At 37.4% G+C, this 125,700-nt stretch overlaps 4 protein-coding genes across 9 annotated transcripts in view; 3 read left to right on the top strand and 1 right to left on the bottom strand.

The window, feature by feature from the left end:
- Positions 1–4,478: 4,478 nt before the first annotated feature.
- On the top strand, positions 4,479–73,933 carry tpm1 (tropomyosin 1 (alpha)). 5 transcript variants are annotated; one of them, XM_072913900.1, is made up of 10 exons: positions 4,479–4,790; positions 4,880–5,005; positions 5,149–5,274; positions 41,405–41,538; positions 41,618–41,735; positions 46,512–46,582; positions 50,451–50,526; positions 50,724–50,786; positions 50,855–50,924; positions 73,238–73,933. In XM_072913900.1, the coding sequence occupies exons 1-10, from the start codon at positions 4,677–4,679 to the stop codon at positions 73,318–73,320; spliced, it is 981 nt and encodes a 326-aa protein (XP_072770001.1). In that variant the 5' UTR covers positions 4,479–4,676; the 3' UTR covers positions 73,321–73,933. The 5 variants fall into 5 exon arrangements, with proteins under 5 accessions (XP_072770001.1, XP_061826367.1, XP_061826366.1 ...); XM_061970383.2 differs by lacking the exons at positions 5,149–5,274; positions 50,451–50,526 and adding an exon at positions 46,697–46,772 and having other exon boundaries at positions 4,481–4,790; XM_061970382.2 differs by lacking the exon at positions 5,149–5,274 and having other exon boundaries at positions 4,506–4,790.
- Positions 73,934–79,915: 5,982 nt separating this feature from the next.
- On the top strand, positions 79,916–90,816 carry lactb (lactamase, beta). 2 transcript variants are annotated; one of them, XM_061969340.2, is made up of 6 exons: positions 79,916–80,402; positions 80,630–80,696; positions 86,301–86,491; positions 86,589–86,886; positions 88,532–88,697; positions 89,637–90,816. In XM_061969340.2, exons 1-6 carry the CDS (start codon positions 80,055–80,057, stop codon positions 90,139–90,141), a joined length of 1,575 nt encoding a protein of 524 aa, XP_061825324.2. In that variant the 5' UTR covers positions 79,916–80,054; the 3' UTR covers positions 90,142–90,816. The 2 variants fall into 2 exon arrangements, with proteins under 2 accessions (XP_061825324.2, XP_061825322.2); XM_061969338.2 differs by having other exon boundaries at positions 89,619–90,813.
- A 5,510-nt stretch (positions 90,817–96,326) lies between these two features.
- LOC133612175 (pro-neuregulin-4, membrane-bound isoform) lies at positions 96,327–98,288 on the bottom strand. The gene is made up of 5 exons (XM_061969341.2): positions 98,210–98,288; positions 96,943–96,990; positions 96,772–96,865; positions 96,540–96,692; positions 96,327–96,454 (listed from the first exon to the last, which is right to left on the bottom strand). The coding sequence occupies exons 2-5, from the start codon at positions 96,950–96,952 to the stop codon at positions 96,385–96,387; spliced, it is 327 nt and encodes a 108-aa protein (XP_061825325.1). The 5' UTR covers positions 96,953–96,990; positions 98,210–98,288; the 3' UTR covers positions 96,327–96,384.
- A 15,794-nt stretch (positions 98,289–114,082) lies between these two features.
- tmem266 (transmembrane protein 266) overlaps positions 114,083–125,700 on the top strand; it is a 56,317-nt gene continuing 44,699 nt past the window's right edge. Inside the window, exons 1-3 of the mRNA XM_061970388.2 lie at positions 114,083–114,703; positions 114,842–115,182; positions 123,682–123,781. Coding sequence (XP_061826372.1) covers positions 123,768–123,781 — 14 coding nt within the window. The 5' untranslated portion in view covers positions 114,083–114,703; positions 114,842–115,182; positions 123,682–123,767. The remainder of the gene's footprint in view (positions 114,704–114,841; positions 115,183–123,681; positions 123,782–125,700) is intronic.

The following is a 125,700-nucleotide window of genomic DNA, read 5'->3' as shown; positions in this document are numbered from 1 at the left end:
ACAAAATACAATAAAAATGATAAATGAAACATTCTATTTAACAGTTATTTTTTTAATTTAAAAAAATTAAATGAAGGGTTTTTTTTTGTTTGTTTTGTTTTAACTTAGGCTTTCCTTTAGTTTACTTTACTTTACTTTGAGTCTACGAATGTAAAAAAAAAAAAAACTCATATTACTTTATTAAAATAATATTAGTTTAAATAATATCATTTTAAATAATAATTTATTAAAATGGTATTTTAATCAAATAATGTTAATGTATTAAAATAGTATTTCATAAAATATTATTCGTTAATTGAAATATTTTGATAAAATAATAAAAAGTTATCTCAATATTAAAAAATACTGTTAAAATCAAAGAAAAACATTCATACACATATAAATACATATATAGTAAAAAGAAAGCCGACAAAAATAAACTAATATTATTTTCACAGAATAACACTATTTTACTAAAATAATAACATTTGAATAAAATAATAGTATTTTATCAAAATAATTATATTTTGATAACTGATTTAAATTTTAATAAATTCTGATTGATTTTATGATTGTATTTTCTGATTTTAATATGAAATATTTAGATTTTTGCCTTCTTTTAATTTTCTGTAAAGCACTTTGAACTGCCCTGTGCATGAATTGTGCTCTATAAATAAACTTGCCTTGCCAATATTATTTTGTGACAATCATATTGTTAAAATCAAAGAAAAAAAATCATTCGCACACACATTTACAGAATATAGATTAAAAAGTAAAAAATAAATCAATCTTATTTGATAAAAATTGTTTATTATTGTAGGTGTACATTTCACAGTAAACAGGCACAGCACACACATATTGAAAGGTGTTTATGATAAGTTTATTACTTTTTTAAGCTGGATTTCCTTTTTTTTCACACCACAAATGAGAAAACTTACAAAAAAAATGTTTGATAAAAAGCCAAACACACACAACATCAATAAAACAAGAAAAACTGACGAGAATACACAAGATATTACACCTCCAGCCTCAATAACACACATATGTTTGCTAGTGATGTGAGATTGTGGCTGCCTGCGGCCAAAGACATCAACAGTTTACAAGGAGGATTTCCTGTCGATTATCAGGTAAACTCATCGTTTTTTGGGCCTCTCGGCTTGAACAAATATCCCAAGAAGCCACTAAATGGAGCTCCCCTTCCCTCCCGCCCGAACACACTGTGTATGTTTTTAAAAGTCTGCTGCAGCTGCTTGTGGTTCTGCACTTTTGGAGGGACTGTGAATGAGAAAAAAAATCATGAAGAGATGCTCATCATCTCCATGAAGTACAAAACCCGAAAGCAGTGAAGTTGTCACGTTGTGTAAATGGTAAATGAAAAGAGAATACAATGATTTGCAAATCCTTTTCAACTTATATTCAATTGAATAGACTGCAAAGACAAGATATTTCATGTTCACACTGAGAAACTTCATTTTTTTTTGCAAATAATCATTAACTTAGAATTTAATGGCAGCAAGACATTGCAAAAAAGTTGTCACAGGGGCATTTTTACCACTGTGTTACATGGCCTTTCCTTTTAACAACACTCAGTAAAGGTTTGGGAACTGAGGAGACACATTTTTGAAGTGGAATTCTTTCCCATTCTTGCTTCAACAGTCCGGGGTCTCCATTGTGGTATTTTAGGCTTCATAATACGCCACACATTTTCAATGGGAGACAGGTCTGGACTACAGGCAGGCAAGTCTAGTACCCGCACTCTTTTACTACGAAGCCACGCTGTTGTAACACGTGGCTTTGCATTGTCTTGCTGAAATAAGCAGGGGCGTCCATGATAACGTCGCTTGGATGGCAACATATGTTGCTCCAAAACCTGTATGTACCTTTCAGCATTAATGGTGCCTTCACAGATGTGTAAGTTACCCATGTCTTGGGCACTAATACACCCCCATACCATCACACATGCTGGCTTTTACACTTTGCGCCTATAACAGTCGGATGGTTCTTTTCCTCTTTGGTCCGGAGGACACGACGTCCACAGTTCCTAAAAAATGTTTTGAAATGTGGACTCGTCAGACCACAGAACACTTTTCCACTTTGCATCAGTCCATCTTAGATAAACTCGGGCCCAGCGGAGCCGGCGGCGTTTCTGGGTGTTGTTGATCAATGGCTTTGGCTTTGCATAGTAGAGTTTTAACTTGCACTTACAGATGTAGCGACCAACTGTAGTTACTGACAGTGGTTTTCTGAAGTGTTCCTGAGCCCATGTGGTGATATCCTTTACACACTGATGTGGCTTTTTGATGCAGTACTGCCTGAGGGATCCAAGGACCGTAATATCATGGCTTACGTGCAGTGATTTCTCCAGATTCTCTGAACCTTTTGATGATATTACGAACCGTAGATGGTGAAATCCCTAAATTCCTTGCAATAGCCTGTTGAGAAATGTTGTTCTTAAACTGTTGGACAATTTGCTCACGCATTTGTTGACAAAGTGGTGATCCTCGCCCCGTCCTTGTTTGTGAATGACTGAGCATTTCATGGAAGCTGCTTTTGTACCCAATCATCAATCAATCAATCAATCAATCAATGTTTATTTATATAGCCCTAGATCAGAAGTGTCTCAAAGGGCTGCACAAGCCACAACGACATCCGCGGTACAGAGCCCACATAAGGGCAAGGAAAAACTCACAACCCCAATTGGACCTCGATGTGAATGACTATGAGAAACCTTGGAGAGGACCGCATATGTGGGTCCGGATGCAATGGACGTTGAGTGGGTCTGACATAATATTGTGAGAGTCCAGTCCATAGTGGATCTAACATAATAGTGTGAGAGTACAGTCCATAGTGGATCTAACATAATAGTGTGAGAGTCCAGTCCATAGTGGATCTAACATAATATTGTGAGAGTTCAGTCCATAGTGGATCTAACATAATAGTGTGAGAGTCCAGTCCATAGTGGATCTAACATAAAAGTGTGAGAGTCCAGTCCATAGTGGATCTAACATAATAGTGAGAGTCCAGTCCATAGTGGATCTAACATAATAGTGTGAGAGTCCAGTCCATAGTGGATCTAACATAATAGTGAGAGTCCAGTCCATAGTGGATCCAACATAATAGTGTGAGAGTCCAGTCCATAGTGGATCTAACATAATAGTGAGAGTCCAGTCCATAGTGGATCTAAAATAATAGTGAGAGTCCAGTCCATAGTGGATCTAACATAATATTGTGAGAGTCCAGTCCATAGTGGATCTAACATAATAGTGAGAGTACAGTCCATAGTGGATCTAACATAATAATGAGAGTCAAGTCCATAGTGGATCTAACATAATAGTGAGAGTCCAGTCCATAGTGGATCTAACATAATAGTGAGAGTCCAGTCCATAGTGGATCCAACATAATAGTGTGAGAGTCCAGTCCATAGTGGATCTAACATAATAGTGAGAGTCCAGTCCATAGTGGATCTAAAATAATAGTGAGAGTCCAGTCCATAGTGGATCTAACATAATAGTGTGAGAGTCCAGTCCATAGTGGATCTAACATAATAGTGTGAGAGTCCAGTCCATAGTGGATCTAACATAATAGTGAGAGTCCAGTCCATAGTGGATCTAACATAATAGTGTGAGAGTCCAGTCCATAGTGGATCTAACATAATAGTGTGAGAGTCCAGTCCATAGTGGATCTAACATAATAGTGAGAGTCCAGTCCATAGTGGATCCAACATAATAGTGAGAGAACAGTCCATAGTGGATCTAACATAATAGTGTGAGAGTCCAGTCCATAGTGGATCTAACATAATAGTGAGAGTCAAGTCCATAGTGGATCTAACATAATAGTGAGAGTCCAGTCCATAGTGGATCTAACATAATAGTGAGAGTCCAGTCCATAGTGGATCCAACATAATAGTGTGAGAGTCCAGTCCATAGTGGATCTAACATAATAGTGAGAGTCCAGTCCATAGTGGGTCCAGCAGGAGACCATCTCGAGCGGAGACGGGTCAGCAATCGATGCACAGGTGAGCGGTCCACCCCCGGGTTCCGACTCTGGACAGCCAGCACTTCATCCATGGCACCCACCTGTTCCCAATTAGCCTGTTCACCTGTGGGATGTTCCAAATAAGTCTTTGATGGGCATTCCTCAACTTTCTCACTCTTTTTTGCCACTTGTGCCAGCTTTCTTTGAAACACGCTGCAGGCATCAAATTCCAAATGAGCTAATATTTGCAAAAAGGTTTACCAGTTAAAACGTTAAATATCTTGTCTTTGCAGTTTATTCAATTGAATATAAGTTGAAAAGGATTTGCAAATGATTATATTCTGTTTTTATTGACCATTTACACAACGTGACAACTTCACTGGGTTTGGGGTTTTGCAGCTTCTGCTATGAGCAGCAAAGCCTGCATGCACATCCCATATAAAGGCCTCCTAAAGGCCAAGTGTGTTCCAGTAAGATTGGACGAATCACCACAAAGACCCTGAACAAGACGTTCTCCTCCCTCCCCAAAAAAAGTATTGGATGTCTGGCAGGAATCTGCGGGGCCCTCCCTCCCTCTTCTAAGAACATATTTGTGAGGCCGCGCGGAGGCAGAGCCTGCACTCCGGCTTCACGTCCTCTCAGGAACACACGCCGCTCTCCAACGCTCTCTTTGTCCATTTGTCTTTTTTGGGGAGGGTAAACGCTCAGATCCGTAAGCAGCCATGGACGCCATCAAGAAGAAGATGCAGATGCTGAAGCTGGACAAGGAGAACGCCTTGGACCGAGCGGAGCAGGCCGAGTCGGACAAGAAGGCGGCGGAGGACCGAAGCAAACAGGTCAGACTTTGCCCGAAGAGCACTTTTGGTTTCATGCAGTTCATAACCTGCTTGTCTTTATGCACGCGTGTGTGTGTGTGTGTGTGTAGTTAGAGGACGAAATAAGAGAGTTGGAAAAGAAAATGCGTATTACTGAGGACGAAAGAGATAAAGTGTTTGAGGAGTTCCAAACTGCTGAGGAGAAGCTGCTGACCGCTGAAGAAGTGGCCGCCAAGGTATCCGCCCTCACCTGTGTCGCCGCCGTTAACTTTCTCTTCTCTCCTCTCCTGTCCTGTCCTGTCCTGTCCTCTGTGTGTGTCCATATACGTGTCTTCTACCTCTGCACACACACACACACACACACACACACACACCTCAGCTTGAGGACGACCTGCTGGCGCTGCAGAAGAAGCTGAAGGGGACGGAGGATGAGCTGGACAAGTACTCCGAGGCGCTTAAAGACGCCCAGGAGAAACTTGAACTGGCTGAGAAGAAAGCCATGGATGTGAGTAAAAAAAAAAGACATACGCACGGACACTTTTTCCCTTTTTTCCTCTCATCACTGCATGGTTCACCCTTGTTTCCCAGCCTCAAAAGTGGACATTTTTCCTCAATACTTACTCACTTTTGGAGCAAAAATATGCCTTAGAGCAGGCCGGGGCAATTATTTTGACTCGGGGGCCACATTTAGAGAAGAAAATGTGTCTGGGGGGCCGGTCAGGGGCGTCACTAGCTTTTAAGGACAGGGGAGATGCACAGGACGCGAGCGAACGTAGCGCACGAGCACAAAACTTCACAAACGGCTAACAAAGACTTAGAAATTATTCATTGTTATTATTATTTTAAAAATGCACGGGACGAAATGAAATGCTCCCCGGGACGATGGCTTTAAACCATTTTTTTTCTTTTAATGTATTTATTAATTTGACATTTTATATTAAATGTCTTGGTTTTTCCTCCCTCTGAAAATCCTATGAAATGTTTACCAAGCCATCCTATAACAATACAACAGCTATTAATGTAACAATACAATAAAACAAATATATTTAATGTTTTTTTTCATTGTTTTAACATTAGACTAATGTATATTACTTTATATAGATTCTACAAGAGTGATGTGGGCATTTTCTGTATGAGCAAGTCCAAGGACCGCAAGCAAGGTCGCAGAGAAAATGCGGACTGGATTTTGAGTGATGTGGGCATTTTCTATATGAACAAGTGGAATGGATTGGATACCGACACAGTAAAGGGGGCTCTCTATCATAAAGTACCAATTGTCACACACACACACACACTAGGTGTGGTGAAATGTGTCCTCTGCATTTGACCCATCCCCTTGTTCACCCCCTGGGAGGTGAGGGGAGCAGTGGGCAGCAGCGGTGCCGCGCCCGGGAATAATTTTTGGTGATTTACGCTATGAAGTGAGGGGAAACTGAGTGAATAATGACAGTTTATATGATTATTTATTTAAACTCATATTCGGGCCACTTTATAATGAATATGTCGGCATGTATTTGTAAAAAAAAAAAAATATATATATATATATATATATATATATATATATATATATATATATATATATATATATATATATATATATATATATATATATATATATAAATAACACCAAATTATTTAGGGGGGCTTTAGAATATTTTAGGGGGGCTTGAGCCCCCCTAAAATAGGCCTAACAACGCCAATGGGGCCGGTATATCTATTTTTAGGAACACGAATACAAAACCTCACAATAATGTCTGATTGAATGCTAAAAAACGATATAACAGACCGCCTTAAAAAAACGCAATGGAATTTTACATTTTTATATGAACGATAAAACACTGAATATTGACAAAATATGAATGTTCGATCGAGATATTTTACAATCAAGTGAAACGCAACAAAAATGCAACAAACAGTGAAATATGAACGCGAAGTGTACAAAATAAACCCACCTACAATCTGATATATCTGATACATCACTAAGCTTTAGAACTTTGTTGTGAAAATCTCCTTCCGCGTCTGTGGAAACGCTTCCCGGCCACACTGCTTGGTGCCTCGTCTGAGCTGCTGTGACGTAGATGACCATAGTAACTAATTAGATGACCATAGAAACTAATTAGATGACCATAGAAACTAATTAGATGACCATAGTAACTAATTAGATGACCATAGAAACTAATCAGATGACCATAGTAACTAATTAGATGACCATAGTAACTAATTAATGACCATAGAAACTAATTGGATTACCATGGTAACTAATTAGATTACCATAGTAACTAATTAAATGACCATAGAAACTAATTAGATGACCATTGTAACTAATTAGATGACCATTGTAACTAATTAGATGACCATAGAAACTAATTAGATGACCATAGTAACTAATTAGATGAACATAGAAACTAATTAGATGACCATAGAAACTAATTGGACTACCATAGTAACTAATTAGATGACCATAGTAACTAATTAGATGACCATAGAAACTAATTGGATTACCATGGTAACTAATTAGATTACCATAGTAACTAATTAAATGACCATAAAAACTAATTAGATGACCATTGTAACTAATTAGATGACCATTGTAACTAATTAGATGACCATAGAAACTAATTAGATGACCATAGTAACTAATTAGATTACCATCGTAACTAATTAGATTACCATAGTAACTAGTGTATCAAGCAGATTCCAAGCATTGAAATACTTAGTATAGTTGAAGACTTACGGTCATTAGAAAAGATGAGTGCACATCATAATGGCAGCTACACTTTACATCTTAAACATCTAAAAAAAATGATTTGGAAATGTCCGGCGGGCCAGATTGAAAAGCTTAATGGGCCGCATGTGGCCCCCGGGGCCTTAATTTGCCCAGGTCTGCCTTAGAGCCTAATAAATCCATCCCGTTTCCTCACAAAAAAATCGTCTTTGAAGGTCGCTATAATGTTATTTATCATTACGTCGATCGCAAGCTACCAGAGCGGGGGTTTTCAACCACTAGTGTGCTCTGAGATACAGTCTGGTGTGCCGTGGGAGATTATGTAATTTCACCTATTTGGGTTAAAAAAATATTTTTTGCTAACCAGTAATTATAGTCTGCAAATGATGTGTTGTTGTTGAGTGTTGGTGCTGTCTAGAGCTCGGCAGAGTAACCGTGTAATACTCTTCCATACCAGTAGGTGGCAGCAGGTAGCTAATTGCTTTGTAGATGTCGGAAACAGCGGAAGGCAGTGTGAAGGTAAAAAGGTGTCTTATGCTTAAACCAAAAATAAACAAAAGGTGAGTGCCCTTAAGAAAAGGCATTGAAGCTTAAGGAAGGCTATGCAGAATGAAACTAAAACTGAACTGGCTACAAAGTAAACAAAAACAGAATGCTGGACGACAGCAAAGACTTACTGTGGAGCAAAGACAATGTACATCTGAACATGACATGACAATCTACAATGTCCCCACAAAGAAGGATAAAACAACTGAAATATTCTTGATTGCTAAAACAAAGTAGATGCGGGAAATATCGCTCAAAGGAAGACATGAAACTGCTACAGGAAAATACCAAAAAAAAAGAAAAAAAGCCATCAAAATAGGAGCGCAAGACAAGAACTTAAACACTACAAAAAGGAAAACAGCAAAAAACTCCAAATAAGTCAGGGCGTGATGTAATTTAGTTATGTAATTTCCCCTATTTGGGTTAAAAATATTGCAAACCAGTAATTATAGTCTGAAAATGATGTGTTGTTGTTGAGTGTCGGTGCTGTTTAGAGCTGGGCAGAGTAACCGTGTAATACTCTTCCATATCAGTAGGTGGCAGCAGGTAGCTAATTGCTTTGTAGATGTCGGAAACAGCGGAAGGCAGTGTGCAGGTAAAAAGGTATCGAATGCTTAAACCAAAAAAAAACATAAGGTGAGTGCCCCAAAGAAAAGGCATTGAAGCTTAGGGAAGGCTATGCAGAACGAAACTAAAACTGAACCGGCTACAAAGTAAACAAAAACAGAATGCTGGACGACAGCAAAGACTTACTGTGGAGCAAAGACAATCAACAATGTCCCCACAAAGAAGGATAAAAACAACTGAAATATCCTTGATTGCTAAAACAAAGTAGATGCGGGGAATATCGCTCAAAGGAAGACATGAAACTGCTACAGGAAAATACCAAAACAAGAGAAAAAGCAACCAAAATAGGAGTGCAAGACAAGAACTAAAACACTACACACAGGAAAACAGCAAAAAACTCCAAATAAGTCAGGGTGTGATGTGACAGGTGGTGACTGTACACCTACTTTGAGACAAGAGCTATAGTGATGCATGTTTGGTTATGCTTTAAAGTCATATCCAACAATTGCGACAACGACTTTTTACTGTCAACCGAGTTTCGTTTTTTAATGATTTCTCCGGATTTTTTCAACACAAAAAACGTGCCTTGGCTCAAAAAAGGTTGAAAAACACCATACCGCCAGCCAGACATTAAAAAAATAGACCTAATTTATCTTTTTTTTTTTTTATAAACCTTCATTTATAATGTTCAACATTTACAAACAAACATATAAATGGTAAATAGGTTATACTTGTATAGCGCTTTTCTACCTTCAAGGTACTCAAAGCGCTTTGACACTATTTCCACATTCACCCATTCACACACACATTCACACACTGATGGCGGGAGCTGCCATGCAAGGCGCTTACCACCACCCATCAGGAGTAAGGGTGAAGTGTCTTGCTCAAGGACACAATGGACGTGACTAGGTTGGTAGAAGGTGGGGATCGAACCAGGAACCCTCAGGTTGCTGGCACGGCCACTCTCCCAATCGCGCCACCCCATTTTATGAACAATAATAGAATGCAAAATATATGTAGCAATGTGTCAAGTTCCGTAAATAGTCCAGATTTGGAGCACAAAATCATAGTTTTCACCGCTTTTTGGAAATAGACTTAAAAATTTGCCATCATCAATCTTCACTATGACCTCACTTTCGTCACTTGATTGACATTCACGCCACCCGAGGGTCTTGTGGCTGCTGCCAGATCATTATTAAGAAAAAATGACCGACAGGAAGGCGAGAAACAGTTTCTATTTCAACCGCCAAAAGCCTAAAGACTGACCGCACAGTTCCTGTCTTCACAATAAAAGCGCTGCTCCATCCGGCCTGCGCTAACAAAATAAGAGTCTCCGAAAGCTGGCTTTTGATTGATTGATTGAAACTTTTATTAGTAGATTGCACAGTACAGTACATATATCATAAAACATGAATACAATACAATGTTATTTATCATAAAACATGAACACATTACAATGTTATTTATCATAAAACATGAACACAATATAATGTTATTTATCATAAAACATGAACACATTACAATGTTATTTATCATAAAACATGAACACAATACAATGTTATTTATCATAAAACATGAATATTTACAATTATATTTATCATAAAACATGAATACATTACAATGTTATTTATCATAAAACATGAATATTTACAATTATATTTATCATAAAACATGAATACACTTCAATGTTATTTATCATAAAACTTGTATATTTTACAATTATATTTATCATAAAACATGAATACATTATAATGTTTTTCATCCTAAAACATGAACACATTACAGTGTTATTTATCATAAAACATGAATATTTACAATTATATTTATCATAAAACATGAACACATTACAGTGTTATTTATCATAAAACATGAATATTTACAATTATATTTATCATAAAACATGAATACATTGCAATGTTATTTATCATAAAACATGTATATTGTACAATTATATTTATCATAAAACATGAATACATTATAATGTTATTCATCATAAAACATGAACACATTACAGTGTTATTTATCATAAAACATGAATACATTACAATGTTATTTATCATAAAACATGAACACATTACAGTGTTATTTATCATAAAACATGAATACATTACAATGTTATTTATCATAAAACATGAATATTTACAATTATATTTATCATAAAACATGAATACATTACAATGTTATTTATCATAAAACATGTATATTTTACAATTATATTTATCATAAAACATGAATATATTATAATGTTATTCATCATAATACATGAACACATTACAGTGTTATTTATCATAAAACATGAATACATTACAATGTTATTTATCATAAAACATGAACACATTACAGTGTTATTTATCATAAAACATGAATACATTACAATGTTATTTATCATAAAACATGAATATTTACAATTATATTTATCATAAAACATGAATACATTGCAATGTTAGTTATCATAAAACATGAACACATTATAATGTTATTTATCATAAAACATGAACACATTACAGTGTTATTTATCATAAAACATGAATACATTACAATGTTATTTATCATAAAACATGAATATTTACAATTATATTTATCATAAAACATGAATACATTACAATGTTATTTATCATAAAACATGTATATTTTACAATTATATTTATCATAAAACATGAATATATTATAATGTTATTCATCATAATACATGAACACATTACAGTGTTATTTATCATAAAACATGAATACATTACAATGTTATTTATCATAAAACATGAATATTTACAATTATATTTATCATAAAACATGAACACATTACAATGTTATTTATCATAAAACATGAATATTTACAATTATATTTATCATAAAACATGAATACATTACAATGTTATTTATCATAAAACATGAATATTTACAATTATATTTATCATAAAACATGAATACATTACAATGTTATTTATCATAAAACATGTATATTTTACAATTATATTTATCATAAAACATGAATATATTATAATGTTATTCATCATAATACATGAACACAATACAGTGTTATTTATCATAAAACATGAATACATTACAATGTTATTTATCATAAAACATGAATATTTACAATTATATTTATCATAAAACATGAATACATTGCAATGTTATTTATCATAAAACATGAATATTTACAATTATATTTATCATAAAACATGAATACATTACAATATTATTTATCATAAAACATTAATATTTACAATTATTTATCATAAAACATGGATACATTACAATGTTATTTATCATAAAACATGAATATTTACAATTATATTTATCATAAAACATGAATACATTACAATGTTATTTATCATAAAACATGAATATCTACAATTATATTTATCATAAAACATGAATACATTACAATGTTATTTATCATAAAACATGTATATTTTACAATTATATTTATCATAAAACATGAATACATTATAATGTTTTTCATCCTAAAACATGAACACATTACAGTGTTATTTATCATAAAACATGAATATTTACAATTATATTTATCATAAAACATGAATACATTGCAATGTTATTTATCATAAAACATGTATATTGTACAATTATATTTATCATAAAACATGAATACATTATAATGTTATTCATCATAAAACATGAACACATTACAGTGTTATTTATCATAAAACATGAATACATTACAATGTTATTTATCATAAAACATGAATATTTACAATTATATTTATCATAAAACATGAATACATTGCAATGTTAGTTATCATAAAACGTGAATACATTACAATGTTATTTATCATAAAACATGAACACATTACAATGTTATTTATCATAAAACATGAACATATTACAATGTTATTTATCATAAAACATGAACATATTACAATGTTATTTATCATAAAACATGAACACATTACAATGTTATTTATCATAAAACATGAATACAATACAATGTTATTTATCATAAAACATGAATATTTACAATTATATTTATCATAAAACATGCATACATTACAATGTTATTGATCATAAAACATGAATATTTACAATTATATTTATCATAAAACATGCATACATTACAATGTTATTTATCATAAAACATGAATACATTACAATCTTATTTATCATCAAACATGTATATTTTACAATTATATTTATCATAAAACATGAATACATTACAATGTTATTTATCATAAAACATGAATATTTACAATTATATTTATCATAAAACATGAATACACTTCAATGTTATTTATCATAAAACTTGTATATTTTACAATTATATTTATCATAAAACATGAATACATTATAATGTTTTTCATCCTAAAACATGAACACATTACAGTGTTATTTATCATAAAACATGAATATTTACAATTATATTTATCATAAAACATGAACACATTACAGTGTTATTTATCATAAAACATGAATATTTACAATTATATTTATCATAAAACATGAATACATTGCAATGTTATTTATCATAAAACATGTATATTGTACAATTATATTTATCATAAAACATGAATACATTATAATGTTATTCATCATAAAACATGAACACATTACAGTGTTATTTATCATAAAACATGAATACATTACAATGTTATTTATCATAAAACATGAACACATTACAGTGTTATTTATCATAAAACATGAATACATTACAATGTTATTTATCATAAAACATGAATATTTACAATTATATTTATCATAAAACATGAATACATTACAATGTTATTTATCATAAAACATGTATATTTTACAATTATATTTATCATAAAACATGAATATATTATAATGTTATTCATCATAATACATGAACACATTACAGTGTTATTTATCATAAAACATGAATACATTACAATGTTATTTATCATAAAACATGAACACATTACAGTGTTATTTATCATAAAACATGAATACATTACAATGTTATTTATCATAAAACATGAATATTTACAATTATATTTATCATAAAACATGAATACATTGCAATGTTAGTTATCATAAAACATGAACACATTATAATGTTATTTATCATAAAACATGAACACATTACAATGTTATTTATCATAAAACATGAATATTTACAATTATATTTATCATAAAACATGAATACATTACAATGTTATTTATCATAAAACATGAATATTTACAATTATATTTATCATAAAACATGAATACATTACAATGTTATTTATCATAAAACATGTATATTTTACAATTATATTTATCATAAAACATGAATATATTATAATGTTATTCATCATAATACATGAACACATTACAGTGTTATTTATCATAAAACATGAATACATTACAATGTTATTTATCATAAAACATGAATATTTACAATTATATTTATCATAAAACATGAACACATTACAATGTTATTTATCATAAAACATGAATATTTACAATTATATTTATCATAAAACATGAATACATTACAATGTTATTTATCATAAAACATGAATATTTACAATTATATTTATCATAAAACATGAATACATTACAATGTTATTTATCATAAAACATGTATATTTTACAATTATATTTATCATAAAACATGAATATATTATAATGTTATTCATCATAATACATGAACACAATACAGTGTTATTTATCATAAAACATGAATACATTACAATGTTATTTATCATAAAACATGAATATTTACAATTATATTTATCATAAAACATGAATACATTGCAATGTTATTTATCATAAAACATGAATATTTACAATTATATTTATCATAAAACATGAATACATTACAATATTATTTATCATAAAACATTAATATTTACAATTATTTATCATAAAACATGGATACATTACAATGTTATTTATCATAAAACATGAATATTTACAATTATATTTATCATAAAACATGAATACATTACAATGTTATTTATCATAAAACATGAATATCTACAATTATATTTATCATAAAACATGAATACATTACAATGTTATTTATCATAAAACATGTATATTTTACAATTATATTTATCATAAAACATGAATACATTATAATGTTTTTCATCCTAAAACATGAACACATTACAGTGTTATTTATCATAAAACATGAATATTTACAATTATATTTATCATAAAACATGAATACATTGCAATGTTATTTATCATAAAACATGTATATTGTACAATTATATTTATCATAAAACATGAATACATTATAATGTTATTCATCATAAAACATGAACACATTACAGTGTTATTTATCATAAAACATGAATACATTACAATGTTATTTATCATAAAACATGAATATTTACAATTATATTTATCATAAAACATGAATACATTGCAATGTTAGTTATCATAAAACGTGAATACATTACAATGTTATTTATCATAAAACATGAACACATTACAATGTTATTTATCATAAAACATGAACATATTACAATGTTATTTATCATAAAACATGAACATATTACAATGTTATTTATCATAAAACATGAACACATTACAATGTTATTTATCATAAAACATGAATACAATACAATGTTATTTATCATAAAACATGAATATTTACAATTATATTTATCATAAAACATGCATACATTACAATGTTATTGATCATAAAACATGAATATTTACAATTATATTTATCATAAAACATGAATACATTGCAATGTTATTTATCATAAAACATGTATATTGTACAATTATATTTATCATAAAACATGAATACATTATAATGTTATTCATCATAAAACATGAACACATTACAGTGTTATTTATCATAAAACATGAATACATTACAATGTTATTTATCATAAAACATGAATATTTACAATTATATTTATCATAAAACATGAATACATTGCAATGTTAGTTATCATAAAACGTGAATACATTACAATGTTATTTATCATAAAACATGAACACATTACAATGTTATTTATCATAAAACATGAACATATTACAATGTTATTTATCATAAAACATGAACATATTACAATGTTATTTATCATAAAACATGAACACATTACAATGTTATTTATCATAAAACATGAATACAATACAATGTTATTTATCATAAAACATGAATATTTACAATTATATTTATCATAAAACATGCATACATTACAATGTTATTGATCATAAAACATGAATATTTACAATTATATTTATCATAAAACATGCATACATTACAATGTTATTTATCATAAAACATGAATACATTACAATCTTATTTATCATCAAACATGTATATTTTACAATTATATTTATCATAAAACATGAATACATTACAATGTTATTTATCATAAAACATGAATATTTACAATTATATTTATCATAAAACATGAATACACTTCAATGTTATTTATCATAAAACTTGTATATTTTACAATTATATTTATCATAAAACATGAATACATTATAATGTTTTTCATCCTAAAACATGAACACATTACAGTGTTATTTATCATAAAACATGAATATTTACAATTATATTTATCATAAAACATGAACACATTACAGTGTTATTTATCATAAAACATGAATATTTACAATTATATTTATCATAAAACATGAATACATTGCAATGTTATTTATCATAAAACATGTATATTGTACAATTATATTTATCATAAAACATGAATACATTATAATGTTATTCATCATAAAACATGAACACATTACAGTGTTATTTATCATAAAACATGAATACATTACAATGTTATTTATCATAAAACATGAACACATTACAGTGTTATTTATCATAAAACATGAATACATTACAATGTTATTTATCATAAAACATGAATATTTACAATTATATTTATCATAAAACATGAATACATTACAATGTTATTTATCATAAAACATGTATATTTTACAATTATATTTATCATAAAACATGAATATATTATAATGTTATTCATCATAATACATGAACACATTACAGTGTTATTTATCATAAAACATGAATACATTACAATGTTATTTATCATAAAACATGAACACATTACAGTGTTATTTATCATAAAACATGAATACATTACAATGTTATTTATCATAAAACATGAATATTTACAATTATATTTATCATAAAACATGAATACATTGCAATGTTAGTTATCATAAAACATGAACACATTATAATGTTATTTATCATAAAACATGAACACATTACAATGTTATTTATCATAAAACATGAATATTTACAATTATATTTATCATAAAACATGAATACATTACAATGTTATTTATCATAAAACATGAATATTTACAATTATATTTATCATAAAACATGAATACATTACAATGTTATTTATCATAAAACATGTATATTTTACAATTATATTTATCATAAAACATGAATATATTATAATGTTATTCATCATAATACATGAACACATTACAGTGTTATTTATCATAAAACATGAATACATTACAATGTTATTTATCATAAAACATGAATATTTACAATTATATTTATCATAAAACATGAACACATTACAATGTTATTTATCATAAAACATGAATATTTACAATTATATTTATCATAAAACATGAATACATTACAATGTTATTTATCATAAAACATGAATATTTACAATTATATTTATCATAAAACATGAATACATTACAATGTTATTTATCATAAAACATGTATATTTTACAATTATATTTATCATAAAACATGAATATATTATAATGTTATTCATCATAATACATGAACACAATACAGTGTTATTTATCATAAAACATGAATACATTACAATGTTATTTATCATAAAACATGAATATTTACAATTATATTTATCATAAAACATGAATACATTGCAATGTTATTTATCATAAAACATGAATATTTACAATTATATTTATCATAAAACATGAATACATTACAATATTATTTATCATAAAACATTAATATTTACAATTATTTATCATAAAACATGGATACATTACAATGTTATTTATCATAAAACATGAATATTTACAATTATATTTATCATAAAACATGAATACATTACAATGTTATTTATCATAAAACATGAATATCTACAATTATATTTATCATAAAACATGAATACATTACAATGTTATTTATCATAAAACATGTATATTTTACAATTATATTTATCATAAAACATGAATACATTATAATGTTTTTCATCCTAAAACATGAACACATTACAGTGTTATTTATCATAAAACATGAATATTTACAATTATATTTATCATAAAACATGAATACATTGCAATGTTATTTATCATAAAACATGTATATTGTACAATTATATTTATCATAAAACATGAATACATTATAATGTTATTCATCATAAAACATGAACACATTACAGTGTTATTTATCATAAAACATGAATACATTACAATGTTATTTATCATAAAACATGAATATTTACAATTATATTTATCATAAAACATGAATACATTGCAATGTTAGTTATCATAAAACGTGAATACATTACAATGTTATTTATCATAAAACATGAACACATTACAATGTTATTTATCATAAAACATGAACATATTACAATGTTATTTATCATAAAACATGAACATATTACAATGTTATTTATCATAAAACATGAACACATTACAATGTTATTTATCATAAAACATGAATACAATACAATGTTATTTATCATAAAACATGAATATTTACAATTATATTTATCATAAAACATGCATACATTACAATGTTATTGATCATAAAACATGAATATTTACAATTATATTTATCATAAAACATGCATACATTACAATGTTATTTATCATAAAACATGAATACATTACAATGTTATTTATCATCAAACATGTATATTTTACAATTATATTTATCATAAAACATGAATACATTATAATGTTTTTCATCATAAAACATGAACACATTACAGTGTTATTTATCATAAAACATGAATACAATACAATGTTATTTATCATAAAACATGAATATTTACAATTATATTTATCATAAAACATGAATACATTACAATGTTATTTATCATGAAACATGAATATTTACAATTATATTTATCATAAAACATGAATACATTACAATGTTGTTTATCATGAAACATGAATATTTACAATTATATTTATCATAAAACATGAATACATTACAATGTTATTTATCATAAAACATGAGTATTTACAATTATATTTATCATAAAATATGAATACATTACAATGTTATTTATCATGAAACATGAATATTTACAATTATATTTATCATAAAACATGAATACATTACAATGTTGTTTATCATAAAACATGAACACATTACAGTGTTATTTATCATAAAACATGAATACATTACAATGTTATTTATCATAAAACATGAACACATTACAATGTTATTGATCATAAAACATGAATACATTACAATGTTATTTATCATAAAACATGAACACATTACAATGTTATTTATCATAAAACATGAATATTTACAATTATATTTATCATAAAACATGAATACATTACAATGTTATTTATCATAAAACATGAATATTTACAATTATATTTATCATAAAACATGAATACATTACAATGTTATTTATCATAAAACATGAATACAATACAATGTTATTTATCATAAAACATTAATATTTACAATTATTTATCATAAAACATGAATACATTACAATGTTATTTATCATAAAACATGAATATTTACAATTATATTTATCATAAAACATGAATACATTACAATGTTATTTATCATAAAACATGAATATTTACAATTATATTTATCATAAAACATGAATACATTACAATGTTATTTATCATAAAACATGTATATTTTACAATTATATTTATCATAAAACATGAATACATTATAATGTTTTTCATCATAAAACGTGAACACATTACAGTGTTATTTATCATAAAACATGAATACATTACAATGTTATTTATCATAAAACATGAATATTTACAATTATATTTATCCTAAAACATGAATACATTGCAATGTTATTTATCATAAAACATGAACACATTACAATGTTATTTATCATAAAACATGAATACAATACAATGTTATTTATCATAAAACATGAATATTTACAATTATATTTATCATAAAACATGAATACATTACAATGTTATTTATCATAAAACATGAATATTTACAATTATATTTATCATAAAACATGAATACATTACAATGTTATTTATCATAAAACATGAATATTTACAATTATTTATCATAAAACATGGATACATTACAATGTTATTTATCATAAAACATGAATATTTACAATTATATTTATCATAAAACATGAATACATTACAATGTTATTTATCATAAAACATGTATATTTTACAATTATATTTATCATAAAACATGAACACCTTACAATGTTATTTATCATAAAACATGAATACATTACAATGTTATTTATCATAAAACATGAATATTTACAATTATATTTATCATAAAACATGAATACATTGCAATGTTAGTTATCATAAAACATGAATACATTACAATGTTATTTATCATAAAACATGAATACATTACAATGTTATTTATCATAAAACATGAACATATTACAATGTTATTTATCATAACTTTATGTGCACCATTCAATCCTTCACTCTATAGGTCGTGTCAGCGCAAAAAGAGTCATCTATTTCCAATATGGACACACGATAGCGAGCGGTAATATAATATTTTGCACACGAGTCCTCTCAGTTTTTACACGTCCCTGACTGCTGAAGGAATTTTTGTTCCCTCCGAGTCGGACCGTGCAGGATATATATAGTCTGCTTCTTTATATGGTCAACTTTCAGCTGCTTGCTTAGCAAAAGAGGGAAGAAAAAAACACACGCTGTTCCTCCTCGTGTCCTCACACCAAATATAGCTAGAAGTGGAAAATATGTCATATGTGGAAAGAAATGCTATCCGTGCAGATGTACCCGCTGGACAAATACCTCGCTGCGGTCATTTAGTTTATGGCAGGTCAAAGGTCACGCCTCGCTTGAGACTAAATCTGTATGATGTTTTTTTTGTCATGTTAAACATGTAAAATAATAATAATAGTAAAAATACAATATGATTGTACATAACTTTTCTACTCCCAGATGTTATAGATAATTTGGGGCTTTTTAAAAATGGATCTTTTATATCATTAGTGTCAAACTCAAGGCCTGGGGGCCAGATTTGGCCCGTTACGTCATCTTACAAGTCTGGAAAAATGTGTGTCCATTTTTTTTTTGTACTAAATGCATTTGTTATTTCAATTTTGACAGAACTTTATTATTATCTGATCATGACAAATATTGTATTATTATCTATATAACATAATTAGCAAAAAAAAAAAAAAAAAAAAAAATTTCAATAACTACTTAAATATCTGTTTGTCACTTTTACTGATGATTTTAGTTTATTATTTTAGTTTATTATTCTTTCTTTTGTCAGTGGTCAACAAAATAAACAAACAGTTTTACATAAACAAACAGTTGTACATTCATAAATTGAAAATGTTGCAGACCGAAAGGGTTTAGGCTGAAGTCGAACACTAAAATACTCAAACACACTTGTTTGTTTATGTAAAACTGTTTGTTTATTTTGTTGACCACTGACAAAAGAAATAATAATAAACTAATTTTAAAGCAAGTTGTCCACCAACATGTGCATAAAAAAAACAATAATCAGATGCATAGGCAATCGTGCAATAATTAGAGGTGATTATGCATAAGTGCTGTCAAGTGATATATATGTTTTTTTTTAACGATGCATCACACTTGAATTTTGATTAATTTTGATTAAAAACGGATTATTAACTGCATGCCTAATTTAAATACATTTTATTTGTTAAAAACAAATACTTTTACATTAAATTATACTGTAAAATAATGTATATAGTATTGTTCTGCAAGGGTTAGTTGTTGTAATTTTTTTTATTCAAAATGTTTCCACATTTATTTTTGTAAATTAATGACAGTTAATTCATTAATTTTCACTAATTTGTCACCAACATTTTTTTTTCCCCGGATGGAATGAACGAGGAACCCATATTATGCTTGAAGTGTTAATACTATATTTTTATTTTGTTTTTTCAAAAACAATTTTAGATTTATGTAAACTGGTTTCACATTTTTTCAGTGTGTTTTTATATATATATATTTGCTCAGTCCCCTATTGCCACATGTGTACTGCTCACATCTGGCCAGCAGAGGGAGCTGTGGGCTAGTTAATCCCTAATGTAAACATTTGAAAGTTATGGTGTTAATTAACTCTCAGTAAAATACACGGAGAAGGGGTAGGATTAAATATAAACTTTGATCAAATATGTTGGAATAAAAATATATAAATGTATGTCTACAAATGTGGCTAGCACATATTTAAGACATTTGTCATTGGATTCTGTTTTAATTTGTTAAAAACTAATATTTTTACATTAAATTATACTGTAAAATAATGTATATAATATTGTTCTGCAAGGGTTAGTTGTTGTAATTTTTTTTTTTAATTCAAAATGTTTTCACATTTATTCTACCTAAATTAATGACCGTTTTGAGTTTTTCACTAACTTGTCAACAAAAATATTTTTTTTTTGCTGCGGATGGATATATTTATCGATAACATTTTTAGTCAACATCAAATAGTAACCCATATTATGCTTATAATATTAATACTGTATTTTAATTTTGTTTTTTCAAAAGCAATTTTAGATTTATGTGAACTCGTTTCACATTTTTTCAGTGTTTATTTTTTTTAAATATTTGCTAAATCCCCTATTGCCACATGGTACTGCTCACATCTGGCCAGCAGAGGGAGCTGTGGGCTAGTTAATCCCTAATGTAAACATTTAAAAATGATGGTGTGAATTAACTCTCAGTAAAATACACGCAGAAGGGGTAGGATTAAATATAAACGTTGCCTCTTTCTACTCCTATTCAGATATGTTGGAATACAAATATATAAATGTATGTCTACAAATGTGGCTAGCACATTTTTAACAAATTTGTCATTGAATTCTGTTTTAATTTGTTAAAAACTTTGATTTTTACATTCAATTAAACTGTAAAATAATGTATATAATATTGTTATGCAAGGGTTAGTTGTTGTAATTTTTTTTTTTTATTCAAAAATGTTTTCACATTTATTTTACCTAAATTAATGACCGTTTTGAGTTTTTCACTAACTTGTCACCAAAACAAAAATATTTGGCTGCGGATGGATATATTTATCGATAACATTTTTAGTCAACATCAAATAGGAATCCATATTATGCTTGAAATATCAATACTATATTTTAATTGTGTTTTTTCAAAAACAATTTTAGATTTATGTGAACTCGTTTCACATTTTTTCAGTGTTTATTTTTTTTAAATATTTGCTAAATCCCCTATTGACACATGTGTAGTGCTCACATCTGTCCAGCAGAGGGAGCTGTGGGCTAGTTAATCCCTAATGCAAACATTTAAAAATTATGGTGTGAATTAACTCTCAGTAAAATACACGCAGAAGGGGTAGGATTAAATATAAACTTTGCCTCTTTCTACTCCTATTCAGATATGTTGGAATGAAAATATATAAATGTATGTCTACAAATGTGGCTAGCACATTTTTAAAAAATTTGTCATTGAATTCGGTTTTAATTTGTTAAAAACTAAGATTTTACATTAAATTATACTGTAAAATAATGTATATAATATTGTTGTTGTAATTTTTTTTTTTTATTCAAAATGTTTATTTTACCTAAATTAATGACCCTTTTGAGTTTTTCACTAACTTGTCACCAAAAAATTTTTTTGCTGCGGATGGACATATTTATCGATAACATTTTTAGTCAACATCAAATAGGAATCCATATTATGCTTGAAATATCAATACTATATTTTAATTGTGTTTTTTCAAAAACAATTTTAGATTTATGTGAACTCGTTTCACATTTTTTCAGTGTTTATTTTTTTTAAATATTTGCTAAATCCCCTATTGACACATGTGTAGTGCTCGCATTTGGCCAGCAGAGGGAACTGTGGGCTAGTTAATCCCTAATGCAAACATTTAAAAATTATGGTGTGAATTATCTCTCAGTAAAATACACGCAGAAGGGGTAGGATTAAATATAAACTTTGCCTCTTTCTACTCCTATTCAGATATGTTGGAATAAAAATATATAAATGTATGTCTACCAATGTGGCTAGCACATTTTTAACAAATTTGTCATTGAATTCTGTTTTAATTTGTTAAAAACTAAGATTTTTACATTAAATTAAACTGTAAAATAATGTATATAATATTGTTCTGCAAGGGTTAGTTGTTGTAATTTTTTTATTCAAAATGTTTCCACATTTATTTTTGTAAATTAATGACAGTTAATTGATTAATTTTCACTAATTTGTCACCAACATTTATTTATTTTTTTGCTCCGGATGGACATATTTATCGATTACATTTCTAGTCAACATAAACTAGGAACCCATATTATGCTTAAAATATTAATACTATATTTTTATTTTGTTTTTTCAAAAACAATTTTAGATTTATGTAAACTGGTCTCACATTTTTTCAGTGTTTTTTTTAATTATATATATTTGCTAAATCCCCTATTGACACATGTGTAGTGCTCACATCTGGCCAGCAGAGGGAGCTGTGGGCTAGTTAATCCCTAATGTAAACATTTAAAAATGATGGTGTGAATTAACTCTCAGTAAAATACACGCAGAAGGGGTAGGATTAAATATAAACTTTGCCTCTTTCTACTCCTATTCAGATATGTTGGAATAAAAATATATAAATGTATGTCTACAAATGTGGCTAGCACATTTTTAACAAATTTGTCATTGAATTCTGTTTTAATTTGTTAAAAACTAAGATTTTTACATTAAATTATACTGTAAAATAATGTATATAATATTGTTCTGCAAGGGTTAGTTGTTGTAATTTTTTTTTTTTATTCAAAATGTTTTCACATTTATTTTACCTAAATTAATGACCGTTTTGAGTTTTTCACTAACTTGTCACCAAAAAAAAAATATTTGGCTGCGGATGAATATATTTATCGATAACATTTTTAGTCAACATCAAATAGGAATCCATATTATGCTTGAAATATCAATACTATATTTTAATTGTGTTTTTTCAAAAACAATTTTAGATTTATGTGAACTCGTTTCACATTTTTTCAGTGTTTATTTTTTTTTTAATATTTGCTAAATCCCCTATTGACACATGTGTAGTGCTCACATCTGTCCAGCAGAGGGAGCTGTGGGCTAGTTAATCCCTAATGTAAACATTTAAAAATGATGGTGTGAATTAACTCTCAGTAAAATACACGCAGAAGGGGTAGGATTAAATATAAACTTTGCCTCTTTCTACTCCTATTCAGATATGTTGGAATGAAAATATATAAATGTATGTCTACAAATGTGGCTAGCACATTTTTAAAAAATTTGTCATTGAATTCGGTTTTAATTTGTTAAAAACTAAGATTTTACATTAAATTATACTGTAAAATGATGTATATAATATTGTTGTTGTAATTTTTTTTTTTTATTCAAAATGTTTATTTTACCTAAATTAATGACCCTTTTGAGTTTTTCACTAACTTGTCACCAAAAAAATTTTTTGCTGCGGATGGACATATTTATCGATAACATTTTTAGTCAACATCAAATAGGAACCCATATTGTTCTTAAAATATCACTACTATATTTTAATTGTGTTTTTTCAAAAAAAATTTTAGATTTGTGTGAACTGGTTTCACATTTTTTCAGTGTTTATTTTTTTTAAATATTTGCTAAATCCCCTATTGACACATGTGTAGTGCTCACATCTGGCCAGCAGAGGGAGCTGTGGGCTAGTTAATCCCTAATGTAAACATTTAAAAAATTATGGTGTGAATTAACTCTCAGTAAAATACACGCAGAAGGGGTAGGATTAAATATAAACTTTGCCTCTTTCTACTCCTATTCAGATATGTTGGAATAAAAATATATAAATGTATGTCTACAAATGTGGCTAGCACATTTTTAACAAATTTGTCATTGAATTCTGTTTTAATTTGTTAAAAACTAGGATTTTTACATTAAACTATACTGTAAAATAATGTATGTAATATTGTTATGCAAGGGTTAGTTGTTGTAATTTTTTTTTTTATTCAAAATGTTTTCACATTTATTTTACCTAAATTAATGACCGTTTTGAGTTTTTCACTAACTTGTCACCAAAAAAAATTTTTTGCCTGCGGATGGATATATTTATCGATAACATTTTTAGTCAACATCAAATAGGAACCCATATTGTGCTTAGAATATCAATACTATATTTTGATTGTGTTTTTTCAAAAACAATTTTAGATTTATGTGAACTCGTTTCACATTTTTTCAGTGTTTATTTTTTTTATATATTTGCTAAATCCCCTATTGCCACATGGTACTGCTCACATCTGGCCAGCAGAGAGAGCTGTGGGCTAGTTAATCCCTAATGTAAACATTTAAAAATTATGGTGTGAATTAACTCTCAGTAAAATACACGCAGAAGGGGTAGGATTAAATATAAACTTTGCCTCTTTCTACTCCTATTCAGATATGTTGGAATAAAAATATATAAATGTATGTCTACAAATGTGGCTAGCACATTTTTAACAAATTTGTCATTGAATTCTGTTTTAATTTGTTAAAAACTAAGATTTTTACATTAAATTAAACTGTAAAATAATGTATATAATATTGTTATGCAAGGGTTAGTTGTTGTAATTTTTTTTTTTTTAATTCAAAATGTTTTCACATTTATTTTACCTAAATTAATGACCGTTTTGAGTTTTTCACTAATTTGTCACCAAAAATATGCTTGAACCCATATTATGCTTAAAATATTAATACCATATTTTTATTTAGTTTTTTCAAAAACAATTTTAGATTTATGTAAACTGGTTTCACAATTTTTCATTGTTTTTTTAAAATATTTGCTAAATCCCCTATTGCCACATGGTACTGCTCACATCTGGCCAGCAGAGGGAGCTGTGGGCTAGTTAATCCCTAATGTAAACATTTCAAAATTATGGTGTGAATTAACTCTCAGTAAAATACACGCAGAAGGGGTAGGATTAAATATAAACTTTACCTTTTTCTACTCCTATTCAGATATGTTGGAATGAAAATATATAAATGTATGTCTACAAATGTGGCTAGCACATTTTTAACAAATTTGTCATTGAATTCTGTTTTAATTTGTTAAAAACTAAGATTTTTACATTAAATTAAGCTGTAAAATAATGTATATAATATTGTTATGCAAGGGTTAGTTGTTGTAATTTTTTTTTTTTTATTCAAAATGTTTTCACATTTATTTTACCGAAATTAATGACCGTTTTGAGTTTTTCACTAACTTGTCACCAAAAAAAAAAATTTGACTGCTGATGGATATATTTATCGATAACATTTTTAGTCAACATCAAATAGGAATCCATATTATGCTTGAAATATCAATACTATATTTTAATTGTGTTTTTTCAAAAACAATTTTAGATTTATGTGAACTCGTTTCACATTTTTTCAGTGTTTATTTTTTTTAAATATTTGCTAAATCCCCTATTGACACATGTGTAGTGCTCACATCTGGCCAGCAGAGAGAGCTGTGGGCTAGTTAATCCCTAATGCAAACATTTAAAAATGATGGTGTGAATTAACTCTCAGTAAAATACACGGAGAAGGGCTAGGATTAAATATAAACTTTGCCTCTTTCTACTCCTATTCAGATATGTTGGAATAAAAATATATAAATGTATGTCTACAAATGTGGCTAGCAAATTTGTCATTAAATTCTGTTTTAATTTGTTAAAAACTAATATGTTTACATTAAATTATACTGTAAAATAATGTATATAATATTGTTCTGCAAGGGTTAGTTGTTGTAAAAAATGTCTTTATTCAAAATGTTTTCACATTTATTTTACTTAAATTAATGACCGTTTTGAGTTTTTCACTAACTTGTCACCAAAAAAATTTTTTTGCCTGCGGATGGATATATTTATCGATAACATTTTTAGTCAACATCAAATAGGAATCCATATTGTGCTTAAAATATCAATACTATATTTTGATTGTGTTTTTTCAAAAACAATTTTAGATTTATGTGAACTGGTTTCACATTTTTTCAGTGTTTTTTTTTTTTTTTTAATATTTACTAAATCTCCTATTGACACATGTGTACTGCTCACATCTGGCCAGCAGAGGGAGCTGTGGGCTAGTTAATCCCTAATGTAAACATTTAAAAATTATGGTGTTAATTAACTCTCAGTAAAATACACGGAGAAGGGCTAGAATTAAATATAAATGTTGCCTCTTTTCTACTCCTATTCAGATATGTTGGAATGTGCCAATGTCACCACATGCTTGTCAAACATGTCTGACTGAAACAAATAAATCATAACTATACATGTAAACGGTTCCAACCAATACAAAAACTAAATACTTAATGTTGATTTTATTTAAGAACATATTTTGTTTTATTTTCACATGAATGAAATATTTCAGATTAATAAAATATATATAAATGTATGTCTACAAATGTGGCTAGCACATATTTAACAAATGTGTAACAAAAAACTAATATTTTTACATGTAATTATACTGTAAAATATTGTTCTGTAAGGGCTAGTTGTTGTTAGGTTTTTTTTTATTCAAAATGTTTCCTCATTTATTTTTCTAAATTTATGACCGTTTTGAGTTTTTCACTAACTTGTCACCAAAAATATTGTTTTTGCTCCGGATGGATATATTTATCGATTACATTTTTAGTCAACATCAAATAGGAACCCAGATTATGCTTAAAATATTAATACTATATTTTAAATATATATATATATTATTTTTATTTATTTTTTAGATTTATGTAAACTGGTTTCACAATTTTTCATTGTTTTTTGTTTATATTTGCTAAATCCCCTATTGACACATGTGTACTACTCCTATCTGGCCAGCAGAGGGAGCTGTGTGGCTAGTTCATCTCTGTGCTTCGTTGAGTTCGTTCCTGAACATTGAGGGCGCGTGTACGTCATTTAGGACTAGTTTTCCAACCAACACAAAAACAAAACATTCACTGTTGATTTTATTCAAGAAAATATTTCATTTTCACATTAATTAAATATGTCAGATTAATGCAAATATATAAATGTATGTCTACAAATGTGGCTAGCACATTTTTAACAAATATGTCATTGAATTCTGTTTTAATTTGTTAAAGACTAATATTTTTACATTAAATTATACTGTAAAATAATGTATTTAATATTGTTCTGCAAGGGTTAATTGTTGTAATTTTTTTTTAATTCAAAATGTTTCCACATTTATTTTTGTAAATTAATGACGGTTAATTAATTAACTTTTTTTTTTTTTTTTGCTCCGAATGGACATATTTAAGAAGGGGAACCGGAGGGTGTGTTCTAACTATCGTGGGATCACACTCCTCAGCCTTCCCGGTAAGGTCTATTCAGGTGTACTGGAGAGGAGGTTACGCCGGATAGTCGAACCTCGGATTCAGGAGGAACAGTGTGGTTTTCGTCCTGGTCGTGGAACTGTGGACCAGCTCTATACTCTCGGCAGGGTCCTTGAGGGTGCATGGGAGTTTGCCCAACCAGTCTACATGTGTTTTGTGGACTTGGAGAAGGCATTCGACCGTGTCCCTCGGGAAGTCCTGTGGGGAGTGCTCAGAGAGTATGGACTGTCTGATTGTGGCAGTCCGCTCCCTGTATGATCAGTGCCAGAGCTTGGTCCGCATTGCCGGCAGTAAGTCGGACACGTTTCCAGTGAGGGTTGGACTCCGCCAGGGCTGCCCTTTGTCACCGATTCTGTTCATAACTTTTATGGACAGAATTTCTAGGCGCAGTCAAGGCGTTGAGGGGATCTGGTTTGGTGGCTGCAGGATTAGGTCTCTGCTTTTTGCAGATGATGTGGTCCTGATGGCTTCATCTGGCCAGGATCTTCAGCTATCGCTGGATCGGTTCGCAGCCGAGTGTGAAGCGACTGGGATGAGAATCAGCACCTCCAAGTCCGAGTCCATGGTTCTCGCCCGGAAAAGGGTGGAATGCCATCTTTGGGTTGGGGAGGAGACCCTGCCCCAAGTGGAGGAGTTCAAGTACCTCGGAGTCTTGTTCACGAGTGAGGGAAGAGTGGATCGTGAGATCGACAGGCGGATCGGTGCGGCATCTTCAGTAATGCGGACGCTGTATCGATCCGTTGTGGTGAAGAAGGAGCTGAGCCGGAAGGCAAAGCTCTCAATTTACCGGTCGATCTACGTTCCCATCCTCACCTATGGTCATGAGCTTTGGGTTATGACCGAAAGGACAAGATCACGGGTACAAGCGGCCGAAATGAGTTTCCTCCGCCGGGTGGCAGGGCTCTCCCTTAGAGATAGGGTGAGAAGCTCTGTCATCCGGGGGGAGCTCAAAGTAAAGCCGCTGCTCCTCCACATCGAGAGGAGCCAGATGAGGTGGTTCGGGCATCTGGTCAGGATGTCACCCGATCGCCTCCCTCGGGAGGTGTTTAGGGCACGTCCGACCGGTAGGAGGCCACGGGGAAGACCCAGGACACGTTGGGAAGTCTATGTCTTCCGGCTGGCCTGGGAACGCCTCGGGATCCCCCGGGAGGAGCTGGACGAAGTGGCTGGGGAGAGGGAAGTCTGGGCTTCCCTGCTTAGGCTGCTGCCCCCGCGACCCGACCTCGGATAAGCGGAAGAAGATGGATGGATGGATGGATGGACATATTTATCGATTATATTTTTAGTCAACATGAACTAGGAACCCATATTATTCTTAAAACATTAATACTATATTTTTATTTTGTTTTTTCAAAAACAATTTTAGATTTATGTAAACTGGTTTCACATTTTTTTCAGTGTTTTTTGTTATACATATTTGCTCAATCCCCTATTGACACATGTGTACTGCTCACATTTGGCCAGCAGAGGGAGCTGTGGGCTAGTTAATCCCTGTGCTTCATTGAGGTAATTCCTGCACATTGAGGGCGCGCGTACGTCATTTAGGACTCATTCTCGCGGTATCACTTTTTAAATTCTACTTTATATTCCTTTAATGCCCCATGTGCCACATTATTTTTAAAATGTTGATGCTTTCATCGGTATAAACGCGTTGATTTATCAAAAATAACTACTTCCTGGACAGCGTGGTGTCGTCAGTGTGCCCGCGATGACGTCATCCTGCTTCTTTGCATGATCTCGGAAGCTTCTTCGGGGTTTTTTTTTTTTTTTTTTTTGTGGTTTCCAAGACGAAGAAGAAGAAGTAGAAGAAGAAGAAGAAGGATAAGAAGTAGAAGAATGGCAGGAGCCTCGGCGGTGGAGGCGGTCAGACGCAAAATCCGCTCTTTAAAGGAGCAGGCAGGCTGTGCGGACGACAGAGCAGAAAGATTCCAACATGATTTGCGAGAGCAGCGCAAAGCCAGAGAGCAAGTAAGACAAACAAAAAAAATGCTGCTTTTTGTCGTGTTGTTTAAAGTTGCTTTCGCGGTGAGATGGCGGCCTGTGCCATGTGGGATGCTGCTGCACGTTAACTTCACCTGCTGCGACTATCTAAATCACTGTTTTTCAACCACTGTGCCGCGGCACACTGGTGTGCTGTGAGATACAGTCTGGTGTGCCGTGGGAGATTGTGTAATTTCACCTATTTGGGTTAAAAATCCATCCGTCCATCCATGTTCTTCCGCTTATCCGAGGTCGGGTCGCGGGGGCAGCAGCCTAAGAAGAGAAGCCCAGACTTCCCTCTCCCCAGCCACTTCGTCAAGCTCCTCCCGGGGGGATCCCGAGGCGTTCCCAGGCCAGCCGGGAGACGTAGTCTTCCCCGTGGCCTCCTGCTGGTCGGACGTGCCCTAAACACCTCCCTAGGGAGGCGTTCGGGTGGCATCCTGACCAGATGCCCGAACCACCTAATCTGGCTCCTCTCCATGTGGAGGAGCAGCGGCTTTACTCTGAGCTCCTTCCAGATGACAGAGCTTCTCACCCTATCTCTAAGGGAGAACCCCACCACCCGGCGGAGGAAACTCATTTGGGCCGCTTGAACCCGTGATCTTGTCCTTTCGGTCATAACCCAAAACTCATGACCATAGGTGAGGATGGGAACGTAGATCGACCGGTAAATTGAGAGCTTTGCCTTCCGGCTCAGCTCCTTCTTCACCACAACGGATCGATACAGCGTCCGCATTACTGAAGATCCACTTTTCCCCCACTCGTGAGCAAGACTCCGAGGTACTTGAACTCCTCCACTTGGGGCAGGGTCTCCTCCCCAACTTGGAGATGGCACTCCACCCTTTCCCGGGCAAGAACCATGGACTCGGACTTGGAGGTTCTGGTTCTCATCCTAGTCGCTTCACTTTCTGCTGCGAACCGATCCAGTGAGAGCTGAAGATCCTGGCCGGTTAAAAATATTTTTTGTAAACCAGTAATTACAGTCTGCAAATGATGTGTTGTTGTTGAGTGTCGGTGCTGTCTAGAGCTGGGCAGAGTAACCGTGTAATACTCTTCCATATAAAGTTAAAGTTAAAGTTAAAGTAAAAGTACCAATGATTGTCACACACACACTAGGTGTGGCGAAATTATTCTCTGCATTTGACCCATCACCCTTGATCACCCCCTGGGAGGTGAGGGGAGCAGTGGGCAGCAGCGGTGGCCGCGCCCGGGAATCATTTTGGTGATTTAACCCCCAATTCCAACCCTTGATGCTGAGTGCCAAGCAGGGAGGTATTGGGTCCCATTTTTATAGTCTTTGGTATGGCTCGGCCGGGATTTGAACTCCCAACCTACCGATCTCAGGACGGACACTCTAACCACTAGGCCACTGAGTAGGTGGTATATCAGTAGGTGGCAGCCTACTTTGTAGATGTCGGAAACAGCGGGAGGCAGTGTGCAGGTAAAAAGGTGTCTCATGCTTAAACCAAAAATAAACAAAATGTGAGTGCCCCTAAGAAAAGGCATTGAAGCTTAGGGAAGGCTATGCAGAACAAAACTAAAACTGAACTGGCTACAAAGTACACAAAAACAGAATGCTGGACGACAGCAAAGACTTAGGACGGACACTCTAACCACTAGGCCACTGAGTAGGTGGTATATCAGTAGGTGGCAGCCTACTTTGTAGATGTCGGAAACAGCGGGAGGCAGTGTGCAGGTAAAAAGGTGTCTCGTGCTTAAACCAAAAATAAACAAAATGTGAGTGCCCCTAAGAAAAGGCATTGAAGCTTAGGGAAGGCTATGCAGAACAAAACTAAAACTGAACTGGCTACAAAGTAAACAAAAACAGAATGCTGGACGACAGCAAAGACTTACTGTGGAGCAAAGACGGCGTCCACAAAGTACATCCGAACATGACATGACAATCAACAATGTCTCCACAAAGAAGGATAAAAACAACTGAAATATTCTTGACTGCTAAAACAAAGTAGATGTGGGAAATATCGATCAAAGGAAGACATGAAACTGCTACAGGAAAATACCAAAAAAACAGAAAAAAATACCAAAATAGGAGCGCAAGACAAGAACTAAAACACTACATACAGGAAAACAGCAAAAAAAAGTCCGAATAAGTCAGGGTGTGATGTGACAGGTGGTGACAGTACACCTACTTTGAGACAAGAGCTATAGTGATGCATGCTGGGTTATGCTTTAAAGTCATATCCAACAATTGCGACGACTATTTTTTACTGTCAACTGAGTTTCGTTTTTTTAATGATTTCTGCTGGTGGTGTGCCTCTGCATTTTTTCAACGCAAAAAATGTGCCTTGGCTCCAAAAAGGTTCAAAAACACTGATCTAAGTCACTGATGATGCCTGATCAAACATCTCTGCAGCGGCACAAGTGACTTTTACTATTATTATTATTACTACTACTGTGAGTCATCGCAACCAGGAAACTGAAACTGTATTTCAGGTGACAGCTTTTACGCCATGCCCTTATATGGTCGCTTTCCTCTCCTTGCAGTAGAAGAGTAAATCCTTCAATCAGGGCTTACACTGTCTGAGGTCATGTCAGGCTCAGTCCAAATATCGCCTTATCTCCTTTGTGCACTTGCAGCTCAACCTATACTGTCCTCTAGTCTTGGAACTTCCTTCTTCTGAACTTTGTGCAATGCAGCTGAGATAGGCTCCAGCGACCCCAAAAGGGACAAGCGGTAGAAAATGGATGGATGGAAGTTACAAAAGACCCCTTCTGGGTAAACACTGTGCATGCATGAGGCTTGGTGCCCTTACAACAGGCCTGGGCAATTTTTTTGACTCGGGGGGGCCAAATTTATTGAAAAAAAATGTGTCTGGGGGCCGGTATATCTATTTTTAGCAACACTAATATAAAATCTCACAATAATGTCTGATTGAATGTTAAAAAAACGTTATGACAGACCTCCTGAAAAAACCGAATGAACTACATGAGACAACCAGAATGTACATGAAAATAATGTGTGATTTTCAATGTTAACTATGAAGGATAAAACACTGAATATTGACAACATATGAACGTCACACCCCCTCTCCATCCACATATTGTACAATCAAGCGAAACGCAAAAAAAAAAACACAGCGAAATATGAACACAAAGGATAAAAAACCCCACCTACAATCTGATATATCTGATATATTACTAAGCTTTAGAACTTTGTTGTAAAAATCTCCTTCCGCGTCTGTCCCTGACACCCACATTTCAGGCTGGCCCCTGTGGAAACGCTCCCCACCCACACTGCTTGGTGCCTCGTCTGAGCTGCTGTGACTTACATTACCATAGTAACTAATAAGATGACCATAGTAACTAATTAGATGACCATAGTAACTAATTAGATGACCATAGTAACTAGTATATCATGCAAAAGTGCAGATTCCAAGCATTGAAATACTTAGTATAGTTGAAGACTTACGGTCATTAGAAAACATCACTGCACATCATAATGGCAGCTGCACTTTCTGTCTTAAAGGGGAACATTATCACAATTTCAGAAGGGTTAAAACCATTAAAAATCAGTTCCCAGTGGCTTATTTTATTTTTCAAAGTTTTTTTCAAAATTTTACCCATCACGCAATATCCCTAAAAAAAGCTTCAAAGTGCCTGATTTTAACCATCGTTATATACACCCGTCCATTTTCCTGTGATGTCACACAGTGATGCCAATACAAACAAACATGTCGGATAGAACAGCAAGCTATAGCGACATTAGCTCGGATTCAGACTCGGGTTTCAGCGGCTTAACACCGTCTGATAAGATAATTACTAACAACTATGAACTAGGTTTACAGCATATGAAATACATTTGGCAACAACATGCACTTTGAGAGTGCAGACAGCCCATTTCAGGCGCGCTAAGAACATATATTTTTCCACGATTTCAGCACTCAGGTTAACCATACCTAAATAGCAGAGGTGGGACCAAGTCATTGTTTTGCAAGTCACAAGTAAGTCTCAAGTCTTTGCCCTCAAGTCCGAGTCAAGTCCCGAGTCAAGACAGGCAAGCCCCGAGTCAAGTCCAAAGTCAAGACTGGAAAGTCTCAAGTCAAGTCCCAAGTCCTGCATTTTGAGTTTCGAGTCCTTTCAAGTCCTTTTAACCACAGACTAATAATATATTAACACAGATTGTGTATGCTTTTCAAACGCTGTATTTATTTATTAAAACAAGTGCATTTTAAATTGCAGGAAAGAAAATTGTGCTGACATTGCACTTTATAATAGTATAATATAATTAACCAGTCATTTTAAACATTAACTAATTCCTTTACAGAACAAACACATTGAAAAATAAAGTGCAAATGTACTTATTTGTACAAAAGTGTTAACATTGAAAAAACATGACATATACGTGAACATAACAAAAAAGTTGTACTTTTTATATGTCAGGGCCCTATGCTGCATTGCATTTGCAAAAGACCAAATTAGCCAAGAGTCTGTCAGTCATTTGTGCACGATGGGGGCGTAGTATGATGCCACCATGGCTGAAAACTCGCTCCACTGGAGCACTGGAGGCAGGCACTGCCAAGACTCTCATGGCCACTCGGAACAGTGAAGGAAGAGTCTTCATGTTCAATGCCCAGAACAAAAGGGCATTCTGTCCTTCAGCTATGTCAAGGTAGTGACTTAGCTGTAGTGCTGGAGTAGTCCCAACATCCTTCTTCTGTCTCTTGTGGTAAGCAGCAAACAGCCCTTCTCCTTCTCCAAGGTCCCCTTGCTCTTCTTCATCAACAAGAGGCGCAGGTTGCTCAGTCTCTGCAGCATCTTGCAGGATCAATTCTGGTAAACATGTAAAAACAATAGCAGAAACAAGAGACCTTATTACCATTTGTGTTGGTGATGCAGTGTGCTAGACTGAAATACTTAATTATTGCTGCAGTCAGTTAGATCAGATTATGAGGAAAAAAGTTACATTAGACTCAGTTACACCAAGTCATGTGACTCGAGTCCACACCTCTGCTAAATAGACACAAAATACCGCATTACACAAGACTACCCGAATGTACTCGAATGATTGAAAAAAATAAATGTTTTTAAGCTAAATTATTGGTAAACACAGTTTATGTATAATAATTTACGTAAAACCGCTAGTAATGAATACATTTTTCATAAATTAATATATTCTGTAGACATACCCTCATCCGCTCTCTTTTCCTGAAAGCTAATCTGTCCAGTTTTGGAGATGATGTCAGCAGGCCAGGGAAGCTAGGGTCGATATTCTTCTCTTGATCATCTTCGGTGGCATAAGGCAGTGGTTCTCAACCTTTTTTCAGTGATGTACCCCCTGCGAAAAAAATTTTTAATTCAAGTACTACCCCCTAATCAGAGCAAAACATTTTTGGTTGAAAAAAAGAGATAAAGAAGTAAAATACAGCACTATGTCATCAGTTTCTGATTTATTAAATTGTATAACAGTGCAAAATATTGCTCATTTGTAGTGGTCTTTCTTGAACTATTTGGAAAAAAATATATAAAATAACTAAAAACTTGTTGAAAAATAAACAAGTGATTCAATTATGAATACAGATTTCTACACATAGAATTAATCATCAACTTAAAGTGCCCTCTTTGGGGATTGTAATAGAGATCCATCTGGATTCATGAACTTAATTCTAAACATTTCTTCACAAAAAAATAAATCTTAAACATCAATATTTATGGAACATGTCCACAAAAAATCTAGCTGTCAACACTGAATATTCTTTTCACAGTTCTTTTTGACAGACATTTTAGTGAGGGTCAAACCATCATGGCATGGGGAAACTCTGGGTTTATGGTAATGAATGGAATAGCCAACTTGATTTGATGTTCAGTTTATGAACTTACATTCATATTTTGTCGAAGTATTATTCAATAAATATATTTATAAAGGATTTTTGGATTGTTGCTATTTTTAGAATATTTAAAAAAAATCTCATGTACCCCTTGGCATACCTTCAAGTACCCCCAGGGGTACGCGTACCCCCATTTGAGAACCACTGGCATAAGGGACGGTGTGAGCCAAGACATACAGGGGGTTTAGCTCGCTCGTCTGCGGGAACAAACTGCCGCCATTGCTTGCCGTGCTACCGAGGTCCTTTGTCCCTGAATAGCTCACACACTCCGGCAGATTCAATGGGGGTCTGGCGGAAGATTTCTTTGACTTTATCGTTGGAAATGCATCTGCTTTGAGTGTCGCAGGATATCCACACATTCTTGCCATCTCTGTCGTAGCATAGCTTTCGTCGGTAAAGTGTGCGGAACAAACGTCCAATTTCTTGCCACTTTCGCATCTTTGGGCCACTGGTGCAACTTGAATCCGTCCCTGTTCGTGTTGTTACACCCTCCGACAACACACCGACGAAAGTGAGAAAAAGGCGGATTGCTCCGAGAGCGAATAATAGAAAGGCGTTTAATTCGCCAAAATTCACCCATTTAGAGTTCGGAAATCGGTTAAAAAAATATATGGTCTTTAGAGATGCGCGGTTTGCGGGCACAACCGCGGAGTCCGCGGATTATCCGCGGATCGGGCGGATGAAATTTTAAAAAATTAGATTTTATCCGCGGGTCGGGTCGGGTCGGGTGGTTGAAATAAAAAAACATTTGATTTTAAATAGATTCAGGCGGGTGGCAGTTAAACCAATTCGGAAATATATATACATAGTTAAATGTTGTTACCCACATACGAAAAACGAGCAGGCACCTGCTGCATATGCCACAACAGAAGAAAGAAAAAAAAAGAGATGGACACTTTTACTGAGCGGAGAAGGGACGCCTCGCCGGGGTCCGGGACCGAGGCCCCTTCCCCCGAGAGGGCCCCACCGGGAGCCGTAGCTGAGGCGATCCGCGAGTAGGGCCCGACGCACGTCCAGGGTCACCACCGCACCGACATCCCGCCTCGTCCGCCTTCGCCGCGGCCGGCGTCACGCGCAGCAGGTAAGCAGCTTACCTGCCCGCCACCCCCGTGGCCGGGGGCTCGTAACAGGGGTCACTCCGCACGATCCGCCCGCGCAGCTTACCTGCCCGCCACCCCTGTTGCCGGGGGCGCGTAACAGGGGTCACTCCGCGCGCAGTGCGCTCACGAAAGGGGTGGGGCTCACCCTGGTTGATATAGACAGCAGCTAGGACGGTGGCCATGGAAGTCGGAACCCGCTAAGGAGTGTGTAACAACCCACCTGCCGAATCAACTAGCCCTGAAAATGGATGGCGCTGGAGCGTTGGGCCCATATACCCGGCCGTCGCCGGCAGCGAGACGCGCTTGGAGGTGTGCTCAGCGCGGCTCCCATATGATTGCGCACTGGTGTGCGTCTGGGTCGTGACAGCGTGGCACGCGAATGTCTGTGCTGCATTGGATCAGTCTCCTTTCTTTAACAGGCAAAAGCTTTATAACCTCACTAATGCCTTGCATCGTCTATATTAGATATATAACAACGGGCGGGTGCGGGCGGATGGCGGGCGGATGCGGTTCTGATCAAATGTTAGATCGGGTGGATTGCGGATGGTTGACGACTTTCTGATGCGGTTGCGGATGAAATAATTGCCTATCCGCGCATCTCTAATGGTCTTTTTTCTGCAACATCAAGGTATATATTGACGCTTACATAGGTGTGGTGATAATGGTCCCCTTTAAAGATCTAAAAAAATATGATTTGGGAATGTCCGGCGGGCCAGATTGAAAAGCTTAAAGGGCCGCATGTGGCCCCCGGGCCTTAATTTGCCCAGGTGTGCCTTACAAAGACCGCTTTTGTACCCTTGCTGCCTGTCAAAGTGATCAACAAAATGTTGCCCTAATTTTTGGGCCCAAGTTGCATGTCAAAAAGCAGAACCAACTCAGGAAGTGGACAAGTATTTGCCCATAGCTCACACCTCGGAGAATGTAACCGTTTATCGCCGTTAATCGTTTCCGGTGAATCATTCAAATATGTTCATAGCTCAAGCATAAAAAAACAGTTTATGGCCTTCTAAATACGTTTTTCAACATAGGACATGAAATAACACCGCTTAGCCCAGAGCTGGGCAAATATTTTGACTCGGGGGCCACTTTGAGAGAAAAAATGTGTCGGGGGGGCCAATGTGTATGTGTGTATAAATGATATATACACATTTAGCTGTAAAAATCTGCCGTGCAGTATGTGTGTTTGGCTCCCTTTTTTTCAGGAACACTAATACCAAAAGTCACAATGTCTAAAAGAGTTCTAGAAAAGTTATAACAGACCACCTCACAACAACGGAATGGAATTTTACAGTTTTTTACTGAATGGCACACCCAAAATGTACACCTCTAAAGGCTTAGTGGCCACATGCGTGGACAGCACCTTTTAGCTCTTATTTCCAAAATTGTGTACACTACTGAATTGGGGTCTTATGGCCGCTTATGTGGACACTTGTACTGCCAACTGGTGGTGTCAGAAGAGTATAACATACAATGGAATTTGGAGGGAAAAAGGTGTAAAAATAAGAATTAGCATGTCACTAAACATGAAGTACACATTTGTGTACTTATGGACTAAGTACATCATATCAAAAGATGATTCTTAGTTTTTATTCTAATTAGGGTCCAATAAGCCCAAATAGCAAAGAGAAATACAAAAAAGCATGTAAACAAACAGCTTGGGCCTTAAGAGGTTAAAATAAAGAAAGTGGGATTTGCAATATTAACTATGAGCAATAAAACACTGAATATTAACAACATATGAACATATTTTACTTCTCAGACCAGCTCCTCCATAGTTGTGTCTTTTACAATCAAGCAAAACACAACAAAAATGTAAAAAAAAAACAGCAAAATAGGAATGCAAAGTGTAATAAACACCTACAATATGATATATTATCACTTGTATGCAGAACTTTGTTGTAAAAATGTTCTTCCGCATCTGTTTCTGAAAAACGCGTTTGGAACTGACTACTCTGAAAACAAACCCTGCCCGCTCTGCTTTGTTGCTGGTCTGAGCTGCTGTGACCTAGATTACCGTAATAACTCCTATAACACCCAAAAGTGCAGATTTCAACCATTAAAATACTTTCTATAGTTCAAGACTTACGGTCATTTAAAAACAGCACTGCACATCATAATGGCGGGGATAGTTTTGATGTTAAAGGTCTAAAAAAAATTATGTAGAACGTCCGGCGGGCCGGATTGAATATCTTAATGGACCGCATGTGGCCCACGGGCCGTATTTTGACCAGGTTTGGCTTAGCCCAGTGTTTTTCAACCACTGTGATACAGTCTGGTGTGCCGTGGGAGATTATGTAATTTCACCTATTTGGGTTAAAAAGATTTTTTGCAAACCAGTAATTATAGTCTGCAAATTATGTGGTGTTGTTGAGTGTTGGTGCTGTCTCGAGCTGGGCAGAGTAACCGTGTAATACTCTTCCATATCAGTAGGTGGCAGCCGGTAGCTAATTGCTTTGTAGATGTCGGAAACAGCGGGAGGCAGAGTGAAGGTAAAAAGATGTCTAATGCTTAAACCAAAAATAAACAAAAGGTGAGTGCCCCAAAGAAAAGGCATTGAGGCTTAGGGAAGGCTATGCAGAACGAAACTAAAACTGAACTGGCTACTAGGTAAACAAAAACAGAATGCTGGACGACAGCAAAGACTTACTGTGGAGCAAAGACAATGTACGTTCGAACATGACATGACAGTCGACAATGTCCCCACAAAGAAGGATAAAAACAACTGAAATATTCTTGATTGCTAAAACAAAGTAGATGCAGGAAATATTGCTCAAAGGAAGACATGAAACTGCTACAGGAAAATACCAAAATAAGAGAAAAAGCCACCAAAATAGGAGAGCAAGACAAGAACTAAACACTACACCCAGGAAAACATCAAAAAAGTCAAAATAAGTCAGGGTGTGATGTGACAGGTGGTGACAGTACACCTACTTTGAGACAAGAGCTATATTGATGATTTAAAGTCATATCCAACAATTACTGTCAACTGAGTTTCGTTTTTTAATGATTTCTGTTGGTGGTTTGCCTCCAGATTTTTTCAACGCAAAAAATGTGCCTTGGCTCAAAAAAAGGTTGAAAATCACTGGCTTAGCCAACATAATAATGCTGCCTGCAGCTGAGCCAATCAGGGGCCAAGATACCGAACAGCGCGATGTAATTGGTGTGGTCCCCTCTAGTGGCTAATACTACTGGACTATTGACATTTTTAGGTCATTTAGCCACTTTCAAGCTTGGAAATGCTTAATTTAGGACAACAAGCTTGTAGAATATACTTTGTAAAATGTATTATATTGCACCGCTGAAATTAGGTTTGCAATTTTTCCAATAATTTTTTTTTCTTTATCTTCTCAATGAGTCTCACTGAACGTAGAGATCATTTTATATGAGACTTTTTGGAATTCTCTTCCCAGGCCGAGGGTGACGTCGCTTCCCTCAACAGACGCATCCAGCTGGTGGAGGAGGAGCTGGACCGTGCTCAGGAGCGTCTGGCAACCGCCCTGACCAAGCTGGAGGAAGCCGAGAAAGCAGCCGATGAGAGCGAGAGGTGGGTCGCTCGACAAGAAGTTGTGCTGTTTTGATTCTTCCAGGTGTTTTGTTGACCTGCTTTGCTCGTGTCTTGGCAGAGGCATGAAGGTCATTGAGAACAGGGCCATGAAGGACGAGGAGAAGATGGAGATCCAGGAGATCCAGCTGAAGGAGGCCAAGCATATTGCAGAGGAGGCTGACCGCAAATACGAGGAGGCGAGTTTTACTTCACTGATTGGTAGCATGCAAAACTTATAGTTAAGAAGCCTGAAGGTGTCCAAAAAAATAAGAAAAAATTCATGGTTGGTTAATGAAATGTTTTGGATCATTTGTAAATGGTAGTAAATGCTTTAAAAAGTGTTCCCCGTGCTATATTTTTATAGACAATTAAATACTTAAATTAAAAGACCGTAAGTCAATGGTTAGCAGTTGTAAGTAATAGTTGTTTTTTAAATAAAAACATTTTTTTTAGTGTTTTGCAAAAAAATAAGAAATGAATACATTTTGGATTACAGTAAATGCTTTAAAAAGTGCTTTCCACATTCTATTTTCATAGACAGTTCAAATAAAAAGTCTAGTGTGGCAAAGGTTTTAATGACGTTTTTCCACACAATGCTGAGATAGGCTTCAGCACCCCCCGCGACCCCAAAAGAGACAAGCAGTAAAAATGGATGGATGGATGGATATTTATAGAAAATCATACAAATAAATAAAAAGACTACTTGCAGTTGACTGTAATATTTCTTCTTAAATAGTTTTTTGTAGTTTTGAAGCTTACTTTTGCGAAACAATTAGGAATGAATAAAGTTTGATGGTTTTTAGATAATAAAAAACGCGTAAAAGGTGTTTTCCACTCGGTATATTCCTGAAATAATTGTAGTCAGTAATAGTTTTCTTTTTTAAATAAAGTATTTTTGTAATGTTTAAGCTTTCTTATATGACCAGATGAAATGCTCTAATGTATTTTTTAAAATCTATATAAATAATTTGATTGTTACCAATTTTATTAAGTATTTTTATATAAATTTTTAGGTACTACTAAACAGTTTCTCCATTAAAAATACAATTAAAACATTTATTTTAATTTGCAATACATTATATCAATTATGCAAATGATTTAAGTGATATATATATATATATATATATATATATATATATATATATACACACACACACACACACACACATATATATATATATATGTGTGTAATCATTTAATTCATTTGCAAAATTGATATAATGTATCAATGTATGTATGTACATTTTTATATATATGTATGTATATATGTGTGTGTATATATGTATGTATATATATATATATATATATATATATATATATATATATGTGTGTGTGTATATGTGTATGTTTATGTATGTATGTGTATATATATATATAAATATTAATCATATGTGTATATTATTTAAATAACTGTTATAATTTATTACAAATATTATGTAATATTCCAACAAGATTCCTAAAAATATAGATTAGAATACCATCCATCCATCCATCTTCTTCCGCTTATCCGAGGTCGGGTCGCGGGGGCAGCAGCTTAAGCAGGGAAGCCCAGACTTCCCTCTCCCCAGCCACTTCGTCCAGCTCCTCCCGGGGGATCCCGAGGCGTTCCCAGGCCAGCCGGGAGAGATAGTCTTCCCAGCGTGTCCTGGGTCTTCCCCGTGGCCTCCTACCGGTCGGACGTGCCCGAAACACCTTCCTAGGGAGGCGTTCGGGTGGCATCCTGACCAGATGCCCGAACCACCTCATCTGGCTCCTCTCGATGTGGAGGAGCAGCGGCTTTACTTTGAGCTCCCCCCGAATGACAGAGCTTCTCACCCTATCTCTAAGGGAGAGCCCCGCCACTCGGCGGAGGAAACTCATTTCGGCCGCTTGTACCCGTGATCTTGTCCTTTCGGTCATGACCCAAAGCTCATGACCATAGGTGAGGATGGGAACGTAGATCGACCGGTAAATCGAGAGCTTTGCTTTCCGGCTCAGCTCCTTCTTCACCACAACGGATCGATACAGTGTCCGCATTACTGAAGACGCCGCACCGATCCGCCTGTCGATCTCACGATCCACTCTTCCCTCACTCGTGAACAAGACTCCGAGGTACTTGAACTCCTCCACTTGGGGCAAGATCTCCTCCCCAACCCGGAGATGGCACTCCACCCTTTTCCGGGAGAGAACCATGGACTCGGACTTGGAGGTGCTGATTCCCATCCCAGTTGCTTCACACTCGGCTGCGAACCGATCCAGTGAGAGCTGAAGATCTTGCCCGGAGGAAGCCATCAGGACCACATCATCTGCAAATAGCAGTGACCTAATCCTGCAGCCACCAAACCAGATCCCCTCAACGCCTTGACTGCGTCTAGAAATTCTGTCCATAAAGGTTATGAACAGAATCGGTGACAAAGGGCAGCCTTGGCGGAGTCCAACCCTCACTGGAAACGTGTCCGACTTACTGCCGGCAATGCGGACCAAGCTCTGACACTGATCATACAGGGAGCGAACTGCCACAATAAGACAGTCCGTTACCCCATACTCTCTGAGCACTCCCCACAGGACTTCCCGGGGTACACGGTCGAATGCCTTCTCCAAGTCCACAAAGCACATGTAGACTGGTTGGGCAAACTCCCATGCACCCTCAAGGACCCTGCCGAGAGTATAGAGCTGGTCCACAGTTCCACGACCAGGACGAAAACCACACTGTTCCTCCTGAATCCGAGGTTCGACTATCCGGCGTAGCCTCCTCTCCAGTACACCTGAATAGACCTTACCGGGAAGGCTGAGGAGTGTGATCCCACGATAGTTGGAACACACCCTCCGGTCCCCCTTCTTAAAGAGAGGAACCACCACCCCGGTCTGCCAATCCAGAGGTACCGCCCCCGATGTCCACGCGATGTTGCAGAGTCTTGTCAACCAAGACAGCCCCACAACATCCAGAGCCTTAAGGAACTCCGGGCGGATCTCATCCACCCCCGAATACCAACAATAATAAATACTTAATTTCATATATATGTAATCATTTAAATAATTTGCATAATTGATATAATGTATCAATGTATGTATGTACATTTTTATATATATGTATGTATATATGTGTGTATATATGTATGTATATATATATGTGTGTATATGTGTATGTATATGTTTATGTATGCATGTATGTATATATATATATATATATATATACATATATATATATACACATATATATATATATATATATATATATATATATGTATGTATAAGTATGTGTGTGTATATACAATACTATATATATGACAATATATATAAATATTAATCATAATATGTGTATATTATTTAAATAACTGTTATAATTTATTGTAAATATTATGTAATATTCCAACAAGATTCCTAAAAATATAGATTAGAATACCAACAATAATAAATACTTTATTTCATACAATATATTACAACAAATAATTGTAAAAAGTGCACCTTGAATAAGAATTAAATGAGAAGATTAAAAATGGATTGGTGGAATAGAAAGGCAGTGTCACCTGGGGCTCACAACTACTCGACATGTGAATGCACAAATAAGTAGAAACTTTGCAGATTCCTGAGCATAAAAATGTTGCTAACCTGGTGAAGCACACACAACTCACCTTGCAGCAGAATGTGCGGCATGCAGCGCTTCACAAACCCACTATTTCCTGTTTAGGCACTGAACCGGTTGGGCCTCTGCTGAGTTGTAAACTCCATTCATGCTCGTACTAATACAAGTAATAATGCTACAGTCATGCTCGTACTAATACAAGTAATAATACTACATTCATGCTTACACTAATACAAGTAATAATACTACATTCATGCTCGTACTAATACAAGTAATAATACTACATTCATGCTCGTACTAACACAAGTAATAATACTACATTCATGCTTACACTAATACAAGTAATAATACTACATTCATGCTCGTACTAATGCAAGTAATAATACTACATTCATGCTTACACTAATACAAGTAATAATACTACATTTGTGCTAGTTCTAATACAAGTAATAATACTACATTCATGCTAGTAATACAAGTAATATTACTACAGTCATGCTAGTACTGATACAAGTAATAATACTACATTCATGCTCGTACTAATACAAGTAATAATACTACATTCATGCTAGTTCTAATACAAGTAATAATACTACATTCATGCTCACACTAATACAAGTAATAATACTACATTCATGCTAGTACTAATACAAGTAATAATACTACATTCATGCTAGTACTAATACAAGTAATAATACTACATTCATGTTCGTACTAATACAAGTAATATTACTACAGTCCTGCTAGTACTGATACAAGTAATAATACTACATTCATGCTCGTACTAATACAAGTAATACTACATTTGTGCTCGTACTAATATAATTAATAAAACTTCATTCGTGCTAGTACTAATACAAGTAATATTACTCCATTCATGCTCGTACTAATACAAGTAATAATACTACATTAATGCTAGTACTAATACAAGTAATAATACTACATTCATGCTCGTACTTATACAAGTAATAATACTACATTCATGCTTACACTAATACAAGTAATAATACTACATTCATGCTCGTACTAATACAAGTAATAATACTACATTCATGCTCGTACTAATACAAGTAATAATACTACATTCATGCTCGTACTAATACAAGTAATAATACTACATTCATGCTCGTACTAATACAAGTAATAATACTACATTCATGCTAGTACTAATACAAGTAATAATACTACATTCATGCTCGTACTAATACAAGTAATAATACTACATTCATGCTAGTACTAATACAAGTAATAATACTACATTCATGCTAGTACTAATACAAGTAATAATACTACATTCATGCTCGTACTAATACAAGTAATATTACTACATTCATGGTAGTACTAATACAAGTAATAATACTGCAAGGTGAGATGATTGGGTGACATGTCATGTCCTGTGCTGCACTTGAAGGTGGCCCGTAAGCTGGTCATCATTGAGGGAGATCTGGAGCGTACGGAGGAGCGTGCTGAGTTGTCAGAAGGGTAAGATCTCACCACGTGGATAAATACCTGCACTCACTGCATGCAAAAAAACACAACACTATGCCTCAATTGACGTCTCTCCTGCCTGGCTTGCAAACAACGGCCAACGCACAGTGCGTATCGAAGGATGGACGATGAGCTAAGAGTTGTGGAGCAAAGCGCAAAATCACAAATTGCCTCGGTCCAGCAGGTACTAAGTCAACGCTAATTCACTCCTTTCTTCACGTGAGTCACTCCTCTCGCTTTCATCCAGGCCAAATAAAGGAAACTTCCGCTTGGCTTGCTGTGAGCACTCTCCTTTTTTTGTCAACTGTTCAGTTAAAAGTAAATTTTTATTGGTTGAATGGGTATGTTAGAACTGGACATGACAAATATGACATCATATATAGTAGGGCTGCAACAACTACATGTTTTTGGACGGGACAAGCGGTAGGAAATGGATGGATGGATGCAACAATTACATCGATTAGAAAAAGAGCTTTGTTGCTTTGATTAAGGGTTACAGTATTATATTATAACAGTGACTATATATTAATATATATCATTATTATAATTGCCTCTTGATATTGCACTTTTGCCTACGCATTTGATTATTGAGTTGATGGATAACTTGTGTTTAAACCGATATTTACCGGTAAGTATTTATTTTTATTTTTACACAAAATTCGTAATAAAAGATATAATATTCGTCGCGTAATCAGACAATATTAGAGTTCCGAAGCTATGCAATTTCATGCAGTAAATACAATTATTTTCTGTCAAAATGGAAAGAAGGATTACATTTAGGAAAAAACATTAAAAACTTTATTGACACTTGTTATTTGCAGTCTTCAGCGGGACAGATTAAAAACGGCCTCGAGTTCGACACACGTGGTTTAATAGTTTAATAATTGTTGTAGTTTTGAACCCTAATTGTGCAAAAAAAAAAAAAAGGTTAGTCAATTAAATATTTTAAATACTTTTTAGATGACAGTAAATGCTATAAAGAGATTTCCACACTATGTATTGTTAGAGAAAATAATACAAATAAATGTTCTGTGTGTAAGTACATGTTTAGCGGTTCACAGTTATAGTATTTTTAAATGAAGTTTTTTGTAGTTTTGAAGACGACTTTTGCGAATAATTTAGAAAGAGTTAAAGCGGGTTAATGAAATATTTTTGGTACATTTTTAGATGATAGAACCACTTTAAAAAGTGTTTTACACCTTGTATATTTTCATAGGAAATAATTCAGATGAATAAAGACTTAAGTTGACAGCAATATTCGCAACATTCTTGTAGTTTTTAAGCCTTACTCAAAGACCAGTTGAAATCTTCTAATATATTTTTAAAACTCTTTGTAAAATAATTAGATTGTTAGCACTTTTATTAAATATTTTTTTATATTTTAGGTACTACTAAACAGTTTTTCCATTAAATATACAATTAGAAAATGTTTTTAATTTACAACAAATTATATCAATTATACAAATTATTTAAATATTATACATATATTTTTTATAATTGACATGTATATTATTTTGCTATAATAATTATTTATAAATTGTCATTAAAGTACAGTAAAATTCAGACGGCGTGGTGTGCCCAGAACTTTAAATACGCAGACATAGTTTCTGCAATAGAGCACACATAAAAGTAGTAATGTTTTGTTATTTTTTTATTAATGGACACATGTTAAAAGTGCAAGTTCAATGTTGATTATGTGCATATGTTAGATAAAAAGAATGGAGGTTATGGCAAGCCCAAAAAAATCATTATTTCAATTATTTTCCCTATAATACACATTGAGGCTCTTAACCTTCCTCTTGTGTTAGCTTTCTGTTACCATCTCTTATGTTAACGGGTCGTTTTTGACCCATGTCTTAAATCAGCTGTAAAATGCACTAAAATTATCTATCATCCAATTTCTTTCTCATCTCTTGGTTACCTTGTTAGGCTTCCTTATCAATGAAAATATTGGTTTGAATATTTTTGGTGTGGGTCATTGGGCCTTTTTTTTGTCAGTATACCCCTCGATTTCAATTTAAAAAATGGTAAAATGAACCTCAAGAGAATCGTATAAATAAATAAAAGGTTGTTGTGTTACCTGACCATTACTGAGGGGTATTAGAACACATCTCTTAAATACATTTGTTTTATTTTTTCATTTTTCGGAGTATAAGTCTCACCGGCCGAAAATGCATAATAAAGAAGGAAAAAAACTTATATAAGTCGCACTGGAGTATAAGTCGCATTTTTTGGGAAAATGTAATTGATAAAAGCTAACACCAAGAATAGACATTTGAAAGGCAATTTAAAATAAATAAAGAATAGTGAACAACAGGCTGAATAAGTGTATGTTATATGAGGCATAAATAACCAACTGAGAACGTACCTGGTATGTTAACGTAACATTTTTTTTATTTTTTATTTCTCTTTGCTATTTGGGCTAACTGGACTCTAATTAGAATAAAAAACTAAGAATCATCTTTTGATATGATGTACTTAGTCCATAAGTACACAAACGTGTACTTCATGTTTAGTGACATGCTCATTCTTATTTTTACACTTTTTTCCCCCCAAATTCCATTGTATGTTATACTCTTCTGACACCACCAGATGGCAGTATAAGTGTCCACATAAGTGGCCATAAGACCCCAATTCAGTAGTGTGCACAATTTTGGAAATAAGAGCTAAAATGTACTGTCCACGCATGTGGCCACTAAGCCTTTTTAATTATGTTTTTCTTTGTCCATTTTAATTTGTATAGATTTTAGTGTTTGGTAATGATAAAGGCTAGGGTTCACTTCCTGTTTATGTGATGTCATGCGGGTTCACTTCCTGTTGTAGACACGCCCATATACCGTATTTTTTGGAGTATAAATCGCTCCGGAGTATAAGTCGCACCGGCCGAAAATGCATAATAAAGAAGGAAAAAAACATATATAAGTCGCACTGGAGTATAAGTCGCATTTTTTGGGGAAATGTATTTGATAAAAGCCAACACCAAGAATAGACATTTGAAAGGCAATTTAAAATAAATAAAGAATAGTGAACAACAGGCTGAATAAGTGTACGTTATATGAGGCATAAATAACCAACTGGTATGTTAACGTAACATATTATGGAAAGAGTCATTCAAATAACTATAACATATAGAACATGCTATACGTTTACCAAACAATCTGTCACTCCTAATCGCTAAATCCCATGAAATCTTATACGTCTAGTCTCTTACGTGAATGAGATATATAGTATTATTTGATACTTTATGCTAATGTGTTAATAATTTCACACATAAGTCGCACCCCCGGTCAAACTATGAAAAAAACTGTGACTTATAGTCCGAAAAATACGGTAAGTGTTTTGTCCGATTAATCGATAGATTACTAAAATAATCGATAGCTGCAGCCCTAATGCATATTTATATAATTAAGTGATGCCTATTCATGTCGATTTGTATAAAACTAATATTAAACCTAAAAAACAGTTGTTTTTTTCAGTGAAAAGCTACCCTTTCCCATGTAAAAATTCACTTTAAACTCAACATTTGCCCACTTTATGAATCATTTTGGGCTTAACTGTGAAGCCACCAAGCAGAACAATAGAGTTTGGATCATGACTGCATTTAGTGGCATTCTGGCACCCCTAAAGACCAGTGGGGCTGGAGTCTCCATCAAGGATAGTCCCTGATCAGTTTTGTGCTGTTTGGTGGAAAAAGCTGTCTTGTGCAACGTGGACTTTCCACACTGGTTCTGCTCTGTTTAAGTGACTCGGGGTTCTAATCTAATCTTTGTGGTTCTTATGATGATCTTCTTTCCTGTTTCTCGTCTGCGTCGTCGTCCTCCCTCTCCTTGGCCTCTCTTTGCACCCGCGTCAAACAAACCAGCAAATGTGCTGAGCTGGAGGAAGAGTTGAAAACTGTGACCAACAACCTGAAGTCACTGGAGGCCCAGGCTGAGAAGGTAAGCGCCCCCTGCTGGCCGACTGCATGCCGACAGTGACAACTCCCTCCCAGCTCCTGGAGGTGGAACAGATTCTCTTCTTCTTCTTCTCTTCTGTGATACTTTCTGTAGTCTTTGCTAGATTTGATGACTTCTATGAGACTGATGAATATGACTAAGGTGACTGCATGACTTCTTATGGTGTTTGTGTGCCACAGTACTCCCAGAAGGAGGACAAATACGAGGAGGAGATCAAGGTCCTCACCGACAAGCTGAAGGAGGCAAGTGTCGACATTTGGGATCGGTCTTCTCAGATTCTGGTGCTTTCAAATCCGCGTTTCTTCCTCAGGCTGAGACGCGTGCCGAGTTTGCTGAGAGATCAGTAGCCAAGCTGGAGAAGACCATTGATGACCTGGAGGGTATGTTTGATTCTAACACCTCCACACTACACCCTCCATTGGGTTTTTGTTCTCTACATATTGTCATCTAAGGCATTTTCTGTACAATCAATATCATCATTTTCATTTTACTCTCACCTCGGTGAGTTCACACCCCGGCCGAGTCATACCAAAGACTATAAAAATGGGAGCCATTACCTCCCTGCTTGGCACTCAGCATCAAGGGTTGGAATTGGGGGTTAAATCACCAAAAATTATTCCCCGGGCGTGGCCACCGCTGCTGCTCACTGCTCCCCTCACCTCCCAGGGAGTGATCAAGGGTGATGAGTCAAATGCATAGAATCATTTTGCCACACCTAGTGTGTGTGTGACAATCATTGGCACTTTAACTTAACTTAACATAATAGTTCATGTTGCAAACTAGCAGGGCCTGAATTTTTGCATCTTTTTTTATTCTATATTCATCTATAACTTTAATACATTTATTGCTATTAAATCTCAAGGGGATGCAGCAACATCAAAAATTAATATCACAATTTTTGTGAACAAATTTATAACGGTTATCATAATAGGATTGACAATGTTCTCAAAAAGTACTTATATAATTTCACCAAGTTATGAAACTAGATAACAAACGCACATTATACTTTAACATCATATCAGTGTTATTTGAGCGCTTAACCTCTTAAGGCCCAAGCTGTTTGTTTACATGCTTTTTTTTATTTCTCTTTGCTATTTCGGCTTATTGGACCCTAATTAGGAAAAAAAAACTAAGAATCATCTTTTGATATGATGTACTTAGTCCATAAGTACACAAACGTGTACTTCATGTTTAGTGACATGCTAATTCTTATTTTTACACTTTTTTTCCCCCAAATTCCATTGTATGTTATACTCTTCTGACACCACCAGATGGCAGTATAAGTGTCCACATAAGTGGCCATAAGACCCCAATTCAGTAGTGTACACAATTTTGGAAATAAGAGCTAAAAGGTCCTGTCCACGCTTGTGGCCACTAAGCCTTTTTAATGATGTTTTTCTTTGTCCATTTTAATTTGTAGAGATTTTAGTGTTTGGTAATGATAAAGGCAAAACTAGGGTTCACTTCCTGTTTATGTGATGTCACGTGGGTTCACTTCCTGTTGTAGACACGCCCACATACCGTATTTTCCGGCGTATAAGTCGCTCCGGAGTATAAGTCGCACCGGCCGAAAATGCATAATAAAGAAGGGAAAAAACATATATAAGTCGCATTTTTTGGGGAAATTTATTTGATAAAAGCCAACACCAAGAATAGACATTTGAAAGGCAATTTAAAATAAATCAAGAATAGTGAACAACAGGCTGAATAAGTGTACGTTATATGAGGCATAAATAACCAACTGGTATGTTAACGTAACATATTATGGTAAGAGTCATTCAAATAACTATAACATATAGAACATGCTATACGTTTACCAAACAATCTGTCGCTCCTAATCGCTAAATCCAATGAAATCTTATACGTCTAGTCCCTTACGTGAATGAGCTAAATAATATTATTTGATATTTTACGCTAATGTGTTAATAATTTCACACATAAGTCGCTCTTGAGTATAAGTCACACCCCCGGCCAAACTGTGAAAGAAACTGCGACTTATAGTCCGAAAAATACGGTACTTCATGTTTAGTGACAAGCTAATTCTTATTTTTACACTTTTTTTTTTTCAAATTCCATTTTATGTTATACTCTTCTGACACCACCAGATGGCAGTATAAGTGTCCACATAAGTGGCCATAAGACCCCAATTTAGCAGTGTACACAATTTTGGAAATAAGAGCTAAAAGGTGCTGTCCACGCATGTGGCCACTAAGCCGTTTTAATGATGCTTTTCGTTTTCCATTTTAATTTGTAGAGATTTTAGTGTTATTCAAATAACTATAACATATAGAACATGCTATACGTTTACCAAACAATCTGTCACTCCTAATCGCTAAATCCCATGAAATCTTATACGTCTAGTCTCTTACGTGAATGAGCTAAATAATATTATTTGATATTTTACGCTAATGTGTTAATCATTTCACACATAAGTCGCTCCTGAGTATAAGTCGCACCCCCGGCCAAACTATGAAAAAAACTGCGACTTATAGTCCGAAAAATACGGTACTTCATGTTTAGTGACAAGCTAATTCTTATTTTTACACTTTTTTCTTTTCAAATTCCATTTTATGTTATACTCTTCTGACACCACCAGATGGCAGTATAAGTGTCCACATAAGTGGCCATAAGACCCCAATTTAGCAGTGTACACAATTTTGGAAATAAGAGCTAAAAGGTGCTGTCCACGCATGTGGCCACTAAGCCGTTTTAATGATGCTTTTCTTTTTCCATTTTAATTTGTAGAGATTTTAGTGTTTTTCAAATAACTATAACATATAGAACATGCTATACGTTTACCAAACAATCTGTCACTCCTAATCGCTAAATCCCATGAAATCTTATACGTCTAGTCTCTTACGTGAATGAGATAAATATTATTATTTGATATTTTACGCTAATGTGTTAATCATTTCACACATAAGTCGCTCCTGAGTATAAGTCGCACCCCCGGCCAAACTATGAAAAAAACTGCGACTTATAGTCCGAAAAATACGGTACTTCATGTTTAGTGACAAGCTAATTCTTATTTTTACACTTTTTTCTTTTCAAATTCCATTTTATGTTATACTCTTCTGACACCACCAGATGGCAGTATAAGTGTCCACATAAGTGGCCATAAGACCCCAATTTAGCAGTGTACACAATTTTGGAAATAAGAGCTAAAAGGTGCTGTCCACGCATGTGGCCACTAAGCCGTTTTAATGATGCTTTTCTTTTTCCATTTTAATTTGTAGAGATTTTAGTGTTATTCAAATAACTATAACATATAGAACATGCTATACGTTTACCAAACAATCTGTCACTCCTAATCGCTAAATCCCATGAAATCTTATACGTCTAGTCTCTTACGTGAATGAGCTAAATAATATTATTTGATATTTTACGCTAATGTGTTAATCATTTCACACATAAGTCGCTCCTGAGTATAAGTCGCACCCCCGGCCAAACTATGAAAAAAACTGCGACTTATAGTCCGAAAAATACGGTATAGATCTTTAATATTTATCACTTCATCTTAAGAACAAAGAGTGTATGTTTAATGTACACAAATTAATAACTTATTTGTGTTTTATACAAGTTAAGGTTGGGCTAAGATGCTGTTTTGTATTCAAGTCAGCATTTAAATTTAGCTTGAGATTAGCAGGCTTGCTGCTTCTCCAGGAAATGAGTTCTTTAAAGTGTGCTAATCAATTAAAGCTTCATGGTGGTTAACGTTTTAAAACCTAATACCGTATTTTTCGGAGTATAAGTCGCACCGGAGTATAAGTCGCACCTGCCGAAAATGCATAATAAAGAAGGAAAAAAACATATATAAATCGCACTGGAGCCCGGCCAAACTATGAAAAAAACTGCGACTTATAGTCCGAATAATACGGTACTCATCGTTAGTTTCATTAAAATCAAGGTAGTAAAAACAGCGAGCTAATATCAGATTCAAAAGGCAGGTAAACCTTTTTTCCCCGGACTTTCCCCTGGCTTCTGCTGCACTTTCATTCCTCTCATTCTCCTGTGGTGTAACTTTTCATTTTCCTTTTTTCTGTTCCCACTCTCTCTTTCTCCCATGAATGGTCTTCACCGGCCTTTTTGTCACGTGCGCCTCCTCCTCACCTTTGCCCCTCCTGTCACTCCACCTGTGGCCCCCGCCCAATAGATGAGTTGTATTCCCAGAAACTGAAGTACAAGGCCATCAGCGAGGAGCTGGACCACGCCCTCAACGACATGACTTCCATGTAAAGATATTATCATTCATTTCCAAGCTGCCGTGCCTTGTCGTTTTGTGCTATGCGGTTCTTTGACATGTTGTCGCTGGCCGGGAAGCACATTGTTTCACAGGGCTAGGCTAAGAAACTTTAAAGTGTGGGCATTCCTGTCATTTATTCGTGACTAATAATAATGCATGACAGCAGCATGCACTCATATTTCTTCTCATCAGTCATACAGTAAAGTGGCGTCCTTAGCAAAGCATGCAAATCAGCCACTCGCTTCCTCCTTTGGTTGATCATCTACCGTATTTTCCAGACCATAGGGCGCACCGCCGATGAGCGGGTCTAGTCAGGTCTTTTTTCCAAACAAAAGGCGCACCGGATAATAAGGCGCATTACAGGGTCTATTCACCCCAGAAGGGGACAGTGATGGCAAAGATAAAACGGTGATGCCAACCATAGAACCAGGAAAGAAAGTCTGCAACATATAGCAAAGACTGTGGCTGCTCAATATATGCAAAACAATTAAGTAAATATTAAATATACATTGAATACGCGCAATACATGTTTAACACTACCTATGAAACACCACTAGGTGGCGGTATCGTTCTGTTCTGGCTCTGTTATGTGTCTCTCAAAGGGTGTAAAGAAGTAGTTGTACTTTATTCTACTAGTATTAAACATTTGTTAACTTGTTTTTATACGTGTATTACAGTAAATAGTAGGGGTGTAACGGTACGTGTATTTGTATTGAACCGTTTCCACACGGACATATTAAGTAGCGTAACGCACGTTGTGTAAACAATGCACACCGAGGCACAACACACGGCATGCTAGCAGCTAACGGGCTACGATACGTCCTCTTTTCACCGGACGTGTCCTCTTTTGCGGAGCTGTCAGGGCGGAGTTTCTTAAATGCCTCAAATGTCCGGCATTTTGAGTTAGGGTCGCGTGTATTTTCAATGTACGTTCAGGGTTAAGAAGGGGTTAAAAACAAAACAAATTGTGCGCGCAGCAGCATTGGTGAGGGAGGGGCAGAGACAGAGAGAGAGAGAGAGTTATGATAAACGCGCATGCGTCGCCAGGCTCCGCTTTTTATCCATAGATTTATCACATTTCATTTTTTATTATCTATAGCAGGGGTGTCAAAAGTGTGCCCCGGAGACCCATTTGCGGTGTTTTAAAGGCCCACGGCACATTCTAAAAATACTACTAAAATAAACAAAAACATAACAAAAGTGAAATAAAAAAGCTTAAAGGTGAAATGTAATTTAGAAAAAGTTGCAATGTTGACTAATAAAACAAAGCTGTTTTTTTTTTTCTTTCAAAACATAATATTGAATCAAAATCAATGTTATTATGATTTATTGACCTATCCAAGGTTCTGATTACTTCACATCAAATATTCCACTGAGAAAAATATTTTTGGTGGAAGATTTTGCAAATTTGCTAAATAAATAACCCAAAAATGTATATTTTGTTGTTTTCTTACTGTACCGAAAATGAACCGAACCGTGACCTCTAAACCGAGGTACGTACCGAACCGAAATTTTTGTGCACCGTTACACCCCTAGTGTTCAAATAGTGCAGGGCGATACTGCAAATCTTGGTATCAACCTAATACCAGCCGGCGTATGCCAATTTACTTAATTCGAGGTCATTAAAATATTTTGTGATTTTGCCTTTAGTTTAGTTTGTCATTGTGTTTATTATAACTACACTTTAGACATGATTTACGACATGTAAAATATATATATTTACCGTATTCTTCGGAGTATAAGTCACTCCGGAGTATAAGACGCACCTGCCAAAAATGCATAATTAAGAAGGAAAAAAACATATATAAGTCGCATTTTTGGGGGAAATGTTTTGATAAAAGCCAACACCAAGAATAGACATTTGAAAGGCAATTTAAAATAAATAAAGAATAGTGAACAACAGGCTGAATAAGTGTACGTTATATGAGGCATAAATAACCAACTGGTATGTTAACGTAACATATTATGGTAAGAGTCATTCAAATAACTATAACATATAGAACATGCTATACGTTTACCAAACAATCTGTCACTCCTAATCGCTAAATCCCATGAAATCTTATACGTCTAGTCTCTTACGTGAATGAGATCAATAATATTATTTGATATTTTACGCTAATGTGTTAATAATTTCACACATAAGTCCCCCCTGAGTATAAGTCGCACCCCCGGCCAAACTATGAAAAAAAACTGCGACTTGTAGTCCGAAAAATACGGTATATGGACACACTTATTTGTCAACATACTAACCAAACAGTATAACAGTTTAATACAAGGCAGGTTTATTTACGCAGAGCAATTTGTACACGAGGCGAAGTGCTTTACGGATGCAAACAATCACAGGCGAATTACATCATAAAAATAATGATAATTCAATAAAAATAAAAGAAGGTAGACAAAGCACTTTTAGTTCAATAAAAGTATTTTTTAGCCTGGATTTGAACATTGCCAACATTGATTTCAGGAGCATAAAACTGAAATGCAGCCTCGCCATATTTAATACAAGTCCCATATTTTCCGCACCATAGGGCGCACCGGATTATAAGGTGCACTGCCGATGAGTGGGTCTAGTCAGGTCTATTTTCATACAAAAGGCGCACCGGATTATAAGGCGCATTAAAGGAGTCATATTATGATTGTTTTCTAAATGTAAAAGACTTCCTTGTGGTCTACATAACATGTGATGGTGGTTCTTTGCTCAAAATGTTGCATAGATGATGTTTTACACATCATCTTCAAGTCGCACTTCAGGATGCGCCGTTTTGTGGGCGGTCTTATTTACGTGCCTCCACTTGGACAGCGTCATCTTTGTTGTAGCGGTGTAGCGTGCAAGGACGGGAGTGGAAGAAATGTCAAAAGATGGAGCTAACTGTTTTAATGACATTCAGACTTTACTTCAATCAATAACGGAGCAGCATCTCCTCATCCGTGGCTCACTAGTGCAACAACAACGCCCGAAATGTGTCCCTTGAAAAAAAAACGTCCGACAGTAACTCTCTAATAACTAAAGTTCCTTGGGTGAATAATGTAAACTCACTATACCGGTATGTTTTAGTGCTTTCATGGTGAGTGTACTGACAGATATAAGTAAGAACTTTACACTACTTTATATTAGAAATGGCAACAGCGGAGGATGAATGTCCCATAACAAGAAGATAGAGATAAAGAAGACGCTTTTGACTATGGACTACAATGGCGGAAGTGCGAACATTTTCAGGACTTATGCAGATCCAAAATACACATCAGCAGGTACCGGAAGATAAACGTTAGTTTTGCATTATATTGTGAAACAAAACGCCAGATAATGTCTGCTAATAGGTGCCATTTTGCGGTCCTTATACACACACCGTAATAATACTCGTATGTTTAATGCGCCGACAAGCCATCAAGGTGCGGTTTCATAGTTTACTGAAGTCGTACTAAAAACATTTTGACATATTTTTGAGTGCCGTGTGTAACGTTCTATATTCTCAATTGAACATTTAAAGTTTTGCTGTTGTTTACCGCCATCATATTGCTCTTATGTGTGTCTGCCATCTACTGGTCACACTTATCATTACACCATGTACCAAATAAAATAGCTTTGAGGTCGGTAAGCACAACTAGAATTATTCTGCACATTGGGCGCACCGGGTTATAAGGCGCACTGTCCAGTTTTTGAGAAAATGAAAGGATTTTGAGTGCGCCCTTATAGTCCGACAAATACGGTACTAATATGTCCTGCTTCCACCCTCATTAAATCACCTGCCCCCTGGTTTGGTTGATGTCTGGTTCACTCTTACCTCTTCTCTCCTCCCCACCCACGCAGATAAATTGTTTCCATCCCATCAAAGACGCCTCCTCCCGGCTGAGTGGCGTCTCTCCGCCCTCTCCATCCTCCTTTCCTTCCTCTCATCTGCGCTTTTTCCCGCCATCCTGTTTGTTCTCATCCTCATCTCAAAGTCCATCCTATCTTTTGTACAGAATCCTAAAATCATTCTGCGTTGTGTAAAAAAAAAACGAATAAACCTCATCCATTCTATGTTTATGTCTTTACTCTGTCCCTATTTATTTCCACCTTGCTTTTTATGTTCTGTCTCCATTTTTTCCCTTTTTCTCCCCATCCTTGTCATGTTGTAGCCTTGTTAGACATGGACAATACTCCATTAAAAGCTGAGCCAGTTGAATGCTAATTACTGCGGCAGGGAATCTTACTTAGGGGTGTTTCGGGAAGATGTTGGTAAAGTAGCGAGACGACGAGGGAACATCTGGTTGGATGAATACGATTGTCGGTTGCAACGTTATGACACCTGGGCATTGTACGTTATGCAGTATTTCAATAAATGTAACATGGAAATGCTCTGAGTCTTATTGGTGTAAATTATCATGAATTCGTAGCGGATTACCTGACACATGAAACGTGCACTATCCACTACACTGCAAAAAGTCAGTGTTCAAAAAAAAAAATACAAAAATGAGGGGTATTTTATTTGAACTATGCAAAATTATCTGCCAATAGAACAAGAAAATTCGGCTTGTCAAGACTTTTCAAAACAAGTAAAATTAGCCGATGAACCCAAAAATGCCTTAAAATAAGAATATTCTCACTAATAACAAGTGCACTTTTCTTGGTAGAAAAAAAAATTAGACCTTTTTGCTCAATATGTTGAAAAATATTCTTAAATTAAGTAAATGCTCTTGACATAATGATATGCGCTCGGCATCATGATTTTTTTTTTTCATGCTTGAAGTAAGAAATGATGACTTTAAAAAAGTAGTTTTATACTTGTGAGTGTTGATGACAAAGCTTTGCAACAGTTGATATTCTAGTTTCAAGCATGTTTTACTCAATATAGGTCATCAAATCTCAGCTACAAGCTGTAATATCTTACTGAGATCATTTAGGACCAAAACCCTTAAAACGAGTAAAACATTCTAACATAAAATCTGCTTAGTGAGAAGAATGATCTTATCAGACAGAAAATAAGCAAATATCACCCTTATTTGAGATATTTCATCTCACTTAGATTTCAGTTTTTGCAGTGCAGTACACTGCAAAAAGTCAGTGTTCAAAAACAAGAAAAAAAAATACAAAAATGAGGGGTATTTTATTTGAACTAAGCAAAATTATCTGCCAATAGAACAAGAAAATTCGGCTTGTCAAGACTTTTCAAAACAAGTAAAATTAGCTAACCTCAATGAACCCAAACATACCTTAAAATAAGTATATTCTCACTAATAACAAGTGCACTTTTCTTGATAGAAAAAAAAATTTGACCTTTTTGCTCAATATGTTGCAAAATATTTTTAAATTAAGTAAATGCTCTTGACATAATGATTTTTTTTTCATGCTTGAAGGAAGAAATTAATACTTTAAAAAAAGTAGTTTTATACTTGTGAGTGTTGATGACACAGCTTTGCAACAGTTGATATTCTAGTTTCAAGCATGTTTTACTCAATATACTGTAGGTCATCAAATCTCAGCAACAAGCTGTAATATCTTACTGAGATCATTTAGGACCAAAACACTTAAAACGAGTAAAACACTCTAACATAAAATCTGCTTAGTGAGAAGAATGATCTTATCAGACAGAAAATAAGCAAATATCACCCTTATTTGAGATATTTCATCTCACTTAGATTTCAGTTTTTGCAGTGCAGTACACTGCAAAAAGTCAGTGTTCAAAAACAAGAAAAAAAAAATACAAAAATGAGGGGTATTTTATTTGAACTAAGCAAAATTATCTGCCAATAGAACAAGAAAATTCGGCTTGTCAAGACTTTTCAAAACAAGTAAAATTAGCTAACCTCAATGAACCCAAAAATGCCTTAAAATAAGTATATTCTCACTAATAACAAGTGCACTTTTCTTGGTAGAAAAAAAAATTAGACCTTTTTGCTCAATATGTTGAAAAATATTCTTAAATTAAGTAAATGCTCTTGACATAATGATATGCGCTCGGCATCATGATTTTTTTTTTCATGCTTGAAGTAAGAAATGATTACTTTAAAAAAGTAGTTTTATACTTGTGAGTGTTGATGACACAGCTTTGCAACAGTTGATATTCTAGTTTCAAGCATGTTTTACTCAATATAGGTCATCAAATCTCAGCAACAAACTGTAATATCTTACTGAGATCATTTAGGACCAAAACCCTTAAAACGAGTAAAACATTCTAACATAAAATCTGCTTAGTGAGAAGAATGATCTTATCAGACAGAAAATAAGCAAATATCACCCTTATTTGAGATATTTAATCTCACTTAGATTTCAGTTTTTGCAGTGCAGTACACTGCAAAAAGTCACTGTTCAAAAACAAGAAAAATGATACAAAAATGAGGGGTATTTTATTTGAACTTAGCAAAATTATCTGCCAATAGAACAAGAAAATTCGGCTTGTCAAGACTTTTCAAAACAAGTAAAATTAGCTAACCTCAATGAACCCAAAAATGCCTTAAATAAGTATATTCTCACTAATAACAAGTGCACTTTTCTTGGTAGAAAAAAAAATTAGACCTTTTTGCTCAATATGTTGCAAAATATTCTTAAATGAAGTAAATGCTAGTGCCATTATCTTGACATAATGATATGCGCTCGGCATCACGATTTTGATTTTTTTTTTCATGCTTGAAATAAGAAATGATTACTTTAAAAAAGTAGTTTTATACTTGTGAGTGTTGATGACACAGCTTTGCAACAGTTGATATTCTAGTTTCAAGCATGTTTTACTCAATATAGGTCATCAAATCTCAGCAACAAACTGTAATATCTTACTGAGATCATTTAGGACCAAAACCCTTAAAATAAGTAAAACACTCTAACATAAAATCTGCTTAGTGAGAAAAGTTATCTTATCAGACAGAAATAAAGCAAATATCACCCTTATTTGAGATATTTCATCACACTTAGATTTCAGTTTTTGCAGTGCAGTACACTGCAAAAAGTCAGTGTTCAAAAACAAGGAAAAAAAATACAAAAATGAGGGGTATTTTATTTGAACTAAGCAAAATTATCTGCCAATAGAACAAGAAAATTCGGCTTGTCAAGACTTTTCAAAACAAGTAAAATTAGCTAACCTCAATGAACCCAAAAATGCCTTAAATAAGTATATTCTCACTAATAACAAGTGCACTTTTCTTGGTAGAAAACATTTTTGACCTTTTTGCTCAATATGTTGCAAAATATTCTTAAATTAAGTAAATGCTCTTGACATAATGATATGCGCTCGGCATCATGATTTTTTTTTTCATGCTTGAAGTAAGAAATTATTACTTTAAAAAAAGTAGTTTTATACTTGTGAGTGTTGATGACACAGCTTTGCAACTGTTGATATTCTAGTTTCAAGCATGTTTTACTCAATATAGGTCATCAAATCTCAGCAACAAGCTGTAATATCTTACTGAGGGCATTTAGGACCAAAACACTTAAAACAAGTAAAAGACTCTAACATAAAATCTGCTTAGTGAGAAGAATGATCTTATCAGACAGAAAATAAGCAAATATCACCCTTATTTGAGATATTTCATCTCACTTAGATTTCAGTTTTTGCAGTGTAGAAGCTTTGAATATCTTAAAATGTGAAATTCTGTGGCAATGTCATTTTTGACCACAGCCGCAGTCGCTATGTAGAGTGGCGCTTTCCATCGTTTTCAGCCGACTGCATTGCAAAATTACATATAAACACACCCTGCCCTTTCCTCTCACATGAGATTCACCCAGGAGTGGGTTCATAAGAATCCCTTTCCTGCTGTAGGCGAGTGCAAGCAAAGGTGGTGTTCATCTTTCAACATAAACATCATTCATTGACTAAAGTAGTTATATTTTAACTCACAACTACATCTTTACAACCTAAACATTCATTGTATTCACTCTCTTTTCCAACTCAGACCTGCAAACGTTTCCCTTGGGGAAACTCACATATTTTGCCCCTTTTCACCCCTGTATTTTCCCAGTACTGTCATTTTCATGGGGGGAAACAATCCTCTTCTGTCCAAGCTTCCATTCAGCTCGGCAACATTTATACAAGATATCTTGTGTACTGTGTGGTTTACAGCAGGGATGTCAAAGTGGTTTTCATTGAGGGCCACATGGCAGTTATGGCTTGTAACAGTGTATGAATTTGCCTCTGGATTTCATTATTAATTATATCCATTGTTTTAAGTAGACTCTCCATTTTACAGTATACTTTACATTTACAAAATTTTACTGGAAAATAGTGTTTTTTTAATTTATTACAACATTTTACGGTAAATGGAAAACAGTGACGTGCGGTGAGGTTGATGGCTGGTGAGGCACTGACTTCATCACAGTCAGATTTACAAACATATGAACCCTAAAGAGTATCTTATTCACCATTTGATTGGCAGCAGTTAACGGTTTATGTTTAAAAGCTCATACCAGCATTCTTCCCTGCTTGGCACTCAGCATCAAGGGTTGGAATTGGGGGTTAAATCACCAAAAATGATTCCCGGGCGCGGCGCCGCTGCTGCCCACTGCTCCCCTCACCTCCCAGGGGGTGATCAAGGGGATGGGTCAAATGCAGAGGACAAATTTCATTACACCTAGTGTGTGTGTGACAATCATTGGTACTTTAACTTAACTTTAACTTTACACATACAAACTGTAGCACACAAAAAAGCACATTTAATAAAAAAAAACGTTATTATGGTCTTACCTTTACTTAGAAATTAAGTCCATGCGCCACAACTAAAGCCCTCACTTAAACTTTCCACGTGCAAGATTGAATCTATTTAAAAAAGTGTAACCGAGGGTTTATAAATGTCGCCTATACTGTATGAAACTACAAAATAACAAACACGGAGGCTCCAGTTTACACGAGGACCACTTTATTTACCTTCTTTCAAAAACCTCCGCAACGTGACATCACTTCCGCTCTTAGCGCCTTCAAAATAAGAGCTCAAGGCATATACTGTATAACAGCGCATAACAGGAACTTAACATCACAAAGAGGAAAGCCCATGAAAATAGGTTACAAAAGTTATTTAATAAGAAGCCAAAAAGTGCAAAAACAATAATGTTCGTGTTGGAGGAGTTGTGAATTAGGTACATCTGCAGTCTGCAGGTGTATCTAATGTTGTGTCCCTGCAGTCATTCACAACTCCTCCAACACCAACATTATTGTTTTTGCACTTTTTGGCTTCTTATGAAATATTTTTTTTAAATAGATTCAATCTTGCACGTGGAAAGTTTAAGTGTGGGCTTTAGTTGATATAACAATTCTACGGCGGGGGTGCAGGAGGCGAGCCTCAGCCAGTGCGTCTTTTGCAGCCGTTTTATGATCGCTCAGCACAAGAAATACTTTACACACATACAGTTGTTGACAAAATACACTGTACATTATATACCTCAGCTAACTAAACTATGGAAATGTATAATATAGTTCATATAGCAATACAGTCTCACTGCACAGCAGGCCAGCAGTTAGCCGAGTCATTGCGCAATCCATGTTGAGGCACTGAGTGACGTGCCTCAACTGGCTGCTGTTCACCGCACCGTCTCTTCTCAGTATTTGAACGGCAAATGTGAAAATTCAGCGATTTTGAATAAAAATAATCTAAAACTGGTGAAGTTAAATGGAAAATAACTTTATAGTATAATCACTGGATACATATAACAATTTAATTTTTTTTTTTTCTTTTTACTTTTTTTTTCTTCTTCTTCTCACCTGCCTCTAGTGACTGCACGTCACTGATGGAAAAACAGTACCACTGTTTTTTGGGGTGGGGGTTTACAGAAAAAGCTGGCAGCTTAGTTGCCAGAATGTTTGTGTTAAAGTGACATTGGTTTTTACAACATTATGTTGTTCATGGAAAAACTGTACAAGTTCTTTTTTTATTTTGGCAACTTAGCTGCCAGTTTTTCTACCGTAAAAACAAATGCACCGTCTTTCCATTTACAGTAATGCACCGTTAAAAACAACAACCCTAGATTTTGCAGTCAAAAACTGGCAGCTCAGTCAACAGAATTTTAACCCAATTTTTTATTTATTTACAGTAGTATGCTGTAAAGAACAACTTAAATTGAATTGTTATTTTTCATGAATTTGATGGGTAGTTTGCTGTAAGGTTAAGTATTTTAAATTATTTTTATTTAGACAAAAACATGATAGGCTCCAGCAACCCCCGCGACCCCAAGAGGGACAAGCGGTAGAAAATGGATGGATGGATGTTTGGTAGAAGTATGATAATATACTGTAATATTTGTTGCAATATTGTATACTATTAAAGTTTGAAAGGTATGCAATTTCAAGCAGTACATATATTTTTTTCTGTCAAAATGAAAAAAAATCAATTACATTTAGTGAGAAAATATATTGAAATTTAACACTTGACAGATAAAATGATGTTTTTAAGTACTAAACCTGTCAAGACATGGACTATGGTGTGTTTGTTTTCCCGAGATGCAAGTAAAGCTGGACTGGTCATGGCGTGAAGGTAAATACATATTTATTTATATTTATTTATAACACTCAAAGGAACAAAAAGCGCGCTCAAGGCGGATGTACAAACTTGACTAACGAAACAAAAAGACTTGCACGTGGGCAAAAACTGTGAACAATGAAACAAAAACACTAACTGTGGCATTAATACATACTTGCCAACCTTGAGACCTCCGATTTTGGGAGGTGGGGGTGGGGGCGTGGTCGGGGGTGGGGCGTGGTTAAGATATACATATATATATATATATATATATAAGAAATACTTGACTTTCAGTGAATTCTAGCTATATATATATATTTTTTATTACATATATATATATATATATATATATATATATATATATATATATATATATAAAAGAAATACTTGAATTTCAGTGTTCATTTATTTACACATATACACACACATAACACTCATCTACTCATTGTTGAGTTAAGGGTTGAATTGTCCATCCTTGTTCTATTCTCTGTCACTATTTCAGAACACACACATTATACAAATATACATTATAAAATCAATAAGAAAACGGGAGCTCTAATTTGGGAGTCTGAATTAGGATCAGAAGTTCCTATATAAACATTGCGCATTCACGTCGCCTTTTTGTATTGATTACTGCAGCTGTGCACTGGATTCATTCACAAATACAAACTACAACTCACAAACACTTTAGAGTTTTAGAGTTAGAGACTTTAGGTGATAGCATTCAATTGGGAAGAAACGCCCTACTGCCCCCTACTGACCAATGTGAATACTGATAAATGTGTAATGACAGCTCCAAAAACGAATTCAAACCACAAAATAAAATAAATAAATCAACACAAAAATGTGACACATTATGGGCGGGTCACATATGCATGTACAGTAGATGGCAGTATTGTCCTGTTTAAAAGTGTCACAACATTGCTGTTTACGGCAGACGAACTGCTTTACGGTAGATGAAAACTTGACTGCTGTTGTTGTGTGTTGTTACCGCGCTGGGAGGACGTTAATGAAACTGCCTAACAATAAACCCACATAAGAAACCAAGAACTCGCCCTTGATCATTAGCTGTTTATATTGAGGGAAAGCGGACGTGTGAACAGGCTGTCAACACGTCACTCAGGTCTGCATGGAGCTGGAGGGGGTGTGGCCTCCAGCTCCGCCTGAATTTCGGGAGATTTTCGGGAGAAAATTTGTCCCGGGAGGTTTTCGGGAGAGGCGCTGAATTTCGGGAGTCTCCCGGAAAATCCGGGAGGGTTGGCAAGTATGCATTAATAAACAAAAAACTTACTTGGCATGGACTATGAAGTGCGCAGAGGTAAAAGTGTGACAGGGGTATGAATCCGGGATTTCGCCAGAACGACGATCTGAAAACAATGAACTTAAATACTACCGACATGATTAACGAAAACAGGTGCGTGACTCAAAACGTGAAACAGGTGCGTGACGTGACAGGTGAAAACTAATGGGTTGCTGTGGTGACAAAACAAAAAGTGCACAAAAAGTCCAAAAACAAAACCGAACATGACTAAAACAAAACATGATCACACAGACATGACAAAACCGGTACTTTAAAAAATCAAAACTCTGCCTTTTTATGACCTTTTTTGTGACATTGAAATTATTATACTTGTATATATTTATGTAGGTTTGCATGTATAATTTACAGTTGTATATTTACCCTGATTTATATACTGTATGTATATTCATATGTGTTCTGTTAATGTTTGTTGTACTTTGTGTGTATGGTGAAGCAGGAAAAAAAACACCAAAAAAGTGACAAAAGACAGATAAGTTGTTAAAAATATACATGAATAATACTTTCCCCCTTTTCATTGTTTTCTAAACTGATAATTTTAAGGAAAAATCAATATTTTACGTGGTCCTGGCATCCTGAGAATATCCTACTCCCAGCATATCTTGTTGAGTTTTCTGCTCTCCCCCAAATTTAAAGGAAGTACAAATCGATTCATTTTGCCTATAAATATATAAAGTACAGGCCAAAAGTTTGGACACACCTTCTCATTCAATCTTTATTTTCACGACTATTTACATTGTAGATTGTCACATCAAAACTATGAATGAACACATGTGGAGTTATGTACTTAACAAAAAAAAGGTGAAATAACTGAAAACATGTTTTATATTCTAGTTTCTTCAAAATAGCCATTCATTACCATGAATTGATTAACGTGGACCCCGACTTAAACAAGTTGGAAAAACTTATTGGGGTGTTACCATTTAGTTGTCAATTGTACGGAATATGTACTAATAAAAGTTTCAATCACTCAATCAATCAATCAGCCACCCTTTGCTCTGATTACTGCTTTGCACACTCTTGGCATTCTCTCCATGAGCTTGAAGAGGTAGTCACTTGAAATGGTTTTCATTACACAGGTGTGCCTTATCAGGTTTGATTAGTGCAGGGGTCGGCAACCCAAAATGTTGAAAGAGCCATATTGGACCAAAAATACAAAAACAAATCTGTCTGGAGCCGCAAAAAATTAAAAGCCATATTACATACAGATAGTGTGTCATGAGATATACATTGAATTAAGAGGACTTAAAGGAAACTAAATGAGCTCAAATATAGCTACAAATGAGCAGTGTTGGGTTAGTTACTGAAAACCAGTAACTAGTTACAGTTACTAGTTACTTTATTTCAAAAGTAACTCAGTTACTAACTCAGTTACTTACACCAAAAAGTAATGCGTTACTGTGAAAAGTAACTATTTAGTTACCGTACTTCTTTTTTTCTTCTTCTTTTTTTAAAGCTCCCATTAATGCCCTTTTTGTCTTCATTTCAGTACTGTTATTGCACTGGAGAATAATACAATCTGTTGATCAACTTGACATGCATTTTTATTTTCCTTTTAACATAATTAATGAAAAACAGTGCAACATAAAAAGGCATTCCTCCTTTCTTTAAACTTGGACCAATGACCATTAATAAAAAAACAAGTTTAAGTGCAACATAAGAAGAAACATCATCTTCCTTGAAACATAGGTAGTGAAATAAAGCCTGACATCTGGAGTGATGCTGCTGTCTTCCACACTTGGAGCCATGGATTGTAGACTACTTGTTTTCAGTGGCAGGATCATTGACACAGATGGTGAAGTTTCAGTGCTCAGTAGAGATGGAACACTTTTGAGGGATTTAAGCACCTGGAGGACCTCATCTGCCACTCTCACATCATCATCAGACAGGGTGACATTTGTCTTCAGGGTGTTGTGGGTCAATGCAGAGTATATAGCTGCCTGCTGCTCCAACATATCATAAGTGGAGTTCCACCTCGTTGGGACATCATGTATGAGCAGGCAGCTTTAGCATTTCTTGCTTTGTCTTAAGCACATGAGCAGCTGTTGTGCTTGGGTGGAAGTAAGAAACCTTCCTGATCCTCCCAAAGAGGCGCTCCATCCTATTGACTGAGATTCCCTTCTGTGATGCCAAATTCACTACATGTGCAAAACACCTATCTGTGGTCCCAGTCCTGCCTCATTCTCTGTAATTATTTGATTTTTGGCATTATCACGTGTGACTGGGATATCTTTATCTTCCAGTCCTCCACTGCTTGTGTCAGTACCTGCGCAAGGTGACTCTCGTAGAGGGGGCGTGTCTTCTCATCTCCCAGTCTGCTGTGATGAAGTGAGCGCTTATAGTTCCGCTGGACGTCCACCCGTCTGTCATGAGCGCAACAGCTGATGCTCGGGATAGTTCATCCACAACTTTTTTCTTCTCCTGCTCATAAAGATCTGGCACAATCTTATTGCTGAAGTGGGTGCGCGACGGGATGTCGTAACGTGGTTCAAGCACGTTCAGCATGTGTTTAAAACCCTCGTTTTGCACAACCGAGTCTGCACTTATAAACACACCGATTCAATGGCGCTGGGCGTTCAAGCTCCTCCGTTATTGCGCTCGCCATGACCACGCTGTGTGTGGACTGAACGTGACAACAACTTGTGTGCCTCCCCCCCCCCGTAGCGCTTCTGTTTCTAGCCGATACTACATCAAAAGTAACGTAAAATAACGCAGTAACGCATCATGTAGTAACGGTAACTAAATTACTGAATAAAAAAAAATAACGCGTTAGATTACTAGTTACCGCCGAAACTAACGGCGTTACAGTAACGAGTTACTTTGTAACGCGTTAGTCCCAACACTGCAAATGAGGCATAATGATGCAATATGTACATATAGCTAGCCTAAATAGCATGTTAGCATCGATTAGCTTGCAGTCATGCAGTGACCAAATATGTCTGATTAGCACTCCACACAAGTCAATAACATCAACAAAACTCACCTTTGTGGATTCATGCACAACGTTAAAAGCTTGGTGGACAAAACGAGACAGAAAAAGAAGTGGCATAAAACACGTCCTAGAAAGTCTGAGGTTATACATGTAAACAAACTACGGTGAGTTCAAGGACCGCCAAAATTAGTAGGACAAAACGGCGCTCGCCAAATACCGTACTCGAATCAGTGAAGCATGTTTAATATAAACAGTGTGCTTTATAACAATTAGGGAGGTTTGTGTCATGTTTGTCCTCCTACAGAAACCATATTAAAACAAAAATATATCTTTTTCCCCGCATTTTTTTCCATTTTTCATACATTTTTGAAAAAGCTCCAGAGAGCCACTAGGGCGGCGCTAAAGACGGCTCTAGAGCCGTGGGTTGCCGACCCCTGGATTAGTGGAATGTCTTGCTTTATCAATGGGGTTGGGACCATCGGGTGTGTTGTGAATGAGGTGTGTCCAAACTTTTGGACTATACTGTAGCTGAAGTTGTTTTTTATTATTTCTGTATTATTTATTTATTCATGTATTTATTTATTTATTATTTATTTATTGTTTTTTATTTATGCATTTATTTATTTATTATTATTATTTTATTTTTTCATTTTTTGTATTAAGCTGCCGAGCGTTGCCTCAAGTTTTCTGACGTCTCCCACATGAGCCATGCCGACTTAATTAATTAACACAACTTAGGGCAGCACGGTGGGAGAGGGGTTAGTGCGTCTGCCTCACAATACGAAGGTCCTGAGTAGTCGTGAGTTCAATCCCGGCCTCGGGATCTTTCTGTGTGGAGTTTGCGTGTTCTCCCCGTGACTGCGTGGGTTCCCTCCGGGTACTCCGGCTTCCTCCCACCTCCAAAGACATGCACCTGGGGATAGGCCCCTCCCACCTCCAAAGACATTCACCTGGGGATAGGCCCCTCCCACCTCCAAAGACATGCACCTGGGGATAGGCCCCTCCCACCTCCAAAGACATGCACCTGGGGATAGGTTGATTGGCAACACTAAATGGGCCCTAGTGTGTGAATGTGAGTGTGAATGTTGTCTGTCTATCTGTGTTGGCCCTGTGATGAGGTGGTGACTTGTCCAGGGTGTACCCCGCCTTCCGCCCGATTGTAGCTGAGATAGGCTCCAGCGCCCCCCGCGACCCCAAAGGGAATAAGCGGTAGAAAATGGATGGATGGATGGATGGAATTTTTTAGTTTTTTGCCACTTTCTTGCTTCATCCCCCCCTTTCATCCCAAAGTTTGACCTCATTGTGTGATTTAAATTGATCGTGTTATTAGAAATCCCTTCATATTGTTCTGAATGTCTCCACCCAAGACAATATCATATCCTGATTAGCTTTTCTAGTAAAGGTAGGCGCTGCATTTTCCAGATTTCTTTGTTTTGTTTTACTGCAAGATGCCCCGTTTAAACTGCCCTGCCACTAATGGAGTAACTAAGCCTTGAATGGGGGACTAATACCTTTTTGAGTTTAACATGTTCGTTCGAAGTGTACGTACAAAAGCCAAAAGCAGTGAAGTTGTCACGTTGTGTAAATGATAAATAAAAAAGAGAATACAATGATTTGCAAATCCTTTTCAACTTATATTCATTTGAATAGACTGCAAAGACGAGATATTTCATGTTCACACTGAGAAACTTCCTTTTTTTTTTCAAATAATCATGAACTTAAATTTAATGGCAGCAACACATTGCAAAAAAGTTGTCACATTGCCATTTTTACCACTGTGTTACATGGCCTTTCCTTTTAACAACCCTCAGTAAAGGTTTGGGAACTGAGGAGACACATTTTTGAAGTGGAATTCGTTCCCATTCTTGCTTTAAGTTGTTCAACAGTCCGGGGGTCTCTCTGGTATTTTAGGCTTCATAATGCAGCACACATTTTCAATGGGAGACAGGTCTGGACTACAGGCAGGCCAGTCTAGTACCCGCACTCTTTTACTATGAAGCCACGTTGTTGTAACTCGTGGCTTGGCATTGTCTTGCTGAAATAAGCAGGGGCGTCCATGATAACATTTCTTGGATGGCAACATATGTTGCTCCAAAACCTGTATGTACCTTTCAGCAGCATAGCTCGGTTGGTAGAGCGGCCGTGCCAGCAACTTGAGGGTTGCAGGTTCGATTCCCACTTCCGCCATCCTAGTCACTGCCGTTGTGTCCTTGGGCAAGACACTTTACCCACCTGCTCCCAGTGTCACCCACACTGGTTTAAATGTAACTTAGATATTGGGTTTCACTATGTAAAGCGCTTTGAGTCACTAGAGAAAAGCGCTATATAAATATAATTCACTTCACTTCACAATGGTGCCTTCACAGATGTGTAAGTTACCCATGCCTTGGGCACTAATACACCCCCATACCATCACACATGCTGGCTTTTATACTTTGCGCCTATAACAGTCCGGGTGGTTCTTTTCCTCTTTGGTCCGGAGGACACCACGTCCACAGTTTCCAAAAACAATTTGAAATGTGGACTCGTCAGACCACAGAACACTTTCCCACTTTGCATCAGTCCATCTTAGATGAGTTTCTGGGCGTTGTTGATAAATGGCTTTGGCTTTGCATAGTAGTGAAGTGAATTATATTTATATAGCGCTTTTCTCTAGTGACTCAAAGCGCTTTACATAGTGAAACCCAATATCTAAGTTACATTTAAACCAGTGTGGGTGGCACTGGGAGCAGGTGGGTAGAGTGTCTTGCCCAAGGACACAACGGCAGCAACTAGGATGGCAGAAGCGGGGATTGAACCTGCAACCCTCAAGTTGCTGGCACGGTCGCTCTACCAACCGAGCTATACCGTATTTAGTATATTTAGTAGAGTTTTAACTTGCACTTACAGATGTAGTGACCAACTGTAGTTACTGACAGTGATTTTCTGAAGTGTTCCTGAGCCCATGTGGTGATATCCTTTACACACTGATGGCGCTTTTTGATGCAGTACCACCTGAGGGATCCAAGGTCTGTAATATCATGGCTTACGTGCAGTGATTTCTCCAGATTCTCTGAACCTTTTCATGATATTACGGAGCGTAGATGGTTAAATCCCTAAATTCCTTGCAGAAGCTGGTTGAGAAATGTTGTTTTTAAACATTTTGCTCAGGCATTTGTAGACAAAGTGGTGACCCTCGCCCCGTCCTTGTTTGTGAATGACTGAGCATTTCATGGAAGCTGCTTTTATACCCAATCATGGCACCCACCTGTTCCCAATTAGCCTGTTCACCTGGGGGATGTTCCAAATAAGTCTTTGATGAGCATTCCTCAACTTTCTCACTCTTTTTTTGCCACTTGTGCTAGCTTTTTTGAAACATGTTGCAGGCATCAAATTCCAAATGAGCTAATATTTGCAAAAAACTTCACCAGTGTGAACATTAACTATCTTGTCTTTGCAGTCTATTCAATTGGATATAAGTTGAAAAGGATTTGCAAATCATTGTATTCTCTTTTTATTTACCATTTACACAACGTGACAACTTCACTGTTTTTGGGGTTTGTACTTGTGTGAGTTCTGATAGCTTTTACATTTGTATTGCACTGTTTCCAACTACTACAAGAATCATTTTTAACAGCTTTGCCGGTGTGTCTGAATAACAATGTTACATTTTTGTTGCCATGTTTTTGAGTGCTGTGTAGAGTTGGCTAAAAACACTAAGATTGTAACAAGCTTGATTATTAACAGTTCAGACTTGTGTGCAGTGCAACTAACACCAGCTTTTCCATACATTTGTCAACAGAGAAACTGTCCCATGCTAAAGAAGAGAACCTTGATATGCACCAGATGTTGGACCAGACTCTAATGGAACTGAATAATTTGTGAAAACGCGGTCTGACCCCGACTTGCACTGTGGTTTTTTGCTTCTTCTTTTTTTTTGTACTTGCACCTTTGCTACCCCGTCAACCTGTACCTTGCCCACGGTGCAGATGCTGTTTGTGTTGCACCGTCCTGCCTTCAGTGGAACCAAGGAGCTAAGGGAAGTAAAGCTTAACCATTCCCTCTGATGTCGCCCACAGTGAGAAGCATGATTGATAAATTGTCCTCGGGTGACGTTGCACGTGACAAAGATTGTCTGCTACATCGCATACATGTCTTCTCTTCCACTTTCATTTTTGCACATACCAAAGGACAAAGTGGAGAAATTTAGCACTTAAGTCAACCTCACGATAATGCCTTTTCTGCATTCTGTTAGAAGCATAGATGCTGCACTTCTTTAACAAAAAAAAAAAAAAAAAAGTAAATATTTTGGTGCTAGTGTATTCATCTTTAGGCATTACTATATATTGTTTTGGTAAGTTTCTTCATTTTGTCGGTCCTGTATTTGGTTGTGCATTGTTTTAGCATTTTTAATGGTGATGTTTCAAATGTTTATATTTGAAATGTAAAAAAAAAAAAAAAAAGAATTAAATTAAAGCACGTTTTGAAAGCTTTTTAATTTTGGGCTGTATACATATACGTGTGTGTGTGTGTGTATATACATATACGTGTGTGTGTGTGTGTATATATATATATATATATATATATATATATATATATATATATATATATATATATATATATATATATATATATATATATATATATATATATATTAGAGATGCGCGGATAGGCAATTATTTCATCCGCAACCGCATCACAAAAGTCGTCAACCATCCGCATCCACCCGAACTAACATTTAATCAAACCCGCACCCGCCCGTTGTTATATATCTAATATAGACGATGCAAGGCATTAGTGAGGTTATAAAGCTTTTGCCTGTTAAAGAAAGGAGACTGATCCAATGGAGCAGAGACATTCAATGCGTGCCACGCTGTCACGGCCCAGACGCACACCAGTGCGCAATCATCTGGGAGCCGCGCTGAGCGCACCTCCAAGCACGTGGAGGTGCGATGTCCCTCGCACCCGCGGCGGCTCCACCAGGGCTCGCGCCCGAGGCTTCAGCGCGCACCGCGGCGGCCATCCTACTCGTCGCGGCCTAGCCCTCGCGGCTCTCGCTGTCGGCGACGGCCGGGTATGGGCCCGACGCTCCAGCGCCATCCATTTTCAGGGCTAGTTGATTCGACAGGTGGGTTGTTACACACTCCTTAGCGGGTTCCGACTTCCATGGCCACCGTCCTGCTGTCTATATCAACCAACACCTTTTCTGGGGTCTGATGAGCGTCGGCATCGGGCGCCTTAACCCGGCGTTCGGTTCATCCCGCAGCGCCAGTTCTGCTTACCAAAAGTGGCCCACTCGGCTCATCAGGGTGAGCCCCACCCCTTTCGTGAGCGCACTGCACGCGGAGTGACCCCTGTTACGCGCCCCCGGCAACGGGGGTGGCGGGCAGGTAAGCTGCGCGGGCGGAGCGCGCGGAGTGACCCCTGTTACGAGCCCCCGGCCACGGGGGTGGCGGGCAGGTAAGCTGCTTACCTGCTGCGCGTGACGCCGGCCGCGGCGGGGTGTCGGTGCGGTGGGCGCGGTGGTGACCCTGGACGTGCGTCGGGCCCTTCTCGCGGATCACCTCAGCTACGGCTCCCGGTGGGGCCCTCTCGGGGGAAGGGGCCTCGGTCCCAGACCCCGGCGAGGCGTCCCTTCTCCGCTCCGTAAAAGTGTCCATCTCTTTTTTTTTTCTTCTTCTGTTGTGGCATATGCTGCAGGTGCCTGCTCGTTTTTCGTATGTGGGTAACAACATTTAACTATGTATATATATTTCCGAATTGGTTTAACTGCCACCCGCCTGAATCTATTTAAAATCTAATTTTTTTTTATTTCAACCGCCCGACCCGCGGATAAAATCTAATTTTTTTTTATTTCAACCGCCCGACCCGCGGATAATCCGCGGACTCCGCGGTTGTGTCCGCAAACCGCGTATCTCTAATATATATATATATATATATATATATATGAACAATGTAAAGTACTAGAAACAGTAAAACACGTTTTTTTGGAATGTACTAAATATAATATAGAAAGGCTGACTATGACGACTAAACAGGAGGTACTGGGGTTCTAAAGAGCAGGATAAATCATGCCGACACTGAAAATGGAAGGGAAATAGTGTATGATTTTTTTTAATAATACTGGATTCAAGGAGAGATTGTAATGTAATTATAAAATGAAACTGAAGATGGCAGTAATGCAACACAGATGGATGCCAGCTGCCATAAAACTGAAAAGAAGACGACGAAGGAGAGACTGTTTTTTATTTTGTTTTATTTTTTTATTGAACAACAAACATACATTTATAATTCACTCAACAGTCAAGACACTTTGAACAACAAGGAAAGAAAACAAAAGCAAATACAGATAGAGTATTAAATATTAATTTAAAAAAGACAAAAAGGGCTACCTAAATCACTTTAAATGTTTTTGACAAAGATATCAATTTAAGGGCTTTTGTACTCTTAATCATTCTCCAAGATTTGATTTGATAATTGTAAACCATTAAGCCAATTAGAAAATGTAGGCCTTACTTTCATAAAACGACATTTATGTAGAATTGTTTCACCTTGAGCATAATGTTGACAAACGAGAGACTGTCATGTAACTATAAAATGAAACTGAAGATGGCAGTAATGCAACACAGATGGATGCCAGTTGCCGTAAACCTGAAAAGAAGAAGAAGAAGACGAAGGAGCGCATAGACGCAGCATTGGCTGCTGTGACGCGAGAAATTGGGCCGCCATCTTGAAGTGGTGATGAGGAGCCGACGAGCAGCCTAAACTGACAGTTGACAGGTAGGAAACAAAGATGGTGTTCAGCGTTTTCCTGCTCAAATGAGCGGACTGTTGAAAATAGGAATCGGTGGATTACTTTTCACTAGTAAGATTTAACATTAACGTACTATTGGTTGTATTTTGTGAAAATAATATTACCACCAGAGGTGGGTAGTAACGCGCTACATTTACTCCGTTACATCTACTTGAGTAACTTTTGGGATAAATTGTACTTCTAAGAGTAGTTTTAATGCAACATACTTTTACTTTTACTTAAGTATATTTATAGAGAAGGAACGCTACTTTTACTCCGCTACTTTTATCTACATTCAGCTCGCTACTCGCTACTAATTTTTATCGATCTGTTAATGCACGCTTTGTTTGTTTTGGTCTGTCAGACAGACCTTCAAAGTGCCTGCCTTACTAGTGACGTTTCACTTCGTTCCACCAATCAGATGCAGTCACTAGTGACGTTGGACCAATCAAACAGAGCCAGGTGGTCACATGACCTGACTTAAACAAGTTGAAAAACTTATTGGGGTGTTACCATTTAGTGGTCAATTGTACGGAATATGTACTGTACTGTGCAATCTAATAATAAAAGTTCCAATCAATCAATCAAAAGTGTGAAGGAAAAAAGATACTTTTTTATTTCAACCGTACATCCCGTCAAAAGCCTAAAGACTGACCGCACATGAGGACGTTCCTGTCTTCACAATAAAAGTGCCGCTCCATCGCGCCTGCGCTTTCAAAACAAGAGTCTCCGAAAGCCAGCGCAAACAAGCTAGCAATCTACGGAGTTTGACGCCAATATATTTCTTGTAAAGTGTATAAAAACGAATATGAAAGCTGGACAAATAAGATGCCAAAAACCCACCACTTTCATGTGGTATTAGACAGAAAGGAGGAACTTTTCTTCTCCTCCATTTGAAAACGTGGACGTTATCATCACTACTGTCTGATTACAATCAACGCAAGTCATCAGAATCAGGTAATACACCAACTTATATTCTAGTCTTCATGAAAGAAAGGAATCTATATGTGTTAAACATGCATGTATATTCATTAAAACACCTTTAACAGGTAAACAAAAACAGCAAAATAAATACATATAAATAATAAACTGTATATGTATGTATATGTATATATATATATATATATATATATATATATATATATATATATATATATATATGATATAAGTGTGTATGTTACTCATCAGTTACTCAGTACTTGAGTAGTTTTTTCACAACATACTTTTTACTTTTACTCAAGTAAATATTTGGGTGACTACTCCTTACTTTTACTTGAGTAATAAATCTCTAAAGTAACAGTACTCTTACTTGAGTACAATTTCTGGCTACTCTACCCACCTCTGATTACCACAGAGTTGAGAAGGAGCAAAGATCTTCATTAGTACTGAAATCGTAATAGTAACCATAATAATAACCATAATAAAATTCTGAATCTAGTGAAGCAGATTGGTGGTTTTAGCTGATATAAAGACTTTCAGGTGTTTATATATGTTTATGTTTAAGTATTTGGCAGACACTTTTATCCAAAGCCCATCCATCCATCCATCTTCTTCCGCTTATCCGAGGTCGGGTCGCGGGGGCAGCAGCCTAAGCAGGGAAGCCCAGACTTCCCTCTCCCCAGCCACTTCGTCCAGCTCCTCCCGGGGGATCCCGAGGCGTTCCCAGGCCAGCCGGCCGGGAGACATAGTCTTCCCAACGTGTCCTGGGTCTTCCCCGTGGCCTCCTACTGGTCGGACGTGCCCTAAACACCTCCCTAGGGAGGCGCTCGGGTGGCATCCTGACCAAAGCGACATACATAAAAAATACATATAAAACAATCACTGTAAACATGATCATTTAGGGGAAGAATGTAATACAAAATATCAATACAAAGTGTCAAGACAGAATAAACTCTGCTGCTGCAGCAACAGAGATACAGTCTATAGATATATATATATCTAATGTATTCATACATTGTTTATGTAGGATATACGCATGTATATATAACCTAATCATATTGTTTCTTCAATTTAAAAATAGCTGACCGTTTTTCCCCCCTTCTCTGGGATTATATTCCCAGTTTTGATCTCGGACGTCTGGTCACTTATAGCATATAAGAATATTCTATTGCTGTTAAGCAAACTATGAATAATAAAACATGTGTCCTTTATCATAGCTACACGCATGACAAAAAAGCGCGTGAAAATCAGTGGTATTCAGTGAGGTAAGATGAATTAAATGCGCTGAGAGTTCATTGCTCCTGCCAAATGAATTGCACTGAGTGCATGGCTCTGGAGGGAGGTATGGGTATGGTATTTTTTTTAAACTAATTTTTGTCCTAAAAAAATACAATCATGCGTGTTACGGACTGTATCCCTGCAGACTGTATTGATCTATATTGATATAAATGTTCTGGAACCAGAAATATTAATAAGAGAGAGAAACAACCCTTTTGAGAATCAGCACCTCCAAGTCCGAGTCCATGGTTCTCGCCCGGAAAAGGGTGGAGTGCCATCTCCGGGTTGGGGAGGACACCCTGCCCCAAGTGGAGGAGTTCAAGTACCTAGGAGTCTTGTTCACGAGTGAGGGAAAAGTGGATCGTGAGATCGACAGGCGGATCGGTGCGGCATCTTCAGTAATGCGGACGCTGTATTGATCCGTTGTGGTGAAGAAGGAGTGAGCCGGAAGGCAAAGCTCTCAATTTACCGGTCGATCTACGTTCCCATCCTTACCTATGGCCATGAGCTTTGGGTTATGACCGAAAGGACAAGATCACGGGTACAGGCGGCCAAAATTAGTTTCCTCCGCCGGGTGGCGGGGCTCTCCCTTAGAGATAGGGTGAGAAGCTCTGCCATCCGGGGGGAGCTCAAAGTAAAGCCGCTGCTCCTCCACATAGAGAGGAGCCAGATGAGGTGGTTCGGGCATCTGGTCAGGATGCCACCCGAACGCCTCCCTAGGAAGGTGTTTCGGGCACGTCCGACCGGTAGGAGGCCACGGGGAAGACCCAGGACACGCTGGGAAGACTATGTCTCCCGGCTGGCCTGGGAACGCCTCGGGATCCCCCGGGAGGAGCTGGATGAAGTGGCTGGGGAGAGGGAAGTCTGGGCTTCCCTGCTTAAGCTGCTGCCCCCGCGACCCGACCTCGGATAAGCGGAAGAAGATGGATGGATGGATGGAGTGTGAATGAGTGTAAATGGGGGAGGGAGTTTTTTTGGGTTGGTGCACTAATTGTAAGTGTATCTTGTGTTTTTTATGTTGATTTAATAAAAAAAAATATATATATATATATTTTATTTTTTTTTTTAAATTTTTTATTTTATTATTATTTTTATTTCTTTGCGGCCCGGTACCAATCGATGGTTGGGGACCACTGATTTAGAGGAGTTATCTCACCCTCTGAGAAGGTTTACTAATGTTTTCCAATGTTGTAAAAATAAAAGTAGGCTAATATAGCTAATATAGACACTTAAATCATGTGTTGTCTTCATTATAACACTCGTATGAGACTTTTAAAGTCATTTTGATAGTAGGCTATTATAACTAATACAGACACGTACATCATGTGTTGACTTCATTATATCACTTATAGAAGGCTTTTCATTTTTGGCGGCTCCAAACCGATTTTTTTTTTTTTTTTTTGGACCAAAGTGGCTCTTTCAACATTTTGGGTTGCCAACCCATGCCTTAGCACACGTCTATGGAGACTGTCATGTAATTCTAAAATGAAACTGAAGATGGCAGTAATGCAACACAGATGGATGCCAGTTGCTGTAAACGTGAAAAGAAGAAGAAAAACCAAGCAAGCGGGGTGTTTTTAACCAAACAAAGGAGTGTTTTTAAAAAAAAATGTTACGTTTGTTGTTTTCACATGTTTTATGTGGCAAATATACGACACATTCTACGTTGCCGAGGTCTTTATGGAGGTCGCTAACGAGGCAGTCAGACACCACATTGAGTGTTTTTAACCAATGGCGGCGCCATTCTCATGCTGGCAAGTCCAGCACTATCTTTTCAAAACACCGACGTAAGTCTCCCCTGGTGTGGATATGCGGGGTCGGCGCGGGTCTGGCCCTGGTTTTAGGACTCACTCGTCGAGCGTGGACAGACGACACTTCGTGTGATGATAACACGACGAGTGGCCATCGATACGACGCTGCCGTCGCAGCGAGCCGCGTGTTGTTGCAGCTGACACGGGTAAGGTAGTTGTTGTTGTTGCAGCTGACACGGGTAAGGTAGTTGTTGTTGCAGCTGACACGGGTAAGGTAGTTGTTGCTGTTGCAGCTGACCCGGGTAAGGTAGTTGTTGTTGTTGCAGCTGACACGGGTAAGGTAGTTGTTGTTGTTGCAGCTGACCGGGGTAAGGTAGTTGCAGGGCATGAACATGGTCCACTGTGCTTCAGCTGTGTGTTTGTTTCTTGTCAGGCTGAAGTCGGAGCTCCTGGTCTGGTGGTGGGGGTCTCCGTGGATGGGGTTCATGTCTGGTCTGAAGGTAATTTCATAGCTTGGACTTTTCCCCACTTTGTCTGGTTGGATTTAAAGTTCCAGGCACTCCATTTTTATCAGTTACGCTCATTAAACGAGTATAGTCTAAATCATGGGTGTCAAACTCATTTGAACTCAGGGAACTCAAGTGGGCCGTAATGGTCAAATCATGGCATGATAACTTAAAAATAAAGGTTGTTTTCTTTGTTTTACAAACCCCGTTTCCATATGAGTTGGGAAATTGTGTTAGATGTAAATATAAACGGAATACATTGATTTGCAAATCCTTTTCAACCCATATTCAATTGAATGCACTACAAAGACAAGATATTTGATGTTCAAACTCATAAACTTTATTTATTTTTTGCAAATAATAATTAACTTAGAATTTCATGGCTGCAACACGTGCCAAAGTAGTTGGGAAAGGGCATGTTCACCACTGTGTTACATCACCTTTTCTTTTAACAACACTCAATAAACGATTGGGAACTGAGGAAACTAATTGTTGAAGCTTTGAAAGTGGAATTCTTTCCCATTCTTGTTTTATGTAGAGCTTCAGTCGTTCAACAGTCGGGGGTCTCCGCTGTCGTATTGTACGCTTCATAATGCGCCACACATTTTCGATGGGAGACAGGTCTGGACTGCCGACGGTCCAGGAAAGTACCCGCACTCTTTTTTTACGAAGTCACGCTGTTGTAACACGTGCTGAATGTAGCTTGGCACTGTCTTGCTGAAATAAGCAGGGGCGTCCATGAAAAAGACGGTGCTTAGATGGCAGCATATGTTGTTCCAAAAGCTGTATGTACCTTTCAGCATTAATGGTGCCTTCACAGATGTGTAAGTTACCCATGCCTTGGGCACTAATGCACCCCCATACCATCACACATGCTGGCTTTTGAACTTTGCGTCGATAACAGTCTGAATGGTTCGCTTCCCCTTTGGACCGGATGACACTATGTCGAATATTTCCAAAACAATTTGAAATGTGGACTCGTCAGACCACAGAACACTTTTCCACTTTGTATGAGTCCATCTTCGATGATCTCGGGCCCAGAGAAGCCGGCGGCGTTTCTGGATGTTGTTGATAAATGGCTTTCGCTTTGCATAGTAGAGCTTTAACTTGCACTTACTGATGTAGCGATAAACTGTATTTAGTGACAGTGGTTTTCTGAAGTGTTCCTGAGCCCATGTGGTGATATCCTTTAGAGATTGATGTCGGTTTTTGATACAGTGCCGTCTGAGGGATCGAAGGTCACGGTCATTCAATGTTGGTTTCCGGCCATGCCGCTTACGTGGAGTGATTTCTCCAGATTCTCTGAACCTTTTGATGATATTACGGACCGTAGATGTTGAAATCCCTAAATTTCTTGCAATTGCACTTTGAGAAACGTTGTTCTTAAACTGTTTGATTATTTGCTCACGCAGTTGTGGACAAAGGGGTGTACCTCGCCCCATCCTTTCTTGTGAAAGACTGAGCATTTTTTGGGAAGCTGTTTTTATACCCAATCATGGCACCCACCTGTTCCCAATTAGCCTGTTCACCTGTGGGGTGTTCCAAATAAGTGTTTGATGAGCATTCCTCAACTTTATCAGTATTTATTGCCACCTTCCCCAACTTCTTTGTCACGTGTTGCTGGCATCAAATTCTAAAGTTAATGATTATTTGCAAAAAAAATATGTTTATCAGTTTGAACATCAAATATGTTGTCTTTGTAGCATATTCAACTGAATATGGGTTGAAAACGATTTGCAAATCATTGTATTCTGTTTATATTTAAATCTAACACAATTTCCCAACTCATATGGAAACGGGGTTTGTACTTTGGCCAACAATAGAACACGCCTTTTATTGATATCTGGATATTTTTAGGCCATGTCACGATACACGGTATATATCTGGATATTTTGCCTTAGCCTTGAATGAACACTTGATGCATATAATCACAGCAGTATGATGATTCTATGTGTCTACATTAAAACATTCTTCTTCATACTGCATTATTATATGCTACTTTTAAACTTTCATGCAGCGTCTGTACACATAGACGTGGTGCAAATAGAGCAAGGATGTCAAAGTGGTTTGCATTGAGGGCCATCAGAGGGCCGCTTGTAACAGTGAATAATGTATGAATTTGCCTCTGGATTTCATTATTAATTATGTAAATTGTTTTAAGTAGACTGTCCACTTTACAGTAAAAACTTTACATTTACAAAATCCATCCATCCATCCATCTTCTTCCGCTTATCCGAGGTCGGGTCGCGGGGGCAGCAGCCTAAGCAGGGAAGCCCAGACTTCCCTCTCCCCAGCCACTTCGTCCAGCTCCTCCCGGGGGATCCCGAGGCATTCCCAGGCCAGCCGGGAGACATAGTCTTCCCAGCGTGTCCTGGGTCTTCCCCGTGGCCTCCTACCGGTCGGACGTGCCCTAAACACCTCCCGAGGGAGGCGATCGGGTGGCATCCTGACCAGATGCCCGAACCACCTCATCTGGCTCCTCTCGATGTGGAGGAGCAGCGGCTTTACTTTGAGCTCCCCCCGGATGACAGAGCTTCTCACCCTATCTCTAAGGGAGAGCCCTGCCACCCGGCGGAGGAAACTCATTTCGGCCGCTTGTACCCGTGATCTTGTCCTTTCGGTCATAACCCAAAGCTCATGACCATAGGTGAGGTTGGGAACGTAGATCGACCGGTAAATTGAGAGCTTTGCCTTCCGGCTCAGCTCCTTCTTCACCACAACGGATCGATACAGCGTCCGCATTACTGAAGATGCCGCACCGATCCGCCTGTCGATCTCACGATCCACTCTTCCCTCACTCGTGAACAAGACTCCGAGGTACTTGAACTCCTCCACTTGGGGCAGGGTCTCCTCCCCAACCCGAAGATGGCATTCCACCCTTTTCCCATTTACAAAATGTTAATGTAAAATAGTTAATTTTTTACATTTTACGGTAAATATTTAAGTTTTGTTTTTTACAGAAAAAAGCTGGCAGCTTAGTTGCCAGAATTTTTGTGTTAAATTGACATTGGTTTTTACAACATTATATTGTTCATGGAAAAACAGTACAAGTTCTTTTTTTATTCTGGCAACTTAGCTGCCAGTTTTTCTACCGTAAAAACAAATGTATTGTTTTTTCCATTTACAGTAAAACACAGTTGAAAACAAGATTTTACTGTAAAAATATGGCAGCTCAGTCAACATAATTTTAACGCAAACATTTTATTTATTTTTTTTCAATTTACAGTAATATGCTGTAAAGAACACCGTAAAATGTATTGTAATTTTTAATAATTTGATGGGTAGTTTGCTGTAAAATCATAAGTCACGCAGATATTTAAGTATATATTTTTTTATTTGGACAAAAAATGTTTGGAAAGTATGATAATATGCTTTAATATTTGTTGCAATATTGTATAAGAGGTAGGGATGTCCCGATCCGATATTTGGATCGGATCGGCCCCCGATATTTGCAAAAAAAATGCGTATCGGCAAGGCATCGGAAAATGCCGATCCAGATCCAGTTTTAAAAAAACTCCGGTCCGTGTTTTCCAACGCACCGATTTAAATATTACATTCCACTTTTCTGCTGCTCCCTAATTTCCGTTCCGCATTTTCCAGCACACCTTCAACACATCCACAGGTCTGTGGATTCTCACGCAGTTGCTTTTAGCTGCTGACATTACACGACAGGCTCTTCTCACTCTTTCCTGTCTCCCTCTTACAGACAGCGAGCGCACCTTCTTACACACGTCACATACTGTCACGTCATACGTCACATACGCATACGCCCTCTCCCAGCAGAGAGCGAGGTAGCAGCATGGCTAACGTTAGCTGTGATGCTAGCGCAGCCGCTAAGGTGCGCGCCTGCTCAAGCGTCCTCTGCGCACGGCAAATCTATGCCACGCACAAAATCAAATAAAAAAATAAGCGCATAACAATTTTCGACACACGGACACGACAGAGAAAACAGTTTTCGTCATCATTGTTCAAATATTGTAACGTCTGTCGAGACGCTTATCTCCATTCGGTGCCACACGTCCACACCATCAAAATGCCGAGGCAAACATTTCCACATCAACACCGTATGAAAAAAATAGTGATTTTTTTTTAGTTGTCATTTCCCTCTCTGCATGAAAATTTAAAAGTAGCATATGTTAATGCAGTATGAAGAAGAATGTTTTAATGTAGACACATAGAATCATCATACTGCTGTGATTATATGCATCAAGTGTTCATTCAAGGCTAAGGCAAAATATCGAGATATATATCGTGTATCGCAATATGGCCTTAAAATATCGCAATATTAAAAAAAGGCCATATCGCCCAGCCCTAGTTCAATGATGCCATTTCTGTTTGTCATGTATAATTTTGTCTATTTTGTGTTTATCCTTGAATAAACAGGTCAGTTTCTTGTTACCAACCATTGTGTATTATTCAAACTCCCCTAATTCAGCTGGCTAGTTGTTATCAAGAGTACTAAAACCCTTTTCAACATGATTCTGACAACTAAGTAGGCTAATTAACATTAAACTTTAATACATGCTCGGATAGGCCAGTATCGGTCAGTATCGGTATCGGTCAGTATCGGTATCGGATCGGAAGTGCAAAAACAATATCGGTATCGGATCGGAAGTGCAAAAACCTGGATCGGGACATCCCTAATAGAAGGTATGCAATTTCAAGCAGTACATATATTTTTTCTGTCGAAATGAAAACAATCCATTACATTTAGTGAGAAAATATGAAGTACTTTATTGACACTTTATCTTGCCCCAAGTGGAGAAGTTCAAGTACCTCGGAGTCTTGTTCATGAGTGAGGGAAGAGTGGATCGTGAGATCGACAGGCGGATCGGTGCGGCGTCTTCAGTAATACGGACGCTGTATCGATCCGTTGTGGTGAAAAAGGAGCTGAGCCGGAAGGCAAAGCTCTCAATTTACCGGTCGATCTACGTTCCCATCCTCACCTATGGTCATGAGCTTTGGGTTATGACCGAAAGGACAAGATCACGGGTACAAGCGGCCGAAATTAGTTTCCTCCGCCGGGTGGCGGGGCTCTCCCTTAGAGATAGGGTGAGAAGCTCTGTCATCCGGGGGGAGCTCAAAGTAAAGCCGCTGCTCCTCCACATCGAGAGGAGCCAGATGAGGTGGTTCGGGCATCTGGTCAGGATGCCACCCGAGCGCCTCCCTAGGGAGGTGTTTAGGGCACGTCCGACCAGTAGGAGGCCGCGGGGAAGACCCAGGACACGCTGGGAAGACTATGTCTCCCGGCTGGCCTGGGAACGCCTCGGGGTCCCACGGGAGGAGCTGGACGAAGTGGCTGAGGAGAGGGAAGTCTGGGCTTCCCTGCTTAGGCTGCTGCCCCCGCGACCCAACCTCGGATAAGCGGAAGAAGATGAATGGTTGGACTTTATTGACACATATAATTTCCAGGTGTTTGCAGGCCAGATAAAATGAAGTGGCGGGCCAGATCTGGCCCCCGGGCATTGAGTTTGACACCTGTGAAATAGAGGGTTCGTAAATCGAGGTTCCACTGTATTGGATTTGAAACGTTCACTACTTTGACCATGAGTTATCCACAATGTTTCATGACACACTCAAACGATTGCTATATTCCAGGGATCGGGTATGCTGATTTGGAGAACCAGGTGCAATGCGGACCTAAAACTAAGATGCGAATCGCTAGCATCAGTAAGTCGCTGACATCTGCAGCTGCTGCTCGCCTGTGTGACGAAGGGAAACTAGATCTGGATGCTCCAGTCCAGACATACTTACCAGAGTTTCCTGAGAAAGAGATTGATGGACAGAATGTAAGTTACCCAAACTCACTCCAATAGAATGTTCCGGTCTTCAACAATCCAACCTGTAAGCATCATGTCCTTTTTCCACCCCTTCCATCCCTCTTAGTTCACAGTAACCCCTCGCATGATTCTCTCCCACCTAAGTGGAATACGGCACTATGAGAAGGATGCAAACAAAGTGAGGGAGGACAAGAAGAAAGCCAAGCGGCTTTTGAAGCCCAAAAAAGAAGACGAGGGCTCGGGTGAAAACAAAAGTGATCCCTCAAAAGAGCAGAGTCCCCAATCCAAAGAGGCGCAGAAGAAAAAAGAGTTTGATCACGAAGAATATTACCTGATGGACAATTTTGAAAATGTCACCCAATCACTGAAGCTCTTTAAGGACGACCCGCTCATATTTAAACCAGGTAAAACCTTTTCAGTCTGTATTTACTGGAATTTGACTCCGTTTCAACACTTTAACAGGAGGAATGTTCAGTTTCAGTTTATGTGGAACATGCATACATAATGCATCACATATTTCCACTTGTTTCATTACAGAAGGTCCAAAAGGAAGTAGGAAGAAGCTGAGTTTATATAATCCTACCCCTTTTCATACCATAGCAATATTATCCCATTTCCTTGTTCTCTGTAACAGAACAGTGAATATATAAATAATACACCACAGTAAGTAAACACATATTAAATACATAAATAATCTTTATCTAAAATTTTTTTTTTTAATCATAATTCTTGTTGTGTGTACTTTGTGAACACTTGTAGTTTGAACAGTCTCTTAAAGTGAATCATATTGCTGCTTTGTTGGATTTCTTTGCTTAATCCATTCCATCATTTAATTCCACATACTCATATGCTAAAGATTTTAAGTGTTGTACGTGCATACAAATGTTTTCATTTAAATTCCTCTAAGGCAGTGGTTGTTAACCTTGTTGGAGGTACCGAACCCCACCAGTTTCATATGCGCATTCACCGAACCCTTAAATGGGTTATACTTGTATAGCGCTTTTCTACCTTCAAGGTACTCAAAGCGCTTTGACAGTATTTCCACATTCACCCATTCACACACACATTCACACACTGATGCGGGAGCTGCCATGCAAGGCGCTAACCAGCAGCCATCAGGAGCAAGGGGTGAAGTGTCTTGCCCAAGGACACAACGGACGTGACTAGTATGGTAGAAGGTGGGGATTGAACCCCAGTAACCAGCAACCCTCCGATTGCTGGCGCGGCCACTCTACCAACTTCGCCACGCCGTCCCCTTCTTCGGTGAAAAATAAAATGTTTTTTTTTTCTTCAAATTCAAGACAAAGTTATGTTTTTTTTACTGGTGCACAAAATGAAGCGTGCATGAACATCACCTTGTTCAAAGAACAAAACCAACACAGTGCATGAACTCACAACAAATTACACACCTGCAAATCAGTCTGACTTCTTGCCGTATCCATAACACGCCGATAGGGAGAAGTTTTTATTTACACGATGAGTCGGGTGTGTCTTGACCTCCGCGGCGGAGGCTCCCCCGAACCCCTGAGGCCGACTCACCGAACCCCTAGGGTTCGATCGAACCCAGGTTAAGAACCACTGCTCTAAGGTTATATTTCTCCTCTTTAGTTGAGAAGAATTGTTGTACATTCTTGGCTAGCAGGTTATAGTTTACTTTGTACATCATTTTACATGTTTGCAAATGCACCAAATCATTGAATTTCAATATTTGTGATTGAATAAATAAAGTGTTTGTATGTTCTCTATATCCAACATTATGTATTATTATAATTGATCTTTTTTGTAACACAGTTAGTGAATGAAGCTCACATTTGTAGTTGTTTCCCATATTTCTACACAATAACTCAGATATGTAACACTCGTGAGAAGTAGAGAATATGAAGTCATTTTTGGTCTAGAACATGTTTTATTTATTCATTATTGACGTGTTTTTTGCTACTTTATGTTGCATATTTTTACATGAGATTTCCAGTTAATTTTATCATCCATAATTACATCCAAAAAGGTGTTTTTTTTTTACCCTTTCAATGTCGCCTCCTCTTCCTGCAGGCACAACTTTCCTGTACTCCACCCACGCCTACACCCTCCTGAGCGCTGTCATGGAGCAGGCTGCTGACCAGTGCTTCCTGGATGTCATGATGAACCTGTTTCATGAACTTGGAATGCTGGATACCGTGCCAGATCAGAATGAACCTATCATTTACCATCGCTCCAGGTAATCTCATTCCATGGAATTAGGTGTCTTTTCACTTACTGTAAACGGGGTTTTTCCTGGCTCAAATTGAGGCAGAGGTGGTACAATCCTGACCATGCGCCAGAATTTTAACGCAAAAAAATGGTAGTTTTTTTTTTTTTTCAATTTACAGTAATATGTTGTAAAGAACACCGTAAAATGTATTGTCATTTTTATTAATTTAATGGGTAGTTTGCTGTAAAATCAGATATTTAGGTTAAGTTAAAGTACCAAAGATTACAATAATAATAATAGTAATAATAATAATAGATTTTATTTGTAAAAAAGCACTTTACATTGAGCAAACAACCTCAAAGTGCTACAGTGTATTAAAAATGAAATAAAATAAAAACTAGAACCAGCACGCTTAAATCTAAAAAAAGGCTTTTTTAAAAAGAAGGGTTTTTAAGCCTTTTTTAAAAGCATCCACAGTCTGTGGTGCCCTCAGGTGGTCAGGGAGAGCGTTCCACAGACTGGGAGCAGCGGAGCAGAAAGCCCGGTCTCCCATTGTTTGTAGCTTTGTCCTCCGTATGGCAGAAATCCACTTGTTACGGCGGTCAACTTTATGCACCAAGTAGCGGGGTCGAAAAAATCGATTCGATCTCTGTTTCTTCTCCGGTGGTTGCTTCAGGTCTTTCCGGTGCACTGCTGTCGATATAGTGCCTCTGTAGTGGCTCAACGCTGCACCTGCAGTTAAAATACGTAGCTGCCGCAGAGGGACACCAATCCCTCAATCAACAATTGACTGATATCAATCACTCTAGCTTGGGGCGGCACAAAATTAGCTGAAGGCGGCCGCCACGCAATTTTGAAGGCAGGAAAAACCCTGTGTAGATGTGAACACACTTCCCCTGCAATTTCTGTCCATACTTGCGTTGTTTAAAAAATGATTGTCCCTCACAGATACTATCATCTGAACAGGCGAGGACGGGTAGTGAACTGCCCGTACGTAGACAACTCGTACAAGTGGGCGGGAGGCGGCTTCCTTTCCACTGTGGGCGATTTGCTGCGGTTTGGCAACGCTCTTCTTTACAGCTACCAAATTGCCTCCTTAAAGGACGCAAATGGCCTCCTCCTCGGCTTCCTCCAACCCAAAACGGCCGTAGCTCTATGGACCGCAGCGGACAACACCGCTGCCACCTGGGACAAGGATGGACGGTACGGCCAAGGCTGGCTGGTCGTGGACAAAGAGCAGAGGTATGGCCATTGCAGGAAGCGCAGGCATTACGTGTCGCACACAGGGGGCGCTGTTGGGGCCAGCAGTGTCCTCCTGGTGTTGCCCAGTGAGGACATGGAGCTGCCACAAGGACAGAAGACCCTCCCACAGGGTGTTGTGGTCACCATTCTCACCAACATGCAGTCTGTGGGACTCAACAGCACCGCCCTGAAGATTGCCCTCAAGTTTGACAAAGCCAGAAGTGTTTAGTTCTTTCCAGAACATTGCGGGTATGATACATCTTTTTGAAAATGTGTATTTTTCTATGAAAGTTGGTCAATTGGCACTAAACTCAGATACCTCGCTGATTTTGACACAAGAACGCCTTTACATAGAAGTCATTGTAATAATGAACAAATATTTGTATTGCACAATGAAAGAAAGACATTGCCAAAACAGATTTGTCTCTGCGTCATATTGACTGACAGAACACAATAAAAGGCTTTATTGTCATCGAACATGAGAGCATGCCAATGATACAAGCGGCTGCTCTGTTAGGTGCAGTTATAATATGATACAAATAACATACATGAATACCAGTACGGGCGATGCGGCTCGTCTTGTGAGAGTTACTGACGACATTAAACCTGAACCCGTGAAAAATGCTCTGCTATCGCATGGTGTGATTTAGTATTATTTTAGGTTATTGACCGTTACCCCAGCTATGGTCTGATTAATCAAAAACAGGGAAAGTTGATATATGAGGCACAGAACTTTCCCACTGAACTATGTGACATTATAAAAAACTTTTGGGTAAATTGCACAACACTCTCCACACTTCGACATGTTTGACACATTTAAGCTGCCTGATATTTCTAAAGGATTGCAAAACTTTAAAGAGGTCGTCCGGGAAGTAATAATATTACTTTAATTTTAATATTCCATGCTTTATCGTTTATACGTCATATTGTAGTGGGGGGGGGGGGGGGGGGGTCAATGTTTTGTTCAGTCTACTTGCTAAAACTTGTTGTAATTAATGATTGAACAAACTGACTTGTTTCTAATAATATTGTAAAGACTACATGTTTTTTTTTATCGTTGTTGCTGTCATATATATATATATATATATATATATAATGTATATGTATGTATGTATATATATATATATACATATATATATATATATATATATGTATGTATATATATATATATGTATGTATGTATGTATATATATATGTGTATATATATATATATATGTATATATACGTGTGTATATATGTATGTATGTATGTATATATATGTATGTATGTATATATATGTATGTATATATATATGTATGTATGTATATATGTATGTATGTATATATATGTGTGTATATATATATATATATATATATATATATATATATATATACCGGTGTATATATATATATATATATGTATGTATGCACAACATTGTTATTGTAAGAGTGAACACTGAGGAACTCTTTCTAGCGTACTAACACATTGGCACGCTTTGGTATTAGCCATAGAAGCTAACTATGGCAAGAGAAGCTATCTTTCACAACAAAATAAAATGTGTTTGAGTTTGTAATACACAACATTGTGATAGAACACCAATTTGTACTAGAACACCAATTTGTACTGAGTGAAAAACATGAGTATTATTTCATGTTTTGTTTGTACACAGCTAGCCAGACAGTGTATGTAGTGTAGTTGTAATAACACACATGACGTGTATCATGATGGATATTAAAGTGACTCACTTGATGGACAGTTGTGCGTCCGGTCCATTTGGCCAGGGACGTTTCCTGTTGAGTTTGGGTAAGCATGTGACCTAGTAACGATTGACGCTATTGATTGTATTCCAACAAGTGATTTCTTCCCAGAAGTGAAAAACAGTGTTGGTGGTGAGCAGCAAGCAGTGCACGCTCTATTTATTTACACAAGGGTCCTAGATCTTCCTTCAAAAAGCTCATACGAGCAAAAAATCCAACCATGCAATGTAACAGATCTTATAATTTATTTAAAAAAAAAGATTTGTTCAGTGATATCAAGAATTATTCGTTGGCGGAGTTCCCAAACTTGACAAACTGTCTTGTGCTCCGGACGACATCATCTATCTATATATATATATATATATATATATATATATAATTTTAACCCAATGTGGCCCCAACCGGGTCAAAAAGTTTGGGGACCCCTGCTTTTGAGCTACTGAGACTAATTCAATATCCTAATGGCCCACGGGTATAAACTGTTTTTAACTCTATGTCTTGCTCTTATTTAACCAAAATCTATTTCCTGATGGCAGGAGGGTGAACAAGTGCTGACCAGGGTGAGAGTTATCTGCCAGGATTTGCTTTGCTCTGCCGAGGCAAGCGAGAGTCAGCAATGTCCTCTAAAGAGGGCAGGGGGCGGCCGATAATCTTCTCCGCTGTCCTGGTCACCCTCTGCAGGACCTTCCTGCCTGCCGAAGAGCAGGCAGCAAACCATACAGCTACCCAATAAAAAGATACCTGCCGTTTCTCCTAAAGTTGGTTCCTCTGCAACACATAAAGTAAGTGGAGTCTCTGCCGTGCCTTTATCATTGCTGAAGTGTTGACCGTCCATGCGACCACAATCACCACACATGCCCCGTTTGCTACAAGTGGAGCATGTTCCCCTCTCTGTCTCTTAAATTCAATGACCATCTCCTTGGCCTTTGTGGTGTTCAGCACCAGCACCGGTCTTTCCTCTCTGGGGGCTGTTTCATCAACCCCAGTAATCAGGCCCGCCACTCTGGTGTCATCGGCGAACTTGATGATGGTGTTCGATGGATGAATGGAGACAGTCTTGCGTATAAGGGGCGAACAGGAGGGGGCTCAGCACACAACCCTGAGTGACGGAGTGGAGGAGCCTTGTTAACGGCTTATTAGTGATTCCCAGAGCCCCAAAAAAGTCTGCGTTTTCTATTGGGACTGCAGTACTCTGGAATGCCCTCCCGGTAACAGTTAGAGATGCTACCTCAGTAGACGCATTTAAGTCCCATCTTAAAACTAATTTGTATACTTTAGCCTTTAAATAGACCCCCCTTTTAGACCAGTTGATCTGCCGTTTCTTTTCTGCAATGCCCCCCTCTCCTTCGTGGATGGTTGGTAACAGGTTCGGTGGCCACGGATGAAGCGGTGGCTGTCCAGAGTCGGGACCCGGGGTGGACCACTCGTCTGTGCATCGGTTGGGGACGTCTCTGCGCTGCTGACCTGTCTCCGCTCGGGATGGTCTCCTGCTGGCCCCACTATGGACTGGACTCTCACTATTATGTTAAGATCCACTATGGACTAGACTCTCACAATATTATATGCTAGATCCACTCGACGTCCATTGCACTGGTCGCCCACATCTGTGGTCCCCTCCAAGGTTCTCATTGTCATTCCATTGCGTTGAGTTTTTTCTTGCCCTGATGTGGGATCCGAGCCGAGGATGTCGTTGTGGCTTGTGCAGCCCTTTGAGACACTTGTGATTTAGGGCTATATAAGTAAACATTGATTGATTGATTGTTAACCCACCTTAACAACCTGAGGTCGGTTGGTCAGAAAGATATTTATCTTGGAGCCGATGAGGGAGAGTAGACCCAGGAAGTTCAGCTTCTCTTCCAGGATGTTTGGGATGGTAGAATTGAACGCTGAGTTGTAGTCGACGGAACAGCAACCTGACATAGGTAACAGGGAGTTCCAGATGTTCCACAGCTGAGTGGAGACCAGTGGCGATGGTGTCCTCTGTGGGCCGGTTTGGCCTGTAGGAAAACTGGTGTGCATCCAAGTTCTAGGGGAGGCAGGCTTTGATTTATTGGAGAACATGCCTTTCAAAACACTTGATAACCACAGTCGTCAGTAGCGCTGGTCTGTAGTCATTTAAGCAGTGGCGGTCTGTGCGTTTCCCACCGAGGGCATTCAGCAATGTCCGACTTCAACGAAGACCTCTCAAAATACCGTAACTGATATCACCACATGGACACAGCTGGAGATACAATACAGAAACACACTTGCACACTACTGTGCATTAATACACATCAACAATGTACAAAAGGGTCGGTGCATTTAACATTCAATAAAGCCGCATCAGCAATTAAAACATCTCTTACGTGGTACTGTCAAAACTAAAATAATTGTATGAAAAATGAAAAAATTAAGAAATAAAATATTTTAACTCACAATTTGTAGCACCCATTCGACGCCGTATAAGCCAGTGGTACCCTCGTAGTCGGTAGTTGGTCGTAGTCAGGTTGATCCGTGTGAAAGTGGTGGGCAAACCATTTCACCGCCGGGATAGCTTCCGGTGTCGGCCGACCTCGTCTCACAAGATCTAGTTTCTCTTAAGGATCCTTCTTGAAAATATACATCAACATTTTGCTCTCCTTCTTTGTGAGTACCGGCGAGTTTTCTGTGGCTCGTATGGCTCCTGTGCCACTTCCTGTTTTCGTAACTTGTGATTTGATACTTTCTAATCACAGGAGGCGTAAATGTCACGTTCAAGATGAGGTCAGTTAGAAGGCCTTACTGACAACAACTCCTGATCGGATTGGCTATGGCAATGATCTATCAACTGTATGTGCCCGTTCACTTACAGTGCACAGACATTGTTGATTCTGAAGGCAGATTTGGTACAGCATGGCAACATAAGCTAGCTGAATTCTGATTGGATAAAAACTCTATAAACTAATAACAACAGCACTGGAAGGAACATAATATGACATGAAGACAATATGAATACTTTTACATATTAAGGGAAAGTCCATTAAAAATGACTTTTATCTTTAATTATTATGATGATTTCTGGTTATGTTAGGTCCAGCAGAGAAGATCTTGCTGGCCCTGACGACACATCACTGACTTGAAGTATTTTATGACTGTCCTCTTGGGGACTGGGACTGGACTAACCTTATTTCTTTTATTACATACCTTTTTGAAATGTACGACTGTGATTGCTCAATGCTTTAGATATTCACTCGGTTGACATTAGACCAAATTTAAAAGTGTTCTATTAGAAATGGGGACGGCATGGCGCGGTTGGGAGAGTGGCCGTGCCAGCAACCTTGAGGTCTCCTGGTTTCGATCCCCACCTTCTACCAACCTCGTCACGTCCGTTGTGTCCTTGAGCAAGACACTTCACCCTTGCTCCTGATGGGTCGTGGTTAGGGCCTTGCATGGCAGCTCCCTCCATCAGTGTGTGAATGTGTGTGTGAACGGGTGAATGTGGAAATAGTGTCAAAGCGCTTTGAGTACCTTGAAGGTAGAAAAGCGCTACACAAGTATAACCCATTCATTCATTCAAAGCCGAACACACAATGCAGGTCAACCTGTTTCTAATGCTCTCTTAAACACTCGACGCAATCGAACGAGTCTCCATTATGGCTTTCTTGTCCAACTTTTACATGTCAGTCCAACTTTCGGTTTAAAATGTTACAGGTCAGACAGTAATGGTTGTTTCAAGTAGAGACCACTAGATGGTGCTCACCACCAGACAAGTCTAACCTACCAACACAAACTGTGCAGTAGGAGGCATCCATCATTGTAAGGAGTGTATTCACCAATGGGTATGTCTTGTGTGGATCCAAACAAATAACACAGTCAAAATGTTCGGAATTCAAATCATTTAGTAGGTTTGTTTCATTGCTTGTATTTACAAAATCAAACGTTTACCCATCATTCGACACAGAAGGTTGATATTTTAGTTTAATGTTCAAACAGGTATTGTACATGCACAGCCATAGATTGAAATGTGATGTGTGGGGGGGTGGGGGGTGGCTCAGATGGTAGAGCGGTCGGATTTCCTGGTTCGAATCCAGCTTCCGCCATCACTGCTGTTGTGTCCTTGGCCAAAACACTTCACCCGCCTTGCTCCCAGTGCCACCCACGCTGGTGTGGATATAGCTTCAATGTAAATCGCTTTGAGTCGTCGGAGAAAAAGCGTTGTATAAATATAATTAACTTCACTAATAGTACAATGAAACGAGATCATGCGTTAGGTCACATAAACAGTTTTACAAAGGCGACCATAGAACTGAAAATGTGACTGTACTCTGTCCTGAGTGCTCGCTAAAAGACGACGGAAGCGACACTTAAATTCAAACGAGAAGAACAGAAAGTACACAAAAGTGAGCTGCTTGCCACCTGTCCCTCGTCATCAAAGTTAATATTTTTTTCTATTTTACAGTGAACTTCATTGTGGACTTTTCTGACGCCTAGCAATGTTACTACAAACATGGCTTCTGCAGTTAATAACGGATTTTTGACAATGGGGTGATTCCGAAACGAAATTAGAACAAATTGGACCAACATGCTGGAACATAGTCTGTTGGACTTCTAGAGTTCCTCTATAACACCAAAATGGCGAGCTCCAGCTGTATTTCCACAACGATTGTGACTTCATCTTATTGTGGAAAACTAAATTTGATGCTGAGTCAGCTCTTGTGTTGGCCATGTGGTTTCTCCCCCGTCTCAATCACTCAGAAATACCTCACTCGAAGCGATTGTCATACTCTCGGTTGTATTTTCCAATACGCTTGCTGACTCTGTCGGTTCTGGTTTCTGGCTTTCAGCATCCTGTGAGTGGACACAGAGATCATGACAATCAGTTCAGGACTAAAATAGTTTTTTTTTTTTTACAAGCGTTAGGTACAGTACTTACCTATGTGTGAAGAAGATGATAACAGCCAAGACCATTAAGATGAGGAGGGCCACTATGACCAGCGCTGCGATTAAACCAGCCTGCTCAGCTTTGGAGGATCTGAGGAGGAGTTGGAACTGCTCACATCTGCTCCCTTTGTAGTTGTCATTGCACCTGGAGAGAGTCAAACACCATGTCAACTGTTCGCACGCATTCCAAACATGCTCCCGCCTCAACGTTGCGTGCGACTTACACACAGGAGAGCGTGTCCATCGAGGCGATTTTGTAGCATGTCCCCCCGTTCATGCAATAAGTAGCCTCCCACCCATCGCAGGGCGTTCCGTGTTCTGTGCGGACAAAACGACATTCTTAAAAAGAGAAACAATCTCAAAGCGAAATTCTGTTTTCTTTCATTTATATCCACCTGCCATCATCCGTGAGGTTGATTTTTCTTCTTCCCAGTGCAGACAAGCTGAATAGTAACAGGTGAAAAATGAAGGCAACAGAATGAATAGGTACCTACATCGCATCCCTGTGGGATACCTTCACAAAAAATGACTGGGGTGTTAAAAAGGCAGGTTTAAGATAAAGTGACAGAAACACTTGAATATTGTTGTGTTTACAAAAGGAACAGTCTGAATATTGTTGTGTTTACAAAGGAACAGTCTGAATATTGTGTTTACAAAGGAACGGTTTGAATATTGTTGTCTTTACAAAGAAACGGTCTGAATATTGTTGTGTTTACAAAGGAACGGTCTGAATATTGTTGTCTTTACCAAGAAACGGTCTGAATATTGTTGTCTTTACAAAGAAACGGTCTGAATATTGTTGTCTTTACAAAGGGACGGTCTGAATATTGTTGTGTTTACAAAGGAACGGTTTGAATTTTGTTGTCTTTACAAAACAACAGTCTGAATACAAAGAAACGGTCTGAATATTGTTGTCTTTACAAAGGAACGTTCTGAATATTGTTGTCTATACAAAGGAAAAGTCTGAATATTGTTGTCTTTACAAAGGAAAAGTCTGAATATTGTTGTCTTTACAAAGAAACAGTCTGAATATTGTTGTCTTTACAAAGGAATAGTTGAATATTGTTGTCTTTACAAAGGTACAGTCTGAATATTGTTGTCTTTACAAAATAACAGTCTGAATATTGTTGTCTTTACAAAGGAACGTTCTGAATATTGTTGTCCATACAAAGGAAAAGTCTGAATATTGTTGTCTTTACAAAGAAACAGTCTGAATATTGTTGTCTTTACAAAGGAATAGTCTGAATATTTTTGTCTTTACAAAGGTACCGTCTGAATATTGTTGTCTTTACAAAGGAACAGTCTGAATATTGTTGTCTTTACAAAGAAACAGTCTGAATATTGTTGTCTTTACAAAGAAACAGTCTGAATATTTTTGCCTTTACAAAGAAACAGTCTGAATGTTGTCTTTACAAAGGAATAGTCTGAATATTGTTGTCTATACAAAGGAAAAGTCTGAATATTGTTGTCTTTACAAAGAAACAGTCCGAATATTGTTGTCTTTACAAAGGAACGGTCTGAGTATTGTTGTCTTTACAAAGGAAAAGTCTGAATATTGTTGTCTTTACAAAGGAAAAGTCTGAATATTGTTGTCTTTACAAAGGAACAGTCTGAATATTGTTGTCTTTACAAAGGAACAGTTTTGGTAATAGGTGATCTTACCTGCTGGTGAATTCCCAATATTTGATTTTTGTAGCTAACTCAAGTCCACAATGTGCATCATAGTGCTGCGTTATTATGACTGAGCTGCTTTCACCAGATTTTTAAGGGCATGTCTCACGTGGGCGTGCACCTGCCTACTTCGAGAAAAATGCTGCAAATGCAGTTTGTCCACATTGTCTCTAAAAATGGCGATACCGGCTCTCTGTAATATGTACGTCACTGTTTGTCTGAATGTGTCTTTACAATCATCATCACAGCCTGATGGTGCAGGTGATGATGACCATAGCCTGGCTCGGGATGTGTGATATTTTTACACGGCAACAACAACGGCGGCGATGGTGTGGCATCACGCCATCGCTGGCCCAGAATGGGTGAGGCAATCCTATGTTGAGTGAGACTCAAATGAATGGCTGGTATGTAAAGAAGGAATGACTGGAATCGTGGGAACTCAATTTGTAGAGCAGACTTTCCGTCAAAGAAATGATTAGTGCTTTGTGTTGGGACCGTTAGTTGACTCATCAGCTGGCGGGGTTTCCTCATTGTTTGCAACTTTCCTAATTGGAAATCGTGTCGTCACTTGGCTCAACCCCCAGTAAAGAATTATGGGAACGCCAAAATGCATCTCTGCTGCCTTTTCTAGTTATTTAATTATGTGTCAACTATAAATGCACCATCTTGTTCTTTTCCTACGCAGTATCACGTCACTTTTGACAATGGTAAAGTGTTTTCTTTTCTTTTCTTTTCAGACAAAGATATGACGTCTTTCCTCATTGGTATACTGTAATCCAGTGGTTCTCAAACATTTTTCACCAAGTACCACCTCAGAAAACATTTGGCTCTCCATGAACCACCCTAATGGGCGACATTAAAATACAGTAATAATAATAATACATTTTATTTATAAGGCGCCTTTCTGGGCACTCAAGGACACCGTACAAAATCACAACAATAAAAACAAATTGGATTAAAAACAACAACAACAAAGATAGAGAAGAAAATATGATTACAATGAATAGGCAGTCAGGAATAGGTATGTTTTGAGTAGCATAGTAGCAGGGCTTGAATTTAACCACGGCAACTGCAGCAAAGGCCGCGACCCCCCTCGTCATTTGCCGTAATGACTGAGAGTTAATGATGTGAGGAAACATGCAGCAGGCGATGTGTCGTGAACGTTGTCACTTGTCACAACTTGTTTATAAAGTCTTTACTTTGTTGACTTGGATGTTCACTCCTTTATTGAACTGCAAACTGTATCAGTGTTCAAATAACATCAATACTAGCTAAAATGTTTTTTCACCTCATCGAATTGAACACAGGCTGTGAAGATTGTGTATTCGATGTGAGAGGTGTCACTCCTCTTTATTTCTGTTGGCCAAACTGTTGTACTGAACCAAGAGAAGAACAGATATTGTTTATTAGACTTCATCTTCATTAGCCAAACTGCTTTGTTTTATTTTAATATCAAAAAGTAAATGCCCTGGGTTTTTTTTTTATATTACTTGTGTTTTTTTCATGTCGCAAAGGTATTACTTCAAAACCCACTCATGTGACACAGCATTTTGTTAATGTTTTATTGTGTGTAGTTAATTCCTATATGAGGAATTTCTGCTCAAACTCTTAGTGGATCAGTCCTGATACATCATCAACATGTACATATAAATGTACATAACTTAAAAAAGTAAATAATAATAAATAAATAAAAACCTACCTCTATCAAAATGTAAAAATAAAGATAAAGGCATCATGTAATGACAAAAATCTGACAAATTTATATTAATAATGAAATAAATAAATAAATATATATATATATTGAATGTGAATGTTTGCATGCATGCTTTGGAGCCCCTGCCTGGAAAGAAAATGTTTGCCTTGGTGTCCTAAAATATGAGCCCTCCTTTAAGGCAACACTTGCCTTGACCTTAAAACGTTAAAATTCGAGGCCTGTTCATTAACAACAAGGCAGTGGTTTTATTTAGAAAGTATATATATGAATAATTTTGCCATTTTAACAACAGTTTGAACAGTAACACTGTGTTTGAATATGTAAACAAGTGATTATTTGGCACGCTACAGTTTGAGAATCCCTTCTGTAACACCACTGGAAAACAATGAACGGTTTCTTTAAAAGCGGCCCTGTAATGCAAAAACAACTGTTTTTGTAGTTGAGATCTGTATTGGTCACAAACAATTTATATTAAACCTTCCGAGGCATTGCAGAGATATTTATAAAACAATCTTGCCTTCCTTCATTCTTCCTCTAAACAAGCCGTTTGGAATTTGCCCAATTTGTGACATTTTTCAGCGGCTATCTCCATATTTGGTATGACTTTACCCAGAGAGCTTTGCTCGAGTCCCCCATTGTAGTCTGACATTGTAGTCAATATGCTCCTTCTTTTCCTCTATTCTATTGTGGGGTAGACTGGTTCGTACATGCACATGCATCCTCCGCTGTTTCCATTTCTAATACAGAGTAGCGTATAGTTCTAACTTATATCTGTCAGTAGACGCGCTATGGAATCGCTAAAAACTACAACATGGCCGATGGAGACGATCAGAAAGCGACTTGAAAATAGTCTGTAAAACATAACCTATGCAACATGTTGACCAAAAAAATACAACAACATTTAATGTAAACCACAAGGAAATGTTTTAAGTCATAATATGAACCCTTTAAAGGGGAACATTATCACAATTTCAGAATGGTTAAAACCATTGAAAATTAGTTCCCAGTGGCTTATTATATTTTTTGAAGTTTTTTTCAAAATTTTACTTATCACGCAATATCCCTAAAAAAAGCTTCAAAGTGCCTGATTTTAACCATCGTTATATACACCCGTCCATTTTCCTGTGACGTCACATAGTGATGCCAACACAAACAAACATGGCGCATAGAACAGCAAGCTATAGCGACATTAGCTCGGATTCAGACTCGGATTTCAGCGGCTTAAGCGATTCAACAGATTACGCATGTATTGAAACGGATGGTTGTAGTGTGGAGGCAGGTAGCGAAAACGAAATTGAAGAAGAAACTGAAGCTATTGAGCCATATCGGTTTGAACCGTATGCAAGCAAAACCGACGAAAACGACACGACAGCCAGCGACACGGGAGAAAGCGAGGACGAATTCGGCGATCGCCTTCTAACCAACGATTGGTATGTGTTTGTTTGGCATTAAAGGAAACTAACAACTATGAACTAGGTTTACAGCATATGAAATACATTTGGCAACAACATGCACTTTGAGAGTGCAGACAGCCCAATGTTCATCAATTAATATATTCTGTAGACATACCCTCATCCGCGCTCTTTTCCTGAAAGCTGATCTGTCCAGTTTTGGAGTTGATGTCAGCAGGCCAGGGAAGCTATTCTTCTCTTGATCATCTTCGGTGGCATAAGGGACGGTGTGAGCCAAGACATCCAGGGAGTTTAGCTCGCTCGTCTGCGGGAACAAACTGCCGCCATTGCTTGCCGTGCTACCGAGGTCCTTTGTCCCTGAATTGCTCACACACTCCGGCAGATTCAATGGGGGTCTGGCGGCAGATTTCTTTGACTTTATCGTTGGAAATGCATCTGCTTTGAGTGTCGCAGGATATCCACACATTCTTGCCATCTCTGTCGTAGCATAGCTTTCGTCGGTAAAGTGTGCGGAACAAACGTCCAATTTCTTGCCACTTTCGCATCTTTGGGCCACTGGTGCAACTTGAATCCGTCCCTGTTGGTGTTGTTACACCCTCCGACAACACACCGACGAGGCATGATGTCTCCAAGGTACGGAAAACAGTCGAAAAAACGGAAAATAACAGAGCTGATTTGACTCGGTGTTTGAGAAAATGGCGGATTGCTTCCCGATGTGACGTCACGTTGTGACGTCATCGCTCCGAGAGCGAATATTAGAAAGGCGCTTAAATCGCCAAAATTCACCCATTTAGAGTTCGGAAATCGGTTAAAAATATATATGGTCTTTTTTCTGCAACATCAAGGTATATATTGACGCTTACATAGGTCTGGTGATAATGTTCCCCTTTAAGATCACCTTAGTATAACAACCTGATGGTTTTGTGGTACATATAAATTATCATAAATTACTATATTATTATCATAAATAATTAATGTATGCCCCATAGGAGACACTGTGGTGGGTTTCAGTCATGTATTTCTAATTAGATGTACATTGTTTATTAGTCATATGAGTGTATGTGTTTACATGTAGATTGATTTGTATTTAGAGTTCCTCTTTTCTACTACAAAAATATTTGGTTGTCATCGTTTTGTTTTAATCTGTCTTTTCACTGAATCGGTGCAATTAATTGTAGCTTTTTAACAAATAATCTTGAATTTAACTAGATGAGGCAACTCCTGAAGGAACTGCGTGTGAATGCTGAAGTTGAAGTGAAATGCTGACAGAATGTAGTATGAATGTAAGAACAGTTTGAATGCTGGAATGGTTTGAATGTTGAAGAGTTTGAATTTGTAGAATAACCGGAATTTGCTTTGGAACTTGGGAAAGTGTTAATTTGAATATCCAGGATGAGTGGAATGTGTTGATGTTGGAATGGTTTGAATAGGTTGAAAAATGTGGGAATTGTGCCACTTGGGAAAAGGTCCCATTTATTTCAATGGGAACTTCCTGGAATTTTGGGAAAAGCAGGATTTTTTTGAAAATGAGTAGGAGCATGAATGTCCTGAATTGGTTGGTGTTGGAATTGTTTAAATTGGTCAAGAAATGTTGATGTAGTAACAGTTTTTAAATTGAAAAATGGTATTACGGAATTTTCGGGAAAACCGGGAATTTTTCAAATTCTTAGACCAACTTGTTTTTTTTGTCCTGACTAAGAGGAATGTTTTGACAGTGCAACGGTTGAAACAGGTTAAAAAATGTGAAAGGAGTCATCGCACTAAAAAAAAGTTGGAAATAAAGTTAGAAAAAAACAGGAATTCCTGGAATTTTTTGAACGTGGAAAAATGGTTGTTTGAATATCCAAAATGAATTGAATATGTTGAAGGTGGAATGGCTTGAATCGGTTGAAAAATGTGGAAGTTTGAAAAATGTATAATTCATTTTGAATGGGGAAAACGACTCTAAAACGTAGGAATTCTAGGATATCCGGGAAATTTTTTTTTTATAATTATTGAAGTAGAGCACACAATTCCTGAACAGGCTAAATATTTTGGAGTTGGTACAGTTTGAATCGGATAAAAAAAATGTGGGAGTTGTGGAACTTTGAAAAATGTTCCATTCATTTCAATGGGAATTTCATGAAAATTTGTGAATTCCGGGAAAAGAGGGAATTTTTTTGAAAATTGTATTAAAAAAAAAAAAAGAATAATAAATAGGAAGTCTGTCTATGAAGTCTATCGGAATGTTCTGAATGAGCTAAAATGGTTGGTGTTTGGAATTTTTCAAAACGGTTGAGAAATGTTGAAGTAGTAACATTTTTAATTCAGAAATGGTATTACGGAATTCCTGGAATTTAGGGAAAACCGGGTATTTTTCCAGTTAAAAAAAACAACTTAGTTTTTTGTCCTGATTAAGAGGAATGTTTGGACGGTGGAACGGTTGAACGGTGGAAGAACAATTTTGTCCTTAAATAAAATAGTGAACATACTAGACAACTTGTCTTTTAGTAGTAAGTAAACAAACAAAGACTCCTAATTAGTCTGCTGACGTATGCAGTAACATATTGTGTCGTTTATACACCTATTATTTTGTCTACATTATAAAGGACAAACTGTAAAAAATGATTATTAATCTACTTGTTCATTTACTGTTAATATCTGCTTATTTTCTCTTTCAACATGTTCTATCTACACTTCTGTTAAAATGTAATAATCACTTATTCTTCTCTTCTTTGATACTTTACATTCATTTTGGATGATACCACACATTTAGGTATCGATCCGATACCAAGTAGTTACAGGATCATACATTGGTCATATTCAAATTCCTCGTGTCCAGGGACATATTTCCTGACTTTATAAACATGATATGAATTTTAAAAAGAGAAAAAGATTTTGTGACGATAAAAAATATTGATGTAATCATAGTAGTATCGACTAGATACGCTCTTGTACTTGGTATCATTACAGTGGATGTCAGGTGTAGATCCACCCATGGCATTTGCATACCTGCTAACTTTTGAAATCAGAAAAACCTAGTAGCCAGGGTCCAGCAAAATGATTATTAGCATTCAGACAGGTTAAAATGTTGCTAAAACCATCACTGTTTGGGCGACGAAAAACGTTGAAAGTTTTCCACTTGTATCGCTAGCAACGGCATTAGACTTGTGTTTTTTTGTCCCAACGTGGTCTTTTACATCGCTAATTCCTCCGTGTCCGATCGAAAAATCTTGTCTGCACAAGGTGCAATTCGCGTAGTTTTCACCCTTTTTGGAACGGATAATTATTCCCGGATAGGCTTTTGAATATTCTTCACGGAATGACTGCAGTTTTCTTTTCGGTTTAAGACTCGTTTGCGATTTTTCTCCGGCTGATTCCATGATCGTTCGCTCGTTTGGAAACAATGGCAACTGTATGGCGTCACATTAGTGCCAAAAATCCGAGCGCATAAAAACTGTTATCGCGCGCTGATTCTCCACTTCGTGCGCGCGCGCGATACCATTTTGCGCGCGCGTGGTGCCTTTCTGCGCGCGCGCGACGCCTTTCTGCGCACTCTCTGTGTACTCCTGGCATCTCTCCTCGCGCTGTCATGTTTTCTTTCAATTAAATTAAACAATGGATGTCCGCTAACTTCTTGCAACTCAACGCCAAGAAAACGGAAATGCTGATTATCGGTCCTGCTAAACACCGACATTTATTTAAAAATACCACCTTAACATTTGACAACCAAACAATTACACAAGGAGAATCAGTAAAGAATCTGGGTATTATTTTCGACCCAACTCTCTCCTTTGAGTCACACATTAAGAGTGTTACTAAAACGGCCTTCTTTCATCTCCGTAATATCGCTAAAATTTGTTCTATTTTATCCACTAGCGACGCTGAGATCATTATTCATGCGATCGTTACGTCTCGTCTCGACTACTGCAACGTATTATTTTCGGGTCTCCCTATGTCTAGCATTAAAAGACTACAATTGGTACAAAATGCGGCTGCTAGACTTTTGACAAGAACAAGAAAGTTCGATCATATTACGCCTATACTGGCTCACCTGCACTGGCTTCCTGTGCACTTAAGATGCGACTTTAAGGTTTTACTACTTACGTATAAAATACTACACGGTCTAGCTCCATCCTATCTTGTCGATTGCATTGTACCATATGTCCCGGCAAGAAATCTGCGTTCAAAGAACTCCGGCTTATTAGTGATTCCCAGAGCCAAAAAAAAGTCTGCGGGCTATAGAGCGTTTTCTATTGGGGCTCCAGTACTATGGAATGCCCTCCCGGTAACAATTAGAGATGCTACCTCAGTAGAAGCATTTAAGTCCCATCTTAAAACTCATTTGTATACTCTAGCCTTTAAATAGCCCCCCTGTTAGACCAGTTGATCTGCCGTTTCTTTTCTTTTCTCCTCTGCTCCCCTGTTCCTTGTGGAGGGGGGGGCACAGGTCCGGTGGCCATGGATGAAGTGCTGGCTGTCCAGAGTCGGGACCCGGGGTGGACCGCTCGCCTGTGCATCGGCTGGGAACATCTCTGCGCTGCTGACCCGTCTCCGCTCGGGATGGTGTCCTGCTGGCCCCACTATGGACTGGACTCTTACTATTATGTTGGATCCACTATGGACTGGACTCTCACAATATTATGTCAGACCCACTCGACATCCATTGCTTTCGGTCTCCCCTAGAGGGGGGGGTTACCCACATATGCGGTCCTCTCCAAGGTTTCTCATAGTCATTCACATCGACGTCCCACTGGGGTGAGTTTTTCCTTGCCCTTATGTGGGCTTTGTACCGAGGATGTCGTTGTGGCTTGTGCTGTGCAGCCCTTTGAGACACTTGTGATTTAGGGCTATATAAATAAACATTGATTGATTGATTTTTGGCACTTTGGGGGCGGGTATGCTTAGACGGCCCCTCCTTTCTGATTGGCTGTGAGCATTTTTCATATGACCAATCATTCTCCAGCGTAGCAACGTTGTAGCCATCTTACCTCGGACATCTAGCCTCAATCATTACATTGATGTCAATGGTACATGTACTAATTAAATTACCATAACTTGCTCGATTTTCGACCAATTTACAAACGGTTTGCCTTGTTACAAATCTTATTACATGTAGATATGACATAGGATGATGTACCTGTTGAAATTACCTCTTTCGCTTTGAAAAAAAAATGACTTAATTGTGCAACATAGTTGTGTAGGGTCAGTGTTAGTCAGTTCTCTGATTATTTTAAACTGTTTCAGAATACATTATTAAAAGCTATTTTTAACATTTTAAAAACAAAATTCAAAGATTATTTCATTAATTTTATGGCTGAATCAAAAGAAATTCCATAAATTAGAAAACAAATGTTCAAGAAGAAGTGAAAATATAAAATAATGTTATGGTTGGATGTTATTGCTGGTGGACCAGTTCTGGCTGAAAGATGTGATTATGGTGTTGTCTTATTATTTATTTGGGTCACATTTTGTATTACCCTGTATTGTGTTTATGTGGTATGAAATAACCTTCATCAGCGCGCGACATTTTTTTATCCAGTTCTTCCTCCGTAAATCTTGATACATATTGACGATGACCCGCCCTGCTATACTTCTGATTGGCTCTGAGCATTTTTCAGCATTTTTCACCTGACCAATCAGAAAGGAGGGGCCGTATAAGCATACCCGCCCCCAAATTGCCAAAAAGAAACATGACAACGCGAGGAGAAATGCCAGGAGTACATAGAGAGCGCGCAGAAAGGCACCGTGCGCGCGCTAAAAGGCACCACGCGCGCGCAAAATGGTGTCGCGCGCACGCACGAAGTGGAGAATCAGCGCGCGATAACAGTTTTTATGCGCTCGGATTTTTGGCACTAATGTGACGCCACACAACTAGTGCCTCGTGCTTGGCAGCGGTGCTATAAATAGCCTCGCGCATGGCATTCGGAATGGCTCGATAGGAAGTTACGGGAAGCAGTGTCGATTGTCATTGTTGTTACGCGATTTCGTGAATAAAACTTTTAAAAAAAAATATTTTTTTAATTAATGAAAAACCGTATTTTTTATCACTGCAACCGTAACCCGAAATAGGTTGATGAAAACCGTACTAATTACGGGAAAACCGGAGTAGTTGGCAGGTATGCATTTGTTTACATTGTGACGCCGGTGAGCTATTGTATCCTCCTACGGTGTGTCGTGAAGCATGTTCAGCTATTCCTCGGCCTCCAGGGATAATGTTACTTTAAGAAACTTACTTTATTTGTCACCATGGAGGCGAGGATTGGTGATTTAGAAGTAGCTAAAACACTGTGGATGGACGATAGCCATGTCTTAAAGCACCTCTTCCTGAGGGTGTTTCAGTGTTTTAACTTCACCTTTATTGTTTTTCGGTCAAAATGCATCCATTATCCCTTTTCTGTCTACACACTGTGTCTGCTTGTAAGTACTCAGTGTGTGCGCGCTGCCAAACATGCTCCTCTGCTCATAAAACCAGCAATGTCACGACATGACGACGCGCCGTCACGCCTGTAAAAAAAAAACTATGGCGAACCGGTACTATTCAAACAGAGTATAGTACTGTTTTTGATTAATTAGTACCGCGATACTATACTAGTACCGGTATACCGTACAACCCTAGTCTGTCGTAATTGAAATTGCGGTAGGGTTTTTCAGTGTACGTTTAAATGATGCTAAAATGTTTCAATACGCTAAACTGCAGTATATTAATAAAAAGGTGGATTGTTACAAAACCATACTGATTTTCAAAGACATTAGATCAAATAACATGTGATAGTTCGACCTCATTGAGAGCTTGTGTTATTCTGCAAATTCCTTGTGTTGGTCAAGGTAGTATTATTTACATGAGCATACCTGCCAACTACTCCGGTTTTCCCGTAATTAGTACGGTTTTCATCAACCTATTCCGGGTTACGGTTGCAGTGATAAAAAATACGTTTTTTCATTAATAAATTTTTTTTTTTTTTTTTTAGTTTTATTGACGAAATCGCGAAACAACAATGATAATCGACACTGCTTCCCGTAACTTCCTGTCAAGCCATTCCGAATGCCATGCGCGAGACTATTTATAGCACCGCTGCCAAGCACGAGGCCATTGTTTCCAAACGAGCGAACGATCATGGAATCAGCCGGAGAAAAATCGCAAACGAGTCTTAAACCGAAAAGAAAACTGCAGTCATTCCGTGAAGAATATTCAAAAGCCTATCCGGGAATAATTATCCGTTCCAAAAAGGGTGAAAACTACGCGAATTGCACCTTGTGCAGACAAGATTTTTCGATCGGACACGGAGGAATTAGCGATGTAAAAGACCACGTTGGGACAAAAAAACACAAGTCTAATGCCGTTGCTAGCGATACAAGTGGAAAACTTTGGATTTTAGCCACAAAAAGGTAATGACACCAATGTTATCTATTGGAATTGTTTAGTACTGTTATACTGTTAAAAGTGTTAATACTATTTATGCTTTCAAGTCCAAGTTGAAGAAATCTTGTTAAATGTTGACAGCATAACTACCAAAATACAGAAGTATGTCCTTAATATTTTTGCAGTGCTATTTCTGTTGAAAAGTTAAAATGATTACATTAGAGATGTGATGTGCCACTTTTCAAGTGTCTGATGGCTTAAATTAATTTTCATTAATTTTTCATATTTTGAATTCTTTTGAAAGGCTTACAAAAAAACTACATTTGAATTGTAATTCCATGCTATTGACAGGACTATTAATTTTAATGAAGTTAGCTTACCATGTTTACAGTATGATAATTGTGATAGAAATGTGAATTTTAGGCACAGAATATTTTTTACAATTGAACAAGGCAGTAGATTATACAAGCTTGGACAGAAAGTTAATGACACCAATTTTTTTTTTTATGGAATTGTTTAGTACTGTTTTACCATTTGTTTACTGTAAAAAGTGTTTATACTGTTTATACTTTCAATTAACAAATTGAAGTCTTGTGAAAGGTTGACAGGATAACTGGCATTAACTGTCAAAATAATTTCAAACTATTGAAGTTAGCTTACAGAATAAACATGTCAATCAACCCATATGATTTTTGCTGTAATATTTTTGTTTTGAAAAGTCACTGTGACTGATAGAAAAGTGATGGTTTTAGCAACATTTTAACCTGTCTGAATGCTAATAATCATTTTGCGTCGGGGGGGAGAAGCTGAACCCCCCACCAGGACTTTGTCCTGGACCTACCGGGGCCTGCGGCCCCTGGACCCTGGCTACTAGGTTTTTCTGATTTCAAAAGTTGGCAGGTATGCATGAGGCTGGGATACCCATCGTTTCAGCCTTGTCAAGTTAAGCACCAATTTTCAACCTATTTGTCAAATCCTAATTACGGTCCTTTGCACGCACGACACTTGGGACCTTTAGTATATCAGCATGTAGAATTACATTATTACGGAACGTATTAAGCAAATAAGTCAAACAAAGCACTTAAATGATCTACTTTAAGAAAATGTTCAAACTCAAAAGTGTTTACAAAGTAGGAAAAATAATCTGATAAACATATTGAACCTTTTCAAATAGGAGATAATTATGTCGTTATGGGAATCACAACTTACTTAACTATTAATGAGAGCCTTATTTATTTATTAATCTCTTTACTCATGAATGTATTTATTTATCCACTGTTTGTGTTACAGATTGAGTACGAGCAAATGTGTTGGAAATTGCTCTGAAATAGAAAGGAGTAGGAGTATATGTTATCTTCCTACTCTTTTTCAGACATGTTGTAATAAGAAACTTGAAATATGTGAAGTGCATGTTGGAATAAACTAATATCATAGCCAGATCTCCACTCATTGCCACTCTTTATGCTATTTTGTGGTAGTTTGTCGTTCAAATATAAACATATTACGACACACAACTCGAAGCTTGCCACGAGGCGGGCGTCCGGCCTGAAGCTGCCGCCACCAGCGGCGCAGCTCTGTTTTCCGTCATACCGCGTGGGGTTAAACGAGGAAGGCATGGGACGTGTGTTTAGCATCTATCTTGCGAGTGTGTACGCCATAAGAGGCGCTTTGTTCTTCCACTTCTTTGCTCGCAGAGTGTTATGGCGATAACACAGCCACTCAGTCCAACAAAAGTCAACAAACAACAGGTGAGTGTTGAGTGCGTGCCCACAAGGAAATAATTTCTGGTTAGGAATGTCGAAGGAACGACCTTGCCAGGTCGCTCCAACAGATTAGAATGTTTGTCTTTGAACAAGCAAAAGCTAATTTAAACATTTCAATCCAATTGTCTATTTCTGGACCTCAAATTCATCATACTTCTCCTTGCAGCGCAGACCGCTTCTCCAAGATGTTATCCAGTTTGTGATTTAGTCCAGAAACCACAAAGGTATGTTGTGGCCACAGCTCTGCCCATCCTTCAATCATTAATGGCAGTTTTTGGAAACCACTAACGGCTGCCAGCATCTTCCAATTTGCCGATACACCAGGGCAACTCAAATCAGCAGATTTCCGCTTCTCCCAAGAGCCCGTCGTGTAAAGCGACAAGGTTCCGTCAGGACAGGCACGTTCTCCCGAACCCGGGCTTCTCGTCAAGAAGATCTTGTCAATTTCGTCGAGAGGCCAGTTGATCAATTTCCATTGTTTAGATTTTTGAGAGCGGTGCAAGAAGTTACCAAGTCAAGACAAAGAACCAAACGAAGAGAGAGAAGACAGCATAGGGTAGGAAAAGTGTGCACTTTTGATAAGAGCCAGGGATAAAATGAGAAATACTGAGTTTGATCAAGCAAATATGTTTTGACCCTTTGATGAGCTACTCGTTATAGACCCCTGGCTTAACCTAACAACTGACAAAAAACTAAATTAATTATCACTGTGGCGTTATAGAGCTGTATTAAAATATTTTATCTAAAGTCCATTATGTTTATGTCCTGAGCAAAACTAACATTTGTTAGAAATATTAAAGTTATTTCTGTTGCTAGCTTGCTAGCACGTAGCTAATAAGCTCATATGCATATTTGCTAAACAGCTGCTTACCATCGTGTAAAGCGACTAGGTTCAGTCAGGACAGGCAGGTTCCCCCGAACCCGGGCTTCTCGTCAAGAAGATCTTGTCAATATCGTCGAGATGCCAGTTGATCAATTCCATTGTTTAGATTTTTAAGAGCAGTGCAAGAAGTTACCAAGTTAACGTGGACCCCGACTTAAACAAGTTGAAAAACGTATTGGGGTGTTACCATTTAGTGGTCAATTGTACGGAATATGTACTGCACTGTGCAATCTACTAATAAAAGTGTCAATTAAAACTCAATCAAAGTCAAGACAAAGAACCAAACAAAGAGAGAGAAGGCAGCATAGGGTAGGAAAAGTGTGCACTTTTGATGAGAGCCAGGGATAAAATGAGAAATACTGAGTTTGATCAAGCAAATATGTTTTGACCCTTTGGTGAGCTACTCATTATAGACCCCTGGCTTAACCTAACAAGTGACAAAAAAGTAATTACTTATCACTACTAGGGGTGTAACGGTACGCGTATTTGTATTGAACCGTCTCGGTACGGGGGTTTCGGTTCGGTTCGGAGGTGTACCGAACGAGTTTCCACACTAACATATTAAATAGCCTAAGCTAAAGTCTTAACAAGCTGCTCCGCTTTCTGCGTCTGTCTGTGTCAGTCCTCTACACAGCACCCAGCATTGTCCCACCCACACAACCATCTGATTGGTTACAAGCAGAGCCGTAACAGCCAATCAGCAGTGCGTATTCAGAGCGCATGGAGTCAGTGCTTCTGCGGTGGGGTTAGCAGATAGGCGTTTAGCAGGTAATCATCAGGCAGCGGATTCTCCCCAAATGATAATAAACACCTCCCAGTCAACTACTAGTAACATCACTATGAGCCCGTTGACCTTCTAGAAATATAAACTGCAGCTCAGCTCGCTCGTAGTCCTGGCTTGAGGTGAAGGCTAATTCGCTTTTAGCATAACGTTAGCTCATTTTGCGGTATGTGTGTGTGTGTTACGGACAGCAAAGCCCTGTCTGTCTGTCATTTCACTTGACCTTTTTCTGTGTTGATTGAGCTGTGTTGAAGCAGGACATTATGTTAAATGAAGAGTTTCTGTCTCTGATAGTTGATATAATAATGTAACTGCATCATTAAGCCTACATGAACTCCATGGTGTTCAGGGATGAATAAAGTTAAAGTTAAAGTACCAATGATTGTCACACACACACTAGGTGTGGCGAAATTATTCTCTGCATTTGACCCATCACCCTTGATCACCCCCTGGGAGGTGAGGGGAGCAGTGGGCAGCAGCGGTGGCTGCGCCCGGGAATCATTTTGGTGATTTAACCCCCAATTCCAACCCTTGATGCTGAGTGCCAAGCAGGGAGGTAATGGGTCCCATTTTTATAGTCTTTGGTATGACTCGGCCGGGGTTTGAACTCCCAACCTACCGATCTCAGGACGGACACTCTAACCACTAGGCCACTGAGTAGGTCCCGAGACTAGTCTCTCCTATTGCTGTTGTACTATTTTTTTCAGCAATAGTTACATTAATCATTAGTAATGGAGCAGCCTAGTTTTGAATGGCAGGGTCCCTGCTATCACATGTTGATAAAAATATAACATTTACATAATAAAAGTCAACTACAGGCTTCCCAAATGCTGTAATAAATTAAGCATGATGAGTTGACTTGAAGCTGTTTAATGTTGCACGTTTTACATGTCGAAGAAAATTTTGTCATTTGATTTAATCTGAGCAATAGAGATGCGCGGTTTGCGGGCACAACCGTGGAGTTATCCGCGGATCGGGCGGATGAAATTAAAAAAAATTAGATTTTATCCGCGGGTCGGGCGGTTGAAATAAAAAAAAAATTAGATTTTAAATAAATTCAGGCGGGTGGCAGTTAAACCAATTCGGAAATATATATACATAGTTAAATGTTGTTACCCACATACGAAAAACGAGCAGGCACCTGCAGCATGTGCCACAACAGAAGAAAAAAAAAAAAAAGATGGACACTTTTACGGAGCGGAGAAGGGACGCCTCGCCGGGGTCCGGGACTGAGGCCCCTTCCCCCGAGAGGGCCCCACCGGGAGCCGTAGCTCAGGCGATCCGCGAGAAGGGCCCGACGCACGTCCAGGGTCACCACCGCGCCCACCGCACCGACACCCCGCCTCGTCCGCCTTCGCCGCGGCCTGCGTCACGCGCAGCAGGTAAGCAGCTTACCTGCCCGCCACCCCCGTGGCCGGGGGCTCGTAACAGGGGTCACTCTGCCCGCTCCGCTTACCTGCCCGCCACCCCTGTTGCCGGGGGCGCGTAACAGGGGTCACTCCGCGCGCAGTGTGCTCACGAAAGGGGTGGGGCTCTCCCTGGTTGATATAGACAGCAGGACGGTGGCCATGGAAGTTGGAACCCGCTAAGGAGTGTGTAACAACCCACCTGCCGAATCAACTAGCCCTGAAAATGGATGGCGCTGGAGCGTCGGGCCCATACCCGGCCGTCGCCGGCAGCGAGACGCGCTTGGAGGTGCGCTCAGCGCAGCTCCCATATGGTTGCGCACTGGTGTGCGTCTGGGTCGTGACAGCGTGGCACGCGAATGTCTGTGCTGCATTGGATCAGTCTCCTTTCTTTAACAGGCAAAAGCTTTATAACCTCACTAATGCCTTGCATCGTCTATATTAGATATATAACAACGGGCGGGTGCGGTTCTGATCAAATGTTAGATCGGGTGGATGGCGGATGGTTGACGACTTTCTGATGTGGTTGCGGATGAAATAATTGCCTATCCGCGCATCTCTACTGAGCAACAACTTGAGGCAGTTTAATGTTGATTAATGTGGGCAGAATTATTATAGTGTTCCCAATGTTAAAAGGATAAAGCCATTGTTTACAAATTTGGTAAATAAATAACCAAAAATGTATATTTTGTTGTTTTCTTACTGTACCGAAAATTAACCGAACCGTGACCTCTAAACCGAGGTACGTACCGAACCGAAATTTTTGTGTACCGTTACATTCCTAATCACTACATGTGGCGTTATAGAGCTGTATTAAAAATATTTGACGTCCATTATGTTTATTGCTAATGTTTATGTCCTGAGCAAAACTAACATTTGTTAGAAATATTGGTTAAAGTTATTCATGTTGCTAGCTTGCTAGCACGTAGCTAATAAGCATATTTGCTACACAGCTGCTTACCTCTTATAGTTTTTTTCCCAGCTGTATTTGTAGGGAAATATTGCAGTAAATGTTTACATGTGTGGACCTATCATGAAAACGGAGAAGCCTTAACGTAAACTAAGCTTCGGTAAAACAAATGACGTCGCCGCGGTGTTACAACCATGCCCTCCTTTTCGGTTGTTATCGCGAGGAAGTGAAATGAAGCGAGAGTGTTTTTCTACGTCGACGCTTCCAGAGAGCCGTAAGTAATGTCTTCTGGGGCTTGGACGCGCCGACACACATCGCTGCTTACATGATTTTTTTAATTTTTAATTTTTTGAGCGTTTTTTTGCCGCCACAATTCTGCTTGACGTCGTTCCCGCGCATTTGTCTCCACCAGACTGCCGTCTTCAGGGTTTGGACAGCGCCCGCTTCTTTCTTCTTCTCAGGCAGCGTCGCACACATGGAGCCCCGCGTTGTGTGATCCCGGGAAGGGGTTGGAAAGCTCCGGGCGAATAGCACACACGCCATCCCCCCCGCGATGGTACCGTCTCCCCGGACTCGGTGACGGCCGAAGCATGGTGCCCTCTGGCCGGGGGAGGTGGATTTATCGCACGCTGTCCCCAGAAAGGCGATACCGGTGCTCGACGGATTGGTCAGCCCACTCATCTTCTTCACTGCCGGGGCAAATGAGTCACGACCACCGCACGTTCCGCGATGTAGAGCCGGCAAACACGGGAGGTTAGTGTGCCTTTCCTTCATTTCTTCCTTCCTGCCTCCATTTCTTGTGTTGCTTGAATCACAAAGAAGAATCTCACCGAGGGGGGCCTCGCTTGACGTGATGGCAAATATGTCCTGATGAGGACGAGCTTGTGCCAAAATAGACTAGGACGGAGATAATAATGAATTAGATGAGGCAATTCTTGAAGTGTGAATGCTCCAATGCTGAAGTTGAACTGAAATGCTGACAAAATGTAAGAATAGTTTGTATGTTGGAATGCTTTGCATGTTGAAGAGTTTGAATTTCCAGGAAAAACGGAATTTGGTTTGGAACTTGGGAAATTGTTAGTTGGATGAGTGGAATGTGTTGATGTTGGAATGGTTTGAATAGGTTGAAAAATGTGGGAATTGTGGAAGTTTAAAAAAAGGACAATTCATTTTGAATGGGGTGAATGTCCCCGAAAACTGGGAGTTCTTGGAAATCCGGGAATTTTTTTAAACTGTTGAAGGAGAGAACACAATTTTGAATAGCCGGAATATTGCGGAGTTTGAATCGGATGACAAATGTGGGAAGTGTGAAACTTTGAAAAATGCCCCACTCATTTCAATGGAAATTTGGGAATTTCGGGAATTTTTTGGAAAATGTTAAGACTTGAATGTTCTGAATGAGTTGAAATGGTTGGTGTTGGACTTTTTCAAATCGGTCGAGAAATGTTGTAGTAGTAACAGTTTGAATTGAGAAATGGTATTAAGGAATTTCGAGGAAAACCGGGAATTTTTCCAGTTCAAAAAAACAACTGCGTTTTTTGTCCTGATTAAGAGGTATTTTTTGCCGGTGGAACGGTTGATAAGTGGGTTGAAAAATGTGGAAGGAGTAATCGCCAGAACAAAGGGTCAAAAAAGGGTTTGAAAAAAAAAGGGAATTCCTGGAAAAAAAAATTAACTTGGAAAAATGATAGTTTGAATGTCCAGGATGAGTGGAATATGTTGAAGGGGGAATGGTTTGAATCGGTTGAAAAAATTTGAGTTGTAATGGTTTGTATCGAAAGGAAAAATGTGGGAATTGTGGAACTTTGAAAAATGTCCCATTCATTTCAATGGGAATTTCATGGAAATTTGAGAATTTCGGGAAAAGTGGGAATTTTGAAAAAAAAAAAAAAGGGAATTCAGGGAATTCCTGGAATTTTTTTGAACATAGAAAAATCATACTTTGAATGTGCAGGATTAGTGGAATATGTTGAAGGTGGAATGGTTTGAATCAGTTGAAAATTGTGGAAATGGTGGAAGTTTGAAAAATGGCCAATTCATTTTAAATGGGGAAAAAAATTCCCGGAAAACCTGGAATTCTGGGAATTTGTCAAGGTAAAGCCTGCGATTCCCGAATAGGCTGAACAGTCTGAAGTTGGAACGGTTTGAATCGGGTGAAAAATGTGAAAGGTAGAGCGCACCAAAAGAAGGAGAAGAAGAAGTTTAATAAATAGATGAATTTTGGTGTAGAAAACCATATGTGTGAATCTTTTGTAACATTCACACAATTATAAAAAGAGTCAACTCCCACATTTCACATGTGCAGCTTTCACATTCCTAGAAGTGCTTTATCTTGGAGACATGGTCGTCTACTAAGGCAGCAATTTATTGTGTGAATGGTTTTCCAGGGCATTTTTCCCATTCAAAATGAATTGGCAATTTTTCTAACTTTTCCCATTTCCACATTTTTCCACTTATTCAAACCATTCCACCTTCAACACCTTCCACCATTCTGGAAATTTAAGATACCCTTTTTCCAAGTTAAAAAAAAATCCAGGATTTTCCAGAATTACTGGTTTTCCAAAGCCCTATTTCCACCCTTTTTTTCTGTCGACTACGCTTCCCACATTTTTCAACCCATTTCAACCGTCAAAACATTCCACTTAATCAGGACTGTACAAATTCCCAGTTTTCCCAAAATTCCAGGAATTTCAATTCTCAATTCAACATGTTACTACTTCAACATTTCTCGACAGATTTGAAAAATGCTGACAGAATGTAGTATGAATGCAAGAATAGTTTGAATGTTGGAATGGTTTAAACGCTGAAATGGTTTGAATGTTGGAATTGTTTGAATGTTGAAGAGTTTTCATTTCCAGGAAAACCGGAATTTGGTTTGGAACTTGGGAAAGTGTTAGTTTGAATGCCCAGGATGAGTGGAAATGTGTTAATGTTGGAATGTTTTGAATAGGTTGAAAAATGTGGGAATTGTACAACTTGGAAAAATGTCCCATTCATTTCAATGGGAACTTCCTAGAAATTTGGGAATTTCGGGAAACGCGGGATTTTAAAAAAAATTAATTGAGCATGAATGTCCTAAATGAACTGAATTGGTTGATGTTGGAATTGTTTAAATCTGGCAAGAAATGTTAAAGTAGTAAATGGTATTAGGGAATTTCGGGAATTTTTTTGAAAATGGTAAAAAACTTGAGTGGTCTCAATGAGTTGAAATGTTTGGTGTTGGAATTGTTTAAATCGGTCAAAAAATGTTGAATTAGTAACAGTTTTTAATTGAGAAATTTCTGGAAAACCGGGAATTTTTCCGTAAGCAACTGGGTTTTGAATATTAGTAGTGTTTTGACGGTGGAACGGTTGAAATGGGTGGAAAAAGGTGAAAGGAGTAGTCGAACTTAAGGGTGGAAATAGTACTAAAAAACGAGAATTCCTTGGAAATTTGTTAAAAATGTGGGAAATGGTAGTTTGAATGCCTAGGATGAGTTGAATGTCTTGAAAGTAATGGTTTGAATGTGGGAATTGTGGAAGTTTGGAAAATGGCCAATTTATTCTGAATGGGGAAAATGCAAAAAAAAAAAAAAAGGAATTATGGAAATTCCGGGAATTGTTTTTATAATTGTTGAAGCACAGCACATAATTCCCGAACAGGCTGAATATTTTGAAGTTGGCACAGTTGGAATCAGATGAAAAATGTGGGAGTTGTAGAACTTTGAAGAATGCCCCATTGATTTCAATGGGAATTTCCCCCAAAATTGGGAGTTTCGAGAAAAGCGGTAATTTTTTTGAAAATGTTAAAAACTTGAATGGTCTGAATGACTTGAAATGGTTGGTGTTGGAATTTTTCAAATCAGTTGAGAAATGTTGAAGTAGTGACATGTTGAATTGAGAATTGGAATTACAGAATTCCTGGAATTTTGGGAAAACTGGGAATTTTTCCAGTCCTAATTAAGAGGAATGTTTTGACGGTGGAACGGTTGAAGTGGGTTGAAAAATATGGGAGTAGTTGCCAGCAAAAAGGGTGGAAATAGGGCTTTGGGAAACCAGTAATTCTGGAAAATCCTGGAATTCTTTTGAACTTGGAAAAAGGGTATCTTAAATTTCTAGAATGGTGGAAGGTGTTGACCACTTATTCAAAATGGTTTGAATAAGTGGAAAAATGTCGAAATGGTAAAAGTTAGAAAAATGGCCAATTCATTTTGAATGGGGAAAAATGCCCCGGAAATCCATTCACACAATAAATTGCTGCCTTAGTAGACGACCATGTCTCCAAGATAAAGCACTTCTAGGAATGTGAAAGCTGCACATGTGAAATGTGGGAGTTGACTCTTTTTATAATTGTGTGAATGTTACAAAAGATTCACACATATGGTTTTCTACACCAAAATTCATCTATTTATTAAACTTCTTCTTCTCCTTCTTTTGATGTGCTCTACCTTCCACATTTTCACCCGATTCAAACCGTTCCAAGTTCAAACTGTTCAGCCCATTCGGGAATCGCAGGGTTTCCCTTGACAAATTCCCAGATTTCCCAGAATTCCAGGTTTTCCGGGAATTTTTTCTCCATTTAAAATGAATTGGCCATTTTTCCAAACTTCCACCATTTCCACATTTTTCAACCGATTCAAACCATTACACCTTAAACATATTCCACTCATCCTGCACATTCAAACTATGATTTTTACAAATTCAAAACAATTCCAGGAATTCCTAGAATTCCCTTTTTGTTTTTTCTAACCTTTTTTTTCAAATTCCCCCTTTTCCCGAAATTCCCAAATTTCCATGAAATTCCCATTGAAATGAATGGGACATTTTTCAAAGTTCCACAATTCCCACATTTTTCATTCGATACAAACCGTTACAACTCAAATATTTTCAACTGATTCAAACCATTGCACCTTCCAACATATTCCACTCATCCTGGACATTCAAACTATCATTTTTCCAAGTTAAAAAAAAATTCAGGTATTCCCAGAATTCCCTTTTTTTCAAACCCTTTTTTGACCCTTTGTTCTGGCGATTACTCCTTCCACATTTTTCAACCGTTCTACCGTCAAAACATTCTTATTAATCAGGACAAAAAACGCAGTTGTTTTGTGAACTGGAAAAATTCCCGGTTTTCCCCGAAATTCCTTAATACCATTTCTCAGTTAAAACTGTTACTACTTCAACATTTCTCGACCGATTTGAAAAAGTCCGACACCAACCATTTCAACTCATTCAGAACATTCAAGTCTTAACATTTTCCAAAAAATTCCCGAAATTTCCAAATTTCCATTGAAATGAGTGGGACATTTTTCAAAGTTTCACACTTCCCACATTTGTCATCCGATTCAAACTCCGCAGTATTCAGCCTGTTCAAAATTGTGTTGTCTCGTTCAACAGTTTAAAAAAATTCCCGGATTTCCAAGAATTCCCAGTTTTCAGGGACATTCACCCCATTCAAAATTAATTGTCCTATTTTTAAACTTCCACAATTCCCACATTTTTCAACCTATTCAAACCATTCCAACATCAACACATTCCACTCATCCAACTAACAATTTCCCAAGTTCCAAACCAAATTCCGTTTTTCCTGGAAATTCAAACTCTTCAACATTCAAAGCATTCCAACATACAAACTATTCTTACATTTTGTCAGCATTTTAGCTCAACTTCAGCATTGGAGCATTCACACCCAATTCCTTCAGGAATTGCCTCATCTAGTATTCAGGATGAATTGCATCTGCAAATTTGAACATAATAAAATGGGATAGCACGCATTGGAAGGCAACAAGCATCCAAGCAAGTATTGTGCAAATATTGTGGCCGAATACGGCATCATTCTGCACTTAGCCTTAACCAATATTTTAGCTTTACTAAATAAAGTTTCAAACGTGCCATAAAAACTAAATACAGTAGTACCTCATCTTACAAGTTTAATTGGTTCTAAGACGGAGCGCTTAACTCAAAACACTTGGATTTTCCTTGGAGAGATGAGAGTGGACTAGCTGCTTCTCCGTCAAACACACCATCATCAGCTTCTCCCTATTTTCATGGATAAATGTCTGTCGTTTAGATATTATTTTAAAGTCTTTGGCTGACTTTTTTTTTTTCCCTACATGTCCTGTCCAGCCACTCAGGCAAATCATATTGTTGATGTAGATATCCATATCTGCAGATTTACTTTACGAAAGAGAACTGTGAGATATTTTTCGTTGCCTTATTAATATCTGACTTTATTAAATGGATTTATTAAGTTTGGCGCAGCCGGACCGGCTCAAGACAGGATAGAAAGAATGAAGAAAGGGGGATATTGCGAAGACAGAAAGCGGATAAGACAGAGAGAAACAAGAATACAAAAAACAAAATCAACAACAAAACACCACCAGCAAATAGGATATATACAAATATGATACCTAAAAAGGTAACAAAGAACCCGTTAATGAAGTAGATAGCAATAACACAAGAAATGACAAAGAACATTATTGCTCTACAAATGAAGAAATAAAAATACCAGAAATAACACTATTGATAAGGAATAATAATAATTACCTCTATCTCAACATTACAATGTTTTAGCTATATTTAATAAAGTTTCAAACATGCCATGCAAACTAAATATAGTAGTACTTCATCTTACATTAGTTCTGTGACAGAGCTCTTAACGCTTCTCTGTCAAACACACCATCAGCAGCTTCTCCATGGATATTATTTTAAGGTCTTTGGCTGAGGTTACACTCTTTCTGCTTCGGTATGGTGCAGACTCGGAGTGCTCCGTTCTCACTGCTTCGCCAGGTCAACTACACTTGTGTTTCTTAACCGATTGTTGCTGTACTCAGCTGTAATACCCTTTTCCACCATGTGTGGCAGTAATGACTATCTCAAACAAAGCTGGAGCTAAAGTCTTAGAGAAGTTTATTCACCACAAAAATTATAACTAAAGTAGTGAAGCTGTATTTTTATTTGCACTTAAAATGTATTTACAGTTTAGTTAAGAAACATTCATTATTAATTAAATTATTTATTTAAAAATTGTTCATCAGTTATTTATTAGTCGCTTCTTATGCAGTACATTTGATTAGTATTTATTTTTCTAATCAGTCTCACCTAAGCCTAAGTTTATGTGTTAAATAAATAATCATCTTTGTGATTAACACATGGTTTATTATCATTTGACAAGGTTGTAAACTGGCAAGTTAGATATAATATATGAACAGCATTAAAATCGTGTAAGATTACTAAGTCAGTGTTAATATTTGAGTGGGCCCTTCTGTACAGTGGAAAAGTTGGCTCCTGAGCTAAAACAAGGGTAAGGACCCCTGGATTACACGATCATATTTCTGATGATTTCTTTCTTAAATTTAATGAATATCATCCCCCTCTTTTTCTCAGTACCGTCTTTCGTTCTTCGGTCCAATGGCTGGAAAACAAAGTTATGTCCATCTCTAGCTATAAACTAGTGCTAACAAGTAAGACCAGATGTTTTGGCCGGATCACGGGCCTCACCGTGACATTTCCTACGCCAACTAATGGCGCGGATGCTTGTAACTTACATTTTTGCTTGCAACTTGAAGAATAACAAATAGCCGAGAGGCAGCGCTTATCTCAAAACACTCTTAAGTTGAAGTACTACTTTACACGTAGTGATTATGATATGAAACTGCATTGTAATGCATGATACACACACACCATATAATGATAGACATTGTGTATACCGTATATTGGGCTTATCTGCAGTAAATAAGTATATACAATACATGGGCAACTATTGCATCAACAGCAAGTTGTACTACAATAATAATGAATAATAATGGATTCGATTTTATATCGCGCTTTTCTATTATTAGATACTCAAAGCGCTCACAGAGAAGTGAGAACCCATCATTCATTCACACCTGGTGGTGGTAAGCTACATTTGTAACCACAGCTGCCCTGGGGTAGACTGACTGAAGCGAGGCTGTCAGTTTGCGCCTACTGCCCCTCCGACCACCACCTATCATTCATTCACCAGTGTGAGCGGCACCAGGGGCAAGGGTGAAGTGTCCTGCCCAAGGACACAACGATTTGGATGTCAAGAGGCGGGGAGCGAACCTGCAACCCTCAGGTTTCTGGCACGGCCGCTCTACCCACTACGCCACACCGCCCCTTACCAAGTAGTATACATGCCATTTGAAAATGTAGTCAGTTAATGTTTTAGCAGTACTTTATTTGCATGAGTTGTGCAACTGTATACTGTATGTGTATATATATATATATATATATATATATATATATATATATATATATATATATATATATATACATATACACATACACACACACAGTACAGGCCAAAAGTTTGGACACACCTTTTCATTCAATGCGTTTTCTTTATTTTCATGACTATTTACATTGTAGCTTATCATTGAAGGCATCAAAACTATGAATGAACACATGATTACTGCTTTGCACACTCTTGGCATTCTCTCGAAGAGCTTCAAGAGGTAGTCACCTGCAATGGTTTTCCAACAGTCTTGAAGCTCATGGAGAGAATGCCAAGAGTGTGCAAAGCAGTAGTCAGAGCATAGGGTGGCTAATATGAAGAAACTAGAATATAAAACGTGTTTTCAGTTATTTCACCTTTTTTTGTTAAGTACATAACTCCACATGTGTTCATTCATAGTTTTGATGTGACAATCTACAATGTAAATAGTCATGAAAATAAAGATTGAATGAGAAGGTGTGTCCAAACTTTTGGCCTGTACTGTATGTATTGATGTTGTCATTTGTATGTGCGGTGTGAAAAGTTGAACTCTGAGCACATGTTCTAGCATCAGCGTATTGTACTGTATTATAATACACAAGTATATAGAATACCGTTGATTAACTTTACATCCTGACACTGACTGAAAGCAGCGAGCGTCCTGTGGCACCCATGCAAAGTGGCTTGTCACTTAACCCATTTCAATGGCCTTCTATCCCGTGGCACAATGAGCTAGCTATAGCTCGTAAGCATCCTTCCACACTTGCTATGCAAGAGGTGTGACCATCTTCAGCCCCCCTGATTCACAGAGCGGAGCGTATATTAAAGGAGATTTAAAATCCATTACAGTTTAGTGCTCCCTGGGAAAATAGTTAAACAGAGCATGCAGGCAAAGGTTAGAGGAGAGACCCACCAGGAAGTAGAAGTGTTTAAAAAAAAAAAGTGTAACTGATAAATTTGTGAATGTCAGTTTATTTATCACAGTTTGTGTGCATTCCTGTTCTAATGTTATTGTCTTCTGTATTTTGCTGCACAAGGTGTGGAAGGAGCCAGTTCAGTGCTGTGGTGAATAGACATTGCGGCTGATTTAGTGTAAACGTCCACTATTCCGAAGCCTTTCAACATGAGCAACCACAAGTAAGTATGCTAAACACATTTCTTGTATAGAAGAGGCTGTGAAATCCTCAATCTTTATTGACGAACACGCCATCTCATGCATAAGGGCATCTCAGCGTGGCGGGAAATGATTAGCTCAATGGGACCTGCGTATTCTCCTGTGAAGGGACTTTGGGCCTCATCTACAGTGGAACATCTCCGCTATCTCCTGTCTCCGCTGGCACCTTTTAGCATTCATGAGGGATGCTCACTTGTCACTTGTCTTATTAATAATTACTCCTGTGTGTGTGTGTGGTCCCCCAGACAAGCCCTGCATTCTGATAACAGCCAAGCTTGGTGCTAAAAGAAGGGAGAAAGGAGAGGGAGGCTGCAGCAGCGTAGAGTGGAACGGAGTTGGTAGGTGGGGGGAAAGTGAATCCAGAGTGGGTTCAGTCAGCTGTGTTCTCTGGTTAAAGGCACAGGGTGCTGAGTACAGTTAGAAACTCAAAGTCAGCACAGTGGCCAATCAGCTCTAAGTAGATAATAGCGGGAAGGTGATGAGGACTGTTTACAAGCGTGATTCAGTGTGGCCCAAAGCGAATGAGGCGACAGATGGAAATCTCCCACGTGGAGAAAGGTCTTTGGAATTTTTTCACCCTGACTACCTTTGAGAAGATGCCTGACTTTGCTGTAGCAGAATCAGAATCAGCTTTATTGTCATTACGCAAGGTAACGAGATTGAGGCCATTCCATACAGTGCGATGTGTGCATGCTAGAAAAACAATGTGTAAATATATAAAAATATAAAAAATATAGAAGTGCAATGAATATGGTGTGAAATGAATATATACATGAAAAAACAAAACAAAAACAGGGTGGTTGGTGGAATGGGTTATTGCACCGAAGAGAAGGCAGTTATGAGGGACAATGGGGCAGTCCGTTCAGGATGGTTATGGCCCTGGGGAAGAAGCTGTTCTTTAGCCTGTTTGTTTTGGTTTTAATGCACCTGTAGCGCTTCCCAGAGGGCAGCAGGTGGAACAGGTCAGAGCCAGGGTGGGTGCTGTCCTTGATGATGGCACTGGCTCTGTTGAGGCAGCGGGAGGTGTAGATGTCCGTCAGAGAGGGGAGAGGGCGGCCGATGATCTTCATTTATGTATTGGAAATAGGGTTGTACAGTATACCGGTACTAGTATAGTATCGCAGTACTAATGAATCAAAAACGGTACTATACTCTGTTTGAAAAGTACCGGTTCGCCATTTATTTTTTTTTACAGGCATGACGCCGTGTCGTCGTCACTTGCTGGTTTTACGAGCAGAGGAGCATGTTCGGCAGCGCGCAATCACAGAGTACTTACAAGCAGACACAGTGTGTAGACAGAAAAGGGAGAATGGACGCATTTTGGCTTAAAAAGTAAAGATAAAGGTGAAGTTATAACACTGAAACACCCTCAGGAAGAGGTGCTTTAAACATGGCTAGCTAGTCAGCGGCTAATGTCCATCCGCAGTCTGCAGTGTTTTAGCTACTTCTAAATCACTAATCCTGGCCTCCATGGCGACAAATAAAGTACGTTTCTTCCAAGTACCATTATCATTGCAGGACGAGGAATAGCTAAACATGCTTCACTACACACCGTAGGAGGATACAAAAGCTCACCGGTGTCACAATGTAAACAAATGCCTTGGGTGGATCTACACCTGACATCCACTGTAATGATACCAAGTACAATAGCATATCTAGTCGACACTACTATGATCAATATTTTTTAAGTCCATATTAATATATGAACTTTAAAAAAACTCAGGAAATATGTCCCTGGACACATGAGAACTTAAATTATGACCAATGTATGATCCTGTAACTACTTGGTATCGGATCGATACCTAAATTTGTGGTATCATCCAAAACTAATGTAAAGTATCAAACAACAGAATAATAAGGGATTATTAAATTTGAACAGAAG

Source organism: Nerophis lumbriciformis, linkage group LG10 (assembly GCF_033978685.3).
Source record: "Nerophis lumbriciformis linkage group LG10, RoL_Nlum_v2.1, whole genome shotgun sequence".
NCBI classification, from domain to species: Eukaryota; Metazoa; Chordata; class Actinopteri; order Syngnathiformes; family Syngnathidae; genus Nerophis; species Nerophis lumbriciformis.
This window is presented reverse-complemented; position numbering and strand designations above follow the sequence as displayed.

Excerpts from the sequence above, each read along its gene's own strand:
- tpm1 (XM_072913900.1), top strand. The coding sequence starts at position 4,677 with ATGGACGCCATCAAGAAGAAGATGCAGATGCTGAAGCTGGACAAGGAG. Across the intron at positions 46,583-50,450 it reads CGTGCTGAGTTGTCAGAAGG|CAAATGTGCTGAGCTGGAGG; the intron begins GTAAGATCTCAC and ends CAAACAAACCAG. Across the intron at positions 50,787-50,854 it reads TCACCGACAAGCTGAAGGAG|GCTGAGACGCGTGCCGAGTT; the intron begins GCAAGTGTCGAC and ends TTTCTTCCTCAG.
- lactb (XM_061969338.2), top strand. The coding sequence starts at position 80,055 with ATGTTACGTTTGTTGTTTTCACATGTTTTATGTGGCAAATATACGACA. Across the intron at positions 86,887-88,531 it reads CCCGCTCATATTTAAACCAG|GCACAACTTTCCTGTACTCC; the intron begins GTAAAACCTTTT and ends CTCTTCCTGCAG. Across the intron at positions 88,698-89,618 it reads ATCATTTACCATCGCTCCAG|ATACTATCATCTGAACAGGC; the intron begins GTAATCTCATTC and ends TGTCCCTCACAG.
- LOC133612175 (XM_061969341.2), bottom strand. Across the intron at positions 96,693-96,771 it reads ATGGACACGCTCTCCTGTGT|GTGCAATGACAACTACAAAG; the intron begins GTAAGTCGCACG and ends GACTCTCTCCAG. Across the intron at positions 96,455-96,539 it reads ATCATCTTCTTCACACATAG|GATGCTGAAAGCCAGAAACC; the intron begins GTAAGTACTGTA and ends GTCCACTCACAG.